This window comes from Pelophylax lessonae (assembly GCF_965119305.1).
Source record: "Pelophylax lessonae genome assembly, chromosome: 7".
Lineage (NCBI taxonomy): Eukaryota > Metazoa > Chordata > Amphibia > Anura > Ranidae > Pelophylax > Pelophylax lessonae.
This window is the reverse complement of record NC_138774.1, coordinates 294,367,573-294,511,751: the sequence shown is the minus strand read 5'-3', so window position 1 is coordinate 294,511,751 and position 144,179 is coordinate 294,367,573. Positions and strand designations below refer to the sequence as shown.

Genomic DNA, 144,179 nt, shown 5'->3' with positions numbered 1-144,179 from the left:
GTTGTTTTTTTTTTTTAACGCGTAATGGCGGCGATCTGCGATTTTTTTTTTGCGGTACTGCGACATTGCGGCGGACAGATCGGACCCTTGACTGACATTTTTGACACTTTTGGGGTTACCAGTGACATTTCTACAGTAATCAGTGCTATACATATGCACTGTTACTGTAAAAATACACTGGTAGTGAAGGGGTTAACTTTATTTGGGAGGGAGGGGCTGTGTGTGTCCCTAGGGGCGTGCTTTCTACTGTGATTGGCTGTGGCTTGAGCTGTAAGGACACTGATCAACGGATCTACATAGTAGATCCGTGTGATCAGTGTCTTTACAGCGAGGAGAATGACAGGTGGCTTGTTTACACAAGCTGCCTGACATTCTCCCTCTCCCCCGCCGATCGCCGAGTGGCCGGCGGACATCGGGTCCGCTGGTCACACGCGCGGGGGGGCCGTGACCACGCGGGAGCGCGCCTCCAGCGGCGCGCGCTCGCTGCCTTGACCTTCACAAGCAAGCAACGTAGCCCTACGTTAGTTTGCCTGTGAGGGGCTGACCGCCGACGTAGATAGTCGTGCGGCGGTCGGCAAGTGGTTAAGGAGGCTGAATAATTTTGCATGCCCAATTTTTCAGTTTATTTGTTAAAAAAGTTTGAAATATCCAATAAATTTCGTTCCACTTCATGATTGTGTCCCACTTGTTGATTCTTCACAAAAAATTACAGTTTTATATCTTTATGTTTGAAGCCTGAAATGTGGCAAAAGGTCGAAAAGTTCAAGGGGGCCGAATACTTTCGAAAGGCACTGTATCTGAAAGTGGTGTTGGAACTTGAATTTAAAAAGAAAATGTTCCTTCCTAAATAGCTGGGCTTTCATTGCAAATGATTAATTTGTCTTTTCATAGGTCTTGATATCCGAAGGTCTGGGGCTCTATGCACGAGACCCCAAGTTTGTTGCGTTTGCTAAAAGGGAAATTGCGGACGCCTGTCACATGACGATCGATGAAATGGAGAGCGCGGCCAGCGACCTTCTAAGTCAGAGCCGTAAAGGCAGCTGGGCTGGGAGCACCACTGGACAACCTGGTGGAGAGGATATGATGGGACAAGGGCTTTTTTACAGCGATGAAGAATCTGTGCACTGTAGAGATGAGGAAGAGCTGCGAGATGAGATGGCTTGTGTGTCCTCATTCTGAGACTCTATTCCTTCTGAGAGGGAGCCTAGCCAAAGCAATACTAATGTTATTTAGCAGCTAGACAAATATGGACAACTAGCAAAGCTCCATTTCATACAATGGGGCCAATGGGGACTAGCTTGCCTTGCTACTTCATCTAGAACTTCTAAATCTATCATTATGTCCCACCAACAATGTATGTTTTGATGATCTACACACGTACCTCATAACACTGCTAAGAAACGAATAACCTTCCAGTGTCTATATAAGCATGCATTGTTGGTGAGGCTTGTAAAAACTTTTCGGGAAACACCAGTGGAGCCAACTGTATGTCCCTTTATGTCCTTCATGTGCACTTGTATACCGTTTACTGGCCACGAGGTGGTCTTTTTGTAATTTTCACGCTTATACTGCATCCGCATAGGCAAAACGGTACAGCATTTTGTTTTGGATAGAGTGGAGAAGGTTTAGAACCTCTGTCGGGTTCCTATTGCTGCAAGGAATGAAGGCAACATATGGTGATCGAGAAGAAACACCTGCTTAGAGGAAACCCCTGCAGGTCATCAATTACCTAATCTGCTTAGAGAATTGGAAAGATCAGTATGTTCAGTAACGAAGGGAATACACAAGCTGATAGTAAGGAACCCCCAGCAATGGTCCACACGTACATATATTGAAGACAATGCTTATTTACAATAACGGGTCTTCTACCCCAATAGCAAGGGACCGTCAGTAATGGTCCAAAAGTAGATATACTGAAGGCAATGCTGGATCCTTGTATACAGTGACAAGCCTTCTACCGCAATAGTAAGGAACCACCAGTAATGGTCCACAAGTATATATATTGAAGACAATGCTTATTTACAATAACAGGTCTTCTACCCTAATAGCAAGGAACCACCAGTATTGGTCCATAAGTAGATATACTGAAGGCAATGCTAGATTCTTGTATACAGTGACAAGCCTTCTACTCCAATAAGAAAGGAACCACCAGTAATGGTCCATAAGTAGATATACTGAAGGCAATTCTGGATTCTTGTATACAGTGAGAAGCCTTCTACCCCAAGAGCAAGGAACCACCAGTAATGGTCCATAAGCAGATATACTGAAGGCAATGCTGGATTCTTGTATACAGTGACAAGCCTTCTATCCCAAGAGCAAGGAACCACCAGTAATGGTCCATAGGTAGATATACTGAAGGCAATTCTGGATTCTTGTATACAGTGAGAAGCCTTCTACTCCAATAGCAAGGAACCACCAGTAATGGTCCATAAGCAGATATACTGAAGGCAATGCTGGATTCTTGTATACAGTGACAAGCCTTCTATCCCAAGAGCAAGGAACCACCAGTAATGGTCCATAGGTAGATATACTGAAGGCAATTCTGGATTCTTGTATACAGTGAGAAGCCTTCTACTCCAATAGCAAGGAACCACCAGTAATGGTCCATAAGCAGATATACTGAAGGCAATGCTGGATTCTTGTATACAGTGACAAGCCTTCTATCCCAAGAGCAAGGAACCACCAGTAATGGTCCATAGGTAGATATACTGAAGGCAATGCTGGATTCTTGTATACAGTGACAAGCCTTCTACCCCAGGAGCAAGGAACCACCAGTAATGGTCCATAAGTAGATATACTGAAGGCAATGCTGGATTCTTGTATACAGTGACAAGCCTTCTACCCCAATAGCAAGGAACCACCAGTATTGGTCCATAAGTAGATATACTGAAGGCAATGCTGGATTCTTGTACACAGTGACAAGCCTTCTACCCCAATAGCAGGGGACCACTAGTAATGGTCCATAAGAAGATATACTGAAGGCAATGCTGGATTCTTGTATAGTGACATGCCTTCTTCCCTCAATAGCAAGGAACCACCAGTATTGGTCCATAAGTAGATATACTGAAGGCAATGCTGGATTCTTGTACACAGTGAGAAGCCTTCTATCCCAAGAGCAAGGAACCACCAGTAATGGTCCATAAGCAGATATACTGAAGGCAATGCTGGATTCTTGTATACAGTGACAAGCCTTCTATCCCAAGAGCAAGGAACCACCAGTAATGGTCCATAGGTAGATATACTGAAGGCAATTCTGGATTCTTGTATACAGTGAGAAGCCTTCTACTCCAATAGCAAGGAACCACCAGTAATGGTCCATAAGCAGATATACTGAAGGCAATGCTGGATTCTTGTATACAGTGACAAGCCTTCTATCCCAAGAGCAAGGAACCACCAGTAATGGTCCATAGGTAGATATACTGAAGGCAATTCTGGATTCTTGTATACAGTGAGAAGCCTTCTACTCCAATAGCAAGGAACCACCAGTAATGGTCCATAAGTAGATATACTGAAGGCAATGCTGGATCCTTGTATACAGTGACAAGATTTCTACCCCAATAGCAAGGAACCACCAGTAAAGGTCCATAAGTAGATATACTGAAGGCAATGCTAGATTCTTGTATACAGTGACAAGCCTTTTACCCCAATAGCAAGGAACCACCAGTAATGGTCCATAAGTAGATATACTGAAGGCAATGCTGGATTCTTGTATACAGTGACAAGCCTTTTACCCCAATAGCAAGGAACCACCAGTAAAGGTCCATAAGTAGATATACTGAAGGCAATGCTGGATTCTTGTACACAGTGACAAGCATTCTACCCCAAAAGCAAGGAACCACCAGTAATGGTCTGTAAGTAGATATACTGAAGGCAATGCTGGATTCTTGTATACAGTGACAAGCCTTCTACCGCAATAGTAAGGAACCACCAGTAATGGTCCATAAGTAGATATACTGAAGGCAATGCTGGATTCTTGTACACAGTGACAAGCCTTCTACCCCAATAGCAAGGAACCACCAGTAATGGTCTATAAGTAGATATACTGAAGGCAATGCTGGATTCTTGTATACAGTGACAAGCCTTCTACCCCAATAGCAAGGAACCACCAGTAATGGTCTATAAGTAGATATACCGAAGGCAATGCTGGATTCTTGTATACAGTGACAAGCCTTCTACCCCAATAGCAAGGAACCACCAGTAATGGTCCATAAGTAGATATACTGAAGGCAATGCTGGATTCTTGTATACAGTGACAAGCCTTCTACCCCAAGAGCAAGGAACCACCAGTAATGGTCCATAGGTAGATATACTGAAGGCAATTCTGGATTCTTGTATACAGTGACAAGCCTTCTACCCCAATAGCAAGGAACCACCAGTATTGGTCCATAAGTAGATATACTGAAGGCAATGCTGGATTCTTGTACACAGTGACAAGCCTTCTACCCCAATAGCAGGGGACCACTAGTAATGGTCCATAAGAAGATATACTGAATGCAATGCTGGATTCTTGTATACAGTGACAAGCCTTCTTCCCTCAATAGCAAGGAACCGCCAGTAATGGTCCATAAGTAGATATACTGAAGGCAATGCTGGATTCTTGTACACAGTGAGAAGCCTTCTACCCTAATAGCAAGGAACCACCAGTAATGGTCCATAAGTATATATAGTGAAGGCAATGCTGGATTATTGTATATAGTGAGAAGCCTTCTATCCTAATAGCAAGGAACCACCAGTAATGGTCCATAAGTAGATATACTGAAGGCAATGCTGGATTATTGTATATAGTGAGAAGCCTTCTACCCTAATAGCAAGGAACCACCAGTAATGGTCCATAAGTAGACTGAATACTTATGGGGTTGAAGGCTTGCATCTCATAAAATTAGAATATCATTAAAAAGTTAATTTATTTCAGTAATTCAATTCAAAAAGTGAAACTGGTATTTTATATAGATGCGTTACACACAGATTTTTAATACAGAAATGTTGTCTTAGTGAACAGTCTGTCCATGTACAGTATAGGATGCACTCAATACTTGATCGGGGCTCCTTTTGCATGAATTACTGCATCAATGCGGTGTGGCATGGAGGCGATCAGCCTGTGGCACTGCTGAGGTTTTATGGAAGCCCAAGTTGCTTTGATAGCGGCCTTCAGCTCGTCTGCATTGTTGGGTCTGGGGTCTCATCTTCCTCTTGACAATACCCCACAGATTCTCTATGGGGTTTAGGTCAGGCCAGTTTGCTGGCCAGTCAAGCACAGTGATACCACGATCATGTGACCAGGTATTGGTAGGTTTGGCAGTGTGGGCGGTGCCAAGTCCTGCTGGAAAATGAAATCAGCATCTCCATAAAGCTGGTCAGCAGAGGAAAGCATGAAGTGCTCTAGAATTTCCTGCTAGAGGGCTGCGCTGACTTTGACATTGATAAAACACAGTGGGCCAACACCAGCAGATGACATGGCTCCCCAAATCATCACTGACTGTGGAAACTTCACATTGGACCTCATGCAACTTGGATTCTGCACATCTCCACTCCTCCAGACTCTGGGACCTTGATTTCCAAATGAAATGCAAAATATTCCACAGTTCGTGATGATTTGGGGAGTCGTGTCATCTGCTGGTGTTGGTCCACTGTGTTTTATCAAGTCCAAAGTCAGCGCAGCCCTCTAGCAGGAAATTTAAGAGCACTTCATGCTTCCCTCTGTTGACCATCTTTATGGAGATGCTGATTTATTTTTCCAGAAGGACTTGGCACCGCCCACACTGCCAAAACGACCAATATCAGGTCACATGATCATGATATCACTGCTTGATTGGCCAGCAAACTCGCCTGACCTAAACCCAATAGAGAATCTGTGGGGGATTGTCAGGAGGCAGATGAGACACCAGACCCAACAATGCAGAGGAGCTGAAGGTCGCTATCAAAGCAACCTGGGCTTCCATAACACCTCAGCAGTTCCACAGGCTGATCGCCTCCATGCCACGATGCATTAATGCAGTAATTCATGCAAAAGGAGCCCCGACCAAGTATTGAGTGCATCCTATACTGCACATGGACAGACTTTTCACTAAGACAACATTTCTAAAATACGAGTTTCACTTTTTGAATTGAATTACTGAAATAAATTAACGTTTTAATGATATTCTAATTTTATGAGATGCACCTGTATACCGATACCCGTGCCCAAACAAACACACATACACAGAACAGGAGCATTATAATATGTGTAGTGTTTTTCTTAGGTGTGGGGTTAGGCCACCTAGCTTGGTGATTTGTTTAAGAACCCTACTGGTTAAGAACATCAAGTGAAGCTAACATCATTCAGAGAAAGGCCTCCTCTTCTTCAAAACGTAAGTGTATTGGTTCATGAACATTTGTGGAAGAATATCACTAGAAAGCTTGGTTTCATTGATTCTCTTGGCCGGTTATAGATCATGTTATAGATCCTGAAGCACATGCTATGCACTTTGGCCTGACTATTATACATATGTGAGCTTGTCCGAATTCACATTCCCAAACCATTGACATTTATATGGAGTTGCCCTGTTTTTCAGCTATAACAGCCTCCACTTTTCTGGGAAGGATTTCTACAAGATTTTGAAGGGGGTCTGTGGGAATTTGTGCCCATTTTTCGAGGGCAGGTATTGATGTTAGATGAGAAAACCTGGCTCCCGATTAGTGTTCCAATTCATCCCAAAGTGTTCAGTAGGGTTGAGGTCAGGGATTGATGTTGGATAGGATGACCTGAACCCTAAGGTATTCAGCAGGGTTGAGGTCAGGTCTTGATGTTGTATGAGAAGATCTGATCCCAAAGATGTTCAGTAGGGTTGAGGTCAGGTCCTGAGGTTGTATGAGAAGATCTGATCCCAAAGATGTTCAGTAGGGTTGAGATCAGGTCCTGATGTTGTATGAGAAGATCTGATCCCAAAGATGTTCAGTAGGGTTGAGGTCAGGTCTTGATGTATGAGAAGATCTGATCCCAAAGATGTTCAGTAGGGTTGAGGTCAGGTCCTAATGTTGTATGAGAAGATCTGATCCCAAAGATGTTCAGTAGGGTTGAGGTCAGGTCTTGATGTTGTATGAGAAGATCTGATCCCAAAGATGTTCAGTAGGGTTGAGTTCAGGTCCTAATGTTGTATGAGAAGATCTGATACCAAAGATGTTCAGTAGGGTTGAGGTCAGGTCTTGATGTTGAATGAGAAGATCTGATCCCAAAGATGTTCAGTAGGGTTGAGGTCAGGTCTTGAAGTTGTATGATAAGATCTGATCCCAAAGATGTTCAGTAGGGTTGAGGTCAGGTCTTGAGGTTGAATAAGAAGATCTGATCCCAAAGATGTTCAGTAGGTTTGAGGTCAGGTCTTGATGTTGTATGAGAAGATCTGATCCCAAAGATGTTCAGTAGGGTTGAGGTCAGGTCTTGATGTTGCATGAGAAGATCTGATCCCAAAGATGTTCAGTAGGGTTGAGGTTAGGTCTTGATGTTGTATGAGAAGATCTGATCCCAAAGATGTTCAGTAGGGTTGAGATCAGGTCCTAATGTATGAGAAGATCTGATCCCAAAGATGTTCAGTAGGGTTGAGGTCAGGTCTTGAGGTTGAATAAGAAGATCTGATCCCAAAGATGTTCAGTAGGGTTGAGGTCAGGTCTTGATGTTGTATGAGAAGATCTGATCCCAAAGATGTTCAGTAGGGTTGAGGTCAGGTCTTGATGTTGTATGAGAAGATCTGATCCCAAAGATGTTCAGTAGGGTTGAGGTCAGGTCTTGATGTTGAATGAGAAGATCTGATCCCAAAGATGTTCAGTAGGGTTGAGGTCAGGTCTTGATGTTGTATGAGAAGATCTGATCCCAAAGATGTTCAGTAGGGTTGAGATCAGGTCCTAATGTTGTATGAGAAGATCTGATCCCAAAGATGTTCAGTAGGGTTGAGATCAGGTCCTAATGTTGTATGAGAAGATCTGATCCCAAAGATGTTCAGTAGGGTTGAGATCAGGTCCTAATGTTGTATGAGAAGAGCTGATCCCAAAGATGTTCAGTAGGGTTGAGGTCAGGTCCTAATGTTGTATGAGAAGATCTGATCCCAAAGATGTTCAGTAGGGTTGAGGTCAAGTCCTGATGTTGTATGAGAAGATCTGATCCCAAAGATGTTCAGTAGGGTTGAGGTCAGGTCTTGATGTTGAATGAGAAGTGGAAAATACATTTTATGCTCCCGTGCTTGAGAAGTCCTGTGCAACTTGATCTTTTACACGGTGACTCCTGGCGGCATAGTCGCCTTAAAGACTGTGATGCCACTCTCAACAAGTCGGGGAAACCCAGGTGAAACTCTAAAAAAGAAAAATAGAGGGCGCACCAGCCTAGCGCATTATTCTTTGCAACAATATTTTATTCAACAAATATGTGCATCATACTCACAAACCAAGAAGAAATGCAAGCTCTGAATAAGAGGGGACACCCTAGAAACACGTCAGATATTTTTGGAAGTCTTCATTCTAGGAATGTCTTTACCATTAAGACCATGCTGAATGGAGAACTTGGTGGACCTGGACTTTTTACCTTGCTTGTATTTCTTCTTGGTTTGTGAGTATGATGCACATACTTGTTGAATAAAATATTGTTGCTAAGGATATTGCGCTAGGCTGGTGCGCCCTCTATTTTTCTTTCTTTTTATTGTTGAATGAGAAGACCTGATCCCAAAGATGTTCAGTAGGGTTGAGGTCAGGTCCTGATGTTGAATGAGAAGACCTGACTCCAAAGGTTTCCAGTAGGATTGAGGTCGGGCCCTAATGTCGTATGAGAAGATCGGATCTTAAAGATGTTCAGTAGGGTTGAGGTCAGGTCCTGATGTTGAATGAGAAGTCCTGATCCCAAAGGTGTTCAGTAGGGTTGAGGTCAGGTCCTGATGTTGAATGAGAAGACCTGATCCCAAAGGTTTCCAGTAGGGTTGAGGTCGGGCCCTAATGTCGTATGAGAAGATCGGATCTTAAAGATGTTCAGTAGGGTTGAGGTCAGGTCTCAATTTTGAATGAAAAGATCTGATCCCAAAGGTGTTCAGTAGGGTTGAGGTCAGGGATTGATGTTGGATAAAGAGGATGTGAACCCTGAGGTATTCAGCAGGGTTGAGGTCAGGTCCTGATGCTGAATGAGAACACCTGATCCCAAAGGTTTTCAGTAGGGTTGAGGTCAGGTCCTGATGTTGAATGAAAAGACCTGATCCCAAAGATGTTCCGTAGGGTTGAGGTCAGGTCCTGATGTTAGATGAGAAGACCTGATCCCAAAGGTTTTCAGTAGGGTTGAGGTCAGGTCCTGATGTTGAATGAGAAGACCTGACTCCAAAGGTTTCCAGTAGGGTTGAGGTCGGGCCCTAATGTCGTATGAGAAGATCGGATCTTAAAGATGTTCAGTAGGGTTGAGGTCAGGTCCTGATGTTGAATGAGAAGACCTGATCCCAAAGGTGTTCAGTAGGGTTGAGGTCAGGTCCTGATGTTGAATGAGAAGACCTGATCCCAAAGGTTTCCAGTAGGGTTGAGGTCGGGCCCTAATGTCGTATGAGAAGATCGGATCTTAAAGATGTTCAGTAGGGTTGAGGTCAGGTCTCAATTTTGAATGAAAAGATCTGATCCCAAAAGTGTTCAGTAGGGTTGAGGTCAGGGATTGATGTTGGATAAAGAGGATGTGAACCCTGAGGTATTCAGCAGGGTTGAGGTCAGGTCCTGATGCTGAATGAGAACACCTGATCCCAAAGGTTTTCAGTAGGGTTGAGGTCAGGTCCTGATGTTGAATGAAAAGACCTGATCCCAAAGATGTTCCGTAGGGTTGAGGTCAGGTCCTGATGTTAGATGAGAAGACCTGATCCCAAAGGTTTTCAGTAGGGTTGAGGTCAGGTCCTGATGTTAGATGAGAAGACCTGATCCCAAAGGTTTTCAGTAGGGTTTAGGTCAGGTCCTGATGTTGGATGAGAAGAATTGATTCTAAAGATGTTCAGTAGGGTTGAGGTCAGGTCCTGAGTTTGGATGAGAAGACCTGATCCCAACGATGTTTAGTAGGGTTGAGGTCAGGTCCTGATGTTGGATAAGAAAACCTGATCCCAAAGATGTTCAGTGGGGTTGAGGTCAGGTCATGATGTTCGATGAGAAGACCTGATACCAAAGGTTTTAAGTAGGGTTGAGGTCAGGTCCTGATGTTGGTTGAGAAGACCTGACCCCAAAGATGTTCAGTAGGGTTGAGGTCAGGTCCTGATGTCGGATGCGAAGACCTGATCCCAAAGGTGTTCAGTAGGGTTGAGGTCAGGGCACTGTGCAGGACACTAGAGTCCCTCCACACCAAAGTGGTCAATCCATGTCTTTATGGAGCTGGCTTTGTACACAGGGGCACAGTCATGATGGAAAAGAAACCCATCTTCCTCCAAACTTTTGCCAAAAGGTTGCAGGTTCACAATTGTCTAAAATGTCTTTGTATGCTGTAGAAGTAACATAAAGTTTTACTGGTTAAACACCCACTATCAAAGGTTTCCACTAAAATGAACATTTTATCAACCAACTGCATAATTTTGTCTAGTTCAATGTCTTTGATTCTTTCTTTTACAGTCGAATACAAAGTAGGGATTTGGTTTCCTAATATTACCTTAACATATCTATTTGTGAACATACAACATTTCTTTTTCTATGCAGGCTTTCCTACAATTCAGTGAAAAACAGGAGGTTAACTTAGGAGTTAATATTCCTGTAATGATAATGCAGACAGTTTTGTTAATGATTTATGATGTTTATCTATTATTTTCTAATTTTTTAAAAACTGTAAATAGGAATTTTCATTTATTAAAAAAAAAAGTTGCATCTACTATTGCCTGTCTCTTCTTTATATCTACATACAGATGGAATTGCTCTTCTTTAACGCTTTGCTTCTTGGGTGTAAGTATATTGAAATTGGTTGTGGGAAAATGAGGATTTAAATAAACTCTAGATCACCATTTCCCAACCTTTTTACCCCAGAGGAACCCATGAAATAAATTTTTCTAGGAACACCTGCTAAAACCAATTAAATGGTGGCTAGTAGGAAGAGTGCCTCTCCTACAGTGGTGGTCAGAATGCCACTCTTGAAGACCACAAAAAAAGATTGTTGGTGTCCTGTAGCTGGCTCTGCCAAGTGGCATTGGTTCTGCAACTAATGAGCTGTATATCAGCTTTTCCCAATCTTTTTACTCCAGAGGAACCCTTAAACTAAACTTTAGGTTACCAGGAACACCTCCTAAAACAAATTAATTGCTGGCCACTGGCCAGTACAAAGAATACCTTTCCTATAGTGGTGGTCAGAATGCTACTCTTGAAAACTACTCAAAATATTGTTGGTGTCCTGTAGCTGGCTCTGCCAAGTGGCCTTGGTTCTGCAACAAATAAGCTCTCAATTAGCCTTTCCCAACCTTATATATAAATATCTGCTAAAACCAATTCATTGGTGGCCAGTAGGAATAATGCCTCTCCTACAGTGGTGGTCAGAATGCTAATCTTGAAGACCACAAAATAGATTGTTTGTGTCCGCTAACTGGTTCTAACAAGTGATATTGGGGCTGCAACTATACAGGCACCATTAAATGGGAGTTTTTTCAGTCACTGCTCAAGGAGCCCATAGAAAATCCTGGAGGAACCCTGGTTGAGAATGACTGCTCTAGATGGTTTCTGGTGTGATAAACTAGCTCACCTCAAGGGGTAAAGTTTTGAAGGTCTTTTTGTCTTGGGGCCCTACATAGAAAAGACCCAGTCTTCCCAGTGCTTTGTCTTGGGCCTCTACGTGAAGAAGACCCAGTGCTTTGTCTTAGCCCTCTAGTTGAAGAAGAACCAGTCCTCCCAGTGTTTTGTCTTAGGCCTCTACGTGAAGAAGACCCAGTCCTCCTAGTGTTTTATCTTAGGTCTTTACGTGAAGAAGACCCAGTCCACCCAGTGCTTTGTCTTAGGCCTTTACATGAAGAAGACCCAGTCCTCCCAGTGCTTTGTCTTAGGTCTCTAGTTGAAGAAGACCCAGTCCTCCCTGTGCTTTGTCTTAGGCCTCTACGTGAAGAAGATCCAGTCCTCCCAGTGCTTTGTCTTAGGTCTCTACGTGAAGAAGACCCAATACTCCCATTGCTTCATCTTAGGTCTCCACGTAAGGAAGACCCAGTCCTCCCAGTACTTAGCCCCACCTCATGCCATTTCTCAAACACCAGACCTTCTACTGCCTACTGAAGTCAAAAATGGGTCAAAGAACAAGCCGGGTCAATAACAGGAATCAAGGCATAAGGCAGGATCCCAGGTCATAGGATAACTGCTGAAGACCTTCCAGAACGGAGGCTTCTCTGAATCATTGTGCTTTGAACGCAGAATGACGTGATGATGCACCCCCCCAGGGGGCATGTCCATGACACCCAAGACCCACAGGAAGCTCACCATCATTCACCTTAAAAGAGGACCAGCACAAAGGCCAGTAGTTGTGAACTCTCAGGGTACAGCACCAGGGATAAGTTATGTCAGAGAGGGATAATTTTGGAAATGCCTGGCTACTTATTTAAAAAAATGGAATTGGGCTTTAAGGACTGTCTCTATATAAGTGGTTATGTGGATTCAAGCCTTGCTTGTGACAATTGTGCCACGTAGGAGTTACATAGGCAGATCTCTCCTTCTTCACCCCACTTCTCAGACAGCAGCATTATGGGAGGCTGCAGTAGTGGTCATGTGATTGCCAAGAAAACCCCAGTTGACCAGGGGGTCTTCAAACTATGGCCCTCCAAGTTGTTCAGGAACTACAATTCCCATCATGCCTAGTCATGTCTGTGAATGTCAGAGTTTTACAATGCCTCATGGGACGTGTAGTTCCGCAACAGATGGAGGGCCGTAGTTTGAATATCCCTGCAGTAGACCAACAACCCAGACAGAGTATGCTGTTGAAGGCTAGTGATCTTGTTGTTGGTGACAACTCACTGACTACCCCGTGTAAGAAAAGAGGTCTTACCTATTTTCAGGCCGCTCTGGTCCAGTCAAATGATCCGGAATAGAGCAGGCTGAGAATAAGTACATACATCTTTCTTACACATGGTAGGTCAGCATAGGTGTTAGGATGGAGGGGGGGAGGGGACAGTTGCCCGTAGAATCTGAAAATCCCTGTAGTAGATACCGCTACTACACAGCTACTACAGTGATCGCCATTAATTTCCGGGTTCCACCCCAAGCAGCTGCTCTGCTAATTACTGTATACAGGAGGTCAGTCGCTGGGCACGGGCACCATTCTGAGAATGCTTTGCGTTTTCTCATGAATATAAAGCTTTCTCTGATTGGACGAGGTGGAGAATGTGAAGTCACTTCCCTGCCTCTCCACCGCATCCAGTCGGTGAATGCTTTGCAGAAAATGCAAAGCGGTCTCTGAGTAGCGCCCGTGCCCAGCAGCTGACCTCCTGTGTTGACAATGCAGCAGGGCAGCTGGTCAGCATGGGAATGGAAACCTAGTGGAGATCACTGTAGTAGTCGTGTAGTAGTGCTTCTATAGAGGGGAAGGGCCAGAAATTGTATTTATTTATTTATTTTTTATCTTTTTTTTTTGTTGTTTTCCGGGGGGGGGGGGGGGGGGAGTGTGAAATATGTTCTTTTACAATGATAAATAATATAACTATGACATGGTATTCAAACTGTACATCCTAAAGACTTTAATTAAATATTTCTGAGACTTTATGTAAACTTTAATATAATGCAATATCTCTCAGCTGAAGACAAACATCCTGGAATACAATTCAAGTAACACTACATCTCATTGCAGTTCTCAACCAAGATAAATCTGCATTTCTGCCACTAGGGAGCCCTGCATGGGAAAGGCTCTGGTTTAGTTTCCTTGTGGGCTCCATCTTGTACCTCCTCCTCTAATCAGTTGTGCTGTAGTGCTCATTTGCTAACAAGGAGAGTAGGAGGGATCAGAGTGACAGAGGGATGAGTTCATCAGTCTTCTGCTCCTTCTTCTTTCATGGTCCAGTCACAGGCAAATGTTACTTTACCACAGCAGAAAAAAAGCAGGTCTCCTGCCTTGCCAGGCTTGCTTGTGCTGTGTGGCAGAGCTGTATAAATCTCAGGACTGGATCAACAGAAATGTACATTTTTGCAACTATATGTATTTAATCTGTGTATTTAACTGTTGGTATTTTTTCCCTTTGATGTTGAGGAAAATGATTTTGGTTTTTCCCAGAGGTAAAAAAAAAATAAAACCATTAATCTCTAGACTTCGGCAAGCCAGTCCAAGTATTGTCATGACTTCAGCGCTTGCAGTTTTCTCGAGCAAGGTTTTTGTTTTCAAGTCCCAATGGATTTTCTTCAAAGGAGACGTGAATGACCTCTACAGAGGATAAGAAGACAGCGGGATGTTGCTGAGCCAAGTACTCATTTATGAATGAGCTGTCTGTGTGGGTGCAGCTGTTCTGTCCCACGCTGGGCCAGGGCCGGTAGGTTGTACAGAACATTCTCAGACGGTGCTACCCTACAATACTCTACGTACATCAATCACACACTTCTCTGCTGAAGGGAAGTAGGATATGATCCTAAATGTTTCTCCCATCGCTGGCATGTGGCAATAACGAGGACTGACCCTCCCTAAATTGTATGGGGAGGCTGGAGAGCGCTTACTGAACAAAGTGCCACCCAGGGGCGTAGATAAGGGGGGGATCCAAATGTTCCCCCAAAGCATTCTCGGCACCACAGCTACGCTCTGAAAACGCAGTCGCTGTTGATCCTGCCCCTCACCAGGGAAAAAAAATGGTCTATAGCACTGGACCCCCCCATTTCTATGAGTCAAATACTAGGTGCCACAGCTCTGCTGCTGTGCCACCGCCAGCATGTGAAGATAATGAGGGCTGGCAAACACTAAATTGTTTAGGGAGAATGGAGACTTCTTATTGAACAAAGTGCCACCCAGGGGAGTAGAAAAGGGGGGGGATAGGGGGGTTCTAATCTTCCCCAGAGCATTCTCAGCACCACAGCTAGCACTGGGTACGCTCTGGAAGCACTGCAGTTACTGTTGATGCTGCCCCTCACTAGGAAAAAAAAGTATCTATGGCACAGGACCCCCCCACCCCTATTTCTTTGGTGAATGGGACCACACCACAAACATGAGCCAAACACTAGGCGCCACAGCTCTGCCACTGTGCCACAGCCGGCATGGGAAAGGGGGTTAAATCTACCCCCAGAGCATTCTCTGCACCATAGCTAGTACTGGGGACGCTCTGGAAGCGCTGCAGTCACTGTTGATGCTGCCCCTCACTAGGAAAAAAAGTATCTATGGCACAGGACCCCCCCTCCACACCCCCATTTCTTTGGTGAATGGGACCACACCACAACCATGAGCCAATTAGTATGTGACGATAATGAGGGCTGACAAACCCTAAATTGTGTGGGGAGAATGGAGACCGCTTATTGAACAAAGTGCCATCCAGGGGCGTAGATAAGGGGGGGGAGTGCGGGGTCCAAATCCCCCCCCCCAAACATTCTCGGCACCATAGCTAGGGTGTGCTTTGGAAGCTCTGCAGTCACTGCTGATGCCACCCCCTTACCATTGTGTGGGGAGAATGGAGACCGTTTATTGAACAAAGTGCCATCCAGGGGCATAGATAAGGAGGGGATAGCGGGGTCCAAATCTTCCCCCAGAACATTCTCGGCACCACAGCTAGCACTGGGTACGCTCTGGAAGTGCTGCAGTCGCTGTTGATGCCGCCCCTCGCTAGGAAAAAGTATCTATGGCACAGGACCCCCCTCTCCACCACCATTCCTTTGGTGAATGGGACCACATCACAACCATGAGCCAAATACTAGGCGCCACAGCTCTGCCACTGTGCCACCGCCGGCAAGTGATGATAATGAGGGCTGACGAACCCTAAATTGTGTGGGAAAAATGGAAACCGCTTTTTGAACAAAGTGCCATCCAGGGGCATAGATAAGGAGAGGATAGTGGGGTCCAAATCTTCCCCCAGAACATTCTCTGCACCACAGCTTGCACTGGGTGTGCTTTGGAAGCTCTGCAGTCACTGCTAATGCCACCCCCTCACCATTATGTGGGAAGAATGGAAACCGCTTATTGAACAAAGTGCCATCCAGGGGCGTAGATAAGGAGGGAGATAGCGGGGTCCAAATCTTCCCCCAGAACATTCTCGGCACCACAGCTAGCACTGGGTGTGCTCTGGAAGCTCTGCAGTTGCCGCTCATGCCACCCCCTTACCATTGTGTGGGGAGAATGGAGACCACTTATTGAACAAAGTGCCACCCAGGAGAGTAAAAAAGGGGGTGAAAGAGGGTTTTAAATCTTCCCCCTAGAGCATTATCGGCACCACAGCTAGCACCGGGAATGCTCTGGAAGCACTGCAGTCACTGCTGATGCCACTCCTTTACCATTGTGTGGGGAGAATGGAGACCACTTATTGAACAAAGTGCCACCCATGGGCGTAGATCAGGGGGGGCATAGCAGGGTCCAAATCTTCCCCCAGAACATTCTTGGCACCACAGCTAGCACTGGGTGTGCTCTGGAAGCTCTGCAGTCACTGCTGATGCCACCCCCTCACCATTGTGTGGGGAGAATGGAGACCGCTTTTTTAACAAAGTGCCACCCATGGGCGAAGATAAGGGGGGATAGCGGAGTCCAAATCTCCCCCCCCCCCCAACATACTTGGCACCAAAGCTAGCACTGGGTACGCTCTCGAGGGAGGCACTGCAGTCACTGCTGATGCCACTCCTTCACCATTGTGTGGGGAGAATGGAGACCACTTATTGAACAAAGTGCCACCCATGGGCGTAGATCAGGGGGGGATAGCAGGGTCCAAATCTTCCCCCAGAACATTCTTGGCACCACAGCTAGCACTGGGTGTGCTCTGGAAGCTCTGCAGTCACTGCTGATGCCACCTCCTCACCATTGTGTGGGGAGAATGGAGACCGCTTTTTTAACAAAGTGCCACCCATGGGCGAAGATAAGGGGGGATAGCGGAGTCCAAATCCCCCCCCCCAACATACTCGGCACCAAAGCTAGCACTGGGTACGCTCTGGAGGCACTGCAGTCACTGCTGATGCCACCCCCTCACCATTGTGTGGGGAGAATGGATACCACTTATTGAACAAAGTGCCACCCAGGGGCGTAGATCAGGGGGGGGATAGCGGGGGTCCAAATCTTCCCCCAAAACATTCTCGGCACCACAGCTAGCACTGGGTCTGCTCTGGAAGCTCTGCTGTTGCCGCTGATGCCACCCCCTCACCATTTTGTGGGGAGAATGGAGACCGCTTTTTTAACAAAGTGCCACCCAGGGGCGTAGATAAGGAGGGGATAGCGGGGTCCAAATCTTTCCCCAGAACATTCTTGGCACCACAGCTAGCACTGGGTGTGCTCTGGAAGCTCTGCAGTCTCCGCTGATACCCCCCCAATTTCTTTGATGAATGGGGCCTCACCACAACCATGTGCCAAATATGAGGCGATACGCCTCTGTCACTGTGCCACCGCCGGTATGTGCCGATAATGATGTGCAGGGAGAAGGGGGACCTCCTAATCATCATCTCTCTGGCTTAGTTTTCACTTGTGGTTGCTGTAAAAGTAGGTGGTTGAGCTGCGTTTTTAGTGCTCACCACCCCCAAAGCTGCAAAGGCAACCAGATGGGTACTCATGCTGTGCCCACAATGCATTATTTCATGGCGCAGCAAAAACGATCCCCCCCCCCCCCCGTCATTTTAAGTAATTCATGTGAATGGGGCCATGCTGCAACTGCAAGCCAATCGCTAAACTGGCGCTTGCAGTGTAGTATTACCATTAAGAAAAGGACCCCCTCCAAAAAAAAAAAACAGGTGTTCAAGAGGCTGGAGTATCATTTCCTGAATGCCTGCCAGCCAGGCCTGTGCTGATCTGTGAAAAGCGATCCACAACTGATCGCTTTTCGCACACCAACGCATGGCAAGTCTTAACATGGCAAGTCAGTGTGCGACGCAGTCATCCGGCTCTGGCCAAAGAGAGAAGATGCCACCGGCGGTGAGGAACCTTGCGGGTGTCAGGCCGTCGGAACTGAGGTATTTGTGCCTTTAAGTATTTTTCACTTTTAACCCCTTTTTATTTTTCCTGTTGTCTGTTTTGTGATCTTTTCCTGCACCCCCCCTTTTTTTTCCCTCCCCTAAAATGATATTTAACCCCTTTGATGTCTCCCACCTCCCGGGCCCTTTAACTACTTTAGGACCGGAAGGATTTTCCCCCATTAATGACCAGGCCCTATTTTGCGATTCGGCACTGCGTTACTTTAACGGACAATTGCGACGCTGTACCCAGTGGTGTATTTTTGTTTTTGTGCTGCCCTGGGCAAGACTAAAATTGGGCGCCCCCCTTCCCCCATGTAAATTTGCCCCGCTCCTTTTTTAACAGATGTGACTTCTTCCAAAATTGAAGGACTACAAGTCCCAGCATGAACCCCTGAGATCTCACGAGAGGGGGGGTGAGAGGGGGTGGGAGAGAGAGGGGGTGGGAGGGGGGTGGGTGAGGGAGAGGGAGAGAGAGGGGGGGTGGGTGAGGGAGGGAGAAGGGATGTGAGAGAGAGAGAGGGGGTGAGGGAGAGAGAGGTGGGGGATAAAAGAGGGGGGTGAGAGAGAGAGGGAGGTGAGAGAGAGAGAGAGAGAGAGAGATGGGGGTGAGGGAGAGGGGGGATGAGAGAGAGGGGGGATGAGAGAGCGAGAGAGAGGGGGTGAGAGAGAGGGGGGATGATAGAGAGAGGGGGTGAGAATGAAAGAGGGGGGATGAGAGAGAGAGAGAGAGAGAGAGGGGGGATGAGAGAGAGAGGGGTTGAGAGTGAGAGAGGCGGGGGATGAAAGGGGGTGAGAGAGAGAGGGGGGATGAGAGAGAGCGAGGAGGGGGTGAGAGAGAGGGGGGATGAGAGAGGGGGGATGAGAGAGAGGGGGGATGAGAGAGAGGGGATTAGAGAGAGAGCGAGAGAGAGGGGGGATGAGAGAGGGAGGATGAGAGAGAGAAAGAGAGAGGGGGTGAAAGAGAGAGAGGGTGAGAGAGAGGGGTGTGAGAGAGAGAGGGAGGGTGAGAGTGACGGCTCTAGCAACCAGTGGCTAATAGAGTCTCAGGTGGAGGGGGGGGGGGCGGCTTTTTTGCTGCCCCTCTGCAAAGTGCTGCCCTAGGCCTGGGCCTTGTTGGCCTAGGCCAAAATACAGCACTGACTGTACCCAAATAAAATTTATGTCCTTTTTTTCCCACAAACAGAGCTTTCTTTTGGTGGTATTTGATCACCTCTGCGATTTTTATTTTTTGCGCTATAAACAAAAAAATAGCGTCAATTCTGAAAAAAATATATATATATTTTTCTCATTCTGATATATAAAATTCCAAAAAAAATTTGTAAAAATCAAAATTTTTTAACATTTTAGGCCAATTTGTTTTCTGCTACATATTTTTGGTAAAAAAAAAAATTGCAATAAGCGTATTTTGATTGGTTTGCGCAAAAGTTATCGGGTTTACAAACCACGGGAAAGATTTATGTCATTTTTATTGTTTTTTTTTTTTTGTCCCACTGTCCCGCAAATCGGAGCTGGAGCCCAGCTTGACTCCACTTGTTAGTGTGAGCCAATCAGTGCCCAGCCAGCACAGTCAGCCCGCCTCCACCGCCCGCTCTACAGAATGGGAGAGGAGGGAGGCTAGCTCTGCTCCGCCTCCTTCCCATGTCTCCCTGTGTCGGACCACAAACCCGTGGCCTACAGCCAATCCTGTGGCTGGAAAGAGGTTGTGTGGGCGGGAATTTTGAAGTAGTTTTACTGCCTGAGCCTCGGGAGAACAGCCAGCCTCCGGGAGGGAAAGTCTGCAACTGAACTCATCCCTCTCTTCCTTCCTTCCATGTACCATAGTGATCTATCCTGCCTTCCATGTACCATAGTGATCTATCCTGCCTTCCATGTACCATAGTGATCTATCCTGCCTTCCATGTACCATAGTGATCTATCCTGCCTTCCATGTACCATAGTGATCTATCCTGCCTTCCATGTACCATAGTGATCTATCCTGCCTTCCATGTACCATAGTGATCTATCCTGCCTTCCATGTACCATAGTGATCTATCCTGCCTTCCATGTACCATAGTGATCTATCCTGCCTTCCATGTACCATAATTATCTATCCTGCCTTCCATGTACCATAGTTATCTATCCTGCCTTCCATGTACCATAGTGATCTATCCTGCCTTCCATGTACCATAGTGATCTATCCTGCCTTCCATGTACCATAGGTATGTATCCTGCCTTCCATGTACCAGAGTGATCTTTCCTGCCTTCCATGTACCGGAGTGATCTTTCCTGCCTTCCATGTACCATAGTGATCTTTCCTGGCTTCCATGTACCATAGTGATCTTTCCTGCCTTCCATGTACCACAGTGATCTTTCCCGTCTTCCATGTACCATGGTGATCTATCCTGCCTTCCATGTACCATAGTGATCTATCCTCCTTCCATGTACCATAGTGATCTATCCTCCTTCCATGTACCATAGTGATCTATCGTCCTTTCATGTACCATAGTGATCTATCCTGCCTTCCATGTAGCATAGTGATCTATCCTTCCTGCCTTCCATATGCCATAGTGATTCTTCCTTCCATGTGCCATACTGATCCTTCTTTCCTGCCTTCCATGTGCCTTGGTGATAATTTATTCCTGCCTTCCATGTGCCTTAGTAATCTTTCCTTCCTGCCTTCCATGTGCCTTAGTGATCCTTCCATCCTTCTATGTGTCATAGGGATCCTTCCTGCCTGCCTTCCATGTACCCTAGTGATCTTTCCTTCCTGCCTTCCATGTGCCATAGTGATCCTTCCTGCCTTCTATGTGTCACAGTGATCCTTCCTGTTTTCATGTACCATAGTTATCCTTCCTTCCTGCCTTCCATGTGCCTTAGTGATTTTTTTCCTTCCTGCCTTCCATGTGCCATAGTGACCCTTTCTGCCTTTCATGTGCCTTAGTGATCCTTCCAGCCTTCTGTGTGTCATAGGGATCCTTCCTGTCTGCCTTCCATGTACACAGCGCCAGCATGGGGGGTTTTACCGCGCCGCCATCCCGCCTTTCCAGGGAAAGGAGGATGGGCTGTAAAAACACAGCGCCACCACGGGTTTTACTGCACCCCCCCCCCCCCGCCTTTCCAGGGAAAGGAGGATGGGCTGTAAAAACACAGCGCCACCACGGGTTTTACTGCACCCCCCCCCCCCCCCGCCTTTCCAGGGAAAGGAGGATGGGCTGTAAAAACACAGCGCCACCATGGGTTTTACTGCACCCGCCGCCTTTCCAGGGAAAGGAGGAGGGGGTTTAAAAACACAGCGCCACCATGGGTATAACCGCGCCGCCCCGCCTTTCCAGGGAAAGGAGGATGGGCTGTAAAAACACAGCGCCACCATGGGTTTTACTGCACCCGCCGCCTTTCCAGGGAAAGGAGGAGGGGGTTTAAAAACACAGCGCCACCATGGGTATAACCGCGCCGCCCCGCCTTTCCAGGGAAAGGAGGAGGGGTTTTTAAAACACAGCACCACCGTGGGTTTTACTGCACCCCCCCCCCCCCAAGCCTTAACAGTGAAAGGAGTGGGGGCTGTAAAAAAAAAAAAAACAGCGCCAGCATGGGTTATACCGCACCACCCTCCAGCCTTTCCAGCAAAAGGAGGAGGGGCTGTAAAAACAAAGCGCCCCCCACCCCACTAGTGTAAACAAGCGCTGTATTTAATATATGGGCATGCTATTAAAATGACAATTATATTTGAGATTTTTAAATTGGTATTATATATATATTTATTGGGTTTTTTTAATATTATTTATACTTATTACTTCTACTTATTTTTTTTATTGTTATGGTGATCGTCCCTGCCCCCAGCCAAGATGACAACGCGCACTTCCGGTGACGTCACGGGCAGCCATTTTATGACAGGAGCCCATCTTATGACAAGGCTCCGTGTAATATCGGTGCAGCAATGGAATGACATTGAAATGTTCCCCCCGCCTGACTCTCCGTCCCCCCCTCCACCGCCCACACATAGCTGGACAGAAAATAGAACTCTCTCTGCCTTCATTTCTGCGCCGCTATTACCTGGTTACCATGGTAACAGCTGCTACGTGCACCGGGCGCCATCTTCGATGAGGGCAAGAGCCCCGAGCCTGACAACAAAGGATGTCAGCCTGTCCCATGTCCTCCTCATTCACAATGAGTCCTGAGGAGAATGTCCCTTCCCGGACAGGCTCATGTGAGAACAAGAAATTATTTATTTTTCAATAAAATTCATGCTTTCATTTTTATTTGCTTATTCAGTGCTGCTGACTCCCTGCAGTCTGTTTGCATCCATTTCCTGTCTATATATATATACTTCCTGTCTATGAATAAATATTTTATGTCTATTTTTTTATTTACAGATAGAAAGTATATATTTATTTATAGAAAGAAAGTATTTTTATTTATTTATAGATAAGATTAATTTATTTATAGGCAGGAAGTATATACTTATAGATAGATAGGAAGTATATCTATATATATTTATAGGCAGGAATTATATATTTATTGATAGGAAATATATACATATATATATATATATATATATATATATATATATATAATATATTTATTTATTTATTTATTTATAGACAGGAAGTATATATATTTATAGAGAAGAATTATATATTTATAGATAGGAAGTATATATTTATATATAGGAAGTATATATATATATATTTATAGACAGAAAGTATATATATATATATATATATTTATAGATAGGAAGTATATATTTATATATAGGAAGTATATATATATATATTTATAGACAGAAAGTATATATATTTATAGATAGGAAGTATATATTTATAGATAGGAAGTATATATTTATAGATAGGAAGTATATATATATTTATAGGCAGGAAGTATATATATATATATTTATTTATTTATAGACAGGAAGTATATATTTATAGACAGAAAGTATGTATATATATATTTATAGATAGGAAGTATATATATATATACAGTGGGTACGGAAAGTATTCAGACGCCCTTACATTTTTCACTCTTTGTTATATTGCAGCCATTTGCTAAAATCATTTAGGTTCATTCTTCTTCCTCATGAATGTACACATAGCACCCCATACTGACAGAAAAACACAGAATTGTTGACATTGTTGCAGATTTATTAAAAAAGAAAAACTGAAATATCACATGGTCCTAAGTATTCAGACCCTTTGCTCAGTATTTAGTAGAAGCCCCCTTTTGATCTAATACAGCCAGGAGTCTTTTTGGGAAAGATGCAACAAGTCTTTCACACCTGGATTTGGGGATCCTCTGCCATTCCTCCTTGCAGATCCTCTCCAGTTCTGTCAGGTTGGATTGTAAACGTTGGTGGACAGCCATTTTTAGGTCTCTCCAGAGATGCTCAATTGGGTTTAAGTCAGGGCTCTGGCTGGGCCATTCAAGAACAGTCACGGAGTTGTTGTGAAGCCACTCCTTCGTTATTTTAGCTGTGTGCTTAGGGTCATTGTCTTGTTGGAAGGTAAACCTTCGGCCCAGTCTGAGGTCCAGAGCACTCTGGAGAAGGTTTTTGTCCAGGATATCCCTGTACTTGGCCGCATTCATCTTTCCCTCGATTGCAACCAGTCGTCCTGTCCCTGCAGCTGAAAAACACCCCCACAGCATGATGCTGCCACCACCATGCTTCACTGTTGGGACTGTATTGGACAGGTGATGAGCAGTGCCTGGCTTTCTCCACACATACCGCTTAGAATTAAGGCCAAAAAGTTCTATTTTGGTCTCATCAGACCAGAGAATCTTATGTATCACCATCTTGGAGTCCTTCAGGTGTTTTTTAGCAAACTCCATGCGGGCTTTCATGTGTCTTACACTGAGGAGAGGCTTCCGTCGGGCCACTCTGCCATAGGGCCCCGACTTGTGGAGGGCTGCAGTGATGGTTGACTTTCTACAACTTTCTCCCATCTCCTGACTGCATCTCTGGAGCTTAGCCACAGTGATCTTTGGGTTCTTCTTTACCTCTCTCACCAAGGCTCTTCTCCCCCGATAGCTCAGTTTGGCCGGACGGCCAGCTCTAGGAAGGGTTCTGGTCGTCCCAAACGTCTTCCATTTGAGGATTATGGAGGCCACTGTGCTCTTAGGAACCTTAAGTGCAGCAGAAATCTTATTGTAACCTTGGCCAGATCTGTGCCTTGCCACAATTCTGTCTCTGAGCTCTTCAGGCAGTTCCTTTGACCTAATAATTCTCATTTGCTCTGACATGCATTGTGATCTGGAAGGTCTTATATAGACAGGTGTGTGGCTTTCCAAATCAAGTCCAATCAGTATAATCAAACACAGCTGGACTCAAATGAAGGTGTAGAACCATCTCAAGGATGATCAGAAGAAATGGAAAGCACCTGCGTTAAATATATGAGTGTCACAGCATAGGGTCTGAATACTTAGGACCATGTGATATTTCAGTTTTTCTTTTTTAATAAATCTGCAACAATGTCAACAATTCTGTGTTTTTCTGTCAGTATGGGGTGCTATGTGTACATTCATGAGGAAGAAGAATGAACCTAAATGATTTTAGCAAATGGCTGCAATATAACAAAGAGTGAAAAATTTAAGGGGGTCTGAATACTTTCCGTACCCACTGTATATATATTTATAGACAGGAAGTATATATTTATAGATAGGAAGTATATATATATATATATATATATATATATATATATATATATATTTATAGACAGGAAGTATATATTTATAGACAGGAAGTATATATTTATATATAGGAAGTATATATATATATTTATAGACAGGAATTATATATTTATAGACAGGGAGTATATATTTATAGATAGGATGTATATATATATATATATATATATTTATAGGCAGGAAGTATATATTTATAGACAGGAAGTATATATATATTTATAGGCAGGAAGTATATATTTATAGACAGGAAGTATATATTTATAGACAGGAAGTATATATTTATAGATAGGAAGTACATATATATTTATAGACAGGAAGTATATATTTATAGACAGGAAGTATATATATATCGATAGGCAGGAAGTATATATATTTATAGACAGGAAGTACATATTTATAGATAGTAAGTACATATATATTTATAGGCAGGAAGTATATATTTATTTATAGACAGGAAGTATATATATATATATTTAGAGATAGGAAGTTCACCAAATATTACTATGTCAGTTCTGGAGACAACTTCCATACCCACATCCAATTAATGTATAAAAGAAAAAAAGAAGAAAGGCAAACAAACCCATGACAGGGTCATAAGACCCGGCCGTGATGTTGCCTAATTCACTAGGACTTTGAAGGGTATGAAGTTGTCAAAAAACAAGTGAGCATACATAGATAAAATATAGGGAATTTTATTTGAAATACAAAAATATTAAAAGCATTCTACATCAATGAAGATTGAAGAGACAAATAATATATACAGACTGCATAGACTATAGACAGAGACACGATGCGCCGGTTCAACGCATTTCGTAAATTGGTAATGACCAATAGCTGCTTCGTCCGGAACCATAAATATGGCTATATCATCTCTACAAACTTAAAGAAAGAGTTTGGACTTATTCTGTTATCTTGTGGTTCCATACAATGTGTTCTGCCAGTCTTGGGTGACTCTGTTATCTGGCCGCAATTGATGTAGATTCGGACAGCAGGGACGTTGTTCGGGGGTATATCCCCAGCTTGCGCCCCTTCCCGGTCCACGTCTGGATCGGGATTGTGCCCCGTCCCCGCATCCGATGCACTTACATATGAATAGTGAACATACGCATTCAAAGGAAAACGTAACCTCTTCACTAGGACACCGCTCCACCGCTCTACCATCCGCCGCTTAGTATCCAGCTGGTTGGAGGTTCCGGGTCGCGTCACACATCCAGTCGTCAGGTTACTATGGAGACACAGTAATCATGCCCCGATGCGTTTCGTCATCACGACTTCAACTTCTACTCCACTTAAACTCTAGTTTGATGTTATTTGGATTAGCGTTCAGTTCATCTGCAAAGTCCCTGAGGGAAAATTCTGTTCCTGCCCAGATGAAGAACAAGTCGTCTATGTATCGTTTGTAGACGACAAGTTCCTTTCTTTGCTGGGCATCAAACTAGAGTTTAAGTGGAGTAGAGACCAGATAAACTACTTAGATGTGGAGGTGGCAGTATCAGAACGCCAACTGGCAACTAAGGCTAATTTTAAGCCTACGGACTGCAACGGGTACCTGCCTAAACAAAGCGGTCACCATCCTCGATGGTTGAAAAATATCCCAAAAAGTCAACTCCTGTGGATTAGGAGAAATCGCACTACAGATGGGGACTATATGTCCCAATCACAAATCATTAAGAACAGGTTTGTGGAGAAGGAGTACAGTGTAGTGCAGTTAAAGGAACGCACCATCAACAAGGTGAAAGCAATTTCCGAAGCAGAATGTCTCCAAAATAAAGATAGGAGAACAGATACCAAGCATGAATGGGGCTTTATCACCAATTACAATGAGCAACATAGGGAGGTGGAAGCCATTTTTAAAAAACATTGGAATGTCCCAAGTATGGACAGAGTCTTGGGTAATGTGCTTCTGAATGAACCAGTTTTCCTCTATTGGAAGGCACCAACTTTTGGAGACAGGATAGTCCATAAAGTGTTGGATCCTCCAAAAAAAAACCTAAGATGTTTTGGGACAAGGTGGGCTTTTACGCCTGTCCGGAGATGTAGGTCTTGCAAGCATGTTAAAACACATCTGTGAGGTTTGACTTCCTTTGTTTCGAATGCTAATGGAAAATCTTTCGATATAAAGGAATTCATATCGTGTAAATCAACCCATGTAGTATATGGGTTAGAATGCCCTTGTGGGAACATTGGAATGTCCCAAGTATGGACAGAGTCTTGGGTAATGTGCTTCCGAATGAACCAGTTTTCCTCTATCGGAAGGCACCAACTTTTGGAGACAGGATAGTCCATAAAGTGTTGGATCCTCCAAAAAAAAACCCTAAGACGTTTTGGGACAAGGTGGGCTTTTACGCCTGTCGGAGATGTAAGTCTTGCAAACATGTTAAAACACATCTGAGAGGTTTGATTTCCTTTGTTTCGAATGCTAATGGAAAATCTTTCGATATAAAGGAATTCATATCATGTAACTCAACCCATGTAGTATATGGGTTAGAATGCCCTTGTGGGAACATTGGAATGTCCCAAGTATGGACAGAGTGTTGGGTAATGTGCTTCCGAATGAACCAGTTTTCCTCTATTGGAAGGCACCAACTTTTGGAGACAGGATAGTCCATAAAGTGTTGGATCCTCCAAAAAAAAACCTAAGATGTTTTGGGACAAGGTGGGCTTTTTTACGCCTGTCGGAGATGTAGGTCTTGCAAGCATGTTAAAACACATCTGAGAGGTTTGACTTCCTTTGTTTTGAATGCTAATGTAAAATCTTTCGATATAGAGGATTTAATATCGTTTAACTCAACCCATGTAGTATATGGGTTAGAAAGCCCTTGTGGGAACATTGGAATGTCCTAAGTATGGACAGAGTCTTGGGTAATGTGCTTCCCGAATGAACCAGTTTTCCTCTTATCGCAAGGCACCAACCTTTGGACACAGGATAGTCCACTCCTGTGGATTAGGAGAAATCGCACTACAGATGAGGACTATATGTCCCAATCACAAATTAAGAACAGGTTTGGGGAGGAGTAGTGTAGTGGAGTTAGAAGAACGCACCATCAACGAGGTGAAAGCAATTTCCGAAGCAGAATGTCTCCGAAATAAAGAAAGGAGAACAGATACCAAGCATGAATGGGGCTTTATCACCAATTACAATGAGCAACATAGGGAGGTTGAAGCCATTTTTGAAAAACATTGGAATGTCCCAAGTATGAAAAGAGTCTTGGGTAATGTGCTTCTGAGTGAACCAGTTTTCCTCTATCGGAAGGCACCAACTTTTGGAGACAGGATAGTCCATAAAGTGTTGGATCCTCCAAAAAAATCTAAGATGTTTTGGGACAAGGTGGGCTTTTACACCTGTCGGAGATGTAAGTCTTGCAAACATGTTAAAACACATCTGAGAGGTTTGACTTCCTTTGTTTCAAAATGCTAATGGAAAATTTTTTGATATAAAGCAATTCATATCGTGTAACTCAACCCATGTAGTATATGGGTTAGAATGCCCTTGTGGGAACATTGGAATTTCGAAAGTATGGGCAGAGACTTGGGTAATGTGCTTCCAAATGAACCAGTTTTCCTCTATCGGAAGGCACCAACTTTTGGAGACAGGATAGTCCATAAAGTGTTGGATCCTCCAAAAAAACCTAAGATGTTTTGGGACAAGGTGGGCTTTTACGCCTGTTGGAGATGTAAGTCTTGCAAACATGTTAAAACACATCTGAGAGGTTTGATTTCCTTTGTTTTGAATGCTAATGGCGAATCTTTCGATATAAAGGAATTCATATCGTGTAACTCAACCCATGTAGTATATGGGTTAGAATGCCCTTGTGGGAACATTGGAATGTCCCAAGTATGGACAGAGTCTTGGGTAATGTGCTTCCGAATGAACCAGTTTTCCTCTATCGGAAGGCACTAACTTTTGGAGATAGGATAGTCCATAAAGTGTTGGATCCTCCAAAAAAAGCCTAAGATGTTTTGGGACAAGGTGGGCTTTTACGCCTGTCGGAGATGTAAGTCTTGCAAACATGTTAAAACACATCTGAGAGGTTTGACTTCCTTTGTTTCGAATGCTAATGGCAAATCTTTCGATATAAAGGAATTCATATCATGTAACTCAACCCATGTAGTATATGGGTTAGAATGCCCTTGTGGGCTCATTTACATCGGCCGTACCAAAAGAACACTGGCAATCAGGATTTCAGAACATATTAGGAAGATCACAGTGTGTGTCGCTTCATTTCAGACAAAAACATAAAAGGGACCCTTCCGGACCCAAATTTTGGGGGCATTGAGAAGATTTCACCGTCTTGGAGGGAATTATCGAAGCGAGAAATGCCGTGGATTAACCTCACAAATTCTCTTCATGAATTCATGAGTTGGACATGAATTGCTTCATTAGCGATTATTGAATAGGCAATGCCCTCCAAACTGTCTTTAACCACTTCTTACCCGCCGTCAAATGACGGTGCAGCGCTATATCCATTGTTCTGGGATACCGTCATATGACCATGCACCAGAACAGCCTCTCTGGCGTGCCCCCGGGAGCGCGCAGAGCGGCGATCGTGGCCGCCCCGTCATGCTAAGACACGGCGCAGCCCCGATCTTGGTAAAGAGTCAATGACATGACTCTTTACCCATGTGATCGGCTGTGTCCAATCACAGCTGGTCACATGTGACACTGTGAGGCGTGGAGAGCCAATCAGCGGCTCCTCCTCGCAGGGGAGACAAGGACATGTAATCAGGGCACTGATCATCAGTACCCTGATTACACAAGATGTAAATAAACTGCCAATTACTGCCCACCATCAGTGCCCATAGTGCTGCCAGTCAGTGCCCACAATCAGTGCCCATAGTGCTGCCAGTCAGTGCCCATCAGTGCCTGCTCATCTAGGCACTGATGGGCACTGACTGGCAGCACTATGGGCACTGATTGTGGGCACCTGTCAGTGTCCATCAGTGCCGCCTCTTAGTGCCCATCAGTGCCGCCTATCAGTGCTCATCAGTGCCCATCAGTGCGGCATATTAGTACCTCCCCATCAGTGTAGCCTATCAGTCCTGCCTCATCAGCACACATCAGTGAAGGAGAAAAAAAAATTATTTTCAAAATATACTCACAGAAAATTTTCAAAATTTTCTCTTTTCTTTTGGATTCCCCGCTGTCTCGGTGGCGCGCCCGCGCCACCGGAGTCGCGCTCCCGCTGTGTTTAGACACAGCGGGAGTCAGGCCGAAGGAGGAGAGACGCGATCACAGCCTCTCTTCCCCGATCATCTGGGAAAGTGTGAGAAGATCTGCCTGCTTGTGTAAACAAAGCAGGCGGATCTTCTCTGTGACAGACAGGGAGAGATCACAGGATTCAGCATAGCTAAACCTGCGATCTGTGTCTGTGTCACACAACCCCCTCCCCCCACACACACGTCAGTAACCCCTTGATCACCAACAGTGTTAACCTCTTCCCTGCCAGTGTCATTATTACAGTAACCGTGCATATGTATAGCACTGATTACTGTAGTAATATCACTGGTACCCCCAAAAGTGTCAAAAATGTCAGTTAGGGCTCCGATCTGTCTGCCGCAATGTCACAGTCCCGCAAAAAATCGCAGATCGCCGCCATTACTAGTAAAAAAAAATAAAAAACAATAAAAAATGACATAAATCTTTCCCGTTGTTAGTAACTGTTGTGCAAACCAATCAAAATACGCTTATTGCGATTTTTTTTTTTTACCAAAAATATGTAGCCGAAAACAAATTGGCCAAAAATGTTAAAAAATTTTGATTTGTACATTTTTTGGGGGGAATGTTATATATCAGAATGTGAAAAATATTGTTTTTTTTTTTTTTCAAAATTGTCGCTCTTTTTTTCAAAAATTAAAAATCGCACAGGTGATCAAATACCACCAAAAGAAAGAACCGCGCAATTGTCAATTAAAATAACGCTGTGCCGAATCGCAAAAATCTAATAGCCTTGTCAAGAAGGGGGGTAAAATCTTCCGGTCTTTGAGAATTTTTTTGTCAAAAACATGTAGCTAAATACATTTTGGCCTAAATATATGACAAAAATTGAATATATTGGTAATTTTTTAACTGTCAAAGTAGAAAATGTCAATTTTTTCGCAAAATTTTCGCTCTTTTTTTATTAATACTGCAAAAAATAAAAAGCGCAGAGGTGATCAAGTACCACCAAAAGAAAGCTCTGTTTGTGGGGAAAAAAAAAGGACATCAGTTTAATTTGGGTACAGCGTCGCACGACCGCGCAATTGTCCGTTAAAATAACGCAGTCCCCAATCCCAAAATATGGCCTGGTCATTAAGGGGGGAAACCTTCCGCTCCAGAAGTGGTTATGAGATGTGTTCATCAACCATCTGATTGTTTTTTAGGCTGCATCCACCTTGATCTCTGCTCCTGGTCCTTCTGGCTGCTGGGAGAGGCGGCTGAGGGGGGGGTTAAGAAAATGCGGAGGAGGCGAATAAATATGAGTGACCGTGCCGTGTGCCCACGCCCTCAGTTGAAGTTGTGATGACGAAACGCGCCGGGGCGTGAGCACGCAATCAGCATAGTAATCTGACGCCTGGACGTGTGACGAGACCCGGAAACTCCGACCAGCTGGATACTAAGCGTAGAGCGGCGGAGCGGTGTCCTAGTTTTACGTTTGCCTTTGGATGTGTTTGTTCACTATTCATTAGTAAGTGCATCGGATGCCGGGACGGGGGAGGTTTTTTGAATAAACTACTGTTTTTTAGCAATATTACACTATGAGTCCTCTTATCATTTCCACGTGGCTTACATGATTGTGGAGCAATTGGTTTGGCTATATACTGCTGAATACGGCCGGATACGGTACAGGTATAGGAGGAGTGTAATCCCGGTTATCTGTTGGTGGAAGGATAATCATCCCGTGGATTATTAAAGGCGCAGTACCCACTGTCCTTCCGGTGAGTGTTTTATTACCTAGGGGACTACACTGGAGTACGGATCGACCAATATCGTTTTTTCATTGCCGATACCGATACTGATATTTTGGCCATTGCATATCGGTATCGGCCGATATGGGCCAATATTTTGAACATTTAAAGTTTTGCAAAATAAACACAATTTTTACGAAAAATCTGTTACTGAAACCACATTTGGTAGGTGGCTGGCTGGCTGGCACCCTGTTGTGGGTGGGTGGCTGGCTGGCACCCTTTGGTGGGTGGATGGCTGGCTGGCACCCTTTGGTGGGTGGCTGGCTGGCTGACTGGCACCCTTTGGTGGGTGGCTGGCTGGCTGGCAGGCACCCTTTGGTGGGTGGGTGGGTGGCTGGCTGGCACCTTGTGGTGGGTGGCTGGCTGGTTGGCACCCTGTGGTGGGTGGCTGGCTGGCACCCTTTGGCGGGTGGCTGGCTGGCAGGCACCCTTTGGTGGGTGGCTGGCTGGCACCTTGTGGTGGGTGGCTGGCTGGTTGGCACCCTGTGGTGGGTGGCTGGCTGGCTGGCACCCTTTGGCGGGTGGCTGGCTGGCTGGCTGGCAGGCACCCTTTGGTGGGTGGCTGGCTGGCACCTTGTGGTGGGTGGCTGGCTGGTTGGCACCCTGTGGTGGGTGGCTGGCTGGCAGGCACCTTTTGGTGGCTGGCTGGCACTCTTTGGTGGCTGGCTGGCACCCTTTGGTGGGTGGATGGCTGGTACCCTGTGGTGGCCGGCTGGCACCCTGTGTGGTGGGTGGCTGGCTGGTACAGGCCCAAGGCCTGTGGCTGGCTAGCTGGTACAGGCAGGGCCTGTGGCTGGCTGGTACCGGCCTTTGGGTATGTGGCTGGCTGGCTGGCACCGGGCAGCTGTGGGTGGGTGTTTGTATATGGCGGCTGTGTTAAGCACACTGTGTGCTCTGTACACTCACTGTCCCGAGACTCCCCGACTCCAGACGAGGCTGAGGGAGGCGGCCTAAGAAGGCAGAAGCTGTCCCAGTGCGCGGTAGCGCAACATACGCAATGACGTCACAACAATATTGGCAATGTCGGTAACCTCCGAGGCCGATTCCGATATATCGGGGAAAGTGCATATCAGCCCTCGATATATTGGCCTTGCCGATAATCGGTCGATCACTACACTGGAGGTGCGGTGATGGTGCAGGCTGATGTCCTTAAACACTGGTGAAGGACTCTTTCCTGCTTATTTCAAAGGGATGACGCTTTTATGGACTTTGGCAGAGAGACTTCTTTGCTGGGGAATCCTTATAGCGCTGCTAATGTGCTTACTGCTCTGCTGGACTTTGAATGTCTTTAGGGTGATTTACACATAAGATATAACAGTATACAGAGGATTACTTCTTCTGAGAGATATAATTAAAGGAACACTCTAACATCCATGATTCAAGTGGTGATGGTGGGAGGAGTCAGGAACACTGCACATGCTGGGATAGTTACAGTTATGTGCTGGGGGATAGTTGCACCCCTAGGACATGTGACTTAGGCAGCCAGAAAATCTCATGTCCTTATTCATACATGTATGTACAGGGACATGACATATTATGACAAAACACAACTAGTTATTAAAAAACATATTGCAACAATTTACACACATTAATGCACAGACCTTTTCTACTTATATTGCAGACTGCTGGCGGTTACTTCTGGCGGTTACTGCTAGTGGGTATTGCTGGCGGGTAGTGTTGGTGGGTAATGCTGACAGTTAATGCTGGCTGGTAATGCTGGCGGGTAATGCTGGTGGGTACTGCTTGTGGATAATGCTGGTAGTTACTGCTGGCGGGTAGTGCTGGTGGGTAATGCTGGCGGTTACTGCTAGTGCGTAATGCTGGCTGGTAATGCTGGTGGGTACTAATGGGGGATATTGCTGGCGGTTACTGCTGGTGGTTACTGCTGGCGGGTAGTGTTGGTGTGTAATACTGTTGGTTACTGCTGGCTGGTAATGCTGGTGGGTAATGCTGGTGGGTACTGCTGGCACTGCTGGCTGGTAATGCTGGCAGGTAATGCTGGTGGGTAATGCTGGTGGGTACTGCTGGTGGGTACTGCTGGTGGGTACTGCTGGTGGGTAATGCTGGCGGTTACTGCTGGCTGGTAATGCTGGTGGGTAATGCTGGTGGGTACTGCTGGCACTGCTGGCACTGCTGGCTGGTAATGCTGGCAGGTAATGCTGCTGGGTAATGCTGGTGGGTAATGCTGACGGTTACTGCTGGCTGGTAATGCTGGTGGGTAATGCTGGTGGGTACTGCTGGTGGGTAATGCTGGTGGGTACTGCTGGGGGATATTGCTGGCGGTTACTGCTGGTGGTTACTTCTGGTGGGTAGTGTTGGTGTGTAATACTGTCGGTTACTGCTGGTGGGTAATACTGTCGGTTATTGCTTGCTGGTAATGCTGGTGGGTAATGCTGGCGGGTATTGCTGGCGGGGTAATGTTGGTGGGTACTGCTGGCGGGTAATGCTGGTGGGTACTGCTGGCACTGCTGGCTGAAAATGCTGGCAGGTAATGCTGGTGGGTACTGCTGGTGGGTAATGCTGGCGGTTACTGCTGGCTGGTAATGCTGGTGGGTACTGCTGGCACTGCTGGCGGGTAATGCTGGTGGGTACTGCTGGCACTGCTGGTGGGTAATGCTGGTGGGTACTGCTGGCACTGCTGGCGGGTAATGCTGGTGGATACTGCTGGCACTGCTGGTGGGTAATGCTGGTGGGTACTGCTGGTGGGTAATGCTGGCGGTTACTGCTGGCAGGTAATGCTGGCGGTTACTGCTGGTGGGTACTGCTGGCACTGCTGGCTGGTAATGCTGTGCTGGCGGGTAATGCTGGCAGGTAATGCTGGTGGGTAATGCTGGTGGGTACTGCTGGTGGGTAATGCTGGCGGTTACTGCTGGCAGGTAATGCTGGTGGGTACTGCTGGTGGGTAATGCTGGCGGTTACTGCTGGCTGGTAATGCTGGCGGGTAATGCTGGTGGGTACTGCTGGCACTGCTGGCTGGTAATGCTGGCAGGTAATGCTGCTGGGTAATGCTGGTGGGTAATGCTGGCATTTACTGCTGGCTGGTAATGCTGGTGGGTACTGCTGGTGGGTAATGCTGGCTGGTAATGCTGGTGGGTACTGCTGGGGGATATTGCTGGCGGTTACTGCTGGTGGTTACTGCTGGTGGGTAGTGTTGGTGTGTAATACTGTCGGTTACTGCTGGTGGGTAATACTGTCGGTTACTGCTTGCTGCTAATGCTGGCGGGTATTGCTGGCGGGGTAATGTTGGTGGGTACTGCTGGCGGGTAATGCTGGTGGGTACTGCTGGCACTGCTGGCTGAAAATGCTGGCAGGTAATGCTGGTGGGTAATGCTGGTGGGTACTGCTGGTGGGTAATGCTGGTGGTTACTGCTGGCTGGTAATGCTGGTGGGTACTGCTGGCACTGCTGGCGGGTAATGCTGGTGGGTACTGCTGGCACTGCTGGCGGGTAATGCTGGTGGATACTGCTGGCACTTCTGGCGGGTACTGCTGGTCATGTGGGTACTGCTGGAGGAAGCAGCAGCTGCAGTAGAGAGCAGAGCCGCTGCTTCTTGTATGGCTCCTGTCACAGGCGGAGGAGGGGTGCATTTCATATCACTCCGCCTGTGAACTCCGGAACTATACAGGAAGAAGCGGCTCTGTCACTGACTGCAGACATCCTAAGTCTCCCGCAGCAGCTGGGAGATCGCTCGTCACTTGCGGGTGTCTGTGAGCCGCCGGCCAAAGGCGAGAGACTCCCGCAAGTCGCAGGAGACTTAGGATGTCTGCAAATGCAGCAATTTAGAAAAATGCATTTTATATACAACTAACATAGATCAGACCAACATGAGGGACAAATGAGGAGGAAAGAGGGACAGAGGGACTTTATTCCAAATCTGGGACAGTCCCTCAAGATCAGGGACAGTTGGGAGCTATGAGTACAGATATATTTATAGATAGGAAGTATATATATATATATATATATAGATGGGAAGTATATATTTATAGACAGGAAGTATATATATTTATAGATGGGAAGTATATATTTATAGACAGGAAGTATACATTTATAGACAGGAAGTATATATTTATAGATAGGAAGTATATATTTATAGACAGGAAGTATATATATTTATAGACAGGAAGTATATATATTTATAGATAGGAAGTATATATATTTATAGACAGGAATAGATAGGAAGTATATATATTTATAGATGGGAAGTATATATTTATAGACAGGAAGTATATATATTTATAGATAGGAAGTATATATATTTATAGACAGGAAGTATATATTTATAGACAGGAAGTATATATTTATAGATAGGAAGTATATATTTATAGACAGGAAGTATATATATTTATAGATAGGAAGTGTATATTTATAGATAGGAAGTATATATATTTATAGACAGGAAGTATATATATTTATAGATAGGAAGTATATATATTTATAGACAGGAAGTGTATATTTATAGATAGGAAGTATATATATTTATACAGTAGATAGGAAATATATATATTTATAGACAGGAAGTGTATATTTATAGATAGGAAGTATATATATTTATACAGTAGATAGGAAGTATATATATTTATAGACAGGAAGTATATATTTATAGATAGGAAGTATATATATTTATAGACAGGAAGTATATATTTATAGATAGGAAGTATATATATTTATAGACAGGAAGTATATATTTATAGACAGGAAGTATATATTTATAGATAGGAAGTGTATATTTATAGATAGGAAGTATATATATATTTATAGACAGGAAGTATATATATTTATAGACAGGAAGTGTATATTTATAGATAGGAAGTATATATTTATAGATAGGAAGTATATATTTATAGATTTATAGATAGGAAGTATATATATTTATAGACAGGAAGTGTATATTTATAGATAGGAAGTATATATATATATATATATATATATATTTATAGATAGGAAGTATATATTTATAGATAGGAAGTGTATATATATATATTTATAGATAGGAAGTATATATATTTATACAGTAGATAGGAAGTATATATATTTATAGACAGGAAGTGTATATTTATAGATAGGAAGTATATATATTTATAGATAGGAAGTGTATATTTATAGATAGGAAGTATATATATATTTATAGACAGGAATTGTATATATTTATAGACAGGAAGTGTATATTTATAGATAGGAAGTATATATTTATAGATAGGAAGTATATATATTTATAGATAGGAAGTGTATATTTATAGATAGGAAGTATATATATATATATATATTTATAGACAGGAAGTATATATATTTATAGACAGGAAGTATATATATTTATAGACAGGAAGTATATATTTATAGACAGGAAGTATATATTTATAGATAGGAAGTATATATATTTATAGACAGGAAGTATATATTTATAGATAGGAAGTATATATATTTATAGACAGGAAGTGTATATTTATAGATAGGAAGTATATATATATATATATATATATATTTATAGATAGGAAGTATATATTTATAGATAGGAAGTGTATATATATATATATATATATATTTATAGATAGGAAGTATATATATTTATACAGTAGATAGGAAGTATATATATATTTATAGACAGGAAGTGTATATTTATAGATAGGAAGTATATATATTTATAGACAGGAAGTATATATTTATATATTCTGTACTCCATGTCTAATAATCTAGTGATGGCGGCACGGTGTTCCTGTGGGCGGGTCTCCGGGCCTCCTGATGGTCTGGATCTGTCAAATCACACGACAAGTCACATCGGTGTGCAGGGGGGGGATTGACAACATTAAGATGCGACTTTCATGTGACTTTTGAGAGTTTATATTACAGTCTGTGGCACTCAAGTCCAATAAAAAAGTTGCATCAAAGCAGCGCAGGAATCTTTTGAAAGTCTCTGCGACTTAAAGGCGCTTTGATTTGAACCACTGCTTGCGTGGGCTGCGACTCGTCATACAACTTTATACGTCCAAAGCCGTGTGACAAGTCGCAGACGCAGTGTGAACGGAGCCTAAATCCCGCTCACACCTGAACATTTAGAATCGCTTCAAAGCTCAACACTAGGACTTTCGGTTGATCCAATGGTGCCGATCACACCTCAGCTTGAAGCGCGTCGCTCAAGAGAATACAGAAGCTCCTTTAGGGGCGGAGTCACGCATTTGGGACCCAATAGTCATTAATGGGAGCGCACGCAAATTGTGTAAAAAAAAAACACAAAAATGCATGTAACGCACGTTATTGATGCGTTTTCTTGCCCTGTAACTCGTTTCCGCAAAAAAGCTCATCTGAAACGCGTAGAAAAGCACCCGGACAAACGCATAAAAAAATGCCTGAAAAATGACCAAAGATGCTCAGCTCAAGTTCGATTGAAGCCTTAAAAAGGGGGAAGGGGCCACTCTAAATAAGCGCACTAATATCATATTGTTCCTGTGCACTTTTCATGGGTGAAGAAGGAGGAGCCATTTCAGGTGATGAAACGCATTGGAACACTATCATCCTTTTTTTTTTTCACTTTATTACCTTGATCTGGCGCTCTCATTGTCTGAAGAAGGTCAATTGCATTCATACCGGAGGGGGGGGGGGGTTCAATGCCTCTCAACACCAACACCCCAAAACTAGGATAACCCAGAATGTACAAACCAGCACGTTTCGGCTTACTCATAGCCTGTAACTGGGATACCCAGGATTCGAAAATCCAGGTAGAAAAGTCTAATGGGAGTGCCAGACCGAGGAATGAAGAGTCCACAAAGTCTAATAATACGGGTGCTATTTTAAAATAAAAAGATGTAAAAAAAAAAAACAGTCCAACGTGTTTTGGGGACTAAAATAGCTCCCCTTCTTCCGGGCGAGTTGAGGAGGGCTCAATCACCATCACTTGAAGAATGAAGTATGGAAAGTGCCCAGGCATGCTGCTGCTACATCATTTCATGCTGGTGTTAGTTAATTTAAAAAAAAGTTCTAACGCGTTTCGGCAGCCCAATTGGCTCCTCCTTCTTCAGGCATGTGTGCTGCTTGTATATTGCTTCCTCGGTTAATTTTTCAAGTAATTATTTCTGGTGACTAAGCTATTGGTTTTTTTTAGTTCTCCCAAACTATATACAATATTTGAGCCCCGAAGAAGGGGGAATGATTTGAGCCCCTGAAACGCGTTGGTCATTTATATGTCTTTTTATTTTGAAATAACACCTGCATTCTGTTATGAAACAGCATCAGCATTTTAGTGACTGGGCTGTTTTTTTTTTTTTTTTGGAGTATTCCCAAACTACAAACAATATTTTAGCCCTGAAGAAGGGGGAGTGATTTGAGCCCCTGAAACGCGTTGGTCATTTATAAGTATTTTTTAATTTGAAATAACACCTGCATTCTATTATGAAATAGCATCAGCATTTAAGTGACTGGGCTGTTTTTTTTTTTTTTTTTTTATTTCCCAAGCTACATACAATATTTGAGCCCTGAAGAAGGGGGGGGGGATTTGAGCCCCTGAAACGCGTTGATAATTTATATGTCTTTTTATTTAAAAAAAACACCAGCATTCTGTTATGAAATGGCATCAGCATTTTAGTGACTAGGCTGTTTTTTTTTTTTTTTTTTTGAAGTATTCCCAAACTACAGACCAAATTTCAGCCCTGAAGAAGGGGGGGAGTGATTTAAGCGATCGAAACGCGTTTGTTGTTTTTTTCTCTTCTTTTTTATGAAATAACACAAACTCAAAATTTTAAAATCCAGGTATAGATAGTCTAATAAGAAAAAGTAAAAAAAAAAAAATAATAATAATATTATCATATAATTATATAATAATAATATATATAATATATAATAATTATTATTATATAATAATAATAATATAATATATAATAATGTATAATAATAATACATATAATAATATATATAATAATATAATAATAATATATAAATAATATATAATAATAATTATATAATAATAATAATAATATAATATATAATAATGTATAATAATAATACATATAATAATATATATAATAATAATTATATAATAATAATAATATAATATATAATAATGTATAATAATAATAATACATATAATAATATATATAATAATATAATAATAATATATAAATAATATATAATAATAATTATAAAATAATAATAATATAATATATAATAATGTATAATAATAATACATATAATAATATATATAATAATATAATAATAATATATAAATAATATATAATAATAATTATATAATAATAATAATATATATAATAATGTATAATAATAATACATATAATAATATATATAATAATAATTATATAATAATAATAATATAATATATAATAATGTATAATAATAATAATACATATAATAATATATATAATAATATAATAATAATATATAAATAATATATAATAATAATTATAAAATAATAATAATATAATATATAATAATAATACATATAATAATATATATATAATAATAATAATAATAATTATATAATTAATAATAATATATAATTATTATTATATATAATAATATAATAATAATAATATATATATAATATATAATAATAATGATATAATAATATAATAATAATAATAATAATAATATATATAATATATAATAATAATGATAATATAATAATAATACTAATACTATATATAATAATAATTATATAATAATGTTATTTCATTAAAAAAAAAAAAAACATACCTTAACCAACTCATTTCGGAGGCTCAATGGGCTTCCCCATCATTAGGCGTAAAAAGTTCCCAGGGACAGTAAAGTGGCACAAACGGTTTATTCTTCAAATTATTTCTGGTGGTTGGGAAGTTTTTGAGTCGTCCTTCATACAGTACCCAACTCCTGAGGAAGGGGCGGGGATAATTTGAACCCCAAAAACGCGTCAGTTTATTTATTTTTTTTATATGATTTTTTGTCTTTCTGTTATGAAATAACACCAGCAATAAAATATTTTTGGACCCCTTTTTCCCTGGTCTGGCACTCTCATTAGACTCTCTGGATATCTAATACTGGATATCTGCGTTTAGCAGCACCATGTTCCTGTTGGGAGCAGCTTCACCCCGGAGCCGTTGCACCCCATATGAATGCGATTCACTTTCTTCAGTCTAATAGGAGAGCCGGAGGAAGGAAAGAAAAGCCCAACTTTTAACGTCCGTGTTATTTCATAACTAGTAGACATAAAAACTTTCGAGGACCTTTACCTTCTTGAGGCCTGAAAAGTACCCATGACGCATTTCGAGGACCTTTACTTTCTTCAGGCCTTAAAAGTACCCATAATGCATTTCAAGGACCTTTACCTTCTTCAGGCCTTAAAAGTACCCATGACGCATTTCGAGGACCTTTACCTTCTTCAGGCCTTAAAACTACCCATGACGCGTTTCGAGGACCTTTACCTCCTTCAGGCCTTAAAATTACCCATGACGCATTTCAAGGACCTTTACCTTCTTCAGGCCTTAAAAGTACCCATGACGCGTTTCGAGGACCTTTACCTTCTTCAGGCCTTAAAATTACCCATGACGCATTTCAAGGACCTTTACCTTCTTCGGGCCTGAAAAGTCCCCATGAACTGTACAGCAGCGTGCAGTTCCTGAGAATTAGTTAATTCTTCATATACTGTAATTACTTTTCAAGTTCTCCTAAATTCCTTACAATGTGAGCCTTGAAGAAGAAGGGGGAGTGGTTTCAGCCCCTCCGAAGCGCGTTGGGTCTTTTATGCCTATTTGTTCTGAAATGACACCAACATTAAAAATAGGACTTTCAGGAGTTTCATTTCTACAGTCTGGTGCCCTCATTAGACTGAGAAAGGTATTACGAGTCCTCCTAAATGGCTTACAATATTTGAGCCTTTAAGGAGGCATGATTTCAGCTCATGAAACGCGTTGGATTGTTTTATATATTTTTGTTCTGACATAACACAAGCATTAAAATACTTTTTGGACTTGTATTTCTACAGTCTGGCTCTCTCATCAGCCTGAGAAAGAAAAAAAAAAGACATGACCCAACCAACACATTTCAGGGCTAAAATATCTCCCCCCTTCTTCAGGCGTGAAAAGTATCCATGCACAGCAAAGCCGAGCATACTGAGTCTTTTGAACATGTCATTATTTTCCACAAGTTTTTTAGAATAAGTGGAAAGAAAATGAAAATTTTAAAGAAAGTTGCTAACTTATAGGATTTTTCCAACACATAGCATGTACATAGCAAAAATTACACCCCAAAATACACTCTGCTACTCCTCCTGAGTATGGCGATACCACATGTGTGGGACTTTTAAACAGCCTGGCCAAATACAGAGGCCCAACATCCAAGGAGTACCTTCAGGAATTTAAATACCCCCTCCCCAAATGACCCCTTTTTTGAAAGTAGACAGTCCAAAGTATTTATTAAGAGGCATGGTGAGTTTTTTGAAGTTGTAATTTTTCCCCCCAATTTTTAGGAAAAGTAGGAAATTATTATTTCTTTTGCCAAAATAACAAGTTATTTCTCACACACGGCATAGGCATACTTGCAAAGACACCCCAAAATACATTCTGTTACTCCTCCTGAATATGGCAATACCACATGTGTGAGACTTTTACACAGCCTGGCCACATACAGACACTCAACATCCAAGGAGCACCTTCAGGTGTTATAGGAGGATCTGATGGGCTGCAGATACATATCTACTTTCCTGATGACCTATCACACTTTTGAAGACCCTGGAGCATCAGGACAATGGAAATGCCCACAAAACGACACCATTTTGGAGAGCAAACACCCCCAACGTATGTTCTATGAGGCATAATGAGTCTTTTGAATATGTCATTTTATTCCACATGTTTTTGGAATATGTGGAAAGAAAATGAAAACTTTACACAAAGTTGCCAATTTATAAGATTTTTTAAACACACCCCAAATATATTCTGATAATCCTCCTGAGTATGGCGATACCACGTGTGAGACTTTTACAGAGGCTGGCCACATACAGAGGACCAACATCCAAGGAGCACCTTCAGGTGTTCTAGAAGAATAAACTACACATCTAATTTCCTGACGACTCGAGTACTCTGATGGGCTGCAGAAGGCTACTCTGGGCTGCAGATAGGTACTCTGATGGGCTGCAGATAGGTACTTGGGTACTCTGATGGGCTGGAGACAGGTACTCGGATACTCTGATGGGCTGCAGATAGGTACTTGGGTACTCTGATGGGCTGCAGATAGGTACTCTGGTACTCTGATGGGCTGCAGATAGGTACTCTGGTACTATGATGGGCTTGAGATAGGTACTCGGGTACTCTGATGGGTTGAAGATGGGCACTTTGATGGGCTTGGGACAGGTGCTTGGGTACTCTGATGGGCAGCAGATAGGTACTCTGGTACTCTGATGGGCTGCAGATAGGTACTCGGGTACTCTGATGGTCAGCAGATAGGTACTCGGGTACTCTGATGGGCTTGAGGCAGGTACTCTGATGAGCTGAAGATGGGTACTCTGATGGGCAGCAGATAGGTACTCGGGTACTCTGATGGGCTGGAGACAGGTACTCGGGTACTCTGATGGGCAGCAGATAGGTACTCGGGTACTCTGATGGGCAGCAGATAGGTACTCGGGTACTCTGATGGGCAGCAGATAGGTACTCGGGTACTCTGATGGGCAGCAGATAGGTACTCGGGTACTCTGATGGGCTGGAGACAGGTACTCCGATACTCTGATGGGCAGCAGATAGGTACTCAGGTACTTTGATGGGCAGCAGATAGGTACTCGGTACTCTGATGGGCAGCAGATAGGTACTCAGGTAATCTCATGAAACATGACATGCTTTATTTATTATATGGACAGTTATTACAGGAAGGTGAACCCTAGAATGGGAAGATGCCAAGGTTTCTGGCTGGGCACGCTGGGAAGCAGCCAGGCGGGAAGAGGCCTATGCACCTGGCTGCACACTGCTGGGTATCAGCCAGGCTGGAGGAGGCCCACGCACCTGGCTGCAGTGTTGAGGTGGTATCCTGGTTGGAAGAGGCTTATGCACATGCTTGCAGTGTTGGCTGGGGGGGTAGCCTGTCTGGAAGAGGACCATGCACCTGGCTGCACACTGTTGGGTACCCTGGGGATCAGCCTGGCCTGAAAAGGCCCATGCTCCTGGCTGTAGTGGGGGGGGGGTAGCCTGGCTGGAGGCACATGCTCCTGGCTGAACTGGGGAGAGTAGCCTGGCCTGGAGGAGGCCCATGTTCCTGGCTGCACTGAGGGAGGGGTTGCCTGGCTGGAAGAGGTCCATGCACCTGGCTGCACTGGAGGGGGTAGCTTGTCTGGAAGAGGCCCATTGCACCTGGCTGCACTGTGGGGGGGGGGGTTGCCTGGCTGGAAGAGGCCCATGCACCTGGCTGCATTGGGGGGGGTAGCCTGTCTGGAAGAGGCCCATTGCACCTGGCTGCACTGTGGGGGGGGGGGGGGTAGCCTGGCTGGAGGAGGCCCATGCTACTGGCTGCACTGGGGGGGGGGGTAGCCAGGTTGAAAGCGGCCCATGCACCTGGCTGCACACTGTTGGGTACCCTGGGGATTAGCCTGGCTGGAGGAGGCCCATGCTCCTGGCTACACTGGGGGGGGTTGCCTGGCTGGAAGAGGCCTATGAACCTGACCGCACAGGGGGGGGTAGCCTGGCTGGAGGAGGCCCATTGCACCTGGCTGCACTGTGGGGGGGGGGGTAGCCTGGCTGGAAGAGGCCCATGCTACTGGCTGCACTGGGGGGGTAGCCAGGCTGAAAGCGGCCCATGCACCTGGCTGCACACTGTTGGGTACCCTGGGGATTAGCCTGGCTGGAGGAGGCCCATGCTCCTGGCTACACTGGGGGGGGGAGTTACCTGGCTGGAAGAGGCCTATGAACCTGACTGCACAGGGGGGGGGGGTGGTAGACTGTCTGGAAGAGACCCATGCACCTGGCTGCACCTGTGAAGGGGGGGTAGCCTGGCTATAGGAGGCCCATGCTCCTGGCTGCATACTGTTGGGTACCCTTTGGATCAGCCTGGCCTAAGCTCCTGGCTGCAGTGGGGGGGGGGGGTTGCCTGGCTGGAAGAGGCCCATGCACCTGACTGCACTGGGGGGAGTAGCCTGGCTGGAAGAGGCCCATTGCACCTGTCTGCACTGTGGGGGTGGGGGGGGTAGCCTGGCTGGAGGAGGCCCATGCTACTGGCTGCACTGGGGGGGGGGGGGGTAGCCAGGCTGAAAGCGGCCCATGCACCTGGCTGCACACTGTTGGGTACCCTGGGAATTAGCCTGGCTGGAGGAGTCCCATGCTCCTGGCTACACTGGGGGGGGGGGGAGTTGCCTGGCTGTAAGAGGCCTATGAACCTGACTGCACAGGGGGGGGGGGGGGTGGTAGACTGTCTGGAAGAGACCCATGCACCTGGCTGCACCGGTGAAGGGGGAGGGGGTAGCCTGGCTGGAGGAGGCCCATGCTCCTGGCTGCATACTGTTGGGTACCCGTTGGATCAGCCTGGCCCAAGCTCCTGACTGCACTGTGGGGAGTAGCCTGGCTGGAGGAGGCCCATGCTCCTGGCTGCACTATAGACTGGCTGGAAGAGACCCATGCACCTGGCTGCACTGTGTTGGGTACCCTGGGGATTAGTCTGGCTATGGGAGGCCCATGCTCCTGGCTGCACTGTGGGGGGTGGTAGACTGGCTGGAAGAGACCCATGCAACTGGCTGCACCGGGGAAGGGGGTAGCCTGGCTGGAGGAGGCCCATGCTCCTGGCTGCAGTGGGGCGGGGGGGTTGCCTGGCTGGAAGAGGCCCATGCACCTGACTGCACTGGGGGGAGTAACCTGGCTGGAAGAGGCCCATGCACTTGGCTGCACACTGTTGGTACCCTGGGGATCAGCCTGGTTGGAAGAGACCCATGCTCCTGGCTGCACTCGGGGGGGGGGGGGGTTGCCTGGTTGGAAGAGGCTCATATACCTGTCTGCACTGGGGGGAGTAGCCTGGCTGGAGGAGGCCCATGCACCTGGCTGCACTGAGGGGGGGGGGTAGCCTGGATGGAGGAAGCTCATGCACCTGGCTGCACTGGGTGGTAGCCTAGATGGAGGAAGCCCATGCACCTGGCTGCACTGGGAGGGGGTAGCCTGGGTGGAGGAAGCCCATGCACCTGGCTGCACTGGGAGGGGGTAGCCTGGGTGGAGGAAGCCCATGCACCTGGCTGCACACTGCTGGGTACACTGGGAGTGGGAAGCAGCCAGGCTGGAAGAAGCCACGCCTGCTCCCCTACCACCAACCTTCCCAGCTCTATTTTTGGCAGCTCTGCCCTCAGTTAAGATGGAGGCTACTGACGTCACCGAGCACCTCCCATCTCCCGGCTCCCCATTGGCCGCTCTTCTGACAGCTCTTCTAGACACTCTCCTCCCCCCACCCGCCGCCTGCCCGGCTCTTCCACATAAAGCCGCTCCGCCCTCCGCTCTGCCGCGATTCACCAGCATCCTGCAGACATGGAGGTGATCAACCAGGTGAGGACCGGGGAGGGGGAGGGGGAGGGGGACAGGGGGTGCAAGGGGGAGGGGGGCACACCCAGGGGGGGACACTGAGAAGTGGGGAGGGGGGCAGGGAAAGAGGGGGGCAGAGGGATAAAGGGAGAAGGTGATGGAGAGAGAAAAACAGATGGAGGAGGGAAGGGAGGAGAGGAGAATGGGGGGGGGGGGGGGGGGTGAGGAGCTCCAAGGAGGGGGATATATATATATATATACCACACATCACCTCTATCTATATACTGTATATATATATATATCTATCTATAGAGAGAGAGGATAATAGATACATAGTATTCATTTATTATATATTAGAGGAGGGATCAGAGCAGGGGTGTCCAAAATAGACATATATACATCTATATACCACACCTCACCTTCATCTATATACTCTATATTATATATATCTATATCAGACCTTACCTATATATGTATTTATTATATGTACCCCTACATAGCATTCATCTATTAAATACTATATATATATATATATACACGGTCCAAGCTAAGGTTTACTAAACCCTCTTCTATGCATTTGATACATTTTGTTACATTGTCATTGATGAATACAGAGTGTGGGGGAAGGGCTTCAGGTCTGTAGTATAGTAATATAAAACCTGTGATTTGTCTTGATGGGGTATTGTGTGTCCTATACAGAGACTGAAGGGGGGGATCTTCAGAAACATAATTCATTAATAATAATAATAATTTGATAGATATTAATTAATGGATGGAAGATTGCAGGCCAAGAATGTCATTTACTGAGTGCTCTTCATCTGTATTCCAGGCTAAGAATGTCAGCTGTCCTCTGCTATATACACTTCTATGTACAGAGATATGTCCGAGAAACACAGAGATACTTTGATTGTAGGCTACTGAATATTTAGTATTTATTTATCAAATACAATCTATATATAGCTAAGATCTACTAAATATATTTCCATGTATAGATACTTGGTAGAGAAACATAGAGTCACATGTTCTATATACATAGAGATACATATTATATACACATAGAGATACATATTATATACACATAGAGATACATAATATATACACATAGAGATACATAATATATACACATAGATATACATATTATATACACATAGAGATACATAATATATACACATAGAGAAACATAATATAAAAGCATAGAGATACATAATATATAAACATAAAGATACATATTATAAAAACATAAAGATACACATTATATAAACATAGAGGTACATATTATATACACCTAGAGAAACATAATATAAAAGCATAGAGCTACATATTATATACATATAGAGATACATATTATATACACATAGAGATACATATTATATACACATAAAGAAACATAATATAAAAACATAGAGATACATATTATAGAAACATAGGGATACACAATATATAAACATAAAGATACACATTATATAAACACAGAGGTACATATTATATACACATAGAGATACATATTATAGAAACATAGAGAAACATAATATAAAAACATAGAGATACATATTATAGAAACATAGAGATACATATTATAGAAACATAGAGATACATAATATAAAAACATAGAGATACATATTATAGAAACATAGAGATACATAATATATAAACATAGAGATACATATAGCGATACATATTAAATAAACATGAATATACACATTATACAAAATTAAAGATACACATTATATAAACATAGAGATGCATATCGCACAAACATAGAGGAACATAACATATAAACATAGAGATACATATTATAGAAGCATATAGAGTCATATAGATTGCAAGCTGCTACATTCTTAGTACTATGTATTTGTTACATTTTGTTAAATTGTCACTGATGAATACAGAGTGTGGGGGGAAGGGCCCCAAGTCTTAGAGTATAGTAATATATATTTATATGATTTGTCTTGCTGGGATATTTTATGTACTACACATATACCTTTAGCAATAGATGGATGGATAGATCTGTCATTTATGAATACGCTATGTATATACTGTATATGTATATATAGATTCCAGGTTAAGATATGTCGTCGATGTAACCCACGTCTATGTATTTGTTAGATTTTGTTACATTGTCATTGTTGAATGCAGAGTGTGGGGGGGAAGGGCTCATAGTATGGTGTTATAAATCATTATACAGGAAGTCTCGGTGGGCTCTTGTTATTCATCGGCTTGGTGGTCTCGGTGTAATATTGTGGCCTTTTCTGCACACAAGGACATCCCGCCGTCCCCATCCACCCATGACACTCCACTGAATATAAAAAGGACAATGATATTTTCATTAGATCTGATGACTCATACCCCCCCCCCCCCTCCAGAGATCAGGTTGGATGGTTGGAATATCTGAGAGCCGTGTGTTTTAGATGCATCAAAACTGATTAACTGAAGAAGTGGAGGATTTTCACTCAACAAATGGTGTAAATATCATCCAATCACGTGATGACACCCGTCCCTGAACACCCGATCAGGTGCAGATGAAAGGAAATAGGAATTTGCTTTTGGTTCGCTGCATGGAAATCCTCGGAGGGGTGTCTCATTATCACATTAGTCATCATTATATTGTGATGGCTGCAGAACAAAACAGGAGAGCGGAGAGTGGGGGGGGGGGGGGGGCCGGGGCTGAGCACACTCCATGCAGCGTCTGTCATGGCACATTTCATTGTTATTCTGTGGAAAAGATCAGCCAGATGATGGCAACGTCTGCTGATCTGTCATGTGAGCTGGATGACATCACATCCTGGAGGGGCCCTTAGCACCTCCATACACTGACAATTGTGGGCCATAGGGGCCACATACATCCCTAAAGGTGGAAGTTCAGCACCATGGACAGGGGCCCTTAGCAGGTCCATACACTGACAATCATGGGTCATAAGGGCCACATACATCTCTATGGGTAGAGGATCAGTAACATGGACAGAGACCCTTATCTCCTCTATACACTGACAATCATGGGTCATAAGGGCCACATACATCCCTAAATGTTGAGGTTCAGCACCATGGACAGGGGCCCTTAGCAGCTCCATACACTGACAATCATGGGTCATAAGGGCCACATACATCCCTAAATGTTGAGGTTCAGCACCATGGACAGGGGCCCTTAGCCGCTCCATACACTGACAATCATGGGTCATAAGGGTCACATACATCTCTACGGGTAGAGGATCAGTAACATGGACAGAGACCCTTATCTTCTCAATACACTGACAATTGTGGGTCATAAGGGCCACATAAATTCCTAAAGGAGGAGGATCAGTACCATGGACAGGGGCCCATATCTCTTCTATACACTGACAATCATGGTTCATAAGGGGCGACATACATCCCTAAAGGTTGAGGTTCAGCACCATTGACAGGGGCCCTTAGCAGCTCCATACACTGACAATCATGGGTCATAAGGGGCCACATACATCTCTATGTGTAGAGGATCAGTAACATGGACAGAGGCCCTTATCTCCTCTATACACTGACAATCAAGGGTCATAAGGGCCACATACATCTCTACAGGTAGAGGATTATTACCATGGACAGGAGCCCTTATCTCCTCTATACGCTGATAATCATGGGTCATAAAAGGCTCACACATCCCTAAAGGTGGAAGATCAGTGCCATGGACAGGGGCCCTTATCTCTTCTTTACACTGACAATCATGGGTCATAGGGGCCACATACACCCCTAAAGATGGAGGTTCAGAACCATGGACAGAGGCCCTTAGCAGCTCCATGCACTGACCATCATGGGTCATAAGGACCACATACATCTCTACAGGTAGAGGATTAGTACCAAGAACAGGGGCCATTCTCTTCTCTGTTCACTGACAATCATGGGTCATTAGGGCCACATGCATCCCTAAAGGTGGAAGATCAGTACAATGGACAGGGCCCCTTGGCAGCTCCATACACTGACCATCATGGGTCAAAAGGGCCACATACATCTCTACGGTAGAGGATTAGTTCCATGGGCAGGGGCCCTTATCTCTTCTATACACTGACAATCATGGGTCATAAGGGCCACACACATCCCTAAAGGTTGAGGTTCAGCATCATGGACAGGGGCCCTTAGCAGCTCCATACACTGACTATCATGGGTCATCAGGGCCACACACATCCCTAAAGGTGGAAGATCAGTACCATGGACAGGGGCCCTTATCTCTTCTTTACAAAGACAATCATGGGTCAAAAGGACCACATACATCTCTACAGGTAGAGGATTATTACCAAGGACAGGGGTCCTTATCTCCTCTATTCGCTGACAATCATGGGTTATAAGGGCCACACACATCTATACAGGTAGAGGATCAGTACCATGGGCACTTAGCACTTCCAGACACTGACAATCATGACTCATAAAGGCATTATACATCCCTAAAGGTGAAGGTTCAGCACCATGGACAGAGGCCCTTAGCAATTCCATACACTGACAATCATGGGTCATAGGAGCCGCATACATCTCTATGTGTAGAGGATCAGTACCATGGACAGAGGCCCTTATCTCCTTCATACAATAATTTCTCTATAGGTGGAAGTTCAGCACCATGGACAGAGCCGTCCACATTATACCGTCTGTATTATACTGTCTGTATGCGCTGATCTCTCTCTTCTCTCCAGCAGCTGGTGGCAGGGGGGCAATTCCGTATAGTGAAGGAACCTCTGGGCTTCATGAAAGTTCTGCAATGGGTAAGTCACTATGTCTATCTATCTATATACTACAGTATATATTCATTCTTTCTTATCTATATACTACAGTATATATTCATTCTTTCTTATCTATATACTACAGTATATATTCATTCTTTCTTATCTATATACTACAGTATATATTCATTCATTCTTATCTATATACTACAGTATATATTCATTCTTTCTTATCTATATACTACAGTATATATTCATTCTTTCTTATCTATATACTACAGTATATATTCATTCTTTCTTATCTATATACTACAGTATATATTCATTCATTCTTATCTATATACTACAGTATATATTCATTCTTTCTTATCTATATACTACAGTATATATTCATTCTTTCTTATCTATATACTACAGTATATATTCTTTCTTTCTTTTCTATATACTACAGTATATTCTATCTATCTATCTATCTATCTATCTATCTATCTATCTATCTATCTATCTATCTATCTATCTATCTATATCTATCTATCTATCCTATTTTCTTTCTTTCTTTCTCTCTTTCTTTCTCTCTTTCTTTCTTTCTTTCTTTCTTTCTCTCTTTCTTTCTTTCTTTCTTTCTTTCTTTCTTTCTTTCTTTCTTTCTTTCTTTCTTTCTTTCTTTCTTTCTTTCTTTCTTTCTTTCTTTCTTATCTAATATTATCTATATGCTACAGTATATATCTATCTATCTCTATCTCTATCTATCTATCTATCTATCTATCTATCTATCTATCTATCTATCTATCTATCTATCTTTCTTTCTTTCTTTCTTTCTTTCTTTCTTTCTTTCTTTCTTTCTTTCTTTCTTTCTTTCTTTCTTTCTTTCTTTCTTTCTTTCTTTCTTTCTTTCTTTCTTTCATCCTTATTTATTCATTATCTAATATTATCTATATACTACAGTATATATTATCTATCTATCTATCTATCTATATCTCTATCTATCTATATCTCTATCTATCTATATCTCTATCTATCTATCTATCCACATCTCTATCTATCTATCTATCTATCTATCTATCCACATCTCTATCTATCTATCTATCCACATCTCTATCTATCTATCTATCCACATCTCTATCTATCTATCTATCTATCTATCTATCTATCTATCTATCTATCTATCTATCTATCTATCTATCTATCTATCTATCTATCTATCTATCTATCTATCTATCTATCTATCTATCTATCTATCTATCTATCTATCTATCTATCTATCTACTAGGGCTACACATAATTAAAAGAAATCGCACACTCTTATGTTTTTAGTCATATATACAGTTTTTGATTCTTATTGTCTGGTAATTTGTCTGATCATTACATGCAGCCATATCTTCTGTAGGTATACAGGATATATCCGGGTATGCGCAGCGCGGTGTTTATGGTATATACATCAGATATGTGGCACTGCCCATAACATGTACCAGCTTCTTCTTACTGGGGGTGAACCATGGAGAAGTGTGGGGGAGGTGGAAAGATTTTTGTTTTCTCCTCCATGGTATGTGTTGGTGTTTTTGGTGACCTTTTGCAGGATTAGGATCTATAGGGGAGATAATAAACATGATGGGCTAAATTCAGGGAAAAGAAAAAAAAAAAGCATTGGCAGAGCTCAGAGGACAGTAGTAAGGAACACAAAGTTCAGAGGTCAGTAGTGTGTAAGGGGTCAGTGGTATGTATTGCAGAGTGCAGAGATCAGTAGTAAGGAATGCAGAGTGCAGGGGTCAGAGGTAAGGAATGCAGAGTGCCAGAGTGCAGGGGTCAGTGGTAAGGAATGCAGAGTGCAGGGGTCAGTAGTAAGGAATGCAGAGTGCAGGGGTCATTGGTAAGGAATGCAGAGTGCAGGGTTCAGTAGTGTGTAACGCAGAGTGCAGGGTTCAGTAGTGTGTAACGCAGAGTGCAGGGTTCAGTAGTGTGTAACGCAGAGTTCAGGGGTCAGTAGTAAGGAATGCAGAGTGCAGGGGTCAATAGAAAGTAACACAGAGTTCAGGAGTCGGTAACAACTAATACATAGTTTAGAGGTCAGGAGTGTGTAACGCAGAGTGCAGGGGTCTGGAATAAGTAATGCAGAATTCAGAGGTAAGTAGTAATTGTTACAGATTGCAGAGGTCAGTAGTAAGTAATGCAGAGTGTAAAGGGTAGTATTGTGTACTGTGGAGTGCAGAGGTCAGTAATATGTGCACAGTTCAGGGGTCAGTATTATGTAATGCACATCGCAGAGGTCAGTAGTATGTAATGCACAGTGCAGGGGTCAGTAGTATATAATACACAATGCAGGGGTCAGCAGTACATAATGCACAGTGCAGGGGTCAGTAGTATGTAATACAAAGTGCAGGGGTCAGTAGTATGTAATACAAAGTGCAGAGGTCAGTAGTATGTAATACACAGTGCAGGGGTCAGTAGTATGTATTGCACAATGCAGGGGTCAGTAGCATGTAATGCACAGTGCAGGGGTCAGTAGTATGTAATAGACAGTGCAGGGGTCAGTAGTACGTACATATTGCACAGTGCAGGGGTCAGTAGTATGTACGGCACATTGCAGAGGTCAGTAGTATGTATAGCAGAGTGTAGGGGTCAGTAGTAAGGAATGCAGATTGCAGGGATCAGTAATCTGTAATGCATGTTGCAGGGGTCAGTAGTACATAATGTAGAGTACAGAGCTCAGAATCAACTAACACATATTTTCCCCCCACAGGCAAATACCTTCCAGTACAATCATATTCTCCCCTAAGCACAAATCCCCCCCCCCCCATTTGTAAAATTCTCTCTGATGAAGGGGCGCTAAGCAGAGTGAGGGAAGTCCTCCCAAATCTCCAAGGACTTCCCTTGGTTCTGTAGTACCTATTGCTGCACTGATCTAAGGTGTGAGTGGCAGGACAGCGGGGTCATGATCTACTCAACAGGTAGATTGCGATTGACCGGATGGCATTTTAAGCTCATTATAGGTGATGAATTGCAACCTTCTGCATAAAAAGGAATTTACGTTATTATAAATACACTTCTTATATCCAACTACAAAGAGTCTCTTTCATCAGCACGTGTTTTGTTTGGGGTGCAAATCTCGGGCAAGAGCCCCAATAGTTTTTAATTGAAAATTGGTGCAAATCACATCCTTTGCTGTTTGATTCTTTCATTAATGCTAAGGAAACTGGCCCAGTACCGGTATTCATGTGATTCTACTAAACAAAAAATGCTACGTATACAAACTATGTACAGAGACAGGAATGCAATATAGGACATACAGAGGGCTACACACATGCACACGCTACCTAACCTTCCTAAGGAATGAACACTGACAATGGGCTCTATGCTATAGGGATACACTAAGGTCACTTCGCTTCTGTTATTCCTGGTCCACGATTTCCATAGCATACAGGACTAAGTGCATCTCAAGGAATGGCAGGAAACTGGATTCTTGGTATTGTTTTTTCACTTGTGGTGTGGCTTCTTGTGTTATCCTCTCTGGCAGTGTCCTCCTTTGGTTCTGTGGAGTCTCTTCTAGCAGAGTCCTTCCTTGATTTTGTGGATTCCCCTCTCACCTAGTCATTCCATGGTCTTGTGAATTCCCCTCAGGCGGCGGAGTCCTTCCTTGGTCTTTTAGATTCCCCTCTGGCAGAGTCCTTCGTTGGTCTTGTGAATTCCCCTCTGGCAGAGTCCTTCTTAGGTCTTGTGAATTCCACTTTGGCAGAGCCCTTCCTTGGTCTTGTGGATTCCCCTTTAGCAGAGTCCTTCCTTGGTCTTGTGAACTCCCCTCTGGCAGAGTCCTTCCTTGATCTTGTGGATTCTCTTTTGGCAGAGTCCTTCCTTGGTCTTGTGGATTCACCTCTCACACAGTCCTTTCTTGGTCCTGTAGATTCCCACCTGGCAGAGTCCTTCCTTGGTCTTGGGAATTCCCCTCTGGCAGAGTCCTTCCTTGGTCTTGTGGATTCCCTCCTGGCAGATCCCTTCCCAGGTCTTGTAGATTCCCCTCTGGCAGAGTCCTTCTTAGGTCTTGTGAATTCCACTTTGGCAGAGCCCTTCCTTGGTCTTGTGAATTCCCCTCTGGCAGAGTCCTTCCTTGGTCTTGTGGATTCCCACCTGGCAGAGTCCTTCCCAGGTCTTGGGAATTCCCCTCTGGCAGAGTCCTTCACAGGTCTTGGGAATTCCCCTCTGGCAGAGTCCTTCCTTGGTCTTGTGGATTCCCACCTGGCAGAGTCCTTCCCAGGTCTTGTAGATTCCCCTCTTGCAGAGTCCTTCCCAGGTCTTTTAAATTCCCATCTGGCAAAGACCTTCGTTGGTCTTGTAAATTCCACTTTGGCAGAGTCCTTCCTTGGTCTTGTGAACTCCCCTCTGGCAGAGTCCTTCCTTGATCTTGGGGATTCCCTTTTGGCAGAGTCCTTCCCAGGTCTTGTAGATTCCCCTCTGGCAGAGTCCTTCCTTGGTCTTGTGGATTCCCCTATGACAAAGCCCTTCCTTGGTCCTTTGGCTCCCCTCTAGTAGAGTCCTTCCTGGGTCCTTTGGTTCCCCTCTAGCAGAGCCCTTCCTGGGTCCTTTGGCTCCCCTCTAGCAGAGCCCTTCCTTGGTCCTTTGGTTCCCTCTAGCAGAGCCCTTCCTTGGTCCTTTGGTTCCCTCTAGCAGAGTCCTTCCTTGGTCTTGTGGATTCCCCTATGACAAAGCCCTTCCTTGGTCCTTTGGCTCCCCTCTAGCAGAGCCCTTCCTGGGTCCTTTGGCTCCCCTCTAGTAGAGTCCTTCCTGGGTCCTTTGGTTCCCCTCTAGCAGAGCCCTTCCTGGGTCCTTTGGTTCCCCTCTAGCAGAGCCCTTCCTGGGTCCTTTGGTTCCCCTCTAGCAGAGCCCTTCCTGGGTCCTTTGGTTCCCCTCTAGCAGAGCCCTTCCTTGGTCTTGTGGAGTCCCTCTTTTGGTTTGTGTTGCTGGCCTTTTATATAGAATGTTTGTTAACCATTCCCACATAGGCAAAGGCCTTTTCCACTTTCTACCTATGTATCGTTTTCTATGAGGGAAGCATTTCCTATTCCAATTTCTAGATTGCACAGTTTCATACGTTCCATGGGTCCAAACATTATAAAAGGTCATGTTATTGTAAACCCCTATTGACCTAGCGTGGGTCCAGTGTTTGACTAGAACTAAACAAAGGGAACAGCCAACAACGTACGTTTAGATTGGCCAAATATACCACAAGACCATCTATTACAGTCTTTTTCAACCAGGGTGCCCACGCACCCTGGGGTGCCTTGATGTTTCTTCAAGGGTGCCTCAGCAAAATGCCTAAAAATTGCCCAAAATTTTCTATACAAGGTGGAGTGTTGATGAAGCCTGCTTTTGAGTTACACAAAGCCATAGGTTTCCATTGTGCACCATTAGGACCTTCTAGCTGCCAACCTCCTAACAACCAATGGCATCATCAGTAGATAAAGAGGATGTCTAGAATCTCCCCTGCCTCTCTCCATCCCCTGCCTCTCTCCATCAGCTTTGGGGTCACATTAGCCGAGTGATGGAGAAAAACTGAGGAAGAAGAGAAACATTGGAATACTAGTCAGTACCAGTTTGCACCTCAGCACAGGGATGATGGGAACCCCTCACAATGGGCACAGCAGGTGTACAGACCTGGGAACTCAGCACAGGGATGGTGGGAACCCCTCATAATGGGCATGGCAGGTGTACAGACCTGGGAACTCAGCACAGGGATGGTGGGAACCCCTCATAATGGGCACAGCGGGTGTATAAACCCGGGAACTCAGGACTGGGATGGTGGGAACCCCTCATAATGGGCACAGCGGGTGTACAGACCTGGGAACTCAGCACAGGGATGGTGAGAACCCCTCATAATGGGCATGGCAGGTGTACAGACCCAGGAACTCAGCACAGGGATGGTGGGAACCCCTCATAATGGGCACAGCAGGTGTACAGACCCCGGAACTCAGCACAGGGATGGTGGGAACCCCTCATAATGGGCACAGCAGGTGTATAGACCTGGGAACTCAGCACAGGGATGGTGGGAACCCCTTATAATGGGCACAGCAGGTGTACAGACCCCGGAACTCAGCACAGGGATGGTGGGAACCCCTCATAATGGGCACAGCAGGTGTACAGACCCAGGAACTCAGCACAGGGATGTTGGGAACCCCTCATAATGGGCACAGCGGGTGTACAGACCCTGGAACTCAGCACAGGGATGGTGAGAACCCCTCATTATGGGCACAGCAGGTGTACAGACCCTGGAACTCAGCACAGGGATGTTGGGAACCCCTCATAATGGGCACAGCGGGTGTACAGACCCTGGAACTCAGCACAGGGATGGTGAGAACCCCTCATTATGGGCACAGCAGGTGTACAGACCCTGGAACTCAGCACAGGGATGGTGGGAACCCCTCATAATGGGCACAGCAGGTGTACAGACCCGGGGACTCAGCACAGGGATGGTGAGAACCCCTCACAATGGGCACAGCAGGTGTACAGACCCTGGAACTCAGCACAGGGATGGTGGGAACCCCTCATAATGGGCACAGCAGGTGTACAGACCCGGGGACTCAGCACAGGGATGGTGAGAACCCCTCATAATGGACACAGCAGGTGTATAAACCCGGGAACTCAGCACAGGGATGGTGGGGACCCCTCATAATGGGCATGGCAGGTGTACAGACCCCAGGGATGGGGGGAACCCGTGTGCAAGACTAAAGGGAAGGCTGGGGATCAGATTTAAGTGACCCTTGAAATAAATGAATGAATGCCCCCCATAGACCTTAAAGGGGCCCAGCGTTGCTGCCTTAGACTCCATTTTTGTCCTCGGCCGCCGCTCGGACTTGTTCATCCTCACACCCCGGGTTATACTGTAATCCTCTTTACTCTTGGTAATGGCCGACGCTCTAAAAATAATCCTTGGTCTCCGCGGAGATTCGAGAGGTCACAATCTGGATTACCACCAGGATAAATCCTGCCCAGGCTGCCCAGTGTGAACTGGCATGCAGAGAGAGCGTAGGCACAGCACGCCGCTCCCACCCCCCATCCCCCGCTCCCTGGGAATTCACACGCAGGCGAGGACACATTGCTCTGCAGATTCCTGCTCCTACCTTTATTGCAGAACATCATCTGCCTTCATTAACAGGAAGAACGCAGAAATGTGCGGGATGCGCCCCGCAATAATACAGCTTTGCCTTTAATTTCCTGCCGATTGCTTATTAAAGGGCCGGCACTGCGAAAAATGTTATGAGAACAGCAAGATGTTGTCCATTTAATGATAGTATTTAGCATTTTTTTTTATACTTTCACATTTCTATATTGCTCTACATTGCTACGGGCCAAGCTGTCCAGAAAAAATGACAGTGACGGGGATTGGGGTAAACTCTGACCCTGCAAAGTCACCATTTATGGTTCAAAGCTAATCTCCGGACACAAAAACCCTCCGTTTAAATATATTCTTCAATAGCCATAAAGGATAGAAATGCATCAAATGGCTTTGCAAACCCAGGTATTACTTTGTGGAAGTAGCAGTGACATCATCAATGTGCTGTACATAGCCTGTGCTGAGAGCAGAGCTGTAGGAGGAGCCTAGCAGGCTCCATCCACTGCAGGCTGCCTGCAGAAAACTGCAGAAAGGGGCGGAGACCAGACCAGTCACCTTGTACAAGGAGAGAGAGCAGAGCTGTGGGAGGGGCCCAAGTGGGCTCCACCCATTAGAGGCTGCCTCCAGAAAACTACAGAAAGGGGCAGAGATAAGACCAGTCATCCTGTAAAAGGAGGGAGAGCAGAGCTGTGGGAGGGGCCCAAGTAGGCTCCACCCATTAGAGGCTATCTCCAGAAAACTACTTTTTAAGGGGCAGAGACAAGACCAGTCACCCTGTACAATGAGAGAGAGAGCAGAGCTTTGGGAGGGGCCCAAGCAGGCTCCACCAATTAGACGCTGCCTCCAGAAAACTACAGAAAGGGGCGGAGACAAGACCAGTCACCCTGTACAAGGAGAGAGAGCAGAGCTGTGGGAAGGGCCCAAGTAGGCTCCACCCATTACAGGCTGCCTGCAGAAAACTACAGAAAGGGGCGGAGACAAGACCAGTCACCCTGTACAAGGAGAGAGAGCAGAGCTGTGGGAGGGGCCCAAGTAGGCTTCACCCATTAGAGGCTGCCTCCAGAAAACTACAGAAAGGGGCGGAGACAAGACCAGTCACCCTGTACAAGGAGAGAGAGCAGAGCTTTGGGAGGGGCCCAAGTAGGCTTCACCCATTAGAGGCTGCCTCCAGAAAACTACAGAAAGGGGCGGAGACAAGACCAGTCACCCTGTACAAGGAGAGAGAGCAGAGCTGCGGGAGGGGCCCAAGTAGGCTTCCCCCATTAGAGGCTGCCTCCAGAAAACTACAGAAAGGGGCGGAGACAAGACCAGTCACCTTGTACAAGGAGAGAGAGAGCAGAGCTGTGGGAGGGGCCCAAGCAGGCTCCACCTATTAGAGGCTGCCTCCACAAAACTACAGAAAGGGGAAGAGAAAAGACCAGTCACCCTGTACAAGGAGAGAGAGCAGAGCTGTGGGAGGGGCCCAAGCAGGCTCCACCCATTAGAGGCTGCCTCCAGAAAACTAGAGAAAGGGGCGGAGACAAGACCAGTCACCCTGTTACAGGAGAGAGAGCAGAGCTGTGGGAGGGGCCCAAGCAGGCTCCACCCATTAGAGGCTGCCTCCAGAAAACTACAGAAAGGGGCAGAGACAAGACCAGTCAACCCACTCAAGAGAGGGCAGCAGTGACCGATCTTTAGTTTAGGAATCTCCTGCACAGTGCAGAGAGCAGAACTGTGGGAGGGGCCCGGCAGGCTCCACACATTACAGGCTGGCTGGGGAAAACTACATAAGGGGGTGGAGACAAGACCAGTCACCCTGTACAAGGAAAAAGAGCAGAGCTGTGGGAGGGGCCCAAGCAGGCTCCACCCACTTCAGGCTGGCTTCGCAAAACTAAAGAAGGGGGCGGAGACAAGACCACTCCCTCTGGTTAAGGAGAGAGAGCAGAGCTGTGGGAGGGGCCAAATCAGACTCCACCTATTACAGGCTGCCTGCAGAAAACTGCAGAAAGGGGCGGAGACAAGATCAATCCACCTGCGCAAGAAAAGAAAGCGGAGCTGTGGGAGTGGCCCAAGCAGGTTCAACCCATTACAGGCTGGCTGCAGAAAACTACAGAAGGGGGCAGAGACGAGACCAGCCACCCTGCACAAGGAGAGAGATCAGAGCTGTGGGAGGGACCCAGCAGGCCCCACCCACTATAGGCTGCCTGTAGAAAAAACAACAGGAAGGGGCGGAGATGAGACCAGGCACCCTGCACAAGGAGAGAGAGCAGTAGTGACCGGTCTTTAGTTTAGAAAGCTCCTGGGCAGTGCAGAGCGCAGAGTTGTAGGAGGGGCCCAGCAGGGGGTGTATTTTTTTTAAATGTTCATACCTATTTATCAATCAAAATTGCATGTAAATTTGTTCTTTGCGAATGGGGCAAAATCAAATGTTCTTCAGCCATATTCCCTGCAGATTGAGAATGTGTGAACCTACCACATTATGGCCACTAGATGGCACTGAGTATCATAGTAAAACAGTAGGCTCCTCAGCTCCATCTAGTGGCTGGAATTTTCCGCATTCCCGCATTTGAACTGCAGAGAATATCATTTGAAAATACTGAATTTTGCCCCATCAGCACAGAGCGAGTTTCAATGGTCCAACAACTATTCTATTTTTCTTTACAAATACTCTCCCAAAACCTGAGTAGGAAATACACAGCACATGGCTCTCTGTATTTAGACAATATTTTTTAGCTTTTACGCCCAACTATAAGCCTTGCCTCTGCACTTCCTGTTGCCAGATTATTGTGGTCTGATCCTGCATACTATTTGAGCTTCTTCTATTGCTGTTTGGAAAACGACTTTGGCTTGTGAGTGACCCCCGACTACGAAACTCTCTCCTGCACCGAACTTGGCTTGTAACCCCGGCTACGAAACTCTCTCCTGCACCGAACTTGGCTTGTAACCCCGGCTACGAAACTCTCTCCTGCACCGAACTTGGCTTGTAACCCCGGCTACGAAACTCTCTCCTGCACCGAACTTGGCTTGTGACCCCGACTACGAAACTCTCTCCTGCACCGAACTTGGCTTGTAACCCCGGCTACGAAACTCTCTCCTGCACCGAACTTGGCTTGTAACCCCGGCTACGAAACTCTCTCCTGCACCGAACTTGGCTTGTGACCCCGACTACGAAACTCTCTCCTGCACCGAACTTGGCTTGTGACCCTGACTACGAAACTCTCTCCTGCACCGAACTTGGCTTGTAACCCCGGCTACGAAACTCTCTCCTGCACCGAACTTGGCTTGTGACCCCGACTACGAAACTCTCTCCTGCACCGAACTTGGCTTGTAACCCCGGCTACGAAACTCTCTCCTGCACCGAACTTGGCTTGTAACCCCGGCTACGAAACTCTCTCCTGCACCGAACTTGGCTTGTGACCCCGACTACGAAACTCTCTCCTGCACCGAACTTGGCTTGTAACCCCGGCTACGAAACTCTCTCCTGCACCGAACTTGGCTTGTAACCCCGGCTACGAAACTCTCTCCTGCACCGAACTTGGCTTGTGACCCCGACTACGAAACTCTCTCCTGCACCGAACTTGGCTTGTGACCCTGACTACGAAACTCTCTCCTGCACCGAACTTGGCTTGTAACCCCGGCTACGAAACTCTCTCCTGCACCGAACTTGGTTTGTGACCCCGACTACGAAACTCTCTCCTGCACCGAATTTGGCTTGTAACCCCGGCTACGAAACTCTCTCCTGCACCGAACTTGGCTTGTAACCCCGGCTACGAAACTCTCTCCTGCACCGAACTTGGCTTGTGACCCCGACTACGAAACTCTCTCCTGCACCGAACTTGGCTTGTGACCCTGACTACGAAACTCTCTCCTGCACCGAACTTGGCTTGTAACCCCGGCTACGAAACTCTCTCCTGCACCGAACTTGGCTTGTAACCCCGGCTACGAAACTCTCTCCTGCACCGAACTTGGCTTGTAACCCCGACTATGAAACTCTCTCCTGCTCCGAACTTGGCTTGTAACCCCGGCTACGAAACTCTCTCCTGCACCGAACTTGGCTTGTAACCCCGACTATGAAGCTCTCTCCTGCTCCGAACTTGGCTTGTGACCCCGACACAGATTACTGGTCTAGTAATTCAGACTTTTCTCTCCCTGACCTGAGAACTGAGATTGCCTGACGTGGTCGGCCATTAGTCTCCACTCATTACAGGTATTCTCCTAACACAGTGGTTCTCAACCTTCCTAATGCCGCGACGCTTTAATACAGTTCCTTATGTTGTGGTGACCCCCAACCATAAAATTATTTTCATTGCTTCTTCATAACTGTAATTTCATGAGACCATTCCTCTGCAGTTAAGTATCGAGCCTGGACACCAAGAGTTATTCTCTTTCAATCTGATTTCTTCTCCTAAATGTCCTGTTATCTTAAGAATACCATGGCTATCAATTCACAATCCCACTATTGCCTGGCAGGCCAGAAACCTGGACTTTCCCTCTGAACATTGTGAGTTACATTGTCAAAAAAGAGACATCTCACCTACTATTATCGGAGTGACGTTGACTAACCTGGAAAAATTGCCCCCTCAATGCCAAGACTTTAAAGAAATTTGTGATAAGAAAAATGCCGACCAATTACCACCCCATCGGGCATATGATTGCCCAATAGAGCTTGTACCAGAAGCCCCAGTTCCTCTACCTCTACAATCTTTCTGAACCAGAACTGAAGGTGTTAAGGGACTTTCTAGAAGAGAATTAGGCGAGGGGCTTTATCCGTCCATCAACCTTCCCTGCTGGTGCCCCGCTATTCTTTGTTGAAATGGAACCCTGCACCCATGCATTGATTACAGAGAATTAAATAAAATGACAGTCAAGAATCGTTACCCACTTCCAATAATTCCAGAACTATTTGAGAGACCAAGAACAGCAAGGATTTTCACCAAGCTTGATCTGCGGGGTGCATATAATCTTGGAGATGAATGGAAGACGGCCTTGCAAACAAGATATGGGCAATATGAATCCATAGTAATGCCCTTTGGACTCTAATGGCACCAGCTACCTTTCAACATTTCATAAATGATGTTTTCAGAGACTTGTTAGACCAGTTTGTGGTGGCTTATCTGGACGATATACTTAACTTTTCGAACCAATTTACAGGAACTCTGGGATCATGTCCGTACTATCTTAGAACAACTATGACAAATACATTTTATATTAAATTGTAAAAATGTGATTTAAAACAGACCCGTATACAGTTCTTAGACTACATCATCCCTCCTGAAGGGCTGAACCTGGATCCAAGCCATCCTAGACTGGCCTACCCCCAAGAACGTAAAGGATGTTCAACGGTTCTTGGTGTTCCCAAACTTTTACGGAAGATTTATTTAAAAATGTTCAAAACTTGTGGCCCCCATTACTCATGTGACAAGGAAGGAGGCATGCTTCCAGTGGCCCACAGAGGCAGAAATGGCTTTCTCACATCTGAAAACCTTATTCACCACTGCACCTGTACTGGCACATCCTAACCCAGAACTTCCCTTTATAGTAGAAGTAGATGCCTCCATTACAGCCATTGGAGCAGTTCTTTCTCAGAGAATTGGGGAAAAAATGTTATTACACCCATGTGCCTTTCATTCCCGCAAAATGACAACTGCAGAACAGAACTATGATATCGGCAACAAGGAACTTTTACCAATAAAGGAAGCCTTCACTGAATGGAGACACCTTCTGGAGGGCAACACACATCCCGTAACTGTCCTTACTGACCACAAAAATCTTGAATTTATTAAATCCGCAAAGAGGCTCCATGCAAGGCAGGCAAAATGGACTCTTTTTTTCAAGATTCGATTTTGTCATTTCTTACAGACCAGGATGTAAAAATGGAAAAGCAGATGGTTTATCGAGAATTTCTGGTGACTCTTCTACTGACTTAGAACCAGTAAGTACTATCTTACAAGACAGACACTTTTTGGGAGTAATGTACCCTGCAGTGCTTCTTTCAAAGATTAAAGAAAGTTATGATCGGGACCCACTCTTGAACAATCCACCAGGAAATTTACACATGGACTTTCATGAGGGCCACTGGACCTTTGAAAAAAGAATGTATGTCCCTGAAGTGACACGACTTAAGGTCCTTCAGTTGGTGCATGATTCAAAATCTGCTGGTCACCCTGGAGTTAGAAAAATGGTAGACCTCCTTGCTCGTACCTTTTGGTGGCCTTCCTATCGGAAATATGCAAAGGAGTATGTTCTCTCATGTGAAACCTGCGCCTAACACAAAGTACCACGCTCCCTCCCGGTAGGTCTTCTATAGCCTCTCCCTGTGCCATCGCAACCATGGGGATCCATTTCCATGGATTTTATTGTGGACCTACCCCCTTCCAAGGGATTTACAGCTATCATGGTGGTGGTGGACCGTTTAACTAAGGTGGCTCATTTTGTGCCCATCACTTGTATTCCTATAGCTGAAGACACTGATGAAATATTAATACGAGAAATTTACAGACTGCATGGGCTCCCAGATGAAATAATATCAGATTGAGGAGTCCAGTTCACATCACGACTATGGAAAACATTCTGTTCTACTCTGGGAATCGAAGTTAACCTATCAACTGCATTTCATCCACAATCAAATGGGAAGCCTTAGAGAACGAATCAAACTTTAGAGCAATTTCTTCGTTGTTTCATCTGCCATCTTCATGATGACTGGACCGAATATCTACCATTAGCAGAATTTGCTTACAATAACTCCTGCCATAGTTCCATCTCTCAAAGCCCATTCTTCGCCAAATATGGAAGTCCTCCATCTTTTATCCCCGGAATTCCCGTAGAGTCATCTTTACCAACTTCAAATGCAAGGGTCTCGGCTTTACAAAATAACCAAGAATTACTGAAGAAGACTTTACACAACGTTCAAGAATCCTTTAAGGCAGGAGTTCCCAAACTGTGGGTCGGGACCCACTGGTGGGTCGCGAGCTGCGTTTGAGTTGGTCGCTCTGAGCCAGAAATCACTGAGAGCGGGCCCGCTTAAATTGTGCTGTGCGAGTCTGCGCAAATTACAGAGAGCCAGAGCAGTCAAATTGCGATGTATTCAGGACCCCACCCGCGCAGTTTACGGAGGCCGGTCTGCATTTCCCGCAAGGAGGATACTTGCATCATTGAGTACGTATGTTGGCTGTTATGTAAGGTTGTAGGATATGTTCATGGGGTGTAGAGTCAGCTCCTCGGTCCTGCTGGTGGCAGCGGTGGTGGCTAGACTGGCGGCGGGATTCTCTCAGCTATAGCGGGCAGAGACAGCAGCCTCGGTGTCATAGGAGGACCAGGTGGCCCGGCGGTGTCAGGAGTTAATGGCAGCTTCTATTTCTAATTTAACATCCCCCTCTCTTTAAAATATGCATTACTATTATTATTTGCATTTATATAGCGCCAACAAATTCTGTAGCGCTTTACAATATTCAATTACAAGCAAGTGGGTTTCGAAAAATAACTGTATTCAGAATCAGAAGTGGGTCCCGGCCCAAAAAAGTTTGGGAAGCCCTGCTTTAAGGTAATTGCAAATAGACACAGACGAACCATTTCTCCATATTCATTAGGTGATAAGGTCTGGCTATCCATTAAACACTTACATCTTAAACTTCCTTCTCAGAAATTTGGTCCTAAGTTCATTGGACCCTTCAAAGTAATTGCACGAAGTAATCCTGCGGCCTACAAACTTAAACTACCACCTTCAGTGAAGATCCATCCTGTTTTCCATACTGCTCTTTTAAAGCCTTTCAGAAGTAATCCTTCTTCTGGTCGTACACATTCCCCACCAGACTCTGTCCAGGTGCAATAGGAAGAAGAATTCATATTGGATAAAATTCTGACTGCCGTATGCATAGTGGTAAACTACAATACATATTAGGATGGAAAGGCTATGGACCACAGGGGGATTCATGGGAGCCTGAGGAACACGTTCATTCCCCTAGGTCAGGGGTCTTCAAACTTTGGCCCTCCAGTTGTTCAGGAACTAAAATTCCCATCATGCCTAGTCATGTCTGTGAATGTCAGAGTTTTACAATGCCTCATGGGATGTGTAATTCCGCAACAGCTGGAGGGCCGTAGTTTGAGGATCCCTGCCCTAGATTAATAAGAGGATTTCTCCAGAGATTTCCTCAAAAACGTGACCCTAAGACATTCAGGGAGGAGTGGAGTACAGTCAGGACCTGGGCTCGAACCTGGGACCTCTTCTGTATCTGGCATTGATTCTTCTCACTGAGCTATCTGGGATAATTGGACAATACTGCCTGATCTGTTGGACAACCCTACCTTGTGTCTTGATTGCTATTGTCCCTTAAAATCCTTGCTCCTCCCATGAACTTCCTATATAAGCCTTGCCTCTGCACTTCCTCTCGCCAGATTATTGTGGTCTGATCCTGCAAACTACTTAAGCGACTTCTATTGCTGTTTGGAAAATGACTTTGGCTTGTGACCCCAACTACTAAACTCTCCTCCTGCATCGACCTTGACTTGTGACCCCCGACTATGAAACTCTCTCCTGCACCGACCTTGGCTTGTGACCCCCGACTACGAAACTCTCTCCTGCACCGACCTTGGCTTGTGACCCCCGACTACGAAACTCTCTCCTGCACCAACCTTAGCTTGTGACCCCCGACTATGAAACTCTCTCCTGCACCGAACTTGGCTTGTGACCCCCAACACAGATTTTTGGTCTAGTAATTCAGACTTTCCTATCTCTCGCTGACCTGAGAACTGAGCTTGCCTGACATGGTCGGACACTCATTACAGGTATTGAGTGTGGACCACACAAGGCCACACACCAGAGTTGAAGCTGTTGTGGCTGCAAAGGTGGGCCAACTCAATATTGAACCCTACGGACTAACACTGGGATGCCATTAAAGTTCATGTGTGTGTAAAGGCAGGCGTCCCAATACTTTTGGCAACATAGTGTATGTGTCCATGGGCTGTAGAGGTTTCTATGCTGAGAGGGCACGCTCCTAGCACAGTGTCTGAGCTGTCGAGAAGGTCTGCCCTGATCACACGACCATTGTATTTGGTTATCACAGTGGTCACATGATCGGGAGCCAGTCCCATCATCTCCTGGTCTCTAGTAATGATCAGGAGCCCGTCCCATCACCTCCTGGTCTCTAGCAATGACCGGGAGCTGACAGGACTGGCACTCCATCATGTGACCACTTTGATAGCCAATTACAGTGGTCATGTGATCAGACAGACCCCCCCCCCCCCCAGTGTAATAGCCCAGTTGAAGGGACACAACCACAGACCACGTGTAACCACACCAGCCCAGGACCTCCACATCCAGCATCTTCACCTCCAAGATCATCTGAGACCAGCCACCCGGACAGCTGCTGCAACAATCGGTTTGCATAACCAAAGAATTTCTGCAGAAATCGTCTCAGGGAAGCTAATCTGCATGCTTGTGGTCCTCATCGGGGTCTCCACCTGACTGCAGTTCGTCGTTGAGTGGGCAAATGCTCACATTTGATGGTGTCTGGCACTTTGGAGCCGTGCTATCTTCACGGATGAATCCTGGTTTTCACTGTACAGGCAGATGGCAGACAGTGTGTATGACGTCGTGTGGGTGAGCTGTTTGCTGATGTCAACATTGTGGATGGAGTGGCCCATGGTGGCGGTGGGGTTATGGTATGGCCAGGCGTATGTTGTGGATGGAGTGGTCCATGGTGGTGGTGGGGTTATGGTATGGGCAGGCGTATGTTGTGGATGGAGTGGTCCATGGTGGTGGTGGGGTTATGGTATGGCCAGGCGTATGTTGTGGATGGAGTGGCCCATGGTGGAGGTGGGGTTATGGTATGGGCAGGCGTACGTTGTGGATGGAGTGGCCCATGGTGGCGGTGGGGTTATGGTATGGCCAGGCGTATGTTGTGGATGGAGTGGTCCATGGTGGTGGTGGGGTTATGGTATGGCCAGGCGTATGTTGTGGATGGAGTGGCCCATGGTGGTGGTGGTGTTATGGTATGGGCAGGCGTACGTTGTGGATGGAGTGGCCCATGGTGGTGGTGGGGTTATGGTATGGCCAGGCGTATGTTGTGGATGGAGTGGCCCATGGTGGCGGTGGGGTTATGGTATGGGCAGGCGTACGTTGTGGATGGAGTGGCCCATGGTGGTGGTGGGGTTATGGTATGGCCAGGCGTCTGTTGTGGATGGAGTAGTCCATGGTGGTGGTGGGGTTATGGTATGGGCAGGCGTACATTGTGGATGGAGTGGCCCATGGTGGCGGTGGGGTTATGGTATGGGCAGGCGTACGTTGTGGATGGAGTGGCCCATGGTGGCGGTGGGGTTATGGTATGGGCAGGCGTACGTTGTGGATGGAGTGGCCCATGGTGGCGGTGGGGTTATGGTATGGGCAGGCGTACGTTGTGGATGGAGTGGCCCATGGTGGCGGTGGGGTTATGGTATGGGCAGGCGTACGTTGTGGATGGAGTGGCCCATGGTGGTGGTGGGGTTATTGTATGGGCAGGCATACGTTGTGGATGGAGTGGCCCTCCCCCACCCTGTCATCATAGATACCTATCCCCCCATCATCTCTACCCCTCCCCCCATCATCATAGATACCCATCCACCCTATCATCATTACCCTCCCCCACCCTGTCATCATAGATACCCCCCTCCCCCCATTATCACTACCCCCCCCCCATCATCATGGGTACCCATCCCCTGTATCATCCCTACCCCCCCCATCATCACTTCTGCCCCATCATCACTATCCCTCCCCCCCCCATCATCATGGACACCCATCCCCCCCATCATCACTACCCCTCTCCCCCCCCCCATCATCATGGACACCCATCCCCCCATCATCACTACTCTTCCCCCCATTATCATAGATACCAATCCCCCCATCATCACTACTCTTCCCCCCATCATCATAGATACCCACCCCCCCCTCATCATCACTACCCCTCCCCCCCATGATCATAGATACCCACCCACCATCATAGAAAATGGGAGCAAAAACAAAAGTGTTGTGTTTATAATTTTGTTCAGTGTATATATACCAGTCATGACATTCACCCCCGTGTGATTATTGACCCCCTCCCCCCCATCCCCTTGCTCTGTGGGGTTCCAGTGTTAGCGCATGATGCAATCCTAAGTATTTATTAAGCAGATCATTGAAGAAGCTGCCAGCTCTGGAGCGCACCCAGCAGCTCCAATTATGCCACCCACCTCCTAGCGACATTTGGCAACGCAAGAGGTTGACATGTTTTATCTGTGGTTCATTTACATATGATTTGTATAACGCTCGATGTTGGATCGGCTACATTAAAGCAAACCAGTGAGAAAAAAATGTGGGGTATTCGGGGGTAGCAGTGCTACGAAACATCCAAAGCTAGAGACAAGTTCCGCTAAAAACAACCTCAAAAGGGAATATTTATTAAAAAAAAGAGTCAGAGCAATTCGCCCATTGAAAGTGCATGTATGTTTTTGTGAATGGTGTGGAAAAAACCCCCAAAAAAAAAACGAATGTTATTAGGCTATTCCCTCTCCTAATTTCAATTTTGTTCATTGAGTTAACCACTTAAGCCCCGGAAGATTTTACCCCCTTCCTGACCAGGGCCTATTTTGCGATTCGGCACTGCGTGACTTTAATGGACAATTGCGCGGTCGTGCGATGCTGTACCCAAATTAAATTGATGTCCTTTTTTCCCCACAAATAGAGCTTTCTTTTGGTGGTATTTGATCACCTGTGCGATTTTTACCTTTTGCGCTATAAACAAAAAAAGAGCGACAATTCTGAAAAAATAACAATATTTTTCACATTTTTTTATATGAAATTCCCCCCCCCCCCCCCAAAATTTAAAAATCAAAATTTTTTAACATTTTAGGCCAATTTGTTTTCTGCTACATATTTTTGGTAAAAAAAAATCGCAATAAGCCTATTTTGATTGGTTTGCGCAAAAGTTATTGCGTTTACTAACTACGGAAAAGATTTATGTCATTTTTATTTTATTCAGTTTTTTTTTTAAACTAGTAATGGCTGCGATCTGCGATTTTTTTTTTTTTTTTTTTTTTTGCGGGACTGCGACATTGCGATGGACAGATCGGACCCCTAACTGATCATTTTAACACTTTTGGGGGTACCAGTGACATTACTACAGTAATCAGTGCTATATATATGCACTGTTACTGTAAAAATGACACTGGCAGGGGAGGGGTTAACCCTGTGGGTGATCAAGGGGTTCAATGTGACCCTAGGGGAGTGATTCTAACTGTGGGGGGGGGGCGTGGCTTCTGAAATGACCATAGAGACCTGTGATCCTATATAGAAGGATCCCAGGAGCTCTGTGATCATTCCAGAGAGAACAACGGTCAGCTGTGTTTACAACATCCGATCGTCCTTCTCTCTCAGCGGGGAGCGATCGTGGGTGTCAGGCGGTTTGCGCAGGAGAGCCACCGTGCCGCAGTAAAAAAGACGTGCACTCAACTTCTTTGGTGGACCATGACGAGGCCTGTTCTGAGTGGAACCTGTCCTTTTAAACCTCTGTATGGTCTTGGCCACCATGCTGCAGCTCAGTTTCAGGGTCTTGACAATCTTCTTATAGCCTAGGCCAGTGATGGCGAACCTTGGCACCCCAGATTTTTTGGAACTACATTTCCCATGATGTTCATGCATTCTGCAGTGTAGTTGAGCATCATGGGAAATGTAGTTCCAAAACATCTGAGGTGCCGAGGTTCCCCATCACTGGCCTAGGCCATCTTTATGTAGAGCAACAATTCTTTTTTTTTCAGATCCTCAGAGAGTTCTTTGCCATGAGGTGCCATGTTGAACTTCCAGTGACCAGTATGAGAGAGTGAGAGCGATAACACCAAATTTAACACACCTGCTCCCCATTCACACCTAAGACCTTGTAACACTAACGAGTCACATGACACCGGGGAGGGAAAATGGCTAATTGGGCCCAATTTGGACATTGTCACTTAGGGGTGTACTCACTTTTGTTGCCAGCGGTTTAGACAGTAATGGCTGTGTGTTGAGTTATTTTAAAGGAACAGCAAATTTACACTGTTATACAAGCTGTACACTCACTACTTTACATTGTAGCAAAGTCTCATTTCTTCAGTGTTGTCACATGAAAAGATAGAATAAAATATTTACAATATTTAAATGTGAGGGGTGTACTTACTTTTGTGAGATACTGTATGGCCAGCCTTAGTTCAAAGAGAGACCGCACATCAGATCACCTGTGTTTGATTGCCGGCTAATGCATGACCATTCCATACTCCTCTAATAAAAACATTTATATAAAGAACGTAATTACGCAAAATCCAGAAATGGTGTAAAATATTAATAATATCCATTAAAAGGGGAAAAAAAAAGAAAAGAAAAATACAAATAAAATTAAAACCATTAAGAAAAGAAAAAAAAAAACGCAGAAAAGATAAAAATATAAATATATATATTATAAATAAATATATAAATATAATATAAATAAAACTAACACAAATGTAAATGAAAACATAAAAAAAATATTTTTTGATGCACAAAATAGACATAAAATATTTCACATTCATGATGTGCGGTATATAGTGTTTGTAATACAGGCCATAATATATACACTATATACCACACATCATGAACGGGAAAATATATTATGTCTATTTTGTGTATCAGAAATCTTTTTTGTATGTTTTCATTTACATTTGTGTTTATTTTCTGGTATGCAATCATGTTGTAGATCGCTTATATTTTTGTCTTTTCTGCGTTTTTCTTTCTTTTCTTATTGGTTTTAATTTTATTTGTATTTTTCTTTTTTTTTTCTTTTTTTTGTTGGTTTTCATTTTATTTGTATTTTTTTTTTTTTTTTATGGATTTTATTATTATTTTATACCATTTCTGGATTTTGTGTGATTACGCTCTTTATATAAATGTTTTTATTAGGAATATGGAATGGTCATGCAATAGCCGGCAATCATACACCGGTGATCCGATTTGCGGTCTCTCTTTGAACTTACACTGTAAATAGAATGCGTTTTTGCCATATCGATGTTGTGAACAAGCACGGTATGTTCGTGTGAAACGCGTCAACTTGTCCCTTGTCTACCCGACTTTTACCTAACACTATTTTATTTCAGCTGTGGTGTGCGGCCATATTTATCTCTGCTATCCTCATGAAAGGGGGGGGGGGGGGTAACTCTTCTGGAGGTCAAGTTGTTAAAGACTTTATTTTACAAGTTACAGCGTTATCATTAGGAATTTTTTTTTTTTTTTACTCTAATCACTTTTAACTGTTTTGAGTGCTTGTCGCTTTAATAAAAGTGCAGTTATCCTTTAAATAGGTAGCAGCTGTGATTTGTTTAGCACATTGGCTCTCTGGCTCATGGGATTTGCCCGGCCTTGTTCTAGATTTCACTAATGACATTATTATCGTTCTTATCTTGGAGCCTGGTCTGCAGCAATCTGTCACAGACATACCTAATTTTACCTGCAAAATAAGTAAGCCCCACCCACTGCTCCCAAAAATCATTTCTAAACCACCTAGCCACACCCCTATATATATATATATATATATATATATATATATATATATATATATATATATATATATAATTATAAAAAATATTATTATTATAATAATTATAAAAAAAATGTGTGTGTGTGTATATATATATATATATATATATATATATATATATATATATATATATATATATATATACAGTGCTTTGCGAAAGTATTCGGCCCCCTTGAACAGGTCATTAGGAAATTAGATGTGTAATTTATGCATTTAGAACACCTGAAGGTGCTCCTTGGATGTTGGGTCTCTGTGTCTATGTAGCCAGCCTGGGTAAAAGTCTCACACATGTGTTATCGCCATACTCATGAGGATTAGCAGAATGTATTTTGGGGTGTCATTTTTGCTATGTACATGCTACTGTGTGTATATATATATATATTTTCTTTTTTTTTTTTTTAGCAGAGACCCAAGGGAATAAAACAGCAATCGTTGCAATTTTTTATGTAACACGGGATTTGCACAGCGGTTTTTCAAACGCAATTTTTTTGGGAAAAATAAAAAAAAAAAAAAAAATATATTCCAATTTTTTTTGTAACATAGCAAAGATAATGTTACGCAGAGTAAATAGATACCCAACATGTCACGCTTTAAAATTGCGCACACTGGTGGAATGGCGAAAAACGACAATACATAAAAATTTCCATTGGTGACGCTTTAAAAATTGTACAGGTTACCAGTTTAGAGTTACAGAGGAGGTCTAGCGTTAGAATTATTGATCTTGCTCCAACGTTTGCGGCAACACCTCACATGTGTGGTGCAAACACCATTTACATATGTGTGTGTGACCTACGTTTGCGTTCGCTTCTGGGGATGGGGGCGCCTTCTTTTTTCATATATTTTTACACTGTCCCTTTTAACGTGTTTTTTTTATTTACGGTATTTTTTTATTTTATCACATTTATTTCTATTACAAGGAATGTAAACATCCCCTGTAATAGAAATAAGGATGACAGGTCCTCTTTATGGAGAGATCTGGGGTCAAAAAGACCCCAAATCTCTTCTTTTTTTTTTTTTTTTTTTTTGCTTTTAAAAAGGTAGTTTTGATCTCTTGCTTAAAAAAAAAAAAATAGTTTACTTCCACCCTGGACCAGAAGTGACCTCATGATGTCACTGCATTCCTCCAAGGCCATAGAGGCGATCTAGTCTTTGTTCACCTTTGTGACCAGATCGTTTTTGGGGCGCTTTGGTAAAAACCATAAGCCTGAGAAACACTGGAGGGGGGTCTGATGGTGTACGTCACCTCCCGCCATTTCTGAAGGCGATCCAGCGGCTAATGAGCCACTCGGAACGCTTTCATGAGAAAAAGAATGCCGAGGTTATGGCTGATAGCTTCACCCATAATCCCGGGAAACCACTTGCAAACCCGTCAATGATGTGGCACTATTCCTTCCACTGACACCAATGATGGGGCACTATTCCTTCCACTAACACCAATGATGGGGCACTATTCCTCACACTGGCACCATAGATGGGATACTATTCCTCCCACTGACACCATAGATGGGGCACTATTCCTCCCACTGACACCATAGATGGGGCACTATTCCTCCCACTGACACCATAGATGCGGCACTATTCCCCCCACTGACACCAATGATGGGACACTATTCCTCCCACTGAGACCAATGATGGGGCACTATTCCTTCCACTGACACCAATGATGGGGCACTATTCCTCCCACTGGCACCATAGATGGGGCACTATTCCTCCCACTGACACCATAGATGGGGCACTATTCCTCCCACTGACACCATAGATGGGGCACTATTCCTCCCACTGACACCATAGATGCGGCACTATTCCCCCCACTGACACCAATGATAGGACACTATTCCTTCCTCCCACCGATACCAATGATGGGGCACTATTCTTCCATTTGACGTCAATGATGTGGCACTATTCCTCCCACTGACACCAATGATGGGGCACTATTCCACTCATTGACACCAATGATGGGGCACTATTTCTCCCACTGATACCAATGATGGGGCACTATTCCTCCCACTAACACCAATGATGGGGCACTATTCCTCCCACTGACACCAATGATGGGGCACTATTCCTCCCACTAACACCAATGATGGGGCACTATTCCTCCCACTGACACCAATGATGGGCCACTATTCCTCCCACTGACACCAATGATGGGACACTATTCCTCCCACTGACACCAATGATGGGGCACTATTCCTCCCACTGACACCTATGATGGGGCACTATTCCTCCCACTGACATCAATGATGGGGCACTATTCATCCCACTGACACCAATGATGGGGCACTATTCATCCCACTGACACCAATGATGGGGCACTATTCATCACACTGACACCATAGATGGGACACTATTCCTCCCACTGACACCAATGATGGGGCATTGTTCACTTCCACCTTTGGCAAGACAGTTTCTAGTTCTTCTGGCCACAGTCCAGCTCCTCTAAAGTCTTAAGCACAGTAAACTGGTCCTTTGTTTAGAATGTTTGGCCTAGCCCATAGCCCCCACAGTGTAGTCCCCAAGCCTCCATTACTCTTTAAGTTAAATATCTGCTCAGCCTGGAGCCTCTCCATTATCAATTTATCTAACCATGTCTTATGGTGAACCACCCACCTCTCGATCCTTCCGAATCCTCACTTTTCTTCACCCTCCAATCTATAGATATAACTTTGGATGCATGTGTCTTGTAGATTTCATTGTTTAGTTTCTTTGTGTCTCACCCTGTCTTATTTTTCTGCCTCCCTCTTTCTCTTTTGCAGCTCTTCTCTATCTTTGCCTTTGCGACATGCGGAAGTTACTCTGGACAATTCACGCTCAGCGTCGACTGTAGCAACAAAACCGAGAGCAAGCTGAATATTAAAGTGGACTTTGAATATCCATTTAAGTGAGTTTGTAGTCATACGCTATTTTCTTTTTGTATGACTTAACATGAGCTTCCTATGCATTTAATACGGCAAGTCAGGTATGGAGGTAATTAAATGCAACCGGTGGTACGAGGAATATGTTAGGGCACCTTTTTTAACCTCTTCTGAAAAGTTCTTGGTGCCTGGCCACCATATTAATACATTAACTCAAAGGTATTACAGTTTATGGCATCCAGACAACTAGTACATGTTTTCTTTAAAGGGGATCTGTCAAGGCATAGATATGGGATCCACCATTGATGGCTTGTTCTTGAGTTGCCAGCTATTTCGCATTGCCTTCTCATTCATATCAGTGGATTCCAAACTGTGGCCCAGGGGCCAGATGTGGCCCTTTGCTTTATTTTATCCAGTTCCTTGGTCACTATTTCATCCACTGATACCAACACTGGGGCATTATTCCCCACCCCTCCCACACTGACCCCAATGATGGGGCACAATTCCTCCTAATGGCACCAATGATGGGGCACAATTCCTCCTAATGACACCAATGATGAGGCACAATTGCTCCTAATAGCACCAGTGATGGGGCACAATTCCTCCTAATGGCACCAGTGATGGGGCACAATTCCTCCTAATGGCACCAGTGATGGGGCACAATTCCTCCTAATGGCACCAATGATGGGGCACAATTCCTCCTAATGGCACCTATGATGGGACACAATTCCTCCTAATGGCCACCAGTGATGGGGCACAATTCCTCCTAATGGCACCAATGATGGGGCACAATTCCTCCTAATGGCACCAGTGATGGGGCACAATTCCTCCTAATGGCACCAGTGATGGGGCACAATTCCTCCTAATGGCACCAGTGATGGGGCACAACTCCTCCTAATGGCACCAGTGATGGGGCACAATTGCTCCTAATAGCACCAATGATGGGGCACAATTCCTCCTAATGGCACCAATGATGGGGCACAATTCCTCCTAGTGGCATCAGTGATGGGACACAATTGCTCATAATGGCACCAGTGATGGGGCAAAATTCCTCCTAATGGTACCAATGATGGGGCACAATTGCTCCTAATGGCACCAGTGATGGGGCACAACTGCTCCTAATGATACCAATGATGGGGCACAATTGCTCCTAATGGCACCAGTGATGGGGCACAATTCCTCCTAATGGCACCAGTGATAGGGCACAATTCCTCCTAATGGCACCAGTGATGGGGCACAATTCCTCCTAATGGCACCAATTATGGGGCACAATTCCTCCTAATAATACCAATGATGGGGCACAATTTCTCCTAATGGCACCATTGATGGGGCACAATTCCTCCTAGTGACACCAATGATGGGGCACAATTCCTCCTAGTGGCATCAGTGATGGGGCACGATTCCTCCTAATGGCACCAGTGATGGGGCACAATTCCTCCTAATGGCACCAGTGATGGGGCACAATTCCTCCTAATGGCACCAGTGATGGGGCACAATTCCTCCTAATGATACCAATGATGGGGCACAATTCCCATTAATGGCACCAACAATAGGGCACAACTCCTTCCACTGACACCAAAGATAAGGCATTGTTTTTTCCCACTGACTTCGGGACCTTTTCTACTCCCAATGGCCACAGTCCGGCCCCCAAAAGTCTAAAGGACAGTAGACTAGTGATTTGTTTAGAAAGTTTACAGACTTTCAGATCTAAAAGGATGCAGATCTAAAAGGTTTGCAGATCTAAAGGATGTAAGGACGCATTCTGAATGATGAGGCATCAAGGGGGCACGTTGAAGGCATTAAGGGGGCCCTTTGGAGGATGTTAGAGGGCACTATGGAGGTTCTATTTTAGTACCTCCAGAGTGTCCCTTCATCTACTCCAGAGTGCCCCTTTACATCCTCCAGTGTAATCCCCTTACATCCTCCAAAATGCCCCCTAGTATGGTCAGTGGCAGAACTACCAGGGTCGCAAAGCCAACCTGGGCCCTGGCATTCTGCCACTGTGCGGGGCCCCCAAGATGGCAGGAAGGGGGCCTGCTGCAAACCATGAGAAAGGACCCCAGGATGGCATCAGGGGGGCTCTTCATGGGTTCCTGCACCAGGGTCCTGGAGGTTCTAGTTAGGCCTCTGGCCAGAACTCTGAATTTGGACCTTCAGATTTTAGTATTTGAATAAGGGGACTCCAGTGTTGCAGACTCCTAAGGTGCTCAGGAAGAAGACTCTATGTACGTCGCAGGGGTGTCCAAACTATGGCCCTCCAGCTGTTCAGGAACTACAAATCCCATGAGGCATTATAAATCTCTGACATTCACAGACATAACTAGGCATGATGGGAGTTGTAGTTCCTGAACAGCTGGAGGGCCATAGTTTGGACATAACTGGGTCACTGTGGAGGATCTCCTACATCTTCTGGATCCTATATTTTCTTAAGTAATAAAAAAGGTACACTTTTTTGTAGACAAGGCAGTTTTAAAGAGTTCCTGATCACATCTGAACAAGGTTCCAGTTGGGGGCAAAACCAAGATAACCAGAGACAGGCCCTACTTGTACCTGGTCCTGTGCCAACTCTAGTGACTTGGTTTATAAAGCAGCAGTGCTGTGAACGGCTCCCGGGAGGGAAGAACTAGATGTGCATCAGGAGGGAAGGGATTAGTGGTGCTGAACTATCATCCTAGATTGATCCTATCAGTCGTTAGCAACAGAATCAATTAGAGAGCAGAGACAACGCACCTGCTCCTATGGTGTCACACCCTCGCTGGTCAACCCAACCAGGTATTGCAACTCCCTTGATACCAGCGAGATCCTACAGCATTTTGGCCAAGTAGGTGCTTTCTTTAGCTATTTTGTCATCATTGAGCTGCCCCCGATGACAAAGGCCTTCAGGGGATCTGACTCAACTTAAGAAGAGGATAACTATGGGCTGAAATAAATACAAAAGGATGATGGGCCCTTCTGGGTTTTGGCAAAACCAGAGAACAGCTTTATTGACTTAACAGGTAGCAACATCATTGGGATTAGAAGTCCTTCGTGAATACTTGACACCCTAAATGTCAACTATAACAAGTATTTTTGGCAAAAATATGAATTACATTTAATAAAAATGAAACCAATAATAATAATGTTCATAAAAGATATGCAGACAATGAACAAATGCCCCTTACTATGGGGGTTATTGGAGAAGAGTCCCTTACATTGATGGTCAGTAGGAGAGGAGCCCCTTCATGTTGGAGATGAGTGGGAGAGTTTTCCTTTACTTTGGTGGTCATTGGGAGAGGTGCCTACATACATTGCTGATCAGTGGGACCTTACATTGGTGGCTGGTGGGAGAAGATTTCCCCTTACATTAGTGGCCAATGGGAGAAGGCAACCCTGTAAAATCAGTGGAGATGTCCACTCACATTGGTTGCTCAGACGTAGAGGTGCCCCCTTACATTTGGGCTCAGTAGGAGAGGTGTCCCCTTACATTGGTGCTCAGTAGGAGAGGTGCCCCCTTACATTGATGCTCAGTCGGAGAGGTGCCCCCTTACATTGGTGCTCAGTAGGAGAGGTGCCCCCTTACATTGGTTGCTCAGTAGGAGAGGTGCCCCCTTACATTGGTGCTCAGTAGGAGAGGTGCCCCCTTACATTGGTGCTCGGTAGGAGAGGTGCCCCCTTACATTGGTGCTCGGTAGGAGAGGTGCCCCTTACATTGATGCTCAGTCGGAGAGGTGCCCCCTTACATTGGTGATCAGTAGGAGAGGTGCCCCCTTACATTGGTGCTCGGTAGGAGAGGTGCCCCCTTACATTGGTGCTCAGTAGGAGAGGTGCCCCCTTACATTGGTACTCAGTAGAAGAGGTTCCCCCTAACATTGGTGCTCGGTAGGAGAGGTGCCCCCTTACATTGGTGCTCGGTAGGAGAGGTGCCCCCTTACATTGGTGCTCGGTAGGAGAGGTGCCCCTTACATTGGTGCTCAGTAGGAGAGATGCCCCCTTACATTGGTGCTTAGTAAGAGAGGTGCTCCCTTACATTGGTGCTCGGTAGGAGAGGTGCCCCCTTACATTGGTGCTCAGTAGGAGAGGTGCCCCTTACATTGGTGCTCAGTAGGAGAGATGCCCCCTTACATTGTTGCTTAGTAGGAGAGGTGCCCCCTTACATTGGTGCTCAGTAGGAGAGGTGCCCCCTTACATTGGTGCTCAGTAGAAGTGCTCCCTTCCATTGGTGCTCATTAGGAGAGGTGCCCCGTTACATTGGTGCTTAGTAGGCGAGGTGCCCCCTTACATTGGTGCTTAGTAAGAGAGGTGCCCCCTTACATTGGTGCTCGGTAGGAGAGGTGCCCCGTTACATTGGTGCTCAGTAGGAGAGGTGCCCCCTTACATTGGTGCTCAGTACTAGAGGTACCCCCTTACATTGGTGCTCAGTAGGAGAGGTGCCCCCTTACATTGGTGCTCGGTAGGAGAGGTGCCCCCTTACATTGGTGCTCGGTAGGAGAGGTGCCCCTTACATTGGTGTTCGGTAGGAGAGGTGCCCCTTACATTGGTGCTCAGTAGGAGAGATGCCCCCTTACATTGGTGCTTAGTAAGAGAGGTGCCCCCTTACATTGGTGCTCAGTAGGAGAGATGCCCCCTTACATTGGTGTTCGGTAGGAGAGGTGCCCCTTACATTGGTGCTCAGTAGGAGAGATGCCCCCTTACATTGGTGCTTAGTAAGAGAGGTGCCCCCTTACATTGGTGCTTAGTAAGAGAGGTGCCCCCTTACATTGGTGCTCGGTAGGAGAGGTGCCCCGTTACATTGGTGCTCAGTAGGAGAGGTGCCCCCTTACATTGGTGCTCAGTAGGAGAGGTGCCCCCTTACATTGGTGCTCGGTAGGAGAGGTGCCCCCTTACATTGGTGCTCGGTAGGAGAGGTGCCCCTTACATTGGTGTTCGGTAGGAGAGGTGCCCCTTACATTGGTGCTCAGTAGGAGAGATGCCCCCTTACATTGGTGCTTAGTAAGAGAGGTGCCCCCTTACATTGGTGCTCAGTAGGAGAGATGCCCCCTTACATTGGTGTTCGGTAGGAGAGGTGCCCCTTACATTGGTGCTCAGTAGGAGAGATGCCCCCTTACATTGGTGCTTAGTAAGAGAGGTGCCCCCTTACATTGGTGCTCGGTAGGAGAGGTGCCCCCTTACATTGGTGCTCGGTAGGAGAGGTGACCGTTACATTGGTGCTCAGTAGGAGAGATGCCCCCTTACATTGTTGCTTAGTAGGAGAGGTGCCCCCTTACATTGGTGCTCAGTAGGAGAGGTGCCCCCTTACATTGGTGCTCAGTAGAAGTGCTCCCTTCCATTGGTGCTCATTAGGAGAGGTGCCCCGTTACATTGGTGCTTAGTAGGCGAGGTGCCCCCTTACATTGGTGCTCAGTAGGAGAGGTGCCCCCTTACATTGGTGCTTAGTAGGAGAGGTGCCCCCTTACATTGGTGCTTAGTAGTAGAGGTGCCCCTTACATTGGTGCTCAGTAGGAGAGGTGCCCCCTTACATTGGTGCTCAGTAGGAGAGGTGCCCCCTTACATTGGTGCTCAGTGGGAGAGGTGCCCCTTACATTGGTGCTCAGTAGGAGAGATGCCCCCTTACATTGGTGCTCAGTAGGAGAGGTGCCCCCTTACATTGGTGCTCAGTGGGAGAGGTGCCCCTTACATTGGTGCTCAGTAGGAGAGATGCCCCCTTACATTGGTGCTCAGTAGGAGAGGTGCCCCCTTACATTGGTGCTCAGTAGGAGAGGTGCCCCCTTACATTGGTGCTCAGTAGGAGAGGTGCTACCTTACATTGGTGCTTAGTAGGAGAGGTGCCCCCTTACATTGGTGCTCAGTAGGAGAGATGGAGGAACTTGACTGGCCTGCAGAGAGTCCTGACCTCAACCCTTTGTTCCAGTAAAGGGAACTCTTAAGGCATCAGCATACCAAGACATTTTGGACAATTTCCAAACAGTTTGAGGATAGCCCCCTTCCTGTTCCAATATGACTATTCTGCCTCTGCACCGAAGCATCGGCGGGTGCCGGCAGACACCGAGTCTGCGGTACTCTCCGATCAGCTCTTGCACGAAGCAAAGTCCATAAGGACATGGATGTGCGAGTTTGGGGTGGAGGAACTTGACTGGCCTGTACAGAGTCCTGACCTCAACCCAACAGAACACCTTTGGGATGAATTGGAGTACAGACTGCGAGCCAGACCCTCTCTCCAATATTCCCATAGACATACTCCTAAACCTTGTGGACGGCGTGTGTGTGTGTATATATACAGTGTATATATATAGTGTATATATATATATATATATATATATATATATATATATATATATATATATATATATTAGGTGGGTGTGTGTGTATATATATATATATATATATATATATATATATATCTACAGTATATATATATGTGTGTGTGTTTTGGGGGTTCTGAGTAATTTTCTAGTAAAAAAAATTATGATTTTTACATGTAGGAGAGGAATGCCGGAATTTGCCCAGTATGGAAGCGCTTACCACTTCCCCCAAATGGACGTGCCCGTACGTCCCTGGGGTTCAGTGTTAATACCAGGATGATGCTTGCACCTACAGGCATCATCCCGGTATCATTTTTTGCAGCTGGCAATCCCCTTCCAGGCAGAAGTGATCCGAGTGACTAATTAGCCACTCAATCACTTCTGCAGTTGGCGGAATGGAGTCCCACCCCCCCTCCCGCCACCGCCATCTCTCCCGTGCTCTCCAGTCCCATCGCGGTGCAGCCAGTGGCGATGGCTGCCCTATACAGAGAGAGGAACTGACGTTGTTCCCCTCTCTCTGTAACCCTGGAAAGTGGGGGGGGGTGACGAGTATTCGTCACTTCCTGTTCCGCCCCTTTGTTTACCTGACCACCAGCGGCCAGAGCAACAGCCAATCCAATCAATCTGTGTCTGATCGGCTGCATGGGGGGCCAGAAGAGAGATTTGGGGTCTAATAGAACCCAAATCTCTCAAAAAAGAGGACCTGACACGGCCCATGCTATCACAAGGGATGTTGTTCATCCCTTGTGATAGCAATAAAGTGTAAACAAAAATAAAGAAAAATTAAAATAAATAAATAAATAAAATAAATAAATAAAAATAAAAAATAAAGTGTAAACAAAAATAAAAAATTAAAATAAATAAATAAAATAAATAAATAAAAATAAAAAATAAAGTGTAAACAAAAATAAAAAATTAAAATAAATAAATAAAATAAATACATAAAAATAAAAAATAAAGTGTAAACAAAAATAAAAAATTAAAATAAATAAATAAAATAAATAAATAAAAATAAAAAATAAAGTGTAAACAAAAAAAAGTCAAAAAAAATTTGTTTTTTAAATGAAGTAAAAAAATTTAGGTAAGAAATTTAAAGCACCCCCGTCCCACCGTGCTTACACACAAACGCGAACTCATACGTTACTCCTGCTCCCATATGTAAACGGTGATTGCACCACATGTGTGATATCTTTGGAGTGAGAGCGATAATTCTAGCGCTAACCTCCTCTCTACCTCCAAACTGGTAGCGTCGCCTATGGAGATTTTGAAGTACCGAAGTTTGGCGCCATTCCACGAGCGTGCGCAATTTTGAAGCGTGACATGTTGGGTATCTATTTATTCGGCGTAACATCATCTTTCACATTATAAAAAAAATTGGGCTAACTTTACTGTTTTTTTTTTTTTTTTTAAATTGATGAAAGTGTTTTCTTTCCAAAAAAATAAAAATTGCGTATAATTAATTTGCTGCGCAAATACCGTGTGACGTAAAAAATTGCAACACCCACCACTTTATTCTATAGCAGTGATGGCGAACCTTGGCACCCTCAGATGTTTTGGAACTACATTTCCCATGATGCTCAAAAAACACCGCAGAGTGCAGAGCATCATGGGAAATGTAGTTCCCAAATATCTGGGCTGCCAAGGTTCTCCATCAATGTTCTATAGGGTCTCTGCTAAAAAAAAATATATATATAGTATATATAGTATATATATATATATATATATATATATATATATATATATATATATATAGTGTATATATATATATATATTTATATATATATACAGTGTATGTATGTGTATATATATATATATATATATTTGTATATATATATATATATATATATATATATATATAATGTTTGGGGGTTCTAAATAATTTTCTAACAGAAAGTTGATTTTTACATGTAGGGGAGAAGTGTCAGAATAGGCGTGGGAAAGATGCGGTTAAAAAAGTAGCGCAACAGCACCACGGGAAGGATTACATGGTTTTATTATCTCCCATTCACCCGCTACCTGCCAAATCTTTATTGCAGTTGATTCAGTTTGCATCGTAACATTAAACAAAGCTCTCTCCCATTCACCCAGCCAAGTTGTTTCAGAAAATAGAAGCAAGTCGTCCCTTGACAACTGTTTCCGTATTGTAACAAATTGCATTTGCTTCCATGCAGTGTTGTAATTGGGTTTTACGGTGAAACCGGTCAAGAAACAATATGAAGGAGGGGGAGGGGATGGCTCTGAGCAGTCCTATTAATGACGGCCTGGAGGCCAAGGCATGACTGTTTTAAGAGACAATTTAACTAAAAAGCAAGAGCACTTTGCAGATGGGCGGAGCTTTCCTCGAAACTGAATAAATCCCAAGGGCCATTCTTAATATGCTGTTTCAGCTTGATGGAGCTTTCATATGTGTTTATTCAGTCATAGGATTATACTGTATATGGAGGTACATAGTGAAAGAAGTCCCAGCTATAAGGACCCGGCCTTTTTCTTACACTTGTTTTTTACAAGTTAAAATCAGTATTTTTCGCTAGAAAATTCGGTAGAACCCCCAAACAATACATCTATTTTCAATATATACAGTGTATATATATATATATATATATATATATATATATATATATATAGAAATGTGTATATATATATATATATATATATATATATATATATATATATATATATATATTTAAAAAATTATATATCCTCCAAGGGCATTACGTAGAACCCCCAAACAATACATCTATTTTCAATATATATATTTTTTTTCCCCTATATATATATATATATATATATATATATATATATATATATATATATATATATATATGTGTGTGTATATATATATGTATATATATATATATATATATTTAAAAATTATATATCCTCCAAGGGCATTACGTAGAGCCCCCAAACAATACATCTATTTTCAATATATATATATATATATATATATTTTTTTTTTCCCCTATATATATACATATATATATATGAAAATGTGTGTGTCTATATATATATATATTTAAAAATTATATATCCTCCAAGGGCATTACATAGAACCCCCAAACAATACATCTATTTTCAATATATATATATTGTATATATTTGTTTTTTTTATTCCCTATATATATATATATATATATATATATATATATATATATATATATATAAATAATATATATATATTTAAAAAATGATATATCATCCAAGGGCACAGATTAGAGGGGGGCCATCTTGCCCTCACTCAACTTCCTGCCCATCCGCACAGGGGATTGGATTGTTTTTCCCGCCGTCTCCGGTAAGCGGGGAAAATGACCGGGAAGAGGCGGGGGGATGGGCACCTCTCCTGCCACCCATAAAAGTGATACCGTGGCGAATCCTCTACTGGGACCACTTTTATGTTAAAGCGGACCGCCGGCCACGTAAAAAAAATACCAGGGTTATGGCTGCTATCTGCTGCTGCCATAACCCCGGTATTTAACGTCAAAGTAGCAACGTAAATACACGGTGGGCGGTCCGGAAGTGGTTAACCACTTGCCAACCGCGTAACGAACATTACAGGTCGGCTCTATTGCGCAAAATCACGTACCTGTATTTCATTTTGTGCAATAGCCACTAGGGGGAGCGTGCAGGGAATCGCCGGCTTTTTTTTAGCCGGCGATTCCCTGCACAGTAAGAACAATCAGCCGCTTGATCATTCTTAGAGTCGACCGGAGGGGCGGCAGGAAGGAATATCCCCTGGGGGCAGAAGTACACCATAGAGAATACCGAGGACCAGATATGAGTCTCGGAAGGCCCGGGTGCAACGTCATGATGTCACTCCAGGCCTGGCAGTTGTCAATACTGCAGTGATCTCTCTCGGCTGAACAGCCGAGATCATTTTTTATTTTTTTATTTTTATTTCAGGCTTTCCAGCCTGTAGGAGAGATCTGAGGTCTTATAGACCCCCGATCTCTCCATAAAGAGGACCTGTCATTCACTATTCCTAGGGATATTTACATTCCTTGTAATAGGAATAAAAGTGATCAAAAAAAAAAAAAAAATTAAAGGCAAAGTGTAAAAATAAAATAATAATAAAAAAAAAAAAAATGGAATTGCTACCGTCCCCACGTGCTCGCACGCAGGAACGAACGCATACGTATGTCATGGCCAAATATCTAAACGGGGTTCAATCCATACATATGAGGTATCGCCGCGAACGTTAGAGCGAGAGTAACAATTCTAGCCCAATACCTCCTCTGTAACTCTAACTTGGTAACCTGTCATTTTTTTTTAAGTGTTGCCTAGGGAGATGTTTAAGTACCAAAGTTTTGGCGCCATTCCACGAGCGTGCGCAATTTTAAACCGTGACATGTTGGGTATCTATTTACTCGGTGTAACATCATCTTTCACATTATAAAAAAAATTGGGCTAACTTTACTGTTTTGTGTTTTTTTTTTTTAATTCATAAAACTACTTTTTTTTCCAAAAAAAAAAAAAATTTGAGAAATTGCTGCGCAAATACCTACATAAAAAGTTGCAATGACCGCCGTTTTATTCCCTAGGGTCTCTGCTAAAAAAATATATATATATATATATATATATATATATAATGTTTGGGGGTTCTGAGTAATCATCTTTCACATTAAAAAAATAAATATATAGATTAAAAAACACAATATTTTCCCCAAATTTTTTTTTATATAATTTCTGAAAGTTTTTTTTTAAATTGCGTTTGAAAAATTTCTGCGCAAATACCATGTGACGTAGAAAGTTGCAACGACCGCCATTTTATTCCCTGTTGTCTCTGCTAAAAAAAATACAGAATTGGCTGGGAGGCAAGTGGTTAAAGTAACTTAGTGCCGTATCGCAAAAAAATGGCCTGGTCATGAAAGGGGGGGGGGGGGGGGGTAGCCAAAGTCCAACAAAAATGCGCACACCGTTCAGGACCGCCTTTTTTTTCCCTAGGGTCTCTGCTAAAGAAATATATATATATATATATATATATATAATATTTGGGGGGTTCTGAGTAATTTTCTAGCAAAACAAATGATGATTTTTACATGTAGAAGTGCCAGAATTGGCCGGGTATGGAAGTGGATAAAATGACCCAAACTGATTATTTAACAAATGTTTGTAAAATGTTTTGGTACGTTGGCTATTTTAGGAGTGACCTCTTTCCATAGAATCCTCCACCCTGACACTTAGGTTAGAGCTGGGCCTGCAGGCCTCGTTGCAGAGCGCCCTGTACATGATTGCTTCAGCATCTGCCCTTCTCATAATCTCCTTATCCTCTCCTAGCAAGGTCACCTCCTGCTTGTAGGACACCTTAGGTAATATTCTGCCTCTCTACTCCCTCCCTGCCTGATAGGAGCCACCAAAAGCCCATTGCATGCCTAAAATAATATTACTTCCAAAAAAAATAAAAGAATAAATGCACCCTTATTAAAAAAAAAAAGAGCATGTACAAAGTTTTTTGCTTTGCAACCATGGTCAGTGGTCAATGCCAGGATCCCGGAGACTTTTCCTCCAGCCCCAGATCCATAATGAGGAATGGCCTTCAGTGGTGGAGCTAGAGGAAGAGTCAATGGACGCAGTGATGTCATCATACATGTGCTCCAATGAGAGCCATGATGTCAGATGGGTCTGCTGTTAGATTCCATGGGGCTCCATGCAGTCAACCTGACAGGCCCTACCCACCCCCAAGTAAACACTGCTTTAGTTATGAATGAACACAGTGAGGGATTGGTACAGACCACTCATTATGTTCATTCAAGAAAGGAAGGGCCTGGTAAATATGACCTATTTATTGGACCCCCCCCCCCCCACTGTCCATCCTGAGGGATCCTATTGTGTGCTTGCAGCTGCCGGCAGGAAGGAAAGGAGGGAAGCCGGAAACACTGCAGGGGTGAAGGCCCACAGGGGTGCCTGGGCAGCAGAGGGAAACGTATGGTGCAGAGTGAGGGTGATCAGTGCAGCAGGGGGGCAATCACTGTACCCTTCCCCCACTGTCCATCCTAAAGGACCCATTTGTGTGCTTGCAGCTGCCAGCAGAAATGGGAGGCAAGAAGCTGGCAAAACTGCAGGGGTGGAGGCCCACAGAGGGGCCTGGGCAGCAGGGGAAAATTTATGGTGCAGAGTGAGGGTGATCGGTGCAGCAAGGGGGCAGTTACTGAACCCTTCCCCAATTGTCCATCCTGAAGGATCCTACTGTGTGCTTGCAGCTGCAGGCAGGAAGGAAAGGAGGGAAGCCGGGAACACTGCAGGGATGGAGGCCCACAGGGGAGTCCGGGCAGCAGGGGAAAATTTATGGTGCAGAGTGAGGGGGATCGGTGCAGCAGGGGGGCAGTTACTGAACCCTTCCCCAATTGTCCATCCTGAAGGATTCTACTGTGTGCTTGCAGCTGCCGGCAGGAAGGGGAGAATCAAAGCCAAAAACACTGAAGTGGCAGGGTGGCACAGGGGGGCCTGGGCAGCAGGGGGAAACGTATGGTGCAGAGTGAGGGTGATTGGTGCAGCAAGGATCTTATTGTGTGCTTGCAGCTGCAGACAGGAAGGCAAGGAGGGAAGCCGGAAACATTGCAGGGGTAGGGGGGCTCACAGGGGGGTCTGAGCAACAGGGGGAAACGTATGATGCAGAGTGAGGGTGATCAGCAGGGGGGAGGGCAATTACTGCAACTGATCCTCTGTATGGCTCTTTCTGCAGAAGGGGGGCCCAGGCACCAGGATGAATTATGTGTGGGCAGGGAGGGTGATCAGCAGCTGAAAGCTGGCTTGTCCAATATCTCCCACTAGCTTTCAACTGCTGATCACCCTCTTTGCCCACATATAATTCACCCTGCTGCCTGGGCCCCCCTGCTGGCCTGAGCCCCTTGCAGGAGGACCAGTGGTAGACACTTCTCCAAGACCCAGCAGGTGGAGCTGCACCAAATTTAAAGAGAAGCCTGCCGGATTCAGGTAAGTGGGTTGCAATGCACTCCAATGCATTTTTGCCAAAATGGCAGGATTTTGGTGAAATCTCCCAATTTTTCTCCAAAGATTTTTGGAAATGAAACCCTTTCATTTCACTCATCACTATTAAAAAGTAACAGCTCATCAAGTGTCCCCCATTGGCATGGTGTGAGTTAATAAATGCGTCCAACAAAGGTTGCGTCCTTTGTGACAGGTTCTCTTTAAATGTTCTTTTTTCCCCTTCTGTCCCACAGACTTCACCAGGAATATTTCGATGCTCCAACATGCCGAGGAGGTTCTACAACCAAGATTTTCTTAGTCGGGGATTACTCCTCTTCAGCGGAGTTTTTCGTCACAATCGCAGTGTTCGCTTTCCTCTACTCGCTGGGGGCGCTCATCACCTACATATTCTTACAGAACAAGTACCGCGAGAACAACAAAGGGCCAATGATTGTAAGTCAGCCTTTGGGGACTCCATGAAAAGCCATCAAACAGGGACTGGAGGAGAACAAAAATTTTCTTGAGCTACGTTCTGATGCTGGAAAGTCCTAGTTTGGGCAACCCAGGGCCAACATAGTCATCAGACATGGAAGTAATATCATTTGGGTTCTTAAGCAGCCAATGAGAAGGTCCTAGAAAGAGGTAGACCAGTGACACTCAGTAAGATTCAATATTGGTAATCTTTATTGACCTGGAAGAGCAAGCAAAGAGTTCTTGCGGAGGAACCTCCTCCTGTTTCGTCCCACAAGATCTTGCTTAGTTACAGCCTCTACAATTAGGCCCGGTCCTGCGAGTGAAACGTTTCAGGTAGGAGGTTCCCATGGGGGGACTCTCTGTTTGCTTGTCTGGATCAATAAAGCTTGCCAGTGTTGAATCTCATCAAGTGCCACCACTCTCCTTTCCAAGAACTGTGTGGTTAGTGAAACATAGGATGAGCCCCTTCCAGGTGTTTAGCACCCGGCGTGTTTGCACCCCATGGTCCTAGTGAAGGAGCAAGGCTGGGACATGGAAGTGTATATATCACATATATTATTAATAAAGCCTTCTCTCCATTATAGTTCTGCCCAACAGTAGACATGATGCCTATTACCTTTATTACTCAGCAAAGCCGGTTCTGTGTTCCTCTCTGATTCCGTTTTACGTTGTTACTGTGCCTGAGTTCATGGCTAGGCTCCAACTGTCATCCTCTTAGTCAATAGGAGTAGTCTCATTGGCTAGGGGAGCACTCCTACCTTGTTTCAGGAGACCACTGGACAAGGAACCTTAGAAACGCTGGCCATCGTTGTATATGGTCTACCCACTAACTTCACTATGAGGTCTTTAGCAACAATTGATTATCTGGCAGAAATCGACAATACCGTTATGAATTACGAAATGCGTTGGTTATCAACCCTAAATAAGGGCAATTTTTCCATACTTGATGGTCTATTTGATTCATTCCCTTGGCTTTCGTTTATCTACCGCACTTCAGTTTTTAATCTAAGGTCCTCCAATGGGTTTGGAGGCACCTATGACCCTGGGAGCAGCCTGATAGCCCTACTTATGTCACAGGGGTACAATATCAGTGAGATTGTTTCAGATCCAGCACCAGTCCCAACCCAATGTGCCCCTTACTGGAGCTACTGAGGCTCTTTTTATAGAAATTGACAGGAGTTAGCCAGGAAATCCAAGAAAGTCAGACCCCGGTAACAAAGTGATGCTATATAAGAGAAGAGCACACATTTTAGTTATTATTGTTTGGGGTTATATGCATAATATCTGTCACATTCATCTCCTCTGGGATCCAGGGGTCTCCTTTGTGGCATGCTGACCAACAGCAAGTCAGGAAAAAGCTCCCTTGATCAGGTCTCCTGACTGACATGGCTTCAAATTATGATGCTCCCAGGGCAGCTTGGGGCACTATGGAAAGTTGAGGGGCACGGTGGACCGCTATAGGAAGTTGAGGGGCACAGTGGACCACTATGGGAGGTTGAGGGGCAGCGTGGACCACTATGGGAAGTTGAAGGGCATCATGGACCGCTATGGGAAGTTGAGGGGCATGGTGGTCCATTATGGGAAGTTGAGGGGCATGGTGGACCGCTATGGGATGTTGAGGAACATGGTGGACCGCTATAGGAAGTTGAGTGGAATGGTGGACCACTATGAGAAGTTGAGGGGCACAGTGGATGACCGCTATAGGAAGTTAAGGGGCACGGTGGACTGTTATGGGATGTTGAGGGGCACAGTGGACTGTTATGGGAAGTTGAGGGGCACGGTGGACTGCTATGGAAGTTGAGGGGCACGGTGGACCGCTACGGGAAGTTGAAGAACATGGTGGACCACTATAGGAAAGTGAGGGGAACGGTGGACCACTATGAGAAGTTGAGGGGAACGGTGGACCACTATGAGAAGAGGGGCACAGTGGACTGCTATGGGAAGTTGAGGGGCACAGTGGACTGCTATGGGAAGTTGAGAGGCAGGGTGGATGCTATTGGAAGTTAAGGGGCACGGTGGACTGCTATGGGAAGTTGAGGGGCACGATAGACTGCTATGGGAAGCTGAGGATTATGGTGGACCGCTATAGGAAGGTGGGAGGAACGGTGGACCACTATGAGAAGTTGGGGGGCACAGTGGACCACTATAGGAAGTTGAGGGGCACAGCGGACTGCTATGGGAAGTTGAGGGGCATGGTGGACTGCTAGGGTAAGTTGAGGGGGGACGGTGGACTGCTATGAAAGTTGAGGGGCACTGTGGACCCCTATGGGTAGTTGAGGAACGTGGTGGACCGCTATAGGAAGTTGAGGGGAACGGTGGACCACTATGAGAAGTTAAGGAGAACGGTGGACCACTATAGGATATTGAGGGGCTTGGTGGACCACTATAGGAAGTTGAGGGGCACGGTGGACCACTATAGGAAGTTGAGGGGCACGTTGGACTGCTATGGGAGGTTGAGGAGCATGGTGAACTGCTATGGGTAGTTGAGGGGCACGGTGGACTGCTATGGGATGTTGAGGGGCATGGTGGACTGCTATTGGAAATTGAGGGGCATGGTGGACTGCTATGGGAAGTTGAGGGGCATGGTGGACCGCTATGGGAAGTTGAGGGGCATGGTGGACCGCTATAGGAAGTTGGGGGAAACAGTGGACCACTATGAGAAGTTGAGGGGCACAGTGGACCACTATGAGAAGTTGAGGGGCACAGTGGATTGCTATGGGAAGTTGAGGAGCACAGTGGATTGCTATGGAAAGTTGAGGGGCACGGTGGACTGCTAATGAAAGTTGAGGGGCACGGTGGACTGCTATGGGAAGTTGAGGTACAAGGTGGACAGCTATAGGAAGTTGAGGGTAATGGTGGACCACTATAGGAAGTTGAGGGGCATGGTGGACCACTATAGGAAGTTGAGGGGCACGTTGGGCTGCTATGGGAAGTTGAGGGGCACGTTGGACTGCTATGGGAAGTTGAGGGGCACGTTGGACTGCTATGGGAAGTTGAGGGGCATGGTGGACTGCTATGGGAAGTTGAGGGGCACGGTGGACTGCTATGGGAAGTTGAGAGGCACGGTGGACTGCTATGGGATGTTGAGGGGCACAGTGGACTGCTATGGGAAGTTGAGGGGCACGTTGGACTGCTATGGGAAGTTGAGGGGCATGGTGGACTGCTATGGGAAGTTGAGGGGCATGGTGGACTGCTATGGGATGTTGAGGGGCACAGTGGACTGCTATGGGAAGTTGAGGGGCACGGTTGACTGCTATGGGAAGTTGAGAGGCACGGTGGACTGCTATGGGAAGTTGAGGGGCACGGTGGACTGCTATGGGAAGTTGAGGGGCACGGTGGACTGCTATGGGATGTTGAGGGGCACAGTGGGCTGCTATGGGAAGTTGAGGGGCACGGTGGACTGCTATGGGAAGTTGAGGGGCACGGTGGACTGCTATGGGAAGTTGAGGGGCACGGTGGACTGCTATGGGAAGTTGAGGGGCACGGTGGACTGCTATGGGATGTTGAGGGGCACAGTGGACTGCTATGGGAAGTGGAGGGGCATGGTGGACTGCTATGGGAAGTTGAGGGGCACGTTGGACTGCTATGAGAAGTTGAGGGGCACGGTGGACTGCTATGGGAAGTTGAGGGGCACGGTGGACCGCTATAGGAAGTTGGGGGAAACGGTGGACCACTATGAGAAGTTGAGGGGCATGGTGGACCACTATGAGAAGTTATGGGGCATGGTGGACCGCTATGGGAAGTTGCAGTGCACGGTGGACCGCTATGGGAAGTTGTGGGGCACAGTGGACCACTATGGGAAGTTTCAGGGCATGGTGGACTGCTATGGGAAGTTGTGGGGCACGGTGGACCACTAGGGGAAATTGCAGGGCATGGTGGACTGCTATGGGAAGTTAGGCTGCACTTTGGGAGCTGGGAGACACTGTGGGAGGTCAGGGGTTCTTTAGGTGGTTGGAGGTTGCCATCTAGTGACTCCAAATGATGTCCTGCCTGCCTGATGACTCCGGTTAACCCCTATGTACCCCAGAGCATCCTGTGTTATATAGTGACCCCAGTGCACCCCCCAATCAGTTCAATGTACCCCAGAGCATCCTGTGTTATGTAGGGTCCCAAGTGCACCCCCATGAGTCCAGCATACCCCAGAGCATCCTGTGTTGTGACCCCAGTGCACCCCCATCAGTCCAATGTACCCCAGAGCATCCTGTGTTGTGACCCCAGTGCACCCCCATCAGTCCAATGTACCCCAGAGCATCCTGTGTTATGTAGTGACCCCAGTGCCCCCCTGTGAATCCAGCATACCCTAGAGCTGTGATGGCGAACCTTGGCACCCCAGATGTTTGGAACTACATTTCCCATGATGCTCGTGCTCTCTGCAGTGTAGTTGAACATCATGGGAAATGTAGTTCCAAAACATCTGGGGTGCCAAGGTTCACCATAACTGCCCTAGAGCATTGTGTGTCATCTTGTGACCCGTGTGCGCCCGGTGAACCCCAGAGACTTCTTCTCATTGTCCTGCCCTTTCTTCTCCTGCAGGACTGCATTGTGACGGCTGTCTTTGCCTTCATGTGGCTGGTCTGCTCCAGTGCATGGGCCAAGGGATTGTCTGACATTAAGATGGCCACAGACCCCGAGCTGATCATCGAGCAGATCCCTGCCTGTGAGAACCCCGAAAACAAGTGCCAGGAAGAGCGGGAACCTGTCATGTCCGGGCTGAACACCTCCGTGGTGAGTTGGTGATTCATTCATACCCTTGTGTATGTGTTATATAAATATATGTTACATATGACATGTTTGATATCTTTTTACTCAATGCAACCTCATCTTTTCTTATAGAGTAAATAGATACCAAACATGCCAAGCCTTATATGCAACATATATTTTTATAACATAGAAATATTGTTATAAGAATTGGGAATAGTATTATGTTTGTGCACACTACAATTAATTTAAGTGTATTTTTTACTGAAAAAAAAAAAAAGTTGATAATCAATTTATTATATATATGTGTGTGTGTGTGTATATATATATATAAATAATAATAATATATATGTGTGTATGTATATATATATATAATAATAATAATATAAGCGCTGCACAAACTGTTGGCGCTATATAAATCCTGTATAATAATAATAATAATTATATATATATATATATATATATATAAACGATAATAATAATATATATATATATATATATATATATATATATATATATATAATATATAATAATATTTCATAATATCATATTATGAAACATGAAGATTGTGACTACCATTATTTTATTCTATAGGCTGTGTGCGTTCAGAATTTTTTTTGTAGGGGGGGGATTTCATTTATTTTCAAAAAATACGTTTATTTTATTTCCAAAAAATGCGCATGTTAACGTGTGTGAAAAACGTGGGGGGGGGGGGGGGGGGAAGGCTTCAGCAACAAAAAGACATAAAATGCCGATAATGCATGATACGAAAATGTCTGGTGATGGAGTTCAATGTCTCGGCTTATTTAATGTTTTGCTGTCTGAGGTTGTGAAGCCATCTTGTGGCCACTGTGTGTATTACAGCACCATAGCTGAATTAGTACAATGCCAAAAGAGACCTATACCAAGGGGTGGGGGGCCAGGGTTGCCACCTTATCCCTTTAAATCAGGATGCATATTAATTACACAGGTTCTGTGGCTGATTAAGGTGGTAATTAAACTCACTTAGTGCCTTATATACATTATATCAGCCTCAGACCCTGTGTAATTATGTTTGTGTCCTGGATTAAAGGGATGAGGTGGCAACCCTAGTGGGGGGGGGGGCAATGTACAAGGGATGCATAAAAGTGATCCGGCGGCTGTACGGCGGCCTGATTGTTTCCACCTGACAATCGGCTTGTCAGTATTACATGCATTCCTGGATGCTAATGTATGTAAAAAAAAAACTGCTGCTCTTAACTTAAGCCTTTTGTTAGTGGCAGAGAAAGGGTTAAAGTCAAACTTTTGGAGGTATTTTTTTTTTTTTTAAAAGGAAATGATCCCATGCAGGGTAAAAAGTAAATAAATACAGTTTAGGCTGCAATACTCTACTTTAATCTGAAGATGTCCCTTGCAGTACCTCTTTTCTGCCACAAGATGTCCTTAGTCTTCCAAATTGAATGACGCCCAGTATATAGTATTGTCATGCTAGACCAGTGGTTCTTGGGGAGACGCAGACTAGAATACTGCAATCACTGAGCTGCAAACTCGCTCATCCATGTCTTTATGGACCTTGCTTTGTGCACTGGTCCAAATCATTTGGTGGAGGGGGGGTTATGGTGTGGGGTTGTTTTTCAGGGGTTGGGCTTGGCTCCAGTGAAGGGAACTCCTAAGACGTCAGCATACCAAGACATGTATTTCAGTTATCTTGAAAACCTGACCTGTTATTGGGTCCCGAGGACCGGAGTTGAGAACCACTGTGCTAGACATTTATACATTTTATTGACCAACACAGAAAATATTGTATCCAGCTATTGCAATCCATCGAATAAAGTGCCTACAAGCACATATTGAATATACACTATATTGTCAAAAGTATTGGGACGCCTGCCTTTAATGGCATCCCAGTCTTAGTCCGTAGGATTCATTATTGAGTTGGCTCACCCTTTGCAGCTATAACAGCTTCAACTCTTCTAGGAAGGCCGTCCACAAGGTTTAGGAGAGTCTATGGGAGTGTTTGACCATTCTTCCAGAAGGACATTTGTGAGGTCAGGCACTGATGTTGGGCAAGAAGGCCTGGCTCGCAAGGTGTTCTATTGGGTTGAGGTCAGGACTCTCTGAAGGCCAGTCAAGTTCCTCCACCCCAAACTCGCTCATCCATGTTTTTATGGACCTTTATGGACTCCTAACCACCAGTTGTGCTGTATATTGCATACTCTTATTTACTGCACTCATCAACCGCACCATGTACATTTAGTGCGGCCGCTCTCTACCAGATCACATACCTAGTACATGATCTGACACTTCTGGGTCTGGGTGAATAACAGCAGGCCTGCCTCGCAGAATGCAGTCTAATTCATTCCAAAGGTGTTCTATCGGGTTGAGCTCAGGACTCTGTGCAGGCCAGTCAGGGTTCCTCCACCCCAAATTCGCTCATCCATGTCTTCATGGACCTTGGTTTGTGCACAGTCATGATGGAACAGGAAGGGGCCATCCCCAAACTCCTCTCACAAAGTTCCCAAAAACTCAATATTGAACCCAATGGACTAGGACGGGGATGCCATTAATGTTCACATGCGTGTAAAGGCGCTGTCATGTTGGGACAGGAAGGGGCCATCCCCAAACTCCTCCCACAAAGTTGGGAGCATGAAATTGTCCAAAATGTCTTGGTATGCTGACACCTTAAGAGTTCCCTTCACTGGAACTAAGGGGCCAAGGCCAACCCCTGAAAAACAACCCCCACACCATAATCCCCCCTCCACCAAAGGATTTGGACCAGTGCACAAAGCAAGGTCATAAAGACATGGATGAGTGAGTTTGGGGTGGAGGAACTTGACTGGCCTACACAGATGAGGTTCAAACTGCTGTTATATTGTATTTTATTTTGTATTTTTATTATTATTTTTATTTTATTTTTTATTTTTTTTTATTTATTTATTATTTTTATTATTTTGTATTTTATATTGTATTTTTATTTGTTTATTTTTTATTTATTTTATATATTTATTTTATTTTTTTATTTATTATTTTTATTATTTTGTATTTTATTTTGTATTTTATATTGTATTTTTATTTTTTTATTTATTTTATATATTTACTTATTTATTTTATTTTTTTATTTATTATTTTTATTATTTTGTATTTTATTTTGTATTTTATATTGTATTTTTATTATTATTTTTTTATTTTTTATTTATTTTATATATTATTTTGTATTTTATATTGTATTTTTATTATTATTTTTTTATTTTTTATTTATTTTATATATATATATATATATATATATATATATATATATATTTTTTTTATTTATTTATTTTTATTATTTTGTATTTTATTTTGTATTTTATATTGTATTTTTATTATTATTTTTTTATTTTTTATTTATTGTGTATATATATATATATATATATATATATATTTATTTTATTTTTATTTATTTTTATTTATTATTTTTATTATTTTGTATTTTATTTTGTATTTTATATTGTATTGTATATTGTGTATTGTTATTGTATATTGAGGTGGACTCTATTTACTAATTAGGTAACTTCTAAAGGCAATTGGTTCCACTAGGACCACTAGGTTATAGTTGGGGGTATCAGAGTAAAGGGGGGGGGGGGTGAATACAAATGCAGCCACACTTTTCACAGACTTATTTGTAAAAAATGTTGGAAACCATTTATCATTTCCCTTCCACTTCACCATTATGTGCCACTTCTCGGTCTCTCACATAAAATCCCAATAAAATACATTTACGTTTTCGGTTGTAACATGGGAAAATTTGGAAAATTTCATGGGATGTGAAGACTTTTGCAAGGCTCTGTATGTTTGATCTGTAGCCGTAAATTGTTGCTGCTGGTTGGTCTAATAATCAGGGATCCTCAAACTACGGCCCTCCAGCTGTTATGGAACTACACATCCCATGAGGCATTGTAAAACTCCGACATTCACAGACATGACTAGGCATGATGGGAATTGTAGTTCCTGAACAACTGGAGGGCCATGGTTTGAAGACCCCCCTGGTCTAATTTATTAATTACCGATCACTCCAGATTTTTGGATGTTGAGTCTATTCTGCTCAGCTATACATTATGAGATAATAACGGCCATTTTTTAATTCTTCCCTCCAGGCCTTCGGCTTCCTGAACTGCATAATCTGGCTGGGAAACATCTGGTTTGTGTTTAAAGAAACGGGATGGACAGCGCCATTTATGAAGTACCCACCACCGGCCCAGGAGAAGCAGCCGGCTCCTGATACCTATGGGCAGGGCCAGGTCTATGGTCAGCAGGACTCATACGCACAGCAACAACCAGCAGGGTACCAGCCTGACTACTATGGCCAGCAGCCTGAATACAACCAACAGGGGTACAGTCAAGGCGGGTATACCCAGCAAGGTGTCCCAACCTCCTTCTCCAACCAGATGTGAGCTGGTGAGTGCCTGCAGGGTAAGCTATGTACACGTCATTGTCATACATGGTCCATGGAGAAGAACACACAAAACTAAAGCCAGTTAGAAATTGTTGTGACAAGACAAGGACTGATGTTGGTCTCCAAACTGCGGCCCTTTTGCTTGCTTTTATCTGGCCCACGGGGCACTATTCCACCACTGACACCAACAATGGGGCACTATTCCACCACTGACACCAATGATGGGACACTATTCCACCACTGACACCAATGATGGGACACTATTCCACCACTGACACCAATGATGGGGCACTATTCCTCCCACTGATACCAATGATGGGACACTATTCCTCCCATTGACACCAATAGTGAGGAATAATTCCTTCCATTGATGCCACCAATGATCCGTCACTATTCCCCCCACGTGACACCAACAATGGGGCATAATCCTTCCATTGACACCAACGATGGGGCACTATTCCTCCCACTGACACTAACAATGGGGCACTATTCTTACCAATGATACCAACGATGGGTCGCTATTCCACCACTGACACCAACAACGGGGCATAATTCCTTTCATTGACACCAATGATGAGGAAAAATTCCTTCCATTGATACCAAGGATGGGTCACTATTCCTGACACCAACTATGGGACACAATTCCTCCCATTGACACCAACGATGGGGCACAATTCCTTCCATTGACACCAACTATGGGACACAATTCCTCCCACTGACACCAATAATGGGGCATAATCCCTTCCATTGACACCAATAATGGGGCACTATTCCTCCCATTGACACCAACGATCGGCCACTATTCCTCCAACTGACAAAAACAGCATTGTTTTACTCCCACTGAACATCCGGACATTTTCTACTCCCACTGGCCGTAGTCCGGCCTTTCTAAAGTCTGAAGGACAGTAAACTGTCCCTTTGTTTATAAAGTTTGGGGACCCCTGCACTAGATCTCTGGTGCCCAACCTGCAGGCCATGAGCCCCATGTGCTCTGGAGCAATCTGTTACCTGAAACAGCGGGTGACAGATCAGTGCACCGGCCCGCTGCCGGTACCATGTGATGGCTGTGGCCAATCACAGCAGATCTCATGACAGTTGTACACAATGAAAGGTTTTGATTCATGAGTACTATTGTGATGAGCTCTGTGATTGGTCACAGTGATCACATGGTACAGACAGGGCCCATCTGTACTATGTGATTAGATGTGGCGAATCACAGCCCATCTGTACCATGTGATTAGATGTGGCCAATCACAGCCCATCTGTACCATGTGATTAGATGTGGCCGATCACAGCCCATCTGTACTATGTGATTAGATGTGGCCAATCACAGCCCATCTGTACTATGTGATTAGATGTGGCCAATCACAGCTCATCTGTACAATGTGATTAGATGTGGCCAATCACAGTCAATCTGTACAATGTGATTAGATGTGGCCAATCACAGTCAATCTGTACTATGTGATTAGATGTGGCCAATCACAGCCCATCTGTACTATGTGATTAGATGTGGTCAATTACAGCCCATCTGTACCATGTGATTAGATGTGGCCAATCACAGCCCATCTGTACCATGTGATTAGATGTGGCCAATCACAGCCCATCTGTACCATGTGATTAGATGTGGCCAATCACAGCCCATCTGTACCATGTGATTAGATGTGGCCAATCACAGTTAATCACAATAATAAACACTGAATGAGTAGTTTTCATTCAGTAAAAATGGTTGCTTAACCACTTAAGCCCCGGAAGATTTTACCCCCATTCCGACCAGGGGGTATTTTGCGATTCGGCACTGCGTGACTTTAACGGACAATTGCGCGGTCGTGCGACGCTGTACCTAAACGAATTTGACGTCCTTTTTTTCCCACAAACAGAGCTTTCTTTTGGTGGTATTTGATCACCTGTGCGATTTTTTGATCACGCGCTATAAACAAAAAAAGAGCGTCAATTTTGCAAAAATAGCAATATTTTTCACATTTTTTTATATGAAATTCCCCCAAAAAAAAATGTAAAAATCAAAATTTTTAAAAATTTTCGGCCAATTTGTTTTATGCTACCTATGTTTGGTAAAAAAAAATCGCAAAAAGCGTATTTTGATTGGTTTGCGCAAAAGTTATCGCGTTTACTAACAAAGGGAAAGATTTTTGTCATTTTTGTTGTTTTTTTTTTAACGCGTAATGGCGGCGATCTGCGATTTTTTTTTTTGCGGTACTGCGACATTGCGGCGGACAGATCGGACCCTTGACTGACATTTTTGACACTTTTGGGGTTACCAGTGACATTTCTACAGTAATCAGTGCTATACATATGCACTGTTACTGTAAAAATACACTGGTAGTGAAGGGGTTAACTTTATTTGGAAGGGAGGGGCTGTGTGTGTCCCTAGGGGCGTGGTTTCTACTGTGATTGGCTGTGGCTCTAGCTGTAAGGACACTGATCAACGGATCTACATACTAGATCCGTTTTATCAGTGTCTTTGCAGCGAGGAGAATGACAGGCAGTTTGTTTACACAAGCTGCCTGACATTCTCCCTCTCCCCCGCCGATCGCCGAGTGGCCGGCAGACATCGGGTCCGCTGGTCACACGCGCGGGGGGGTCCGTGACCACGCGGGAGCGGGAGCGCGCCTCCGGGGGCGCGCGCTCGCTCCCTAGACCCTCACAAGCAAGCAACGTAGCCCTACGTTAGTTTGCCTGTGAGGGGCTGACCGCCGACGTAGATAGTCGTGCGGCGGTCGGCAAGTGGTTAAAACTGTAAAATTCACAGTTATGGGAAATCATAGTGTGTGTATAAAAAAAAAAAATAATGAGTAGGGTTTTTTTTTTTAATTAAAGCTGATATTCATAGAAAATACACATTATATGTAGATGTTGAGGCATTCTATACATTTTCTGCCAATTTTCCTGCAATTTTCTATACATTTTCCTTAAGTTTTCTATAAGGCAATGCTAAAAAAAAAAAAAATTCCTGTGATCGTCAGCTCCATCTAGTGGCAAAAAAGCGTCCATTTTCAGAAATACCTAAATCAAGGATAATACCACATTCTGGCCACTAGATGGAGAAGATGCCCCTAGCATTCACACAGCCCCATGAATAATCTCTGCAATGTGTCTAATATGTGTATTTCCTGTGATCGTCAGCTCCATCTAGTGGCAATAATGCTGTAGTTTTCATAAATACCTAAATCAGAGAAAATACCACATTCTGGCCACTAGATGGAGAAGATTCCCTAGCATTCACACAGCGGCCATGAATATTCTTCATAATGTTTCTATTATGTGTATTGCTTGTGATCGTCAGCTCCATCTAGTGGCCATAATGCGGTAGGGTTTTTAAAATTATAGCAATTAGGTAAAAAATACTGCATTATGGCCACTAGATGGAGCTTAGGTTCATAGAAAATACACATATTATATGTAGATGTTGAGGCATTCTATCATCTACCAATTTTCCTGCAGTTTTCTATACATTTTCCACAGGTTTTCTATAAGGCAATGCTAAAAAAAAATTTCCTGTGATTGTCAGCTCCATCTAGTGGCCATAATGCGGTAGTGTGTTTAAAATTATTGCAATCGGGGAAAATACTGCATTATGGCCACTAGATGGAGTTTAGGTTTATAGAAAATACACATATATGTATATGTTGAGGTATTCTATACATTTTCTACCAATTTTCCTGCAATTTTCTATACATTTTCCACAAGTTTTCTATAAGGCAATGCTAAAAAAAAAAAAAAAATTCCTGTGATCGTCAGCTCCATCTAGTGGCAAAAATGCTGTAGTTTTCAGCAAATACCTAAATCAGGGAAATTACCACATTCTGGCCACTAGATGGAGCAGATGCCCCAGCATTCACACAGCTGCCATCAATAATCTCCGTAATGTTTTTAATATGTGTATGTTTTGTGATCGTCGGCTCCATCTAGTGGCCATAATGCAGTAGTGTTTTTAAAATTATAGCAATCAGGGAAAATACTGCATTATGACTACTAGATGGAGCTAATGTTCAATGGACATACATACATTATATGTAGATGTTGAGGTATTCTATACATTTTCTACCAATTTTCCTGCAATTTTCTATACATTTTCCTCAAGTTTTCTATAAGGCAATGCTAGAAAAAAAAAATCCTGTGATCGTCAGCTCCATCTAGTGGCCATAATGCGGCAATTTTCAAAATACCTCAATAAGGGAAATTACCACATTCTGGCCACTAGGTGGAGCAGATGCCCCAGCATTTACACAGCTGCCATGAATCATTTCTGTAATGTGTCTAATATGTATATTTCTGTGATCGTCAGCTCCATCTAGTGGCCATAATGCGGTAGTGTTTTTAAAATGATGGCAATCGGGGAAAATGCTGCATTATGGCCACTAGATGGAGCTAATGTTCATAGGACATACATATATTATATTATATATATATATATATATATATATATATATATATATATATATATATATATATATATATATATATATATAATTTTATATTTTATATATATATTATATTTTATTATTTCTACAAATTTTCTATACATTTTCCACAAGTTTTCTATTAGGCAATGCCAAAAAAAAACTAAAAACATAAACAAAGTTTGTATACAAAAGATAAAAAAAAGGCCCAAAAGCAGAAGCTGAGGGGAGGAGGTTATTAGGGCTAATCAGTGTTAGCTAAGGGGTTAGATAGTAACTGAGTTGATGGTAATATTTTCTCAAGTTACAAAAAAAGAGGTTGAGGTTCACTCTAAGAAAAATAATTTGTTTGTGATTCTTTTGCAGACTGTGTACCTTACTTTTTTCTCTTTCTCTCCCACTTACCTTCCCTACCACATCTCTCCCTTTCCATTACATCCATCATATCCATCATTATCTGTTCCATCTGCCTTCCCTACTCAATTTGCTCTCCTTCTCTCCATACCCTTCTTAAATCCTCTGTGCCCATATTGCCTCATGTGCTTTCCAACCTCCCCTTTGTCCTTCTACCCTAATTCTTTATACATGTTGTCCACCATCTCCAACCAAACCCTCCACTGATATGCCCTTCTGCACCTGTTTACTCTTCTCCATTCAATCTCCTTGCCTTCCTACCTGCCTCCTACCCACCCAACTACCTATGATGTTACTTTCATCAATGTCCACCCTTCTCTTACCCTCATCACCCAACATGTCTACTCTCCTTGTCCACCCTTCTCTGTCCCTCATCACCCAACATATCTACTCTTCTACATTTAAATGACTTGTCTTCTTTCTGCCTCCTCCCCACCCAACTACTTATGACCTCACTTTCATCAACATCCACTCTTCCCTGCCCCTCTTGACCCAAAATGTCTACTCTCCTTGTCCACCCTTCTCTTTCACTCTTCACCCAACATGTCCACCCTTCTCTTACACTCTTCACTCAACATGTCCACTGTGCTCTTCCACTCTTCACCCAACATGTCCACCCTTCTCTTCCACTCTTCACCCAACATGTCCATCCTTCTCTTCAACTCTTCACCCAACATGTCCACCCTTCTCTTCCACTCTTCACCCAACATGTCCACTGTGCTCTTCCACTCTTCACCCAACATGTCCACCCTTCTCTTACACCCTTCACTCAACATGTCCACCCTTCTCTTCCACTCTTCACCCAACATGTCCACCCTTCTCTTCCACTCTTCACCCAACATGTCCACCCTTCTCTTCCACTCTTCACTTAACATGTCCACACTTCTCTTCCACTCTTCACCCAACATGTCCACCCTTCTCTTCCACTCTTCACCCAACATGTCCACCCTTCTCTTCCACTCTTCACTTAACATGTCCACCCTTCTCTTCCACTCTTCACCCAACATGTCCACCCTTCTCTTCCACTCTTCACTTAACATGTCCACACTTCTCTTCCACTCTTCACCCAACATGTCCACCCTTCTCTTCCACTCTTCACCCAACATGTCCACCCTTCTCTTCCACTCTTCACTTAACATGTCCACCCTTCTCTTCCACTCTTCACCCAACATGTCCACCCTTCTCTTCCACTCTTCACCCAACATGACCACCCTTCTCTTCCACTCTTCACCCAACATGTTCACCCTTCTCTTCCACTCTTCACCCAATATGTCCACCCTTCTCTTCCACTCTTCACCCAACATGACCACCCTTCTCTTCCACTCTTCACCCAACATGTTCACCCTTCTCTTCCACTCTTCACCCAATATGTCCACCCTTCTCTTCCACTCTTCACCCAACATGTTCACCCTTCTCTTCCACTCTTCACCCAATATGTCCACCCTTCTCTTCCACTCTTCACCCAACATGACCACCCTTCTCTTCCACTCTTCACCCAACATGTTCACCCTTCTCTTCCACTCTTCACCCAATATGTCCACCTTTCTCTTCCACTCTTCACTTAACATGTCCACCCTTCTCTTCCACTCTTCACCCAATATGTCCACCTTTCTTTTACACTCTTCACCCAACATGTCCACCCTTCTCTTCAACTCTTCACCCAACATGTCCGCCCTTCTTTTCCTCTCTTCACCCAACATGTCCACCCTTCTCTTCCACTCTTCACCCAACATGTCCACACTTCTCTTCCACTCTTCACCCAACATGTCCACCCTTCTCTTCCACTCTTCACCCAACATGTCCACCCTTCTCTTCCACTCTTCACCCAACATGTCCACTGTGCTCTTCCACTCTTCACCCAACATGTCCACCCTTCTCTTACACTCTTCACTCAACATGTCCACCCTTCTCTTCCACTCTTCACCCAACATGTCCACCCTTCTCTTCCACTCTTCACCCAACATGTCCACCCTTCTCTTCCACTCTTCACTTAACATGTCCACACTTCTCTTCCACTCTTCACCCAACATGTCCACCCTTCTCTTCCACTCTTCACCCAACATGTCCACCCTTCTCTTCCACTCTTCACTTAACATGTCCACCCTTCTCTTCCACTCTTCACCCAACATGTCCACCCTTCTCTTCCACTCTTCACTTAACATGTCCACACTTCTCTTCCACTCTTCACCCAACATGTCCACCCTTCTCTTCCACTCTTCACCCAACATGTCCACCCTTCTCTTCCACTTTTCACTTAACATGTCCACCCTTCTCTTCCACTCTTCACCCAACATGTCCACCCTTCTCTTCCACTCTTCACCCAACATGACCACCCTTCTCTTCCACTCTTCACCCAACATGTTCACCCTTCTCTTCCACTCTTCACCCAATATGTCCACCCTTCTCTTCCACTCTTCACCCAACATGACCACCCTTCTCTTCCACTCTTCACCCAACATGTTCACCCTTCTCTTCCACTCTTCACCCAATATGTCCACCTTTCTCTTCCACTCTTCACTTAACATGTCCACCCTTCTCTTCCACTCTTCACCCAATATGTCCACCTTTCTTTTACACTCTTCACCCAACATGTCCACCCTTCTCTTCAACTCTTCACCCAACATGTCCGCCCTTCTTTTCCTCTCTTCACCCAACATGTCCACCCTTCTCTTCCACTCTTCACCCAACATGTCCACACTTCTCTTCCACTCTTCACCCAACATGTCCACCCTTCTCTTCCACTCTTCACCCAACATGTCCACCCTTCTCTTCCACTCTTCACCCAATATGTCCACCTCTCTCTTACACTCTTCACCCAACATGTCCACCATTCTCTTCCACTCTTCACCCAACATGTCCACCCTTCTCTTCCACTCTTCACCCAACATATCCACCCTTCTTTGTTCCTCATCATCCAACATGTCTATTCCATTCACACAACTTTTCTTTCTACCTACCTCCTCCCCACCCAACTACAAATGATCTCACCTTCATTCCCCTTCACCCTTTTCTTCCACCCAACATGTCAACCCTTCTTTTTCACTCTTTCCCAACATATCTACTCTTCTGCACATTTTTTTTTTTCTATCCTCTGTTTCTCTCCACCCTTACTGTCCATATATCTGCCCACCTGCCTTTGTTGCTCTTCAAACTACTTACTTCCCTAAAATGTTTACTTTCTGTCCATCATCATGTGCCCACCTTCCTTCCTCTTGGCTTCCCATCTTTACTCCTAAACCCCATCTGTTTGTCTCCTAAAATTCCATTCCTATCTGACTCTTCGAACCTTCATCACTAAACCCTCTCCTTCCTCATCCCCCATTTCAACTCTCCTACACCTTTATGCTCAATAAATAAATGTGATGGTCTACCACCCCCTTACAAAACTCCTCTATCCCTGCATACTATGCTCCACCAAAACCTGGACATGGATTGGAAACCCCCTTTCTGATCTTCTCTACAAATCTTCTCTTTGTTGGTCCTTCTGAACTCCCTCGTTCCTCTGCCATGGCACCACCCTCATCCTTCATATCCATCACTAAATACTTCCATGCTGTGGCTTCCTCCCTGAACCTCATGCCCTGTTAATATGTCCACCTTGGTTCCATTATTACCCCCCCTTTTTTTTTTCCCTTGGAAATGCCTCCTTCCTGGCTCCCCCTCTCTTGCTTGCAGGCTTCTCCGCGACTGATCATTTGAGGTCAAGCTTCAGGTTGTGATGTTCCGATGTGCAGTGCTGCAGCCCGGCTGCCAGAGTGAATATAAATGGGAGAATGTTGTGTCTGTGATGTTTATATAATATATAATATAATATATATATAAATATATTTAATGATATCTATCTGTACCAAAACACAGGAAAAATTTCCATCTCATTCTACCAGAGACTGTCTTCCTGCAGAGCATCGCTGTGTACCCCTTTCCTTCTCTTTTTCCGGAGCCCTGCAGAGCATCGCTGTGTACCCCCGTCCCCCTCTCCCCGTCCAGAGCCCCTGCAGAGCATTGCCGCGTGAGCCGTTTTTTCCGCCAGTTTCCGTAGATCGCCTGCCGTCAATCTCTTTCCCTGGCAGATGCGTTAGGGCTGCAGTGCTTCAAAATGCCACCCCCCTCCCCCCCCTCTGCCAGCACAACTCAGTATTGGGCTATTACCGAACGTAACGTCAAATCCTCCGACTCCTCTGGCAGGGAAATTGATTTTGGCAGAGCATTTAATACAAGGCACAGTTTTTACGCTTCTGGTTAGTTTTTAGATTTCCTTTAGCAATCTGTGACGTTTGCACATTGCAATGCATTTGTAACCCCCCCCCCCCCCCCAACCTCCGCACAATAAAAGGGATTGATGATGCAGAATGTAATTAATAGAAGGATGCCGGACTGCCCTGTGGCAGTATGGGTAAAGATGGGACGGTGACGCAGCCAACCTTAAAAGAGTTAGGCCATCTCTGGTGACGATTGGACGAGGGACTGGATTTTACGATAAATTTTGCTAAGACGAGGGTAATCCCTTCCCTGTGCACTTTGGGTACTAAAGACCCCCCCCCCCCTCTATGCCCACAGCCGACGTCATTACTGCCCGCTTCTGATGTACATCCCCTTTCCGAGTCACCCATGCCTGGTACCCCCTTTGTGCTGTATATTGTGTTTGTGACGCTGAAGTTGCGTGTTGTAATCCTGAATGGAAATAAAGACAGACTGGAACAAACCGCGTCTCTCCTTTCTTCACCAATCCGGGGCTTTCCAGGGCTTTCGTTTCTAAAGCCCAGTTGACCTTCGGTTTAAATCGGCTGAATACAGGAGCATCTCATAAAAATTTAGAACATCATCCAAAAGGTCCTTTATTTCAGTAATTCAATTCAGAAAGTGAAACTCGTCGTATATTATATAGATTCATTGCACACAGAGCGATACACTAAATTGTCAAAAGTATTGGGACACCTGCCTTTACACACACATGGACTTCAATGTCATCCCAGTCTTAGTCCGTAGGGTTCAATATTGAGTTGGCCCACCCTTTGCAGCTATAACAGCTTCAACTCTTCTGGGAAGGCCGTCCTCAAGGTTTAGGAGTGTCTATGGGAATGCAACCTTTGGAGGAACCCTAGGGTTATATGGGATCTTGGTTGCAATTTGGTTGGCATATACACTATATTGGCAAAAGTATTGGGACGCCGGCCTTTACACACACATGAACTTTAATGGCATCCCAGTCTTAGTCCGTAGGGTTCAAGATTGATGGCCCACCCTTTGCAGCTATAACAGCTTCAACTCTTCTGGGAAGGCCGTCCTCAAGGTTTAGGAGTGTCTATGGGAATGTTTGACCATTCTTCCAGAAGCACATTTGTGAGGTCAGGCACTGATGTTGGGCTGGAAGGTCTGGCTCGCAGTCTGCTCTCTAATTCATTCCAAAGGTGTTCTATAGTGTTGAGGACAGGACTCTGTGCAGGCCAGTCAAGTTCCCCCACCCCACAATATTGAGTTGGCTCACCCTTTGCAGCTATAACAGCTTCAACTCTTCTGGGAAGGCCGACCACAAGGTTTAGGAGTGTCTATGGGAATGTTTGACCATTCTTCCAGAAGAGCATTTTTGAGGTCAGGCACTGATGTTGGAGAGAAGTCCTGGCTTGCAGTCTCTTCTCTAATTCATTCTAAAGGGGTTCTATCGGGTTGAAGTCAGGACTCTGTGAAGGCCAGTCAGATTCCTCTACCCCAAACTCGCTCATCCATGTCTTTATGGACCTTGCTTTGTGCACTGGTGTGCAGTCATGTTGGAACAGGAAGGGACCATCCCCAAACTGTTCCCATAAAAGTATTGGGACGCCCAGTCTTAGTCCGTAGGGTTCAATATTGAGTTGGCCCACCCTTTGCAGCTATAACAGCTTCAACTCTTCTGGGAAGGCTGTCCACAAGGTTTAGGAGTGTCTATGGGAATGTTTCACCATTCTTCCAGAAGCGCATTTGTGAGGTCAGGCACTGATGTTGGAGAGAAGTCCTGGCTCGCAGTCTCCGCTCCAATTCATTCCAAAGGTGTTCTGTCGGGTTGAAGTCAGGACTCTGTGAAGGCCAGTCAGATTCCTCTACCCCAAACTCGCTCATCCATGTCTTTATGGACCTTGCTTTGTGCACTGATGCGTCATGTTGGATCAGGAAGAGGACTTCCCCAAACTCTTCCAACAAAGTTGAGAGCATGTAAAAGTCCAACATGTCTTGGTATGCTGACTCCTTAAGAGTTCCCTTCACTGGAACTAAGGGGCCAAACCCAACCCCTGGAAAACAACCTCCACACCATAATCCCCCCTCCACCAAATGATTTGAATCCGTGCACAAAGCAAGGTCCATAAAGACATGGATGAGCGAGTTTACGCTCTAATTCATCCCAAAGGTGTTCTGTCGGGTTGAGGTTAGGACTTTGTAAAGGCCAGTCAAGTTCTTCTACCCCAAACTCACTCATCCATCGAGTCACTTTGGTTGGGGGGGCCCGTGGAACACAGCTTACCTTAGAGGTATAATATCTGATACCTATGTTCAAGACTGGAGAAAGCTGTATACTGACTGAAGCACTCAAGCACATTGTGCGTCGGTCCCGTCACATCCATGTCTTTATGGACCTTGCTTTGTACACTGGTGTGCAGTCATGTTGGAACAGGAAGGGGCCATCCCCAAACTCTTCCCACAAAGTTCCCAAAAACTCAATATTGAACCCAATGGACTAGAACTGGGATGCCATTAATGTTCATATGCGTGTAAAGGCGCTGTCATGTTGGAACAGGAAGGGGCCATCCCCAAACTCCTCCCACAAAGTTGGGAGCATGAAATTGTCCAAAATGTCTTGGTGACGCCTTAAGAGTTCCCTTCACTGGAACTAAGGGACCAAGCCCAACCCCTGAAAAACAACCCAACACCATAATCCCCCCTCCACCAAATGATTTAGACCAGTGCACAAAGCAAGGTCCATAAAGACATGGATGAGTGAGTTTGGGGTGGAGGAACTTGACTGGCCTGCACAGAGTCCTGACCTCAACCTGATAGAACACCTTTGGGATGAATTAGAGCGGAGACTGCGAGCCAGGTCTTCTAACCAACTCATCCCAAAGGTCTTCTATTGGGTTGAGGTCAGGACTCTGTGCAGGCCAGTCAAGTTCCTCCACCCCAAACTCACTCATCCATGTCTTTATGGACCTTGCTGTGTGCACTGGTCCAAATCATTTGGTGGAGGGGGGGTTATGGTGTGGGGGTTGTTTATCAGGGGTTGGGCTTGGCCCCTTAGTTCCAGTGAAGGGAACTCTTAAGGCGTCAGCATACCAAGACATGTTGGACAATTGCGTGCTCCAACTTTGTGGGAACAGTTTGGGGATGGCCCCTTCCTGTTCCAACATGACTGCGCCTTTACACACACATGAACATTAATGGCATCAAAGTCCTAGTACGTTGGGTTCCATATTAGTTTTTGCACATAGAAAGGTCCATAAAGACATGGATGAGTGAGTTTGGGGTGGAGGAACTTGACTGGCCTGCACAGAGTCCTGACCACAACTCGATAAAACACCTTTGGGATGAATTAGAGCGGAGACTGCGAGCCAGGCCTTCTCTCCAACATCAGTGCCTGACCTCACAAATGCTCTTCTGGAAGAATGGTCAAACATTCCCATAGACACTCCTAAACCTTGTGGACGGCCTTCCCAGAAGAGTTGAAGCTGTTATAGCTGCAAAGGGTGGGCCAACTCAATATTGAACCCTACGGACTAAGACTGGGATGCCATTAAAGTTCATGTGTGTGTAAAAGCAGGCGTCCCAATACTTTTGACAATATAGTGTATATTCAATATGTGCTTGTAGGCACTTTATTCGATGGATTGCAATAGCTAGAATACAATATTTTCTTATATTTCTTGGTCAATAAAATGTATAAATGTCTAGCATGACAATACTATATATTGGGCGTCATTCAACCTGGAAGACTGAGGACATCTTGTGGCAGAAAAGAGGTACTGCAATGGACAACTTGGGATTAAAGTAGAGTGTTGCAGCCTAAGCTGCATTTATTTACTTTTTATGTGGCATGGGAGCATTTCCAAAAAAAAAAATAAAAAAACTGCCTCCCAGAGTTTGGCTTTAACCCTTTCTCTGGCTTGCGTTGAGTGCAGCAGTTTTTTTTTTTTTTTTTTACATACACTACATCCAGGAATGCATGTAAATCTGACAAGCCGACTGTCAGGTGCGCGTGTAAAGGCAAGTGTCCCAATACTTTTGACAACATAGTGTAGATGAGATATATTGAACATAGATGGATACATTGTATATAGATAGATATTGTAAATAAATATATATATATATGAGAAGGAAGAAATAATAAACTAGGTGAAATAGTGAATGGTATAGTTGAGGTTGCTGCTCCTTTTTAAAGGTGTAGTGCCTTAAATCAATTCATATATATATATATATATATATATATATACACACACACACACACACAATATCAAAGTTAAAAAATCAATAGCAGTCGAAGTCAGAATCAATAAAAGTCCATCATATTGGTGAAAATAATTGTAGTTCCATCAATTAATAAAATTAACATAATAATAATTAATAAACATAATTAAAGTGCTGAGATGCCAAATGCTGTAAAGAAAATTGGGGCGGTCCGTGCCCCCTTCCTGTGTTCCCCCCCTCCTGTGTGCCCCCCTCCTGTGTGCCCCCTCCTGTGTGCCCGCTCCTGTGTGCCCCCTCCTGTGTGCCCCCCTCCTGTGTGCCCCCCTCCTGTGTGCCCGCCCTCCTGTTCCCCCCCTCCCGTGTGCCTCCCTCCTGTGTTCCCTCCTCCTGTGTGCCCCCCCTTCTGTGTGTCCCCTCCTGTGTGCCCCCCTTCTGGTTTCCCCCCCACCTGTGTGTCCCCTCCTGTGTGCCCCCTTCTGGTTTCCCCTCCCTCCTGTGTGCCCTCCCTCCTGTTCCCCCTCCTGTGTGCCCCTCTTCTGTGTTCCCCCTCCTGTGTGCCCTCCTTCTGTGTTCCCTCCTCTTGTGTGCCCCCCCTCCTGTGTTCCCCCTCCTGTGTGCCCCCCTCCTGTGTGCCCTCCCTCCTGTGTTCCCCCCTCCTGTGTGCCCGCTCACTCACCAGCTGCCATAGACTTCCATAACAGATGTCATGTGCGCTTTGCAACACACCCCAGATGCTGGGATTAGTAGTCCTCCTGCGGAGCTCCTCCTTTGTGGGTGCGGATTCCCTTCTTGTATAGTATAATGGCAGAAGAGAGGAGGAATATGAAGCGTAATTCCGTTTATTAAAATGATACTAAAAACACAATATTGCACTCACTTTGGTACAAGGTAAAACCAGCATAAAACCCGGGAGCTGGAATTACGCCGCCACTTGTGTGTCACCACCCGGATCGGACGTCACCACCCGCGACCACTTTACAAGAGATCCAGCGGATGGAGGGATGCGGGGGCTGCACTCAGGTGTAATAGGGGATGCAGGAAAGTGCATATTATGGGGGGATGCAGAGAGGTGCAGATAATGGGATAGTAGGGGATGCAGGGGGTGCACAGTGAGGTGTAATGGAGATACAGAGAGAGTTGTAGAACTCCAGGGGGTGAAGGGTGAAGTGTAATGGGGTACATATAGACTAGTAGGGATGCAGGGGGTGCAGAGTGAGGTGTAATAGGGAATGCAAGGGATGCAGAATGTGGAGTATTGGGTGATGCAAGAGGTGCAGTGTGAGAGTAGTGGGGATGCAGGGGGTGCACAGTGAAATGTAATGCTGGTGCAGAGTGTGGGGGTGCACAGTGAGGTGTAATGGGGGTGCAGAGTGTGGGAGTAGTGGGGGTGCACAGTGAGGTGTAATGGGGGTGCAGAGTGTGGGAGTAGTGGGGGTGCACAGTGAGGTGTAGTGGGGTGCAGAGTGTGGGGGTAGTGGGGTGCACAGTGAGGTGTAATGGGGTGCAGAGTGTGGGAGTAGTGGGGGCATAGGCGGCTCTCTAATTAGGCAAATTAGGCGGTCGCCTAAGGCCTCGCACCTACAGGGGCCTCGCGGCCAGTGTCAGAGTGACAACATTTAGAAGGGCGCAGTCAGGGAAATCTCCTAAGTAAAAGATTGTTTTAAATCCTCGGATATAAAAGTTGCAGCGGTGTGCTGCAGTCCCTTCACTGTGGCTACCAGGTGTCTGTTGTACGCCGGGTGGCTAGATGAAAGGGAGAGGGCCCCTGGGTGGCTAGGGGAAAAGGAGAGGGCCCCTGGGTAGCTAAGGGAAGAGGAGAGGGCCCCTGGGTGGCTGAATGAGAAGGAGAGGGCACCTGGGTGGCTGAGGGAGGAGGAGAGGGCCCCTGGGTGGCTGGGAGAGAAAATTCTAGAAACTTTGAATTCATAGTACAAAGGTTAAGGATCTTAATATATGCAATTTATACAGTTAATTTTTATTGCTTGAATTATCTTTCCCATTATGGGCGTGAGTGGGGCCTCATGTCCAAGTTTTGCCTTAGGCCTCATAAAGCCTAGAGCCGCCTCTGAGTGGGGGTGCACAGTGAGGTGTAATGGGGGTGCAGAGTGTGGGAGTAGTGGGGGTGCACAGTGAGGTGTAATGGGGTGCAGAGTGTAGGAGTAGTGGGGGTGCACAGTGAGGTGTAATGGGGTGCAGAGTGTAGGAGTAGTGGGGGTGCACAGTGAGGTGTAATGGGGGTGCACAGTGAGGTGTAATGGGGTGCAGAGTGTAGGAGAAGTGGGGGTGCACAGTGAGGTGTAATGGGGGTGCAGAGTGTGGGAGTAGTGGGGGTGCACAGTGAGGTGTAATGGGGTGCAGAGTGTGGGAGTAGTGGGGGTGCACAGTGAGGTGTAATGGGGTGCAGAGTGTAGGAGAAGTGGGGGTGCACAGTGAGGTGTAATGGGGGTGCAGAGTGTAGGAGTAGTGGGGGTGCACAGTGAGGTGTAATGGGGGTTCAGAGTGTAGGAGTAGTGGGGGTGCACAGTGAGGTGTAATGGGGGTGCAGAGTGTAGGAGTAGTGGGGGTGCACAGTGAGGTGTAATGGGGGTGCAGAGTGTAGGAGTAGTGGGGGTGTACAGTGAGGTGTAATGGGGTGCAGAGTGTGGGAGTAGTGGGGGTGCACAGTGAGGTGTAATGGGGGTTCAGAGTGTAGGAGTAGTGGGGGTGCACAGTGAGGTGTAATGGGGGTGCAGAGTGTAGGAGTAGTGGGGGTGCACAGTGAGGTGTAATGGGGGTGCAGAGTGTGGGAGTAGTGGGGGTGCACAGTGAAGTGTAATGGGGGTGCAGAGTGTGGGAGTAGTGGGGTGCACAGTGAGGTGTAATGGGGTGCAGAGTGTAGGAGTAGTGGGGGTGCACAGTGAGGTGTAATGGGGTGCAGAGTGTAGGAGAAGTGGGGGTGCACAGTGAGGTGTATTGGGGGTGCAGAGTGTGGGAGTAGTGGGGGTGCACAGTGAGGTGTAATGGGGTGCAGAGTGTGGGAGTAGTGGGGGTGCACAGTGAGGTGTAATGGGGGTTCAGAGTGTAGGAGTAGTGGGGGTGCACAGTGAGGTGTAATGGGGGTGCAGAGTGTAGGAGTAGTGGGGGTGTACAGTGAGGTGTAATGGGGTGCAGAGTGTGGGAGTAGTGGGGGTGCACAGTGAGGTGTAATGGGGGTTCAGAGTGTAGGAGTAGTGGGGGTGCACAGTGAGGTGTAATGGGGGTGCAGAGTGTAGGAGTAGTGGGGGTGCACAGTGAGGTGTAATGGGGGTGCAGAGTGTAGGAGTAGTGGGGGTGCACAGTGAGGTGTAATGGGGGTGTAGAGTGTAGTAGTGGGGGTGCACAGTGAGGTGTAATGGGGGTGCAGAGTGTGGGAGTAGTGGGGGTGCACAGTGAAGTGTAATGGGGGTGCAGAGTGTAGGAGTAGTGGGGGTGCACAGTGAGGTGTAATGGGGGTGCACAGTGAGGTGTAATGGGGTGCAGAGTGTAGGAGAAGTGGGGGTGCACAGTGAGGTGTATTGGGGGTGCAGAGTGTGGGAGTAGTGGGGGTGCACAGTGAGGTGTAATGGGGTGCAGAGTGTGGGAGTAGTGGGGGTGCACAGTGAGGTGTAATGGGGTGCAGAGTGTAGGAGAAGTGGGGGTGCACAGTGAGGTGTAATGGGGGTGCAGAGTGTGGGAGTAGTGGGGGGTGCACAGTGAGGTGTAATGGGGGTGCAGAGTGTGGGAGTAGTGGGGGTGCACAGTGAGGTGTAATGGGGGTGCAGAGTGTGGGAGTAGTGGGGGTGCACAGTGAGGTGTAGTGGGGGTGCAGAGTGTGGGAGTAGTGGGGGTGCACAGTGAGGTGTAATGGGGGTGCAGAGTGTGGGAGTAGTGGGGGTGCACAGTGAGGTGTAATGGGGGTGCAGAGTGTGGGAGTAATGGGGTGCAGAGTGTGGGAGTAGTGGGGTGCACAGTGAGGTGTAATGGGGGTGCAGAGTGTGGGAGTAGTGGGGGTGCACAGTGAGGTGTAATGGGGGTGCAGAGTGTGGGAGTAGTGGGGTGCAGAGTGTGGGAGTAGTGGGGGTGCAGAGTGTGGGAGTAGTGGGGGTGCAGAGTGTAGGAGTAGTGGGGGTGCACAGTGAGGTGTAATGGGGGTGCAGAGTGTAGGAGTAGTGGGGGTGCACAGTGAGGTGTAATGGGGGTGCAGATTGTGGGGGTGCACAGTGAGGTGTAATGGGGGTGCAGAGTGTGGGAGTAGTGGGGGTGCACAGTGAAGTGTAATGGGGGTGCAGAGTGTGGGAGTAGTGGGGGTGCACAGTGAGGTGTAATGGGGGTGCAGAGTGTGGGAGTAGTGGGGTGCACAGTGAGGTGTAATGGGGGTGCAGAGTGTGGGAGTAGTGGGGGTGCAGAGTGTGGGAGTAGTGGGGGTGCACAGTGAGGTGTAATGGGGGTGCAGAGTGTGGAAGTAGTGGGGGTGCACAGTGAGGTGTAATGGGGTGCAGAGTGTGGGAGTAGTGGGGTGCACAGTGAGGTGTAATGGGGGTGCAGAGTGTGGGAGTAGTGGGGGTGTACAGTGAGGTGTAATGGGGGTGCAGAGTGTGGGAGTAGTGGGGGTGCACAGTGAAGTGTAATGGGGGTGCAGAGTGTAGGAGTAGTGGGTGTGCACAGTGAGGTGTAATGGGGTGCAGAGTGTGGGAGTAGTGGGGTGCACAGTGAGGTGTAATGGGGTGCAGAGTGTGGGAGTAGGGGGGGTGCACAGTGAGGTGTAATGGGGGTGCAGAGTGTGGGAGTAGTGGGGGTGCACAGTGAGGTGTAATGGGGGTGCAGAGTGTGGGAGTAGTGGGGGTGCACAGTGAGGTGTAATGGGGGTGCAGAGTGTGGGAGTAGTGGGGGTGCACAGTGAGGTGTAATGGGGGTGCAGAGTGTGGGAGTAGTGGGGGTGCACAGTGAGGTGTAATGGGGGTGTAGAGTGTGGGAGTAGTGGGGGTGCACAGTGAGGTGTAATGGGGTGCAGAGTGTGGGAGTAGTGGGGGTGCAGAGTGAGGTGTAATGGGGTGCAGAGTGTGGGAGTAGTGGGGGGTGCACAGTGAAGTATAATGGGGGTGCAGAGTGTGGGAGTAGTGGGGGTGCACAGTGAGGTGTAATGGGGGTGCAGAGTGTAGGAGTAGTGGGGGTGCACAGTGAGGTGTAATGGGGGTGTAGAGTGTGGGAGTAGTGGGGGTGCACAGTGAGGTGTAATGGGGTGCAGAGTGTGGGAGTAGTGGGGGTGCAGAGTGAGGTGTAATGGGGTGCAGAGTGTGGGAGTAGTGGGGTGCACAGTGAGGTGTAATGGGGGTGCAGAGTGTGGGAGTAGTGGGGGTGCACAGTGAGGTGTAATGGGGGTGCAGAGTGTGGGAGTAGTGGGGGTGCAGAGTGTGGGAGTAGTGGGGGTGCAGAGTGTGGGAGTAGTGGGGGTGCAGAGTGTAGGAGTAGTGGGGGTGCACAGTGAGGTGTAATGGGGGTGCAGATTGTGGGGGTGCACAGTGAGGTGTAATGGGGGTGCAGAGTGTGGGAGTAGTGGGGGTGCACAGTGAAGTGTAATGGGGGTGCAGAGTGTGGGAGTAGTGGGGGTGCACAGTGAGGTGTAATGGGGGTGCAGAGTGTGGGAGTAGTGGGGTGCACAGTGAGGTGTAATGGGGGTGCAGAGTGTGGGAGTAGTGGGGGTGCAGAGTGTGGGAGTAGTGGGGGTGCACAGTGAGGTGTAATGGGGGTGCAGAGTGTGGAAGTAGTGGGGGTGCACAGTGAGGTGTAATGGGGTGCAGAGTGTGGGAGTAGTGGGGTGCACAGTGAGGTGTAATGGGGGTGCAGAGTGTGGGAGTAGTGGGGGTGTACAGTGAGGTGTAATGGGGGTGCAGAGTGTGGGAGTAGTGGGGTGCACAGTGAGGTGTAATGGGGGTGCAGAGTGTAGGAGTAGTGGGGGTGCACAGTGAGGTGTAATGGGGTGCAGAGTGTAGGAGTAGTGGGTGTGCACAGTGAGGTGTAATGGGGTGCAGAGTGTGGGAGTAGTGGGGGGTGCACAGTGAGGTGTAATGGGGGTGCAGAGTGTGGGAGTAGTGGGGGGTGCACAGTGAGGTGTAATGGGGGTGCAGAGTGTGGGAGTAGTGGGGGTGCACAGTGAGGTGTAATGGGGGTGCAGAGTGTGGGAGTAGTGGGGGTGCACAGTGAAGTATAATGGGGGTGTAGAGTGTGGGAGTAGTGGGGGTGCAGAGTGTGGGAGTAGTGGGGTGCACAGTGAGGTGTAATGGGGGTGCAGAGTGTGGGAGTAGTGGGGGGTGCACAGTGAGGTGTAATGGGGTGCAGAGTGTGGGAGTAGTGGGGGTGCACAGTGAGGTGTAATGGGGGTGCAGAGTGTGGGAGTAGTGGGGGTGCAGAGTGAGGTGTAATGGGGTGCAGAGTGTGGGAGTAGTGGGGGTGCACAGTGAGGTGTAATGGGGGTGCAGAGTGTGGGAATATTGGGGTGCAGAGTAAAGGTGATGCAGAGGGTGCAGTATTGAGGTAGGAGGAGGTGCAGTGGGGGAGGGGCCTATCATGCAGTCTGTATGCAGTCCCTATAGCTTCCAGTGGGGGCGCTGTTTGCACTTCACATACTATTATCCTATCAGCAAGTAATGAGCAAAAACTTTGTTTTTTACTGTTGGACACTCCATAAGCTTAGAAGGCACGCCCTTTTTTTTAGTAAGTAGACACGCCCTCTTGTTTAGTAGACACGCCTTTCGCCTGAACAGCGCCTATGAGCCAGACAAGGGTTAGAGATGTTTACGTCATGGCTCCGCCCCTGACCTCCCGGAAGTAGGGCAGCGTCATAATCTCCGCCCCCCCGGAAGAAGGGCAGCGTCATAATCTCCGCCCTCTCCCGGAAGTGGTTCTGTGTCCCCTGTCAGGAGGTGTCCCCATGGAGATGTCGGTGTTCTCGGTCAGGAGATCCGGTTGGAGCGGCGCTCATACAGCGATACATGCCGGGAGTTCACCATCCTCCGGCCGAAGCTGTCTGTCCGCTCTCTGATTGGCTGGACGTGCTGTGTGTGGGTGATGGCCCCTCCCTCCTCTTCCTGTATACAGAGCTCACCGCCGTCCTGTCCGCCACCATCTTCATCTCCCTGCTCAGCCTTCTCATCCATCTTCATATCGCCGGGACCCCCAACATAGCGGAGCGTTCCGAGACCCCCAACATAGCTGAGCGTTCCGGGACCCCCAACATAGCGGAGCGTTCCGGGACCCCCAACATACCGGAGCGTTCCGAGACCCCAACATAGCGGAGCGTTCCGGGACCCCCAACATAGCGGAGCGTTCCGAGACCCCCAACATAGCGGAGCGTTCCGAGACCCCCAACATAGCGGAACGTTCCGGGACCCCAACATAGCGGAGCGTTCCGGGACCCCAACATAGCGGAGCGTGCCGGGACCCCAACATAGCGGAGCGTTCCGAGACCCCCAACATAGCGGAGCGTTCCGAGACCCCCAACATAGCGGAACGTTCCGGGACCCCAACATAGCGGAGCGTTCCGGGACCCCAACATAGCGGAGCGTGCCGGGACCCCAACATAGCGGAGCGTTCCGAGACCCCCAACATAGCGGAGCGTTCCGAGACCCCAACATAGCGGAGCGTTCCGAGACCCCCAACATAGCGGAGCGTTCCGGGACCCCAACATAGCGGAGCGTTCCGGGACCCCCAACATAGCGGAGCGTTCCGGGACCCCCAACATAGCGGAGCGTTCCGGGACCCCCAACATAGCGGAGCGTTCCGGGACCCCCAACATACCGGAGCGTTCCGGGACCCCCAACATAGCGGAGCGTGCCGGGACCCCAACATAGCGGAGCGTTCCGAGACCCCCAACATAGCGGAACGTTCCAAGACCCCCAACATAGCGGAACGTTCCGAGACCCCCAACATAGCGGAGCGTTCCGGGACCCCCAACATAGCGAAGCGTTCCGGGACCCCCAACATAGCGGAGCGTTCCGAGACCCCAACATAGCGGAGCGTTCCGGGACCCCAACATAGCGGAGCGTTCCGGGACCCCAACATAGCGGAGCGTGCCGGGACCCCAACATAGCGGAGCGTTCCGAGACCCCCAACATAGCGGAGCGTTCCGAGACCCCAACATAGCGGAGCGTTCCGGGACCCCCAACATAGCGGAGCGTTCCGGGACCCCCAACATAGCGGAGCGTTCCGAGACCCCCAACATAGCGGAGCGTTCCGGGACCCCCAACATACCGGAGCGTTCCGGGACCCCCAACATAGCGGAGCGTTCCGAGACCCCCAACATAGCGGAGCGTTCCGGGACCCCCAACATACCGGAGCGTTCCGGGACCCCCAACATAGCGGAGCGTGCCGGGACCCCAACATAGCGGAGCGTTCCGAGACCCCCAACATAGCGGAACGTTCCGAGACCCCCAACATAGCGGAACGTTCCGAGACCCCCAACATAGCGGAGCGTTCCGGGACCCCCAACATAGCGGAGCGTTCCGAGACCCCAACATAGCGGAGCGTTCCGGGACCCCCAACATAGCGGAACGTTCCGAGACCCCCAACATAGCGGAACGTTCCGAGACCCCCAACATAGCGGAGCGTTCCGGGACCCCCAACATACCGGAGCGTTCCGGGACCCCCAACATAGCGGAGCGTGCCGGGACCCCAACATAGCGGAGCGTTCCGAGACCCCCAACATAGCGGAACGTTCCGAGACCCCCAACATAGCGGAACGTTCCGAGACCCCCAACATAGCGGAGCGTTCCGAGACCCCAACATAGCGGAGCGTTCCGGGACCCCCAACATAGCGGAGCGTTCCGGGACCCCCAACATAGCGGAGCGTTCCGAGACCCCCAACATAGCGGAGCGTTCCGGGACCCCCAACATACCGGAGCGTTCCGGGACCCCCAACATAGCGGAGCGTGCCGGGACCCCAACATAGCGGAGCGTTCCGAGACCCCCAACATAGCGGAACGTTCCGAGACCCCCAACATAGCGGAACGTTCCGAGACCCCCAACATAGCGGAGCGTTCCGGGACCCCCAACATAGCGGAGCGTTCCGAGACCCCAACATAGCGGAGCGTTCCGGGACCCCCAACATAGCGGAGCATACAGGAGGTCCTGAGCCCGGACCCCCAACACGTCTCTATGGTGACCACCAACATGGCTGCACACATCTCCATGGTAACTGCCAATAAGGCCGTGGACATCTCCTCTGTAACTGCTAAAATGGTCACTTATGTCTCCATGGTAACCGCCAACATGGTCTCAGATGTCTCCATAGTAACCATGAACATGGTTCATAGATGTTCCCATGGTGACCGCCAAGATGGCCACCTTTGATGTCTGTGGAGGTTTCCATGGTGATCATGTGATGTCATCAGTGCTGATACTAAAGGTCAGAGAGAGACCAGAAGAGCGCACCGCCGCACGCTACTAGACTCCACCCATAGAGAAATAAATACTAACCGTACCACCATTACCCTCTTCTGGAGCGCCCTGCGGACATTTACTGCAGCGCCCTCTGTGTACTTCTATGTGATTTCCCTCTTCCTGGTCTGGGGTGTGGACACGCCTCCAGTGACCGCCTCCTGCTGTGATTGGACACAATGAGAGCCAATCGGCAGGTCCAGCTGACCCCGTTTTCACTCGTTTTAAGGGGAGTCTTATCATAGGATCACCTATAGGGGAGTCTTATCATAGGATCACCTATAGGGGAGTCTTATCATAGGATCACCTATAGGGGAGTCTAATCATAGGATCATATATAGGGGAGTCTTATAGGATCACCTATAGGGGAGTCTTATCATGGGATCACCTATAGGGGAGTCTTATCATGGGATCACCTATAGGGGAGTCTTATCATAGGATCATATATAGGGGAGTCTTATCATAGGATCACCTATAGGGGAGTCTTATCATAGGATCACCTATAGGGGAGTCTAATCATAGGATCACCTATAGGGGAGTCTTATCATGGGATCTCCTATAGGGGAGTCTTATCATAGGATCATATATAGGGGAGTCTTATAGGATCACCTATAGGGGAGTCTTATCATGGGATCACCTATAGGGGAGTCTTATCATAGGATCACCTATAGGGGAGTCTTATCATGGGATCACCTATAGGGGAGTCTTATCATAGGATCATATATAGGGGAGTCTTATAGGATCACCTATAGGGGAGTCTTATCATAGGATCACCTATAGGGGAGTCTTATCATTGGATCACCTATAGGGGAGACTCATCATAGGATCACCTATAGGGGAGTCTTATCACGGGATCACCTATAGGGGAGTCTTATCATAGGATCACCTATAGGGGAGTCTTATCACGGGATCACCTATAGGGGAGTCTTATCACGGGATCACCTATAGGGGAGTCTTATCACGGGATCACCTATAGGGGAGTCTTATCATAGGATCGCCTATAGGGGAGTCTTATCATAGGATCGCCTATAGGGGAGTCTTATCATGGGATCACCTATAGGGGAGTCTTCGTGTAGTAGTGGTGTAGTAGCAGAGTAGTAGCAGTGTAGTAGTGGTGTCTATGCAGCGATTCCCAGCTACTAGAAGAGAGGTCTCCAAACTTTCAAAACAAAGGGCCGGTTTACTGCCCTTCAAACTTTAGGCGAGAGGGGCGGACTGTATAGCCCAGTGGGAGTACACCACGCCATAGGCTTGGTGGTCAGTGGGAGGGATTTTTTTTTTCTTTATTTAGTTTTTTTTTCCATTTATTTATTTAGGTTTTTTGTTTTTTTTTTAGTTTGTTTTTTTTTTTGCTTGTTCGATTTTCTTTTATTTTGTTGTTTTTTGTTTATTTGATTTCATTATTAGTTATTATAAGTTTCTTTTTTAGTTTTTTTTCTTTTTTTATTTATTTGTATGATTTTGTTTCTTTTATTTAGTTGTGTTTTTCATTCTCTGTATTTGTTTGATTTTCTTTTTTTATGACTTTCTTTTATTCAGTTGTTTGATGGTTTTTTTTTTTAATTCATTTATTTATTAATGTTTTAATTTTGTCTACTCCTGAAATAGAAGAACCAGACCCTTAATGAGGGAGAGCCATGTGTGTACTGGGTGCTGTGCAGTACTTGAGCCCCCTATTGGTGGAACAGGGTAATGGGAAATACTCCACTACCATTGCCCACCAGCAGGGGGCTCTGTGTGTGTTGTTCTTTTATCTAGTTTGATTTCTTTGTTTCTTTTACTTGTTTGATTTCCTTTTATTTATTGATTTATTTATTTAGTGTTTGTTTTTTTTCTTTTACCTTGATTATTCTTTTATTTATTTTTTTTAGTGTTTTTTTTTTTATTTTTTTTTACTTTATCTTATTTTATTTATTTTTTATATCCTTTGATTTTCATCTTTTATTTATTCATTTTTTTTTTTTTAAATAATCTGAATTTTGTCTACTCCTGAAATAGAAGAACCAGCCCCTTAATGAAGGAAGCCATGTGTGTAGTGGGTGCTGTGCAGTAATTGAGCCCCCTATTGGTGGAACAGGGTAATGGGAAATGCTCCACTACCATTGCACACCAGCAGGGGGCTCTGTGTGTTGTTCTTCTTTGATCTAGTTTGATTTCTTTGTTTCTTTGTCTTGTTTGATTTCCTTTTATTTATTTATTTATTTTTTTTTAGTGTTTTTTTTTTTTTTTTTACATACTTTGATTATCTTCTCTTTTTTTTTAACATACTTTGATGATCTTCTTTTTTTTTTCTTTTACATTCTTTGATTACCTTCTTTTTTTTTTCTTATACTTTGATTATCTTCTTTTTTTACATACTTTGATTATCTTCTTTTTTTACATACTTTGATTATCTTCTTTTTTTTACATACTTTGATTATCTTCTTTTTTTTTAACATACTTTGATGATCTTCTTTTTTTTTTCTTTTACATTCTTTGATTACCTTCTTTTTTTTTTCTTATACTTTGATGATCTTCTTTTTTTACATACTTTGATGATCTTCTTTTTTTACATACTTTGATGATCTTCTTTTTTTACATACTTTGATGATCTTCTTTTTTTTTTTTACATACTTTATCTTCTTTTTTTATTACTCAGATTTTTTTTTTTTTTTTTTATTAATGGTGTTCATTTTATCTACTCCTGAAATATTAGAACCAGCACATGAGTGTTTGAGCATGGGTGGTAGCTCAGAGGATAAGAGCTCTGACTGGTCTGCTGGAGACCTGGGTTCAAATCCCTCTGAGGGAAGCCATGTCTATCCTGGTGCTGTGCAGTACTTGAACCTCCTGTTGGTGGTGGATGCCTTGTCCCACCAACAGGAGGCTCATGTGCTGTACAGTACCAGGGTGGGTGTGTATATATATATATATATATAGGGGTGAGGCCAATAAAAACCTAAGTCCCTACTTTTTGAATGGACTGCCCTGGTAAGACAGCCCATTCTATTTATATATGTTGCAGTGATGTCACAGACCATGGACCGAAGAGGGAGGGTGTCCACAACCTAATGTGATGCCCACACATGTTACAGGCCTGTGGGGGCCTGGGACTGGAGCAGACTGGTGGGTTGTCCATGGCCTCCAAGCTTTCACTCAGGGATTTGAGCTCGGGGTCTACTGTGCTTCCAGGAATTGGCCCTTGGAGGTCTCCAGCACTTTCATTGATGCGTCCTCAGGGGGTCTACAGTGCTTCGGTGCACACGGACAACAGCACTCTCTTGGGGGTCTGCAGTGCTTTCAAGGATTCGAACTCAGGTCTACGGCGCCCGGGGTCAACACTCTTATCCTCTGAGCTACTCGCCTCTGCTCAGAATCTCATGTGTTCGTTCTCCTATTTCAGGAGTTAAAGTCATCGCAAATTCAAAAAGGTGAACTGAGATTCGAATCGGCAACTCTGGAATCATTGCTGGCTTAGGGGACCGGGTCTTACACCCTCAGCCAACCAGCCAGGCTTACAAAACCAAGGCCTAGTACCTGGAATGTGATCACAGCCTTCATGGATGTCCTCAGGTTCGAACCGGCAACACCTAAAATATCATCAGCACTGCTGGCCGTCTGCTAATCCCTGAGCCACAGGAAATGTCCTGGGTAAAGATTTGGCAGCCAGGCCCTTCAACATCCAGACTTACTAACCCAAGACTGCCCCACCCCCTTTACTCTGATACCCCTAACTAAAATCTAGTGGAACCAATTGTCTTCAGAAGTCACAAAATTAGTAAATAGAGTCCCCCTGTGTGTAATGTAATCTCAGTATAAATACAGCTGTTCTATGAAGCCCACAGAAGTCTGTTAAAGAACCTTAGTGATTAAACAGCATCATGAAGGCCAAAGAACACACCAGACAGGTCAGGGATAAAGTTGTGGAGAAGTTTAAAGCAGGGTTAGGTTATAAAAATTGTCCCAAGCTTTGAACATCTCACGGAGCGCTGTGCAATCCATCATGGGAAAATGGAAAGAGTACGGCACAACTGCAAACCAACCAAGACATGGCCGTCCACCTAAACTGACAACCCATGGATTGAGGAGGTGGGGTGTCCACACATGTTATGGCCTGTGGGGGTTTGGGAAAGACTGGTGGGTTCTCCATGGCCTCCAAGCTTTCACTCAGGAATTTGAGCTCGGGGGTCTACTGTGCTTCCAGGAATTTGCCCTTGGAGGTCTCCAGCACTTTCATTGATGCGTCCTCAGGGGGTCTACAGTGCTTCGGTGCACACAAACAACAGCACTCTTGTGAAATTGCCCTTGGGGGTCTGCGGTGCTTTCAGGGATTGGATTTATGAGTCTATGGTGTCCGGGGTCAACACTCGGATCCTCTGAGCTACTCACCACTGCTCAGGAACTCATGGGTGCGTTCTCCTATTTCAGGAGTTTAAATCATCGCAAATTCAAAAAGCTGAATCGAGATTTGAACCGGCAACTCTAGAACCTCTGCAGGCTTAGGGTGAGCTTCTTAAACCACTCAGCCAAACAGCCTTGGAAGCAAATAATTAGATGATAAATTAGATAATTTCAAAATCAAGGCCTAGTACCTGGAACACGACCACAGCCTTCAATAGATGCCTTTAGGTTTGAACCTGCGACCCCCAAGGCCTCATCTGCACTGCTGGCTGCTAAACCCCCCGAGCCACAGCAAAGCTCCCATGCAAGATTTGACAGCCAACCCCTTCAACATCCATACTTACTAACCCAAGACTCCCCCACCCCCTTTACTCTGATACCCCTAACTAAAATCTAGTGGAACCGATTGTCTTCCAAAGTCAACAAATTTATAAATAGAGTCCCCCTGGGTGTCATTTATTTTCAGCATAAATACAGCTGTTCTGTGAAGCCCTCAGAGGTTTGTTAGAGAACCTTAGTGAACAAGTTGATCCAGGGAATATCCAATTGACTCTCGGGGGATCAGGAAGGTTTCTTTTCTCCTGTTTTAGCAAACTGGATCTTGCTTTGCTGGTTTTTTTTTTTTTGCCTTCCTCTGGATCAACTGCGGGTATAGGATTGTGTATATGAGATTGTATGGTTGGGTTTTTTTACTGTGTTTTTTATTTTTTTTATTGGTTGAGCCAAATAGACTTGTGTCTTCCGTCAACCTGACCAACTCTGTAACAAACAGCATCATGAAGGCCAAGGAACACACCAGACAGGTCAGGGATAAAGTTGTGGGGAAGTATAAAGCAGGGTTAGGTTATAAAAAAAAAATCTCCCAAGCTTTTAACATCTCACGGAGCGCTGTTCAATCAATCATCCGAAAATGGATCTGCAAACCTACCAAGACATGGCTGCCCACCTAAACTGACAAGCCAGGATGTCACAGACCATGGACTGAAGAGGCAGGTTGTCCACAACCTAATGTGATGCCCACACATGTTACAGGCCAGGGACCAGTGCAGACTGGGGGGTTGTTCATGGCCTCCAAGCTTTCACTTGAGGATTTGAGCTCAGGAGTCTACGGTGCTTCCAGAAATATGCCCTTGGGGTCTTCAGTGCTTTCATTGAACTGTCCTCACGGGGTCTGCAGAGGTTTGGTGCACACAGTCAACAGAGCTCTCCCAGTATTGCCCTTGGGGGTCTGCAGTGCTTTCAAGGATTTGAACTTGAGTCTGTGGGACCCGGGGTCAACACTCTCATCCTCTGAGCTACTCACCTCTGCTCAGAAAACAATGGGTGTGTTCTCCTATTTTAGGAGTTAAAGTAATCGCAATGTCAAAAAGCTGAAACTAGATGTGAACCAGCAGCTCTAACATCTCTGCTGCCTCAGAGGGTAGTGAATCCTAAACACCTCAGCCAACCAGCCCTGAAGACAGAAGCATACAAAATAAATGCCTAGGACCTGGAATGTGATCACAACCTTCAATAGATGCTCTCAAGTTTGAACTGCTAATCTTGCAAGCCACAGGAAAGCTCCAATGAAAGGGCTTGGCAGGCAGCCCCATCAACATCCAAACTTATTAACCCAAGATCACCACCAGCCCCATCAACATCCAAACTTATTAACCCAAGATCACCACCAGCCCCATCAACATCCAAACTTATTAACTCAAGACCGCCACCAGCCCCATCAACATCCAAGACCACCACCAACCCCATCAACATCCACACTTATTAACCCAAGATCACCACCAGCCCCATCAACATCCAAACTTATTAACCCAAGATCACCACCAGCCCCATCAACATCCAAACTTATTAACCCAAGATCACCACCAGCCCCATCAACATCCAAACTTATTAACTCAAGACCACCACCAGCCCCATCAATATCCAGACTTATTAACCCAAGACCACCACCAGCCCCATCAACATCCAGACTTACTAACCCAAGACCACCGCCACCAGCCCCATCAACATCCAGACTTATTAACCTAAGACCACCACCAGTTCCATCAACATCCAGACTTATTAACCTAAGACCACCACCAGCCCCATGAACATCCAGACTTATTAACCTAAGATCACCACCAGCCCCATCAACATCCAGACTTATTAACCCAAGACGGCCACCACCAGCCCCATCAACATCCAGACTTATTATCCCAAGACAGCCACCACCAGCCCCATCAACATCCAGACTTATTAACCCAAGACCGCCACCACCAGCCCCATCAACATCCAGACTTATTAACCCAAGACCGCCACCACCAGCCCCATCAACATCCAGACTTATTAACCCAAGACCGCCACCACCAGCCCCATCAACATCAAGACATATTAGCCCAAGACCGCCACCATCAGCCCCATCAACATCCAGACTTTTTAACCCAAGACCACCACCACAAGCCCAATCAACATCCAGACTTATTAACCCAAGACCACCACCACAAGCCCAATCAACATCCAGACTTATTATCCCAAGACCACCACCAGCCCCATCAACATCAAGACTTATTAACCCAAGACCACCACCACCAGCCCCATCAACATCCAGACTTATTAACCCATAACCGCTACCACCAGCCCCATCAAAATCCAGACTTTTTTAACCCAAGACCGCCACCACCAGCCCCATCCACTTCCAGGCTTAATATCCCAAGACCGCCACCATCAGCCCCATCAACATCCAGACTTATTAACCCAAAACCACCACCACCAGCCCCATCAACATCCAGACTTATTAACCCAAGACCGCCACCACCAGCCCCATCAACATCCAGACTTATTAACCCAATACCACCAGCCCCATCAACATCCAGACTTATTAACCCAATACCGCCATCACCAGCCCCATCAACATCCAGACGTATTAACCCAAAACCAGTACCACCAGCCCCATCAACATTCAGACGTATTAACCCAAAACCACCACCACCAGCCCCATCAACATCCAGACTTATTAACCCAAGACCAACACCAGTTCCATCAACATCCAGACTTTTTTAACCCAAGACCGCCACCCCCAGCCCCATCAACATCCAGACTTATTATCCCAAGACCGCCACCATCAGCCCCATCAACATCCAGACTTATTAACCAAAGACCACCAGCCCCATGAACATCCAGACTTATTAACCAAAAACCACCACCACCAGCCCCATCAACTTCAAGACTTATTAACCCAAAACCACCACCACCAGCCCCATCAACATACAGACTTATTAACCCAAGACCGCCACCACCAGCCCCATCAACATCCAGACTTATTAACCCAATACCACCAGCCCCATCAACATCCAGACTTTTTAACCCAATACCGCCATCACCAGCCCCATCAACATCCAGACGTATTAACCCAAAACCACTACCACCAGCCCCATCAACATTCAGACGTATTAACCCAAAACCACCACCACCAGCCCCATCAAAATCCAGACTTATTAACCCATAACTGCCACCACCAGCCCCATCAACATCCAGACTTTTTTAACCCAAGACCGCCAACCACCAGCCCCATCAACATCCAGACTTATTAACCCAATACCACCACCAGTTCCATCAACATCCAGACTTTTTAACCCAAGACCACAACCACCAGCCCCATCAACATCCAGACTTATTAACCCATAACCGCCACCACCAGCCCCATCAACATCCAGACTTTTTTAACCCAAGACCGCCAACCACCAGCCCCATCAACATCCAGACTTATTATCCCAAGACCGCCACCATCAGCCCCATCAACATCCAGACTTATTAACCAAAGACCACCAGCCCCATGAACATCCAGACTTATTATCCCAAGACCACCACCATCAGCCCCATCAACATCCAGACTTATTAACCCAAAACCACCACCACCAGCCCCATCAACATCCAGACTTATTAACCCAATACCACCAGCCCCATCAACATCCAGACTTATTAACCCATAACCGCCACCACCAGCCCCATCAACATCCAGACTTTTTAACCCAATACCGCCATCACCAGGTCCATCAGCATCCAGACGTATTAACCCAAAACCACCACCACCAGCCCCATCAACATTCAGACGTATTAACCCAAAACCACCACCACCAGCCCCATCAACATCCAGACTTATTAACCCATAACCGCCACCACCAGCCCCATCAACATCCAGACTTTTTAACCCAAGACCGCCACCACCAGCCCCATCAACATCCAGACTTTTTAACCCAAGACCGCCACCATCAGCCCCATCAACATCCAGACTTATTATCCCAAGACCACCACCATCAGCCCCATCAACATCCAGACTTATTAACCCAAAACCACCACCACCACCAGCCCCATCAACATCCAGACTTTTTAACCCAAGACCACCACCACTAGCCCCATCTACATCCAGACTTATTAACCCAAGACCACCACCACAAACCCAATCAACATCCAGACTTATTATCCCAAGACCACCACCATCAGCCCCATCAACATCCAGACTTATTAACCCAAAACCACCACCACCACCAGCCCCATCAACATCCAGACTTATTAACCAAAGACCACAACCACAAGCCCCATCAACATCCAGACGTATTAACCCAAGACCACCACCATCAGCCCCATCAACATCCAGACGTATTAACCCAAAACCACCACCACCAGCCCCATCAACATCCAGACGTATTAACCCAAAACCACCACCACAAGCCCCATCAACATCCAGACTTATTAACCCAAGACCACCACCACAAGCCCCATCAACATCCAACTTATTAACCCATAACCGCCACCACCAGCCCCATCAACATCCAGACTTATTAACCCAAGACCACCACCACCAGCCCCATCGACATCAGCGACTGTCGGAGGACGTAAGAGAAATAACAATATTTTTCTACTTTGGCAGTTAAAAAATATCCAATATATTCAATTTTTGTTATATATTTAGGCCAAAATGTATTTAGCTACATGTCTTTGACAAAAAAATTCTCCATTAGCGTATTTTTAACCGCTTTAAGACCGGAAGATTTTACCCCATTCCTGACCAGGCCATATTTTGCGATTCGGCACTGCGTTACTTTAATGGACAATTGCGCGGTAATGCGATGCTGTACCCAAATTACATTTTGTCCTTTTTTCCCCCACAAATAGAGCTTTCTTTTGGTGGTATTTGATCACCTGTGCGATTTTTACTTTTTGCGCTATAAACAAAAAAAGAGCGACAATTTAAAAAAAAAAAAAAAATATTTTTCACATTTTTTTATATGAAATTCGCCCCAAAAAAATGTAAAAATCAAACTTTTTTAACATTTTTGGCCAATTTGTTTTCTGCTACATATCTTTGGTTAAAAAAAAAAAATCGATAAGCGTATTTTGATTGGTTTGCGCAAAAGTTATCGCAGCTACTAACTACGGGAAATTTATGTCATTTTTATTGTTTTTTTTATAACTAGTAATGGCGGCGATCTGCGATTTTTTTTGCGGGACTGCGACATTGCGGCGGACAGATCGGACCCTTGACTGACATTTTTGACACTTTTGGGGGTACCAGTGACATTACTACAGTAATCAGCGCTAAGGGGTTAATGTATGCCTGGTGCTTACTGACGTGTGTGGGGGGAGGGGACTGTGTGACAAAGACACAGATCGCAGGTTGAGCTATGCTGAATCCTGCAATCTGACCCTGCCTGTCACTTAGGAGATCCGCCCGCTCTGTTTACACAAGCGGGCGGATCTCCACACTCGATTCCCCGACGATCGGAGAAGAGCGGCGGTGATCAACCGCTGCTCCTCCCCTGGCCCGACTCCCGCTGTGACTGAATACAGCGGGAGCGAGCCTCCGGCGGCACGCGCGCGTCGCCCACAAGGGGAGGAGTCCAGCGACGTAGACCTACGTCACTGGACAATAATGAGCCACTTTGCCGCAGTACGCTCCATGTGAGCGGTCGGCAAGTGGTTAAAGAGCTCAGCCAGTCGATTGCCAGACCATTATTCTTGATCTTTAAGAATAGTCTACAGACGGGTATGGTGCCAGCTGATTGGAAACAAGCCAACGTGGTACCAATATTTAAAAAATGGCCGAGATATATCCCGGGTAACTATAGGCCGGTCAGCCTAACATCTGTAGTCTGCAAAATTTTGGAGGGGATGTTAAGAGACCACATACAAGTCTTTAGTAATGAAAACGGTATTATTATTAGTAATCAGCATGGATTCATGAAAAATCGTTCTTGCCAAACCAATCTATTAATCTTCTATGATGAAGTGAGCTGCCATCTAGATAAAGAAAGGTCTGTGGATGTGGTGTATCTGGATAAAGGACGGTCTGTGGATGTGGTGTATCTGGATAAAGGAAGGTCTGTGGATGAGGTGTATCTGGATAAAGGAAGGTCTGTGGATGAGGTGTATCTGGATAAAGGAAGGTCTGTGGATGTGGTGTATCTGGATAAAGGAAGGCCTGTGGATGTGGTGTATCTGGATAAAGGAAGGTCTGTGGATGTGGTGTATCTGGATAAAGGAAGGCCTGTGGATGTGGTGTATCTGGATAAAGGAAGGCCTGTGGATGTGGTGTATCTGGATAAAGGACGGTCTGTGGATGTGGTGTATCTGGATAAAGGAAGGCCTGTGGATGTGGTGTATCTGGATAAAGGAAGGTCTGTGGATGTGGTGTATCTGGATAAAGGAAGGCCTGTGGATGTGGTGTATCTGGATAAAGGAAGGCCTGTGGATGTGGTGTATCTGGATAAAGGACGGTCTGTGGATGTGGTGTATCTGGATAAAGGAAGGCCTGTGGATGTGGTGTATCTGGATAAAGGACGGTCTGTGGATGTGGTGTATCTGGATAAAGGAAGGTCTGTGGATGTGGTGTATCTGGATAAAGGACGGTCTGTGGATGTGGTGTATCTGGATAAAGGAAGTCCTGTGGATGTGGTGTATCTGGATAAAGGAAGGTCTGTGGATGGGGTGTATCTAGATAAAGGAAGGTCTGTGGATGTGGTGTATCTGGATAAAGGAAGGTCTGTGGATGTGGTGTATCTGGATAAAGGAAGGTCTGTGGATGTGGTGTATCTGGATAAAGGACGGTCTGTGGATGTGGTGTATCTGGATAAAGGAAGGCCTGTGGATGTGGTGTATCTGGATAAAGGACGGTCTGTGGATGTGGTGTATCTGGATAAAGGAAGGTCTGTGGATGTGGTGTATCTGGATAAAGGAAGGTCTGTGGATGTGGTGTATCTGGATAAAGGACGGTCTGTGGATGTGGTGTATCTGGATAAAGGAAGGTCTGTGGATGTGGTGTATCTGGATAAAGGAAGGTCTGTGGATGTGGTGTATCTGGATAAAGGAAGGTCTGTGGATGTGGTGTATCTGGATAAAGGACGGTCTGTGGATGTGGTGTATCTGGATAAAGGAAGGTCTGTGGATGTGGTGTATCTGGATAAAGGACGGTCTGTGGATGTGGTGTATCTGGATAAAGGAAGGTCTATGGATGTGGTGTATCTGGATAAAGGAAGGTCTGTGGATGTGGTGTATCTGGATAAAGGAAGGTCTGTGGATGTGGTGTATCTGGATAAAGGACGGTCTGTGGATGTGGTGTATCTGGATAAAGGAAGGTGTGTGGATGTGGTGTATCTGGATAAAGGACGGTCTGTGGATGTGGTGTATCTGGATAAAGGAAGGTCTGTGGATGTGGTGTATCTGGATAAAGGAAGGTCTGTGGATGTGGTGTATCTGGATAAAGGACGGTCTGTGGATGTGGTGTATCTGGATAAAGGAAGTCCTGTGGATGTGGTGTATCTGGATAAAGGAAGGTCTGTGGATGGGGTGTATCTAGATAAAGGAAGGTCTGTGGATGTGGTGTATCTGGATAAAGGAAGGTCTGTGGATGTGGTGTATCTGGATAAAGGAAGGTCTGTGGATGTGGTGTATCTGGATAAAGGAAGGTCTGTGGATGTGGTGTATCTGGATAAAGGACGGTCTGTGGATGTGGTGTATCTGGATAAAGGAAGGTCTGTGGATGTGGTGTATCTGGATAAAGGACGGTCTGTGGATGTGGTGTATCTGGATAAAGGAAGGCCTGTGGATGTGGTGTATCTGGATAAAGGAAGGTCTGTGGATGTGGTGTATCTGGATAAAGGACGGTCTGTGGATGTGGTGTATCTGGATAAAGGAAGGCCTGTGGATGTGGTGTATCTGGATAAAGGACGGTCTGTGGATGTGGTGTATCTGGATAAAGGAAGGTCTGTGGATGTGGTGTATCTGGATAAAGGACGGTCTGTGGATGTGGTGTATCTGGATAAAGGAAGGTCTGTGGATGTGGTGTATCTGGATAAAGGAAGGTCTGTGGATGTGGTGTATCTGGATAAAGGAAGGTCTGTGGATGTGGTGTATCTGGATAAAGGACGGTCTGTGGATGTGGTGTATCTGGATAAAGGAAGGTCTGTGGATGTGGTGTATCTGGATAAAGGAAGGTCTGTGGATGTGGTGTATCTGGATAAAGGAAGGTCTGTGGATGTGGTGTATCTGGATAAAGGACGGTCTGTGGATGTGGTGTATCTGGATAAAGGAAGGTGTGTGGATGTGGTGTATCTGGATAAAGGACGGTCTGTGGATGTGGTGTATCTGGATAAAGGAAGGTCTGTGGATGTGGTGTATCTGGATAAAGGAAGGTCTGTGGATGTGGTGTATCTGGATAAAGGAAGGTCTGTGGATGTGGTGTATCTGGATAAAGGAAGGTCTGTGGATGTGGTGAATCTGGATAAAGGAAGGTCTGTGGATGTGGTGTATCTGGATAAAGGAAGGTCTGTGGATGAGGTGTATCTGGATAAAGGACGGTCTGTGGATGTGGTGTATCTGGATAAAGGAAGGCCTGTGGATGTGGTGTATCTGGATAAAGGACGGTCTGTGGATGTGGTGTATCTGGATAAAGGAAGGCCTGTGGATGTGGTGTATCTGGATAAAGGAAGGTCTGTGGATGTGGTGTATCTGGATAAAGGAAGGCCTGTGGATGTGGTGTATCTGGATAAAGGAAGGTCTGTGGATGTGGTGTATCTGGATAAAGGAAGGTCTGTGGATGTGGTGTATCTGGATAAAGGAAGGTCTGTGGATGTGGTGTATCTGGATAAAGGAAGGCCTGTGGATGTGGTGTATCTGGATAAAGGACGGTCTGTGGATGTGGTGTATCTGGATAAAGGAAGGTCTGTGGATGTGGTGTATCTGGATAAAGGACGGTCTGTGGATGTGGTGTATCTGGATAAAGGAAGGTCTGTGGATGTGGTGTATCTGGATAAAGGAAGGTCTGTGGATGTGGTGTACCTGGATAAAGGAAGGTCTGTGGATGTGGTGTATCTGGATAAAGGAAGGCCTGTGGATGTGGTGTATCTGGATAAAGAAAGGTCTGTGGATGTGGTGTATCTGGATAAAGGACGGTCTGTGGATGTGGTGTATCTGGATAAAGGACGGTCTGTGGATGTGGTGTATCTGGATAAAGGAAGGTCTGTGGATGTGGTGTATCTGGATAAAGAAAGGTCTGTGGATGTGGTGTACCTGGATAAAGGAAGGTGTGTGGATGTGGAGTATCTGGATAAAGGAAGGCCTGTGGATGTGGTGTATCTGGATAAAGGAAGGTCTGTGGATGTGGTGTATCTGGATAAAGAAAGGTCTGTGGATGTGGTGTACCTGGATAAAGAAAGGTCTGTGGATGTGGTGTATCTGGATAAAGGACGGTCTGTGGATGTGGTGTATCTGGATAAAGGACGGTCTGTGGATGTGGTGTATCTGGATAAAGGAAGGCCTGTGGATGTGGTGTATCTGGATAAAGGAAGGTCTGTGGATGTGGTGTATCTGGATAAAGGAAGGTCTGTGGATGTGGTGTATCTGGATAAAGGAAGGTCTGTGGATGTGGTGTATCTGGATAAAGGAAGGCCTGTGGATGTGGTGTATCTGGATAAAGGAAGGTCTGTGGATGTGGTGTATCTGGATAAAGGAAGGTCTGTGGATGTGGTGTACAAACTAAGGAAGGTAGGTATGGACCATAAGGTGAGTACCTGGATAGAGAACTGGCTCCGGGGGAGAGTCCAGAGGGTGGTGATTAATGGGGAGTACTCGGATTGGGCGGGTGTGGAAAGTGGGGTCCCCCAGGGTTCTGTCCTGGGTCCAATCCTGTTTAATTTATTCATAAATGATCTAGAGGAGGGGATATCTAGTACAATCTCAGTATTTGCGGATGATACTAAACTAAACCGGATCTGGGGCAGAATATTGGATCCGCCGCTTTATAGAGGAGTTCCAGCCTGGGGGGAAAAATGAAAAGCCAGCGGCTACAAATCCCGTTGCTGCTGACTTATAATATAAGGACACTTACTTGTCTTCTGGGACCTTTGTGTCTCCCAAAAGGGAGATATTTTCATAGATTGCCGCACGACGATTGCGGCCAGTGGCGGTTCTACATTAAATTGCTCCCCGGGCAAGACTCCCGCCCCCCCCCCAAAACAAAAAAAATAACATGACAACATAACAATAAATGCAGAGTGCCACAGCAATGCCCCCAATAAATGCAGAGTGCCACAGCATTGCCCTCAATAAATGCAGAGTGTCACAGCATTGCCCCCAATAAATGCAGAGTGCCACAGCAATGCCCCCAATAAATGCAGAGTTCCACAGCATTGCCCCCAATAAATGCAGAGCGCCACAGCAATGCCCCCAATAAATGCAGAGTTCCACAGCATTGCCCCCAATAAATGCAGAGTTCCACAGCATTGCCCCCAATAAATGCAGAGTGCCACAGCAATGCCCTCAATAAATGCAGAGTGCCACAGCATTGCTCCCAATAAATGCAGAGTGCCACAGCAATGCCCCCAATAAATGCAGAGTGCCACAGCAATGCCCCCAATAAATGCAGAGTGCAACAGCATTGCCCTCAATAAATGCAGAGTGCCACAGCAATGCCCCCAATAAATGCAGAGTGCCACAGAATTGCCCTCAATAAATGCAGAGTGCCACAGCAATGCCCCCAATAAATGCAGAGTGCCACAGCAATGCCCCCAATAAATGCAGAGTGCCACAGAATTGCCCTCAATAAATGCAGAGTGCCACAGCAATGCCCCCAAAAAATGCAGAGTGCCACAGCAATGCCCCCAATAAATGCAGAGTGCCACAGCATTGCCCCCAATAAATGCAGAGTGCCACAGCAATGCCCCCAATAAATGCAGAGTGCCACAGCAATGCCCCCAATAAATGCAGAGTGCCACAGCAATGCCCCCAATAAATGCAGAGTGCCACAGCATTGCCCTCAATAAATGCAGAGTGCCACAGCAATGCCCCCAATAAATGCAGAGTGCCACAGCATTGCCCTCAATAAATGCAGAGTGCCACAGCAAAGCCCCCAATAAATGCAGAGTGCCACAGCAATGCCCCCAATAAATGCAGAGTGTCACAGCAATGCCCCCAATAAATGCAGAGTGCCACAGCATTGCCCCCAATAAATGCAGAGTGCCACAGCAATGCCCCCAATAAATGCAGAGTGCCATAGCAATGCCCCCAATAAATGCAGAGTGCCACAGCAATGCCCCCAATAAATGCAGAGTGCCACAGCAATGCCCCCAATAAATGCAGAGTGCAACAGCATTGCCCTCAATAAATGCAGAGTGCCACAGCAATGCCCCCAATAAATGCAGAGTGCCACAGAATTGCCCTCAATAAATGCAGAGTGCCACAGCAATGCCCCCAATAAATGCAGAGTGCCACAGCAATGCCCCCAATAAATGCAGAGTGCCACAGAATTGCCCTCAATAAATGCAGAGTGCCACAGCAATGCCCCCAAAAAATGCAGAGTGCCACAGCAATGCCCCCAATAAATGCAGAGTGCCACAGCATTGCCCCCAATAAATGCAGAGTGCCACAGCAATGCCCCCAATAAATGCAGAGTGCCACAGCATTGCCCCCAATAAATGCAGAGTGCCACAGCAATGCCCCCAATAAATGCAGAGTTCCACAGCATTGCCCCCAATAAATGCAGAGCGCCACAGCAATGCCCCCAATAAATGCAGAGTTCCACAGCATTGCCCCCAATAAATGCAGAGTTCCACAGCATTGCCCCCAATAAATGCAGAGTGCCACAGCAATGCCCTCAATAAATGCAGAGTGCCACAGCAATGCCCTCAATAAATGCAGAGTGCCACAGCATTGCTCCCAATAAATGCAGAGTGCCACAGCAATGCCCCCAATAAATGCAGAGTGCAACAGCATTGCCCTCAATAAATGCAGAGTGCCACAGCAATGCCCCCAATAAATGCAGAGTGCCACAGCATTGCTCCCAATAAATGCAGAGTGCCACAGCAATGCCCCCAATAAATGCAGAGTGCAACAGCATTGCCCTCAATAAATGCAGAGTGCCACAGCAATGCCCCCAATAAATGCAGAGTGCCACAGAATTGCCCTCAATAAATGCAGAGTGCCACAGCAATGCCCCCAATAAATGCAGAGTGCAACAGCATTGCCCTCAATAAATGCAGAGTGCCACAGCAATGCCCCCAATAAATGCAGAGTGCCACAGAATTGCCCTCAATAAATGCAGAGTGCCACAGCAATGCCCCCAAAAAATGCAGAGTGCCACAGCAATGCCCCCAATAAATGCAGAGTGCCACAGCATTGCCCCCAATAAATGCAGAGTGCCACAGCAATGCCCCCAATAAATGCAGAGTGCCACAGCAATGCCCCCAATAAATGCAGAGTGCCACAGCAATGCCCCCAATAAATGCAGAGTGCCACAGCATTGCCCTCAATAAATGCAGAGTGCCACAGCAATGCCCCCAATAAATGCAGAGTGCCACAGCATTGCCCTCAATAAATGCAGAGTGCCACAGCAAAGCCCCCAATAAATGCAGAGTGCCACAGCAATGCCCCCAATAAATGCAGAGTGTCACAGCAATGCCCCCAATAAATGCAGAGTGCCACAGCATTGCCCCCAATAAATGCAGAGTGCCACAGCAATGCCCCCAATAAATGCAGAGTGCCATAGCAATGCCCCCAATAAATGCAGAGTGCCACAGCATTGCCCTCAATAAATGCAGAGTGCCACAGCATTGCCCTCAATAAATTCAGAGTGCCATAGCAATGCCCCCAATAAATGCAGAGTACCACAGCAATGCCCCCAATAAATGCAGAGTTCCACAGCATTGCCCCCAATAAATGCAGAGCAAAACAGCATTGCCCTCAATAAATGCAGAGTGCCACAGCAATGCCCTCAATAAATGCAGAGTGCCACAGCAATGCCCCCAATAAATGCAGAGTACCACAGCAATGCCCCCAATAAATGCAGAGTACCACAGCAATGCCCCCAATAAATGCAGAGTGCCACAGCAATGCCCCCAATAAATGCAGAGTGCCACAGCAATGCCCCCAATAAATGCAGAGTACCACAGCAATGCCCCCAATAAATGCAGAGTACCACAGCAATGCCCCCAATAAATGCAGAGTGCCACAGCAATGCCCCCAATAAATGCAGAGTACCACAGCAATGCCCCCAATAAATGCAGAGTGCCACAGCAATGCCCCCAATAAATGCAGAGGGCCACAGCATTGCCCTTAATAAATGCAGAGTGCCACAGCAATGCCCCCAATAAATGCAGAGTGCCACAGCAATGCCCCCAATAAATGCAGAGCGACACAGCATTGCCCTCAATAAATGCAGAGTGCCACAGCAATGCCCCCAATAAATGCAGAGTGCCACAGCAATGCCCTCAATAAGTGCAGAGTGCCACAGCATTGCCCTCAATAAATGCAGAGTGCCACAGCAATGCCCCCAATAAATGCAGAGTGCCACAGCAATGCCCTCAATAAATGCAGAGTGCCACAGCATTGCCCCCAATAAATGCAGAGTGCCACAGCAATGCCCTCAATAAATGCAGTGCCACAGCAATTCCCTCAATAAATGCAGAGTGCCACAGAATTGCCCTCAATAAATGCAGAGTGCCACAGCAATGCCCCCAATAAATGCAGAGTGCCACAGCAATGCCCCCAATAAATGCAGAGGGCCACAGCATTGCCCTCAATAAATGCAGAGTGCCACAGCAATGCCCCCAATAAATGCAGAGTGCCACAGCAATGCCCCCAATAAATGCAGAGCGCCACAGCATTGCCCTCAATAAATGCAGAGTGCCACAGCAATGCCCCCAATAAATGCAGAGTGACACAGCAATGCCCTCAATAAGTGCAGAGTGCCACAGCATTGCCCTCAATAAATGCAGAGTGCCACAGCAATGCCCCCAATAAATGCAGAGTGCCACAGCAATGCCCTCAATAAATGCAGAGTGCCACAGCATTGCCCCCAATAAATGCAGAGTGCCACAGCAATGCCCTCAATAAATGCAGTGTCACAGCAATGCCCCCAATAAATGCAGAGTTCCACAGCATTGCCCCCAATAAATGCAGAGTGCCACAGCAATGCCCCCAATAAATGCAGAGTGCCACAGCATTGCCCTCAATAATTGCAGAGTTCCACAGCAATGCCCTCAATAAATGCAGAGTGCCACAGCAATGCCCCCAATAAATGCAGAGTGCCACAGCATTGCCCTCAATAAATGCAGAGTGCCACAGCAAAGCCCCCAATAAATGCAGAGTGCCACAGCAATGCCCCCAATAAATGCAGAGTGCCACAGAATTGCCCTCAATAAATGCAGAGTGCCACAGCAATGCCCCCAATAAATGCAGAGTGCCACAGCAATGCCCCCAATAAATGCAGAGTGCCACAGCAATGCCCCCAATAAATGCAGAGTGCCACAGCATTGCCCCCAATAAATGCAGAGTGCCACAGAATTGCCCTCAATAAATGCAGAGTGCCACAGCAATGCCCCCAAAAAATGCAGAGTGCCACAGCAATGCCCCCAATAAATGCAGAGTGCCACAGCATTGCCCCCAATAAATGCAGAGTGCCACAGCAATGCCCCCAATAAATGTAGAGTGCCACAGCAATGCCCCCAATAAATGCAGAGTGCCACAGCAATGCCCTCAATAAATGCAAAGTGCCACAGCAATGCCCCCAATAAATGCAGAGTGCCACAGCATTGCCCTCAATAAATGCAGAGTGACACAGCAATGCCCCCAATAAATGCAGAGTGCCACAGCATTGCCCTCAATAAATGCAGAGTGCCACAGCAAAGCCCCCAATAAATGCAGAGTGCCACAGCAATGCCCCCAATAAATGCAGAGTGTCACAGCAATGCCCCCAATAAATGCAGAGTGTCACAGCAATGCCCCCAATAAATGCAGAGTGCCACAGCATTGCCCCCAATAAATGCAGAGTGCCACAGCAATGCCCCCAATAAATGCAGAGTGCCACAGCAATGCCCCCAATAAATGCAGAGTGCCACAGCATTGCCCTCAATAAATGCAGAGTGCCACAGCAATGCCCCCAATAAATGCAGAGTGCCACAGCATTGCCCTCAATAAATTCAGAGTGCCATAGCAATGCCCCCAATAAATGCAGAGTACCACAGCAATGCCCCCAATAAATGCAGAGTTCCACAGCATTGCCCCCAATAAATGCAGAGCGCCACAGCAATGCCCCCAATAAATGCAGAGCAAAACAGCATTGCCCTCAATAAATGCAGAGTGCCACAGCAATGCCGTCAATAAATGCAGAGTGCCACAGCAATGCCCCCAATAAATGCAGAGTACCACAGCAATGCCCCCAATAAATGCAGAGTACCACAGCAATGCCCCCAATAAATGCAGAGTGCCACAGAAATGCCCCCAATAAATGCAGAGTACCACAGCAATGCCCCCAATAAATGCAGAGTGCCACAGCAATGCCCCCAATAAATGCAGAGGGCCACAGCATTGCCCTCAATAAATGCAGAGTGCCACAGCAATGCCCCCAATAAATGCAGAGTGCCACAGCAATGCCCCCAATAAATGCAGAGCGACACAGCATTGCCCTCAATAAATGCAGAGTGCCACAGCAATGCCCCCAATAAATGCAGAGTGCCACAGCAATGCCCTCAATAAGTGCAGAGTGCCACAGCATTGCCCTCAATAAATGCAGAGTGCCACAGCAATGCCCCCAATAAATGCAGAGTGCCACAGCAATGCCCTCAATAAATGCAGAGTGCCACAGCATTGCCCCCAATAAATGCAGAGTGCCACAGCAATGCCCTCAATAAATGCAGTGCCACAGCAATTCCCCCAATAAATGCAGAGTGCCACAGAATTGCCCTCAATAAATGCAGAGTGCCACAGCAATGCCCCCAATAAATGCAGAGTGCCACAGCAATGCCCCCAATAAATGCAGAGGGCCACAGCATTGCCCTCAATAAATGCAGAGTGCCACAGCAATGCCCCCAATAAATGCAGAGTGCCACAGCAATGCCCCCAATAAATGCAGAGCGCCACAGCATTGCCCTCAATAAATGCAGAGTGCCACAGCAATGCCCCCAATAAATGCAGAGTGCCACAGCAATGCCCTCAATAAGTGCAGAGTGCCACAGCATTGCCCTCAATAAATGCAGAGTGCCACAGCAATGCCCCCAATAAATGCAGAGTGCCACAGCAATGCCCTCAATAAATGCAGAGTGCCACAGCATTGCCCCCAATAAATGCAGAGTGCCACAGCAATGCCCTCAATAAATGCAGTGTCACAGCAATGCCCCCAATAAATGCAGAGTTCCACAGCATTGCCCCCAATAAATGCAGAGTGCCACAGCAATGCCCCCAATAAATGCAGAGTGCCACAGCATTGCCCTCAATAATTGCAGAGTTCCACAGCAATGCCCTCAATAAATGCAGAGTGCCACAGCAATGCCCCCAATAAATGCAGAGTGCCACAGCATTGCCCTCAATAAATGCAGAGTGCCACAGCAAAGCCCCCAATAAATGCAGAGTGCCACAGCAATGCCCCCAATAAATGCAGAGTGCCACAGAATTGCCCTCAATAAATGCAGAGTGCCACAGCAATGCCCCCAATAAATGCAGAGTGCCACAGCAATGCCCCCAATAAATGCAGAGTGCCACAGCAATGCCCCCAATAAATGCAGAGTGCCACAGCATTGCCCCCAATAAATGCAGAGTGCCACAGAATTGCCCTCAATAAATGCAGAGTGCCACAGCAATGCCCCCAAAAAATGCAGAGTGCCACAGCAATGCCCCCAATAAATGCAGAGTGCCACAGCATTGCCCCCAATAAATGCAGAGTGCCACAGCAATGCCCCCAATAAATGTAGAGTGCCACAGCAATGCCCCCAATAAATGCAGAGTGCCACAGCAATGCCCTCAATAAATGCAAAGTGCCACAGCAATGCCCCCAATAAATGCAGAGTGCCACAGCATTGCCCTCAATAAATGCAGAGTGACACAGCAATGCCCCCAATAAATGCAGAGTGCCACAGCATTGCCCTCAATAAATGCAGAGTGCCACAGCAAAGCCCCCAATAAATGCAGAGTGCCACAGCAATGCCCCCAATAAATGCAGAGTGTCACAGCAATGCCCCCAATAAATGCAGAGTGTCACAGCAATGCCCCCAATAAATGCAGAGTGCCACAGCATTGCCCCCAATAAATGCAGAGTGCCACAGCAATGCCCCCAATAAATGCAGAGTGCCACAGCAATGCCCCCAATAAATGCAGAGTGCCACAGCATTGCCCTCAATAAATGCAGAGTGCCACAGCAATGCCCCCAATAAATGCAGAGTGCCACAGCATTGCCCTCAATAAATTCAGAGTGCCATAGCAATGCCCCCAATAAATGCAGAGTACCACAGCAATGCCCCCAATAAATGCAGAGTTCCACAGCATTGCCCCCAATAAATGCAGAGCGCCACAGCAATGCCCCCAATAAATGCAGAGCGCCACAGCAATGCCCCCAATAAATGCAGAGCAAAACAGCATTGCCCTCAATAAATGCAGAGTGCCACAGCAATGCCGTCAATAAATGCAGAGTGCCACAGCAATGCCCCCAATAAATGCAGAGTACCACAGCAATGCCCCCAATAAATGCAGAGTGCCACAGCAATGCCCCCAATAAATGCAGCGGGCCACAGCATTGCCCTCAATAAATGCAGAGTGCCACAGCAATGCCCCCAATAAATGCAGAGTGCCACAGCAATGCCCCCAATAAATGCCGAGCGACACAGCATTGCCCTCAATAAATGCAGAGTGCCACAGCAATGCCCCCAATAAATGCAGAGTGCCACAGCAATGCCCTCAATAAGTGCAGAGTGCCACAGCATTGCCCTCAATAAATGCAGAGTGCCACAGCAATGCCCCCAATAAATGCAGAGTGCCACAGCAATGCCCTCAATAAATGCAGAGTGCCACAGCATTGCCCCCAATAAATGCAGAGTGCCACAGCAATGCCCTCAATAAATGCAGTGCCACAGCAATTCCCCCAATAAATGCAGAGTGCCACAGAATTGCCCTCAATAAATGCAGAGTGCCACAGCAATGCCCCCAATAAATGCAGAGTGCCACAGCAATGCCCCCAATAAATGCAGAGGGCCACAGCATTGCCCTCAATAAATGCAGAGTGCCACAGCAATGCCCCCAATAAATGCAGAGTGCCACAGCAATGCCCCCAATAAATGCAGAGCGCCACAGCATTGCCCTCAATAAATGCAGAGTGCCACAGCAATGCCCCCAATAAATGCAGAGTGCCACAGCAATGCCCTCAATAAGTGCAGAGTGCCACAGCATTGCCCTCAATAAATGCAGAGTGCCACAGCAATGCCCCCAATAAATGCAGAGTGCCACAGCAATGCCCTCAATAAATGCAGAGTGCCACAGCATTGCCCCCAATAAATGCAGAGTGCCACAGCAATGCCCTCAATAAATGCAGTGTCACAGCAATGCCCCCAATAAATGCAGAGTTCCACAGCATTGCCCCCAATAAATGCAGAGTGCCACAGCAATGCCCCCAATAAATGCAGAGTGCCACAGCATTGCCCCCAATAAATGCAGAGTGCCACAGCAATGCCCCCAATAAATGCAGAGTGCCACAGCAATGCCCCCAATAAATGCAGAGTGCCACAGCATTGCCCTCAATAAATGCAGAGTGCCACAGCAATGCCCCCAATAAATGCAGAGTGCCACAGCATTG

General features: G+C 45.8%; 2 protein-coding genes and 1 long non-coding RNA gene across 4 annotated transcripts in view; all 3 read left to right on the top strand.

Annotated features, from left to right (window-relative positions):
- CACNA1F (calcium voltage-gated channel subunit alpha1 F) overlaps positions 1-1,373 on the top strand; it is a 223,628-nt gene extending 222,255 nt beyond the window's left edge. Inside the window, exon 49 of the mRNA XM_082263594.1 lies at positions 892-1,373. Coding sequence (XP_082119720.1) covers positions 892-1,179 — 288 coding nt within the window. The 3' untranslated portion in view covers positions 1,180-1,373. The remainder of the gene's footprint in view (positions 1-891) is intronic.
- A 5,590-nt stretch (positions 1,374-6,963) lies between these two features.
- LOC309560674 lies at positions 6,964-10,473 on the top strand. Of its 2 annotated transcripts, XR_014225515.1 has the most exons (4): positions 6,964-7,115; positions 9,117-9,330; positions 9,680-9,923; positions 10,046-10,473. It is a non-coding gene; the product is annotated as an uncharacterized lncRNA (long non-coding RNA). The 2 variants fall into 2 exon arrangements; XR_014225516.1 differs by lacking the exon at positions 6,964-7,115 and having other exon boundaries at positions 9,085-9,330.
- Positions 10,474-46,023: 35,550 nt separating this feature from the next.
- SYP (synaptophysin) lies at positions 46,024-107,564 on the top strand. Its single transcript, XM_082263598.1, has 7 exons — positions 46,024-46,114; positions 50,743-50,808; positions 75,147-75,271; positions 88,702-88,900; positions 93,455-93,646; positions 97,732-98,032; positions 106,538-107,564. The coding sequence occupies exons 1-6, from the start codon at positions 46,097-46,099 to the stop codon at positions 98,026-98,028; spliced, it is 897 nt and encodes a 298-aa protein (XP_082119724.1). The 5' UTR covers positions 46,024-46,096; the 3' UTR covers positions 98,029-98,032; positions 106,538-107,564.
- Positions 107,565-144,179: the final 36,615 nt, after the last annotated feature.

Coding starts and splice junctions, on each gene's coding strand:
- SYP (XM_082263598.1), top strand. Junction 50,809..75,146: donor TCATGAAAGTTCTGCAATGG/GTAAGTCACTAT, acceptor TCTCTTTTGCAG/CTCTTCTCTATCTTTGCCTT. Junction 93,647..97,731: donor CCGGGCTGAACACCTCCGTG/GTGAGTTGGTGA, acceptor TCTTCCCTCCAG/GCCTTCGGCTTCCTGAACTG.